Here is a 120,798-nt window from a genome sequence, read left to right as displayed (position 1 = left end):
GAAGCCAGGTGGGCAATTATTGGTGATCAACCTCAGAGAGCTTCTGGCACCAGCAAGTGGTGGAAGTGCTGCCACTTGCGAAGGTGTTGGGAAAGTTGGTCTGCAAGGATTTACAGTTTAAACATTAAGCACATGGCTTGGGTGCCTTGTTTGTCTTGTTAGGGGCGTTGATCTGAAGATGGGTGATGCAATGCCCAATTATCTGCTGATGTCAATAGATCTGTTATACTGCAAGTCAAAAGCCCATACAACTTGAATGCTAGACAAAGGACAAACAGGGATTAGGAAACAAACCTGGCACTGTGTCCCATTTCTTGTCACTGTCTTTACATGCCTTTGTACTGGATCTTTGTCCTTCCTGTTTCCAGCTTCATTTTCAGAGCAGTCTAACTACAGCCCTGCCATAGCCATGGCCTCTGCCTGCATCTGTCTGTGCTCAGCTTCCAGTTCTCCTTAACTCAATGCCTGTCTGGTTCAGAATTGTCCACATGGAGGAGCCTGTTCTTGAACAGCCCTCATTCTCTCTGAAACTGAAATGCTCATCTGTTTGCAGCATGTTTTCATTGGTGCAGTACTGTGTTCAGTGGGTGTTGGACGTGATGTTCCATATCTGTGCATCTTCATGAGAGGAGTGGTTTTCAGGTGTGTATCACCTGCATCTTCTGCTGCCTCTGGCAGCACTCCTACCAGCCTGTGGTACTATCCTGCTTTTATGGCAGATCACTACATCACAGAGTAGGACTGAGGCAGATGTTACAGTAAGGGGCTTTTAAAACTATTTAAGCCACCTAGTTTTGTGTTCACATCAGTTTGAGTTCTTAATATTTTGGATAAAAGAAGATCCTCAATCCACCTTTTAACCAGGTTGCACACAATCAAAATAGACTTGAGCTCCTTTGGCAGGTGCTGGGCAGGCTAAATGTTGTGACTCCCGAAATATTTAAAGGAGCTGCAGAGAGGAGTTGATTGCTAAGAGGAAAAAAAGCAAAAGTAATGCACTGCTTCTCTCCCCTTGCTTTCAGAATCAGTCTGTTTTGGGCCTTCTTAGCAAATACACTCAGTTTGCATTATAAGGCAGGTAGCAGAGAAATGTTCATTTTTTGAAAGTGCAACACACGGGGATTATTTATTATTTTTCGTCATAGTTTCATGATAGAAAGCCTTTCAGAGGAACTAAGCTTATAACTAAGCTTTTCAGGAATGCTGCCTCCCTGTGCAGCTATGTATGCATTTGAAAGCATTTCCCACAGATGAGCAAGATGCCTTCTGTGCGTCGATTAATCTGTGAGGTCACACAGAAGAGTTTATGTCCTTACCCAAGGGCTCTTGTGGTGTTAGGACCTGGTGAATCCCCTTACCCACACTTTGTGGTCAGCTTTCTGACTCTAGCACTGGCAGTGCTCGTCTGCAGAGATGTAATGACCGTCCCAGTTTGCTTTATTAAGTTTGACAGTGGTGTTGTAACCGGCAGTAATTGGCAAAGGCTGACAGCAAAATTGCCAAGAGACAAAGAACAGAATGGGCGGTGGAGCCTGACCCTGGGGGCCTGGTGGCACAGGACAGGCGTGCTGGCAAGGCACTGTGAGGAGAGATGTTGCTGCTATTGCTTGCTCCGTAGCCAAACAGAGGATTTCTGTTTCTGAGGCTGAGAAGCCCCAGCCTTTTTCTAAGCTGTGACTGTTTGAATCCAAGCCCAGGCCTAGCTGGGTGAGAGATCTGTGCAGTCACCAGTGCGGTTTGCCCACATTGCTAGATGAAGCTTACCAGGCACATGGGCAAGGCGCACGTGGCAAGGTCCATCCGTGACCTTCAGCAGTGTAATTTCAGCATGGGCTCAGCAAGGCAGTGACAGGCTTGACTTCTGTTCTAGAATAACAGGAGGGGCACAGCAATTAGCTGACTTTGCACCCATTTCACCCTATTGAGGGGGGGACCCTTTCTGTTTGCTGAAGTCTACTAAAGTGAATTACCTGAAAGCTGGTGGAAGGGATGCAGGGAGTCACAGGGGCAGGAGGACTTGAGTTGTTCCAGCTACAGGCTCACCGTGAGTGCAGGTAGGGGCAGCTCTCCATTACTTATACAATAGGATTTTTTAAATGGAACCCATGTGGTGGTAAGGCCACATCCTGCCCTGCTGCCATGCTCTTCTAACATGTAATTAACCTCCTGGCTAAGAATCTAGAGCATCTTCCAGCGCTCAGTTCAACTAACCAACTCCCTGTTGCTGTGTCTCATGATGCCTTCGTCAGCAAGGCTGGTAAACCTTCCCCAGCCCCCCCTTCTCTTTCTCCTCCCTGACCTCAAGACATGTCCCCTGTGCAAGTCAGCCCTGACTGCTGCACTTTTCATTGGACTTGGAATAGTTCCACAGCCTTATTCCAAAAGCACTGGAGAAAATGTACGCAGATGAAAAATTTAACAACATGGATTTGTTTTTTCATTAAGTTCTTTGGATTTCTATATATATATTTTTTATCATCAACAGGGTAGCTGAAGAGAACAGTAATGTGCTTTCCAACATGGGGCCTGAATTCCTTGGTTTCCCAAGGAACACTTGCTCTTCTAGGAAACATTTTCAGCGCCATCAGTTTAAGAATAGCAATCTTCTTCATTACATCTCAAATTTCAGAGGTATGGCTAATCTTTTAGTGTATGTGCAGCATGGAGGTGTTTTTAAAGATGAAAAACCGCTCTTCTGCTGGAGAATGAGGCACTGGCAGTTACTCCTTTGTGATTTATTTTTCTAGCAGAGATGAACTTATGAATAAAGAAATTTGATTTGAACATGGCCTCGTGCCTCTCAGTGGATCAGTTTTGTGATGATCTTGAAGGGAACTACGGTGCTAAAATAGTTCAAGTGGCAAATCACTCCCTGTCCTGGAAATGGTGGAGCCAGCACAGCTCACTCCCACAGAGCAGCAGGGGCAGTGCCAGTTTTACAGGAGCCAAGCAGCACGGCTGCTCAGGATTGTGCAGAGTAAAGGTTGCAGAGCAAATAACTTAATGCTGCACCCTTTGCTCAGAACATAAGCTTTGCAGCAGGACCTTGCCCCTAGAGGAGTTTTCCATCTGGAAAAAGCTGTGAGGATGTTTCATGTACCTTGGAGCATCCTCTAAGAGATATCTGAACCAAAGCCATTACCTCTTCCTGGGGACAGGCATGGGAAGCTGGAATCCACATGAAAAGCTGCCAGATTGCCACATCCAAGTAAATCCCACTGAGGAGAGAAGGCAGGCAGAGGCTGGCCCTCCTGCACACCCCATGCCAGCCTTCTCATTGCCCTGAAGCAAGGGCACTTCACCCTGCAGCAGGCACAGAGGGCTTGCTGGTCCTGGCTCCTGTGGGGGCAAGGAACAACTCTGGCCAGCTTTGCTCCGCTCCTGCCCTCAGCATGGCTCTCCCCAAGGAACAGAAAGAACACTGCAAGGAAGCCAACCGCTATTTGTGCCTGTTTTATGAGACAATTGCCTCAGCTGCATATCCCTGCCAGCTTTGTTTAAGGAGGTTTTAATAGTGTGTCTTCTCTCTGGTTTTGTGTATGAGATTAGGAAGTTTTCATCTGTGCCTTAAAAAAAAAAAAAAGCCTGTATCCCTGCCAAGATGTATTAGGAGAGCTGCTAAAAAGGAGTCATCCTGTTCCAGGACTGCTCAGCTTATGTAACAGGGAAATCCTAACTAGCAGATAGTCCCCCCGTGTGTTCTCAGCAGGCACGTGCCATTTTGGAGCTTTCAGCTGTTTGACTGATACTTTGGATCGTACCTGCTGCTAGTTTATTTAGACATATTTACAAATATATTCTTCCCCCATATCCATTTGTACAGGGCGTATAACGCTTTCATAAAACGTGGTAGAGACCTCACCTCACCACGAGGATCTTTAAATAAAATATACTGTAAAGTGCCAGATACAATTGCTTTAAAAAAGACAGTTCCAATTAAAACAGGTACTTGGCTGCCGCGGGGGGCAGCTTCGCACGCCAGGACATTTCCAGCAGAAGTCTTTCTGCCAGGTGGGCAGGAGGCCCCTCTAGCTCTCCAGCTTCAAGTCCAAAGGCTTTAGGAAGTGCGGCAGAGGCAGATCGTCCAGAGCCTCTGGGAAGTGCTCGGGTGCAATGGTCCTGATCAAGACACGCATGGCTCCAACAAACAGCGACGGGGGAGCCAGGCCCACCAGGCACTGGAACCGGCTCTCCCCCAGCAAGTCCTGCCACTGCTGTGGGTTGTCCAGCAGCTGTTGCTTCATGGCAAACCGCAAGTCCTGAGGCACGAAGAGGAAGAGGCAGTCGAGGCAGAGCAGCTTGGCGCGCATGTCGGCCGCCGGCGCTTGGTTAACCTGCTGCAGCAGTGTGTCCAGCGGGGTGTTGCCCACGCCATCACGCAGGCAGGGCGACGCGCCATGTCCCAGCAGCAGCAGCAGGCACTCGGGCCGCACCAGCTCGCAGGCCAGGTGCAGGGCTGTCTTGCCCCCCTCCACGCGGCTGCAGCCCCGGCGGTCCAGGTGGGCGGCCCGCTCGGCCGGCGGGAAGGCCTGCACGGCCTTGAGGATGCGGAAGAGGACGCGGACGCGGTTGTAGCGGACGGCCATGGCCAGGTGCGGGGCCGAGGCCTGGCAGCAGCAGAAGCTCTGGCTGGGCACGGCCAGCGCGCTCTGCGGGAACTTAGCCAGCAGGTGCCGGGCGTAGGGCTGGTGGTCGTGCACCAGGGCGTACAGCAGCGCCTCGGAGGGCGAGTAGAGGCTCACCTTGCCCCCGTCCTCCCAGTGGAAGACCTCCATGGTCCGCATGTCCTCCAGGAACCAGACGGGCAGCAGGTCGCGTACCGCTTGGTAGAAGGCGAAGGACGACTTCTTGCACTGCTTCTGCGACTGGGCGCCCGAGCCGCCGACCCACCGCACGCTCCAGGGCATGGCGGGGGGGCTTCCTCCCGGCCCGGCGAGCGGAGACCGCATCGGCGCCGACCTGCGGGAGCGGAGCGCCGTGAGGACCGCCCCCTTCCCTCCGACCCCACGCCGCGCGGGACCCCTCCCAAGCCCCGTTTTCCCGGCCCCGCGCCGCGCTCACCTCGCCGCCGATCTCCGTGCCGGCGCGTCGCGGAGGGGCCGGAACGCGGCGCGGCGCCGCCGGGGCCTTTTATCCCCACCCCCCCCCCCCCCCCCGCCCGCTCCGGGCGGTGAAGGTCGGTCAGGACCCGGGAACTGTCCGTCCGCCGCCTATTGGCGGCCGCCCCGGCCCCCCCGAGCGCCCATTGGCTGCGGGGAGAGGACGGGGCGCTGCACCACCGCGTGCGTCACGGGAGGCAAAGTTCCAAGAAACTTGGGCGGCCGCGCCGAGTGCCGGGAGCGGGGCGGGGCGGGCGCCGGGTGCCCGGTGCCGGGTGCGCGGTGCCGGGGGGCCGGGCTGTGCGCTCCGCGCGCTCCGCGGGTGTCTGCCCGCACCCACGTGCGATCGCAGGGCGCGACCCCGGCCGTGGCAACCGCAGCCGCTTCGGGGGTAAAGCGCGACGCTTGCCCTGATGCGGCCCGCAGTGACCGAACCTGATATCCCGGGACGGTTTTAGTTTTATGACGATGTGTGTTTTACGCGCGGAGCCGCAGACGAGGCTTGTTTGTTTGCAGTCCCGCCTGGGTTTAATCGCTTTGGATTAAGTAACTGATCGTATTACTTATCTGGCTATGAGAGGGCTTATCGCAGGTTCCTTGGCACATGGCAGATCGCTCCGTCGGCACAACCGCGGTGCTGTGTGGCCCTCTGACAGCCCCTCTTGCAGCTCCCGCTCCTCGCTCCGTTTCTGCATCCAGGGGGCACCGTGGGGACACTCACTGCCCCAAGACCCAAAGGGGAAAGCTGTGTGGTTTTCGCAAGGAACACGCAGTGTACAGTGGCTTAATGGGCACAGCTGTGAGGATCATTAAGGGCAATATCAGAATAGCCAATGTGAACCACGGTGTAGAACATAGTTAATGTTTAGCATTGCTCTTGGGCAGGAGATTAAAAAAAGGGCGATTATTGCATCCCTGCGCTCTGAACAGGCTGAACGATGCAGATGTCAGGCTTACTGAGATAGTTTGGTGCTTCACCTATTGCAGGTGGGCTGAGGACCAAAGTTCAGTGGCGTTTGGACACAGCTCCCAGGCCGCAGCTCCGGGGCAGCAGAGCTGCAGGTTTGCTTTAAGCCTCTGGAGGCTCTGTCAGCAACTCAGGTGGAAACCTGGCGCCCCACCTGGTGGAACTTCAACATCTTGGGGGAGAAGCAGCAGGCAAGGGGTCAGCAGGGACAGTGCACATGCAGTGTGGCCCCTTCCCAGTGTGGGTGCATCAGTGACCTCCCAGCAGCATCCCCTCTGCAGAACACCCCCTCTGCTGGTCCTCCTCCTGGCAGCCTGTGTATGTGCCATGGCTGTGGCTGCCACAGCCCCGCTTCTGGCCCTGGGCTCTCTGCCAAGAGCATCAACCATGGCTCCTTCCCTTCAGCCTAAAATCACCTTCTCACTCCTGTGTGCTGCTCTGCTTCCCAGCTTGGCTTGGTGTGAGTCATTGCTACAGGGTCTGAAGCCCCGTAACCCTGGCCCGGTTACTACACCAATAGCATGGGGTCAGCTTCTTTTTGACCCACAGTATGAAAGAAAATCTGCATCAGGAACAGCATGGTGAGCAAGCTGCCTTTTATTACCTTTACTTCCTGGCTGCCACCGAGCTGATGCAACACCCTTCCAAAAACTTGCATCCTGGGAGCACTTGGGAACCTGAGCACAGCACAAAGCCTCCTTTTCTGGCCAGGGCACATCTCTCTCAGCCCTGAGGTGAAGGTCATGACACAAAAGCAGGCTGCTCCCAGACATCAGCCTGGCTGGATGGGGATTCTTTGGTAGAATACGTGTCAGGCCTTGAAACCCATTATTTTTAAGCCATCTTGAGGAGGAGGTGGTCCTCCATGTCTATCTGCAGTATCAGGTGCTCAGGGGTGATCACAGGCCATGGGTGTCCTTTTAGGCTGGGTTAGAGACTTCTCCTTGATTTTGTCACCTGTGATAAGTGAGCCATGTTCATTCTTTCTGAAACCAGCACAGAACCACAGCAGATTTAATTTAATCCAATCTGTCGTGAGGGGGAGAACTTATAAGAGTGCCTATCCCTTTGAAGTCCAAAGGGGTCGGGTGCCTTTTGGGGAGCTCTGTTGTGTAAGGGAGCGGGGTCTGCAGGCTCCTGGCGTCCACCAATGGCTGTGGCCTTCAGCTTGATGCTGCTTGTTAAAAATATTATCCCAGCTGTATTAATATGACCAGACTGGATTGCATCTGAGCTGAACATTGTGAGCCTAAGGCAGGACATAAATATAGAATCAAAACAGCCTGACATAAGAGTCATCTGTCCTCTTCTGTGCGAGGAGTGAAGGCGAAGGAGGGCGAATGTGTTCTGGGGCGGTTCTGGGGCACTTCCAGGCATTGCCCTGAGCTTCTGTCAGCCCTGCACAGGGTCTTGGGGCACAAGGGCCCCCAGCGTGCCCCTGGTCAGTGTCTGTGCCACAGGACTGTGTGCTCAGCACATTTTTATCCTGGGGTTACATTTGCCTAGACAAAGTCTGCAATCATGAATGACTATTTGTTTGATGTGTTTGCCTAAAAGGATTACCCTTATCGTAATGATAGAGCAGCCCGGCCTTGGCACAGCTAAAGCCAAAGGCCGGGGGAGGTCGAGCTCCTGCCTCCTTTGTCCCAAATACAGCCTGTCTCTGCTACCTTGGCAGCACCCAGCTGGTGCTTTGCTGGCATTTAGTGCTCCGCTTTTGGAAAGAGCACCTGTGGTGTGTGGTGCTGCCTACTGACATCGTGCCAGGCATTTCTCTCTGCACCTGAAAAAAAAAAAAAGAATAAATCAATCATATTCAAAGGTTAGAAAAAGGATGTATCATTTTGCAATGAAGATGCCTTTCCAGTGGGGAATTGCTCTGAGTGGGTGGTTGTTTTAACTCAGGGTGAATCTGTAGCCCTGTGGTTCCCTGGGAATAGAGCTGCAGGGAACGAACCGACAAGTCGCTCGCTTTCTGCATTGTATACCATGAACCTGCCTGAAGCCACTGCAGGAGCATCTGTTTGTGTATGTGATTGTTCACATGTGCTGATTTGCAAGGCTCCAGGCAGGCCTAGGCCGCCCCTGCAGTGCTTCCAGCAGCAGTGAGCAGGACTCTGCTGATGCCCGTGCCTGCTCCTGCCTGGGGACCTTCTCGCCTTCACTGCTGTTGTCCCTGCCTCAAGCCAGCCTGCCCGCACCAGATCCAGGCGCTATTTGCAGCAGAACCCACCGCCTGCTTCTTGCCGGTTCCCAAACAAGCAGGATCCTCTATTTATAACGTGCTATAACAGGCTCAGATGAAACTTGCGGTTATCAGGGGGCCCCAAGGGACGCTGATGCCGCAGGAGCCATGTGCTCAGAGCCCTGCTTTCCAGAGCACCCTCTATTTCTCGGGGATGCGTGGGTCCACTTTTCTAGATGAGCTTTGGTGGCACTGTAGCACTGCAGAGCCAGGAAGAGAGAAATCTTCCCACCACACCCTGCAGATGCTTTTCACCAAACCCATCATTTTTAACCCCAAGGCTTTTATGGTACGGATGTGAGCAGGGCTCTGCAGCTCCAAAATGACCAGCTCCATCACCGGGCCTGAACCACTTGGATTTGCTACAGTTGATGTAGCATCTGTTTGGTCTTTATGGGGCGTGTGGCCATCTGCATCCCATGAGGGATCCGTCTGTTCAGACTGAAATTGCCCTGACCTCGTAGCTGGCCACAGGATGAGGTGCTGGGGCCTAGGAAAAGGCAAAGCACCATGGCACTCCCACTTAGAAGCAGGCCTGTGCATCAGTGTGCTCACTACAGGGCTGCCCTTGGGCTGCTGTTGCTGTCTAAATCCTTCTGTCCTTAGAATTGTAAAATGTGATGGATATATGGCCAAGCAGGAGGATTTAAAGAAAAAATAGCGGATGCATTGCATCTCTTTGAGGGCTTATTTTTATTCCCATTTGTTCATTCTCTCAGCTCTTGGCTGCCGTTGGGTTTGCAGAAATAACAAAGTAGGGGTGAAGGAAGGACCAGCGCTTTGGGGGGCTCCTCCTGTTGGTGGAGGAGGCTGCAGGCAGCTCCAGCAGCACCTGCAGGCTCCATCATACACACTGGAACAGGAAATCTGCTTGCTTCGCGTTTGAAAAGGAAGATTGATTTATCAGTCAAAAGCCCTTTTGCTATGAAGTGCGGCTTAAAAGAAATCTTTCTTCCCCTTTCGTTTCATAAAAATGCACTCAGAAGTCTTCTAGCAGTGCCTGGGGCTGCTCTGCTGCCAAGAAATCCCCCGGGTCTGTTGATTAAGCCTCCGTGATATTTCCGGTTTCTCTGTAATTGTTTTCTAATGAAATTTTCAAATCCGAGTATAATCAGGAGGTTGGACCACAGAGAGCTCACAGCAGGGCTCCTCATTCAGATGTTTCTTTTCCTAAATCAGTAGCTGTCTTCTGTGCAGAGATGAGAAGGTAATTTTCTGTATGTAAAGACGTCCACAATCCAGGTGGCAATGTCTTTTACCTGCAGGGTTCTGCACTAACATCGTTTTATGCAGCTCTCCATTGCTTTTGCCACTGAAATTATCGTTGCTGTCTGATCAGATTTGCCTGTTCGTTTGTCTTTTTGTGGGTTAGTGAATGGCTGAGGGATTACAGCGTGGTTTTCCCCGCCAGAATTCTCCAGTGCTTCTGCATATGCATTTTAGTGAGAAGCTGTCGTGGAATCATGTGTTGTGCCCTGAATTTAGCCACAGGCTCACACTCCCAGGTATTGCCTGCACTCTGTGGCACTCTTTGCTTCCTGCTGTGCCTCCAGCCCAGAAAACAGAAACACAGGAGAGCTGAAAAGGTTACGTAAAGAGGAGAGAAAATGGGTGACAAAACCAAAATAGCTATAAGGAAGAGTCCAGTATAAATAGCGAGCTGAGTAACACCCAAGCCTGGCTGCTGCGGGGCAGGAAGGTCAGCTCTGCTCCCTGATGCGTCCTGTGACCCTGAGCAGTGGTGCTGGGGCACATGTGGGGGTTATGGCACTTGGGCAAGGTCTTGGGCTCCTTTCTTATAAACGACACAGCCACTGGATGGGGCAGGAAAGGTTGTGATGGTGAGTTCCTTACAACTCCAGGGGCGGGATTTTAAGCAAGCAGTGGAACTTCCCAGAGTTTCATGTAGCTCATGCAAAGACAAGCTGTTCTTGCATCCTGTGTGCTTTATGGAACAGAAAAAAACTATGGTTTGGCCAGTGTTCAGGCACCTTTCTCTGCTGTCCTTGTGATGTGTCAGATAAGGGTTCAAGGTCTTGGGTTGCTTTCAAAGAATAAAAGCAGCCTTTCTTGAGTTGCTGCTGGCATCTGTGGGCTCTTTGTACTGCTCTGTTGTTCTGATCTTGGTAAGATGAGAGAAATGGGAGAGGAGCACTGTGTGCAGTGTGGTAAGGCCCCCAGCAGATCCCAGCATGTGCCTGGGATTGTGCCCATGCTGCCGTGCTCTGTGGGGTCGTGGCCAAGCCTGGGGAGCATGACAGAGTGGAGAGATGGGTACAGCAGGCTGTTCCTATGGTCATGCCCAGCATGATGTCATGGGATCCTCAATATATATTTGCTCTACTTTGTGTTCTACTGCAAAATAATCATTTTAGTTACCCTGTCCCAAATGCCTGATTTTTTCTGCCTTTTTAATATGTGTAAGGATCATTTCCCTTAAGCTACCTGAAGCCAGGATAACCAGCAGCTCGCTTCCGTTAAATGAGGAGCACACTATAACCAGTGCTCCTCTAGTAGAGCTTCCTCCTGGCGCCTGCTCCAACACGCCTTGCTGCAGGAGCAGTGCATCAGCAGCCGAAGGTTACCCCCTGCAGTAAATCTAAGGCTACTGCAGGTGAAGCACGAGCCGGATTGCTTTTATTGGTGGAGATTTTCATGCTTAAAAATAATAATAAGTCAGGGAAAAAGCAACTTGCTCCACTAGAATCTAATGGCTCTCATGCTTCCTCGTCTTATCACTATCAGACTGAGGAAAAATTTGGTTCTCCTCCTGCTTGTATGATCCCTTTCTGGAAAACTGAGCTTCTGGAGAAAGTGATGGCCTTGAAGATCACCCACACCAGGGTCTGCTCATCCCTCAGGAGCATCTATCCCAGCAGACCCAACCCAACCTTCCCCATTCTGGGGCTGCAGCAAGGCTTGCCCATACCACTGACTGTGGGGCTGAGAGCTCTGTGCCCTCCGATACATGCAGTCCCCTGAACACTCAGAGGGGTTCTGGCACAGCCCTTGGCACTGCCCAGTCTGTGCATTGTCATGCAAAATTCAATGAATTCAGCATTTTCAGGAACTTGGCTTAAGCAGGGTTTTCAATCTTCTCCTTCATTGCCTTCTAATATGCCCTCCCAACAATTAACTCTGGATGTTGGGAGAATGCCAAATGCAGGGTAAAAGACTTTGTTTTTCTCTCCCATAATTAAATGTCATGTTCACTGCTGTCTCTCCCACTTTATGAAGTGTCCGGGCATGGTCTAACGCACCCGTTGGTGGATTTCCATGGGGTCATTTTGGAGCCCACCTCCTGCTCAGTTCACATGGAGCAGACACGGGGCCCTAACAGGGAGGAAGAAGCTTTCTAATGCTTTCCTGGGAAAAAATAAAAAAATAAAAAAGCCTGCAAAACCTCTCCCCTGTCTCCAGATGTGCTGTGAAAAATATATGTCACAGCCACCAGGTGCTGTGACAAGGCATGGTGCGAGGGGACAGCTGGTGGGGCAAGCTGAGCTGGGGCTGTTGCTCCCCAGCCCTCTGAACCTAGTGGCACCTCATCTCCCATGGATGCCAGGGGGATGTCCTGCCCCTGCCTTCCCCATTTCCTCCCATATCCCTCTTAGCTTTGGATAAACAGCCCGGAAAAGAGAGCCTTTGTTTCCAGCGGCATCGGGGGAATGGCTCCTCGTGGTACCGATAACGCTGCTTGCAGACGAGTGGAGGGGCCCGACTACAAACAGGAGGCTCACAATGAATTGTTTTCTCTTGTTTTCGGCACTTTGCCGTGTGAGATGCGTGACTGACTGCACGCAAGGAGCCTGAGTGTTGGCCTCCATGGGAGCTCAGCTCTTGATGACAATGGAGTCCTCCCAGTTTGTGCATGTCTGTGTCTGGGCCACAAGAGACCCCTGCCATGTTTGTCCCCAGGTGGCCAGTAGATGTTTTCTTTGTTCTTGGGGTGCCTGCTGAAGACCTGAAAATCACAGAACTGAGGGATCATGAAGTTTGGAAAAGATCTCCAAGATCATCCAGTCCAACCCACTCCCACCATGGCCACTGACCATGCGGCTCAGTGCCACATCTCCGCAGTCCTTGGGCACCTCCAGGGACAGTGACTCCCCACCTCCCTGGGCAGCCTGTGCCACTGCATCACTGTTCTCTCCAAGAGGAGATTTTTCCCCATATCCAACCTGAATCTGGTGTCAGGATGGCTGACACACAGAGGGGTCAGCTAACGTGGGCTTCAGGCCTGGGTAACATCTGGGAGAGGACAGTAAGTCCCATGCAAGGAAAAGCAACGCTCAGCAAGCTCAGCTTGGGGTGTGTGTGTTTTTATTTCTAACTTAGGCTGAAATCTGTTGGCTAAAATGTGAATAAAAAGCACTGCTGTAATTTTTTCAGCCTGTTCAAACTGCCATGAAAAATACAACCATTCTGTTCTTTTATAACCTCTTATAAGCCCTCATTTTTAGCTTGCACTCCCTAGAACCCATAAAATAAATGGGCAGAAACACCATAAAAATGAACAAAATCCTCAAACATGGCCAGCTCATATTCCAAGCGTCTTATTAAATGCTTATTAAAAAAAAATCCCTCTCCTTACATAAATATGTGATTGTTTATAAATCTGTAGCTAATTTTAAACTATTGGATACAGCTTCATAGTGGAATGACCCTATAGAAACAGAGCTTTGCACTGGGATGCCAGCTGACTGTACTGAAGGATGAGAGCACAGCAGAAGTGAAGTATCTGCATTTGAAAACGATCAGAAAAGTTTTGCCTAGAAAACTCGTAGGTTTCTAGGAAAAAAACCCACTCAAGTTAGAGTTCACTTATTTCACGTGTTTGGCTTTAACTAATACACAAATATATATCCCCACGTGCTCTCAGTTGTCACAGGCAGTAAACTGGAGAGCTGGTGCAGCCGTCTCCTTGCTCCTATCCCCAAATCCCACATGCTCATTGAAGTGACAGGCTGAGAACAGCACTCAGGAGAAGATCTGCAGGAGCAGGGCCAGCTCTGAACATGCTGGCATGGCTTCAGCTGCTCTGAATGTGAATTGCATCCATCTAAGCCAGGTCTGGAATGTGCCTTTGGCATGAGCAGGCGCTCTGCAGCTTCTCCAAACCAGGTCATGTGTGACCTGAGATGCTGTGTGTGGGAAAATAGCTGGGCAGAAATGGTTTGTGGTGCCAGTCTGGAGCCAGCATCCCTGTCTGGACCTGCATGTCTGGGCACAGAAGGGAAGAAAAGAGCAGTTTGAGTCCCAGATCTGCAGAAATAGGAGGCTGACCTTACACCTTCCTGCTGTAAAGTGGCCGCCTGACCTCCATGGGGTCACCCCAAGGCCTGACACAGCCAAGAAAATTGGGGCTGAAGGCCCCCAGTCACTCGTTGAGCTGGGAAAGGGCCTGAAGCCGATGAGTTTGATACCAGCACATTCGTGTAGAGTAATCCCATGTTAGTCCTTAAAGTGCTAAATTGGAAGTGAAATCAAAATTTGTCTCACCTCTGGATTTGATTCAGCCTTTCCAAATGGCTGAGTGCCACATGCACTGAAGCTGTTTTGATAGCTTCATTCATCCTGAAGAGCTGAGGATTTTCTAAAAAACACTTCTGTACCCCGCAGGCTGCTCAGGTAGCATCGATGCACCTCAAAGATGTTTCAGTGAACATCTCAGAACCCTCCAACCCAGGCTGTAAGTACCTGTGCTATCTCACATCACCCTTCTTATTCTAGCACAGATTTTCCCCAGCAGGATGATAGTGTATGAAACAGCTCCCAGTGAGGTGAGCACAGAGCTCTACTTTTGGGAGCCAGGCAACTCCACTAGAGAAGCAATTCAATTTGCTTGGCAGCGCTCAGCTGGGTATCACAGCTCTGGGGGATACGAGTACACCAGGAAACAGTGGTCAGTGGTGTTTCCCAAAGTTCAGTCCCCAGAGGGACTGCGCAGAGGCTGTCACAGGATGTGTGACTCATACTTAATGGGATTGAGATGTTTTTGTCATTATTGCTGCCCCAAATGGCCTGGGAAAGGCTCCCTGGGAGAGGTACTACTGTTGCCAGCCCTGCTGCCGCTGTAGGGCTCAGGAGGTTCCTTCTGGGCAGGGCATCAGGGCCAGGGCTGTGTGCGTCCTTCCTGCTGGCTCCAGTGGGTATTCTCTCCTGAGCAGGGAGAAGGCTCACATGCACTGGGAGGACCATTTTGGGGACCTTCTGCAACTGGGGCTGTCAAGTAAGACCCAAGAGCACACAGGGCTGCCCTGGTTTACTCAGCAGGGATAGCCATGGTGGCAAGAAACCAAGGAGAGCTTCTCTGCCTGCTTGCTAGGGAAGGAGGCATCCTGGGCAGTGATGTGAAATTGGATCTGTGTTGTCCTATGGCATGGGTCTCACCTTACTTACCCGTTTCCAACACGCTGAGCAGGCAGCTGCATCTCATAGTTTCTGAAGCCTTTTTTTTGCAGCTTTCATGCTGTTCTGAGCTCATGGATGGGTAACAGCCTCTGAGGCCCTCCTGGCATTTACCCTTTATCTCTTCTGTCCCTCGTGAAACAGAGAGAGAGGAAATGTGAAGGATCCAGGCACCCCCTGCCATAAAGCAGCCCTTTGCCTGTGGAAATGAAGTGTCATTCCTCTCCAGAAAAAACAGCAGAGAGCTCTCTGCAGAGCTGCAGAGCTTAAAGGTATGAGGAGAGAAGGAAATCAAGTAAGTGACAATGATGACAGCATCCGTCACAAGCTGAGACAATCAGCAGATGCCCTGCTTGCATTTCCTTACACTCAATAAGGGCTGGATTTTTCTCGTTCCATTCCTGTTGGGTGCTCACATCACATACAGTGCTTCACAAATGCAGATTTCTACCTCGTGTGTAAAAAGTGAGGTGAATGGTTTCTGCACAGCTGGTTCTTGTAAAGATGTTCTGGCTTCAGGTATTCAAGGATCCTTTCTGAGCCCCAGGACCTCCATTCCCAGTATTTAAAAGCTTGGCTTTTATTTGAAATTCTACTCCAGCTCTCAACTTTTAGCTTATAATTTTGCCCCAGAAAGGCAAAACATAGACATTAACAGATATTCCCCCAAAACATTATTTTTTAAATCACTTGTGCTTTTTTTTGTTTTTTAATTTTAACATTAGAAAATTCGATGCTACCTTGAAGCAACAGAATCACAGCTGATAGTATCAAAAAGAATATTCATGGTAACCTCTGCATTCAACAAATGGCACATAAAAGGCTGATCAACATTAAAACTTCTTGGAGAATAAGTAACAACCCATGACACAAGGAGGAATAGGTGGGAGGAGAGTAACAGCAGGATTTCTGCCTGGTCCTGGAGGATTATTGTCCTTCCGTTGCACTAGAGGAGATTCAGGTGGGATTTTAAGAAAAATTTCTTCTCTGCAAGAACAGCGGCACAGGCTGCCCAGAGTTGTAGTGGAGTTACTGTCCCTGGAGGTGTTCAGGAACCACAGAGATGTGATACTGAGGGATGTGGTTGGTGGGCATGGTGGGGGTAGGTTGGGGTTGGACTGGATGATCTCAGTGGTCTTTTCCAGTCTTGTTACTACTTTGATTCTAAATCCCTCACCAGACCCTTGAGAATCAGGTGGTCAAAGCATTCATTTAGGCAGCTGGGCCCCCAGGTGATTGCTCTTAGCTATTATTGCTGGGTATAGAGGACACCCTAAAGGAGTGGGGACTGGTTTGTGAGTCCTGGTGGAGAGGTGCTGGGATGTTCAGGGGGCTGTGTGACCATCCTAGGTTTTAGTGGGAACTGTAAAGCTGGTGTACTGGTGGATGTTTTAGTTGGAGAAGGTACATTTGCAGCAGCTGAACTCAGGGAACACCTCCCATAGTGACAAGTAGGTGCTCCTGTGGTATTGGCACTGCTTACTGTAGGTACCAGTGCTGGCTGGGCTGAGTCAGTAGCAGCTATCGCTCTGGTGGATTGTCTTGCTGCTTTGGGTGCATTGCTCTTAGGCTGATGTGTGGCTGATCTGGCCCTTCCAACAATGGCTGAGTGCTAACAGCTGAAAGCTTAACAGTAATATGCTTAGTGTAATAAGATTTATTATTTTAAATGCCTGATTAAGAGCCCAGGGGACTGGAATCCTCCCTCTTGTCGGGGCACTGACAAGCACACAGGTGAGTTCATCCCTCCTCTAGTAGATGCTGGTGTTCTATCCTGTGTGTGTTTTTATCTATGTGAAAAAGTGCTTTGCTCTGTGGCTGTCACCCTCTGCCCTTGGTGCTGTTGTTGATTGCAGCGGGGGCTCCTCTGATGTGGGCTTCTGCCCTTTGAGTTGCACAGCCATAGCTGGTTGCTTCGTCTAGCCTTGGAATTGGGCTTTACCTGAGGGCACCTGTAATTTGTGGCTGTGAGGACACAGCCCTTGGCATCCCAACAGAACCACTTGTATGGGGAGTGGTTCTGACAAGAACCTGTGCATTATGCAACTGTCCTTATGCACGCTGTGTGTGTATTGTGCCCTCAAGGTAAGGGAGCAGGCTGCTGCTCTGTGAGATGGGAAGGACAACACACTTCCAGCAGTTCAGTCTCTGAGTTCCTGGACAAAATCTAAATTTCATCTTGATAATAAATATGCTGTACTTCATGTCTGCAACTGTGTGCTCAAACTGTACTAGGGAGTTAGAACAGAGATCTAGAAGAAAATTTAATATTCAGATTCAACCAGTGATTCCCTTGAGGGAAATTTTCTCAACTTGTCTGATTCCCCAAGGAGGCTGTATGCCCACAGAACTAATTTTGCAAGTAATGATCAGATGAAAACAGGTTCTATCCATGGCTTAGGAGACCTGACTAGTCACTAGTTGAATTCATATAAAAGTTTTCATGAGTAATAATGGGCAAAAAAAGTGTTTGGAGACTTTTCGTTGAATAAAATGTACTGAAATAGAAAAGCATTTTTCTTCTCAGCTTGTGGAGTTGATAAATGATAGAATCATAGAATCATTAAAGATTGGAAAGGACCTCAGAGATCACCCAGCCCCACCATGCCCACCAACCACGTCCCTCAGTGCCACATCTCCATGGTTCTTGAACACCTCCAGGGACTGTGACTCCACCACAACTCTGGACAGCCTGTGCCACTGCATTGCCACTCTTGGTTGTGCCCTCTGAGGCTTCTGTTGTTGGGAGTGCTCCTTCTTTCCATGGCCTTTGCCCCTCCTGTCAGATCTCCCACAGAAGCTGATTTAAGTTCTCGCATTGTGAGAGATGTAGAAAAGTTGCCAGTTGTCTTGGAAACGCAGGCAACTACTTCTGGGAAAGTGGATTGCAAAAGCCAAGCAGGAAGGCAACTGATTTGTTCCAAATTCAGATTCAGTGTCCCAAATAGCATGTCTTTTGAACTCCTGCTCTGTCTGGGACCTCTTGAAAATTTTGCTCTCAGGATATTTGCAGGTAAATGCTGTCTCTGCTTAGCACTAGTAAAATGGCTGATAAGATTAGGGATGACTTATTCCTTATTATGAGTATGTTATAGAAAATGCACTAATTTTCCACTGTGCTCTGTCCTGGGCAGCAGAGGTGCATGCAGAGCAATGGAGTGCGTGAAGGAGTAAAGGAGTTCCTCCTCAGTAAACACTCATGCTGAGTTACTCTATGTTGCAGTCATCATCTGGTAACAGCCATCCAGTGTCCCAAACCACCCAGGAAAAGATACTTCGAACAGAATTGCCAAATGGTACCCAGAGGCCTTCAGGAGGCCTGAAGTCTTCTGTCTGGGATAGTCTCTCCAAATCTAAATGGGATCACACCTCAGCCCACCATGAGCGTGTGGACTCAAGCTCCTATTGTGGCCAGTAATCTCCAGGGGAGGGTGAGGCCTCACTTGAATTACAGGGTGATATTGGTCTGCCCTGAACTGTAGGGTGGAAATAGCCTTCCCCCCCCCAGTTTAACTCTTTTGAGTGGTGGAGTTGCATGATGGCTCAGTTCTCCTCTCTTTTGTGCTGATTTTTCACCAAGCCCTGTGACCAGACATCAGAAGGGCTGTCTTGTTAGCCCAACTCTCTCTGCTGAAGCCCTCAGAGTTACTGCAGTAGGTGTGCTGAGTTTCATGCTGATCCACCCTTTCTTGACTTGGGGTTGGTTTTCCAAAGGAATTTAACCTGTTGGGACCATGGACATCTATCACAGTGGTTGGTGAAGGTGCTTCTTTTTGTGGCTCACCTTGTCATGGCGTTTGTTCTGATAACAAAGCAGGGAAAGAGGCTGCTCCAGCCTGCCTTGAGCTTCTGGGGGGTTTGTCAGGGCTGAGCCATGACTTGAGGGCTTGGCCTTGGGACCTGGAGCACAGAGTTCCCAGTGGGTGAAGCTGGCAGCTCTCAGCCATGCTGCCCTTCCTTCAGGAGGCTGCTGTCCCAGTGTTTTGTGGCTCATGCAAGACCCTTTGAAATCTTTTCATGAGTTCTGTGGACATACCAGCTCACTTTTCTCATCAGGTGCCAGTGTGGGAACAGTGCAATTAGCCTCCTGGCAGACTGGAGCAGTGAGCAGCAATAGCTTTGTTTCTAACCCACTGCATTGGTTGCATAGCTGTAGCGTTTCCTTTCCCCAAAGCATTTGCATTTTGGAGGACGGTAACTGTTCACTTAAATTCCTCCTTGCTGAGAGGAGAGGCATCCCTTTTTGCTTGCTCTCAGAAAGTACAGCAGCCTGTGGATGACATGGATTTCAGCCCTAGATGCAAAGGGGATCCAGATGGTGTGTCAAAGTCCTCTGTTTTGTGTAATTGGATGGCTGTAAATTGTGTTCTTCCTACTTGTAAAGTCTGCTTTGCTTTTCGTGGGACTGAGCAGCACAGACAGGCACTTAGTTGGGGTTTTGTGCGTGGTTTTTTGTTTTTTTTTTTAATAATTTCAAATCCACTAGAGGGCAACATGATCTGGTGTGGGAGAGGGAGCAGTGAGGAAATGGCACGATGCATGATGATGGCCATGGGGGAGAGCAAAGGGCTGTGGGTGGGATAGAGATGGCAGTGGCAGGGCAGGAGCAGCTCCCTGGTGGTCTCTGGTTTGAGATCCACTCGTGTCTTCACATTTTCAGGGTGTAGGGATTAGCAGATAGTCTGTGCTCGGCTGCATCAGCTCAGGCAGAGAAGGGCGGGAACGGCCCTGTTGGAGGTAGGGAGAGGTGAGGGTGGAGGTGGGCACTTATCAATGAAATGCTCAGGGTTCTGCCAGCTGTGAAGTCAGAGCTAGTGAGTTATGGTGGCAGCTGGCCAGCAACTGCATGGTGTGGCCATAAAATGTGTAAGCTGTAAGACGTGTTTCCTTGGCTGCAAGCTGAATCCTCCTGCTCTGCTGCGAGCACTTCCCCTTCCTCAGAGTCCTCTTCCTGCAGCAGTACTGTCCCACGCCTCATCCCAAACGCTGCCGTGGCTGAGCAGTGTGACCTTTGTTCATAGGAGAAGTGAGCAGGAAGACAGCTGGAGGCTTTATTTGCTTCAGATGCAGTTTCACCCCCTCACAGCCACCTCTCCATCCAGGTTTCAGTGGGATGCACTGTGTTCCCACCACAGCTCTCCTCCCGGCCACCACCTTGGGAATGATCCGAGGGGCAGGGAGACTCCTTCCAGAAGGCTGCCAGGAGAGCCACATTAATTCCAGCTCAGTGTATTATGTCACCTTATTTTCCTTCTGTGGTTTGTTTTTCTTTACTTTCATCTCCTCCATATTTGGCTGTGCAGAAATTTCCACTTCAACCTATTGCTTTTGACAGGCTGATTTATGATAGACAGCTGGGAGGAGTAGTTGAGGTTCAGCTGCAAGCTCTGGAGATAAGGTGAGCGTGCTGTATTTCAACCTGGTCCTATTTTATGATCTCGGGTATGGAGAGCTGTGGGCAGTTAAGGGAGGGTGCAATGAGTGCTCACAGCCCTGCAGTGTGCTGAGTGATGTTCCCAAACCCATCTCCCCATCTGCTTTGTGCACCAGACATGGTCTTCTGGTTCAAGGGGTTCAGCAGAGGATGCTGTGCCCCTGTGCATCCCCCTGGGAGTGAGTTCCATGTTGGAGAAGGGAATCTTAGGCCTGGCTTCTCCCCAGGCCTAAACTAATGCTGTAAACTACTGCTGTAGCTTCTTAGAAACAGGCCCAGATGGAAATAAGCCCTAATATCTTAAAAATCAATGAAGAAAGAAGGTATGAAATCTTTAGAAAATAATAAAAGCACTTGTTTCCATTGCAGAGCAGCACAGTGACTTTGTTAGCTTGCAGGTACCTCTGCGCAGCCTTCTTTCATCATTCTCTCACCCCTCTGCCTCTCTAAAGGTTTTAGAGGGAAAATTGGCGAAGGAAGCTGCAAACGCTCAATGAAAAATTTAGAAACAGCTCTTTTTGAATGAAGACTACACATAAATATAAATATATTTAATTGCATGGATGATCCTTGCTGTGTTCTCCAGAAAAACTCTGTTAACTTTTGTGAATGAATCATTGCCATTACGAAGGAAGGACTGCTGCTCTTGTCCCTCCTGCTTCCTCTTAGGCCTCTGCTTCATCCCCAGAATATGCACTGATCCCTTGCAGCAGCTGGCTGCTGGAAATTCCCTCTTTTTGCCTGGCTGGGGTGGTTGCTGCTGCTCATGAAGGAGCACAGCTGAAATGTGCTGCGATGAGCAGGGGGAGCCCTGCTGTGTGTGAGGGCAGCAGAGCAGCCCAAGGGGCAAGTCTGCTGGGAGGGCTCTGCTCTCAGGAAAGCTGTGCTTTTTCCTAACACCAGCAAGAGAAAAGCAACCTGCTGCAGGAGGTGGCTGAGAACATATGTGAGAGGTGCAAAAAATTAGGGCAAAAAAAGCTTAGAATCACAGAATGCTTTGGGTTGGAAGGGACCTTAAAATCCAACTTGGCTCCACCCCGCTGCTGGTTACCCACCAGATCAGGCTTCCCAGGGCCCCGTCCTACCTGGCCTTGCACCAGCGTTCATCTTCGGGATGATCAGGTTCTGGGCCTGCAGCAGGGCTCCAGGGGCTTAAGTGGTGTGGATAAGCAGTGACAATCAGGAGGAAAAATGGTGGTGGTGGGTTGATAGTTGGACTAGATGATCTTAGAGGACTTTTCCAACCTCAATGATTCTCTGCTTGGGATACTGGGCCCGTAGGTACAGCTGGGAAAGAAACTGGGTGCAGAAGAACCCAAAGCATGGAGACCTTGCAGGGTGGGACTCACTGGTAACACCAGTGAGCACTTATGTCTCTCCAGTTCTGTCATCCTGGTTGTGCCTGCTGCTGTACCCCAGCAGTGCTGTGTGCTGCTGCAGGCTGTGAGCAGGGGAACTCACAGCTCATCGAAGAAAAAGCCCTAATTTCCCAGGCAGTACCAGCACTGCCTGTGCCTGATGTCTGGCTGCATACAAAGCTGCTTTGTAGATTGCTCTGCGTGCATTTATTTTATTGCTTTCTTTTTTTTTTTCTTCTTGCAGTTTCATTTTATGTACATGTGTTTTCACCAGACCTGGTGAAAATGTTTAGCAGCCCCCACATCACTTAAATATCCCGCTTTCTCCTTACCATAACTGGATCTTAGGTAAAATAGAATGAGAGGTATCCATATAGCTCAGCAAAGTGCAGATGGGAAGGGACCTTCTGTTGCTTTCCTCTTTTTTTTCTTTTTTTTCTTTTTTTTAGAACATTTTAACCTGGTTTTGCTTCTGGTTAGCTTTTGTTCCATGTCAGAAGAGAGGAAAAAACCGTCTTTTAGGAAAGATGGGATCCAGCTGCAGGCTTCTGGCGGCAGATTTGGGAGTGGAAGTGCAGTGCAGTCCCATGCACACAGCTGGAGACATGCAGCAACTCTTGCCTGGGGACTGATGTGAGGAAAACCCTCCTACACCTCTGCCCTGCAGTGAGTACCTGGGGCAGGGCGTGCAGTCTGATCTGGTGGCAGATGAAGGCTGAACAAAACCTCCCATGTTTGATCGTCTCAGCCTTACAGCTTATAGTGGGAGTGCTGGGGTTCTTCCACAATGCGTGCAAAAAACTCAGTGATGCCAAAATGGCTGAAACCTAAGGGAAATTAAAACTGAATAACTCCTATGGTGATTTTTTTTCCTAAAAATTTTGGAGAATGCTTTGCTTCAAACTCTTCCCCCAGTTCTACTTAATTTTGCTTAACTTTAATTGAGAACTTTAACATCGTGGTTCAGTACCAAACCAAGTGCTTAATTTCACATACAACTGAAGTAATAGCAGTGATGATAACTCTATTTATTAATGGCCATTCCTGAAGCACTGAGGAAGAATCATAATCACAAAACAGTTTGAGTTAGAAGGGACCTTAAATCCTGTCCACCTCCAGACTTCTGCCATGGGCTGGCTGTCCTCCACCAGCTCAGGGCCTCATGCAGCCTGGCCTTGGTCACCTCCAGGGATGAGGCACCACAGCTCTCTGGGCAGCAGTGCCAGGTTCTCACCGCCCTTTGAGCAAAAAGAATAATAAAAGTTTATCCTAATATCTAATCTAAATCTCCCCTCTTTTACCTTGAAGCCATTCCCCTTTGTGCTGTTGCTATCAAACTACCCTGGGGTGAGGGGGTTGTGGCCCTTCCTTTCTGACCTTCAGCATTTCAGGGCTCCGGATCATTCTCATCATTTCCCTCCTGCCCCCAAAGAGTTAATAAAGGGATTAATTGTAGGCTGAAGTAATTCTGCTGCCTGGGCTTGATTTAGCTTGAGGGGAGAAAAAAGAAGAAATAGAAAGCCAAACAGAAAAATACCAAACGTCATCCCCCAGTTGAATTACATTTTTTCTTTTGGTTGAGTAAAGAGAGATGTTTTGAGGAAAGCAAACTTCTGCTGGGAGAGAGAGAGTGCAGGCGCAAGGAGGGCTGTGTGAAACATGATAAACTGCAGCCAAACCGAGCTGGGCGGTTTAACTGTTCTAGCAGCCTGATGCAGAGGGGTCAGAGGATGTGGAGCCATGCATTGTATACACACACGCACACAGAGCCCTGCTGCTTGCAGGGACCCAGCTGCAGTGGCACTGGGCCCCTCAGCCCCCAGCTTGGCTGCTTCCTGCCCACGGGGCTCTGTTGTGGTGCTGTCCTGGTGATTGGCTCAGTGATACGACCTTATTATCACCTTGCCTGTTCTGGGTGGGGACAGGTTTTTCTCTTAGGTCCATCTTTTAGTGATTTTTGTGCTGTCACAGCACTAAGGTGCAGGCTGTTGCTGAGCAGCAGCTATGGATAGCTGTGTGATGCCCATCTCTGCAGCCGGTGTGTGGCATGGGGCTGAAAGGGCTCTTTGTGTCCATGCCACTGCAACAGCAACACATTGCTGTCATTCTTCCCTCTCTTCAGAAGGAGAATACTTTGTGAAAGTCACAAACACCTAGGGACGTGGTTAGTGGGCATAGCAGTGATGGGCTGATGGTTGGACTAGATTATCTTAGTGGCTTTTTCCAGTCTTGTACTGTGATAGGCTTCTAAGGCTCTCCTGTGCACCACTGTTCTGAGCTGTGAGTTTGTGTGCTGGTTGTTTTCCAGCTTTTTCTGGGATCACCCTGTTTATGGAAAAGACAGTAATCTCACAGATATCTGGGAGGTGAAAGCTGAAGGAGAAAGCAGTCTGGAGCTGCGTGGCGTGGGGATAACTGCTGGGATGGGCGCAGCCGTGGCGCCAGCAAAGGGTCGGAGTCCGCTGCCTGTCACAGTGCCAGGACAGCACTGCTGTGCTGCAATTAACTACTGAGCAATGGCATCTGGGACTGCTTAGCTTCCTTCTTCCACCCCTTTGGATGCATCTTCCTGACTGTTCCAGCCAGGCCAAACCCATGGGGTGTCTGCTACACTCCTGGCAGGGTTTGGGTAGCCCGGCAGAGTGTTGCAATTGCTGAGCCAAATCTCACGTGCTCAGGCATTGTTTATCTGTTATTTTCCTGGATTTCTCAGCAAGGGTAAGATCTGAAACCCTCTTTTTTGGTGATTTTTTTGTTTTGTTTGTTTTTAAGAGTAATATTTCCCAGTGTTCTTATAACTCCAGGAGCTGGGGGTCTAGGACACCAAAGACCCCCAAGTATGTGCAAAAGATGCCATGAGCCATCTCATCCTCAACCCTCATCTCTTTGAGATGGAGATGGGGACAGAGTGAAGCCCATTCCTGCAGCTGGGGAGGGCTTATACATTTTGATCATCACCACTTCTATTAACAACGCTTGATGTCACCGAGGAAAAATTCTTTATTTATCTTTTGCTCATTTTAACCCAACTTGAAGAAAAGGCTTTGCTTATGTTGCTTGGTGAGGAAGTTGTCCAGCAAGGGCAGGGATGGAGGCTGTTGGACGATGTTTACTCAGAGCTAGTGCAGGAGGGTAGTTTCCTAAAGAAGGAGCTGGGTGCAGGGGACATCTCCAGCTGTCATTTTAATTTCTTCTGTGTAAATGATGGGTCTCTGCCTCTCAGGGACAACGCAAGGATGCTGGACATGTCTTTCGTAGTTGTGACACAGTGCTGTGCACAAATTCATGCCTCCAGATCTGCTCCTTGGACACCCTCTGGGATCTCATCCCACAGATTGGGTGGTCTGGTGACTCCCCACCTGCTGTTGAGCCCCTCCATTTAATGAAAGACAGGGAAGTGACAGCAATGAGAGGGGCTCTTTCCACCTTCAGTGTTGCGTGCTGTGGTGTGCACCCCACAAAAGATGTAGTGCAGACATTGTGGTTACCCTACAGCTTCTGGACCCAGACTTGTACATAGAGTCTCCCCTGTACCCAGACTTCTATGGGTCTCCACAGGGGCAGAGGGGTGGCATGACTACCTGCTAGCTGGGAACTCGGATGTGTTAAATGATGCCTTGGGGATTGAATAATTCTGCTTGTTCTCTGGATACCCAGCCAGATATATAGAAACATAGAATGGTTTGGGTTGGAAGGGACACGGTCCAGTTCCAACCTCCTGCCATAGGCAGGGACACTACCCATCAGCTCAGGCTGCCCAGGGCCCCATCCAACCTGGCCTTGAGCATCTCCAGAGTTGGGGCACCCACAGCTTCTCTGGGCAGCCTGTGCCAGGGCCTCTACCATCGTAAGGAAGAATTTCTTCCTGGTGTCTAATCTACATACATTGTCTTTTATTTTAAAGCCATTGCTCCTTGTCCTGTCACCACCCTCTTCAATACAGTTCCTACTCATCCTTGCTGTTGTCCCCTTTAGGTACTGGAAGGCCTCTATAAGGTATACTTAGAGCCTTCTGACTGTATCAGTTTCCTTCCCTCATCCTGAAACCCCTGGAGGAACTGCTACATGGCTCTTCTGCATAAGGCACTGTGGAGAAATGGGGACCTGTGCAGTTTTGAGGCACAGTTCTCTGCCTGAAGATGTGAGGACTAGTTTAGAAGATACGTGTGAGGTGGTAGACTGGAAGGGTTGTTCATCTGCCAATGGTACAAGACTGAAATTGGAAATACTGACAGACTGATGTTTGTTTGTACTAGAGGGGGGGAGAGGGAAATGATGGTGAGTAGAACCTAACAAAAAGTTAGGCACTGAGCATGAGATAAACTATTTTTCATCTGCATACACCAGGCCTGCAGCAGTGAGAACAGTGCTTTGTTCCTGTCTTCTATGGCCAGCTCAAGCCTGTGCTTGTGCTGTTGCCTCCTGCTTCCCCTCACTGACAGGCACCTGGATTTCCACCCATAGATGTTGTTTTAACGTGTGCAGGGGCAATGTTAGGCTTGCCTTTATGCTGTTTGATTTTTTTTTCCATTCCAATCATTTGACCTCTCTCCACACTCTGGAAAAAGGAGATGGTTGTGAGAGGCTTCATTATATTTTGTGGATTGCCCATACAACATATGTTTACAGTGAATTTATAGACCCCTATAAAGGGGCTTACACGCATTATGTTTAATTAATGCAGCAGAAATTATACCATTATAATAACTGCCTGGCCTTTAGATGTAAAAACCAGCGCCAAAGATTCCCAGATGAATCATCCCTGATAAGAACCAGAAATGACACAGGCCATATATTGTATGGTGAATTTGTTTGGATTGGTACCTTTAGGGTATTCAGCCTTGCCAACTCTCTGTGGTGCTGACACAGTTTATTACACATTTTCATTTATTAAGAGATTATTTGACTGCAGTTTGTTGTTTTATTGTACAGCAGGTGATAATTTTACAGTAAATTAACTGAAACATCTCTTTTAGGAGCAGGCCGAAGAGGCTTCTTGCTACAAAGCTAAATACTAAGTAAAGGCTTTTATTTGGTGAGGGAGTAATTTGCCCTTGTGCGTAGGGTTTGGCAAAGACTCTCCACACTGCACGTTATTGGTCCATATGTGTTCATAGTTTGGCTTGGGGCTACTGGGTCCTCAGACTGCATCTATGTGCTTGTACTGAGTGGATGCCTGCTTCGGGGCTTTGCAAAAGTGGATTGAGGCCACCAAATCCACACACTGATGGCCACCCAGGTCCAGCAGTGGCTGGCACCCAGCAGGTAAGAGTGGGGCAGGAGAAAATGCAAGTACTCCTGGCATGATTTGATGCTTCAGGGAAAGAAAAAAGGTGCTGCTTCTGCTCCAGGCTTAAATGTTTGTTATTTCAAGCAGTATTATATATTACATAGACTGTTATATATATATATATATATATATATATATATATATATATATAAAACGGTATTATGTTTGCTATTTCAAAATAATCTTGAAACCTATTTATAAAAACAAAGAAAAAAAAAAGCTGACGAGCCATTCCCTTTTTTCCACAGTGATGGATAAGTTTGGAAGGAAAAATATTTATTGAAAAGCCCTTTTTGCCATTTAAAATAGATTACAGATGAAAGTAATTTGGCTGTCCCTTAACGAAGTCCATTACAGCAGACTTGTTTCAAAAGACTGTCTCACACAGATACTGTTAAGCTTTGTGGTGGGAGATGGGAATTCCACACCAAATTGAATTGGAGACCAAAGCAGGAATAATTATTGCTGCAAATTATTAAAGCTTTGCTACATTGGAAATTCACAGCATGCTTATAATGTTAACTTACTGTTAAGAAGAAACATACTACAAAGCTAAAAATAGAAGAAAAATCGGAACCATATTGCTTTGATCGCAATTCCGTATTTAATGGAAGTTATCACTGGCAAAATAATCCCCTTCCCAACTGTGCCGTGAATTACCTTTGGTTAATACCAACATTTCCTCTATGCGGAGCACACCAAGAGGAACATTATCAATTAAAATCCAGGGCTGGGTCAATTGATGGTAAAAAATTTAAATGAGGGAACCCCCAAACATACACGCACACTCACTTGCTTATTTAAGTCTTTGCTGCAAGCAAACCCTCACCTTCCCAAGTGCTGGTGTTCCTTTGGCTCAGTAGATGCCAGCACTAGCACTGGTGAGCAATGTCGCAGTGGGCAGCTAGCTGTGAGCTGCACATGCTTGCTTAGAGCAAACAAGCTGATTCAGTGTGATGTTTCTGGCTGCTGATGGCAGAACCAGAGCTCCTAAGTCGAGTGTCCAGCATAGCTGTGAATGAATATTTGGGGGAAAAGTGCATGTCTGATGGGCACAACAGGTCTTGTTGTGCAGTGTGTGTGCTTGAGAATGAATCCCTTTCTGGAGAGCTAAGGAAAGCTGCTGCTGGTCCAAGAGCCACCAGCAATAAAAGAGATGAGCAATATTAAAGGATGAGTTTCAAATGAATCTCTTGTGCATAGCCAAGGATTTCAATGCACTGGATCCTCTGGATGGAGGTTTCCTTTGGTGCACATGTAGGGGTATGCTCTCATGCACCTGGACTGCACCCCACAGCTCCCACCAGCCCCTGGCTCTGCAGCAGTGCAGTGTCATACTTTGTCCTTATTTTCAGCTATTTCGTACCCAGAGCTGACACATGACGGTGCAGTGTGAGCTCACAAAGCCCTGGGAGTCCCTGGTGGGGGCTATGGGGAGGGCTGTTGGTGCTGCAGTCTGGGGGTTGCAGGCAGTGGGGTGGATGCAGACACAAGCCAGGTTATCTGAGATGTGGGTGCATTCCGATCTACCCTGAGCAGCACACCAGATAATTTCACTGTTCACAATAGCAAAATGCAGTCCTATTTCTAACATCCAGCAAAACGAATAGAGCCACTGCTGTTATCATCAACAAAGATGGAAAACCCTAAAAGGACACCCCATCCAACATGATGCTTGCAGGTTGTACTGCAGTATGTACTATTATGTTACATTTCTCCCTATGTAGTATCCCTGCAGCCTGTTCAAGGAACTGTAAGTAAAACCTGAACTGCTGATAACCATTTTACATATGAAAACCTTGATTTTATTTGACAGCATAAGACTTGAGGAGAAGGCAGGGGGAAGAACGCAGAGCAAAGTATGTTTTATTAGCAGAGTAAATGCAGCAGAGTCACTACAATTTCTGGGAGCGTGTCGGAAGCAACATAAAAAGGCTGGAGAGAAACAGCAGCTTAAATTTTGATTGTCTGTTTGGGGTGATAGTAAAGTCATGTGTGCCATTTCCAGCCCCAAATCCCTATATCCAACACTAAAGAGCATTAGAGCCTAAATGAGGATTTGAATACAAATATCTTCAACTCCAGCTCATCACAAAATTAAAGGATCTGTTCCAGGACACACAGTATCGGTGTGAAGAGACCTCCCCCTGGATCCATGCCTTTGAAGCTTGGGTATTAATTCAGGATTAAGGAAAAAAAAAAAAAGGAAGAAGTTGCAGGAGGTCCTGCTGAGGTCCAGCATGGTGCCCTGGACCAGATCCTGGGCTGATAGCTGCTAGCGCAGGGTCTGGCATTTGGTGAGGGGCTGCTGCCTGGCAGGCTCAGGTGGTGGTGCTTTACCTTTCTCTTCCTGCAGAAGATGTGTGTACAGCCCCTGTATCATTCCTGCCTGCTCTGAAGAAATACTTTGAAAAAATTCTCCCTTCTTCAAAGAAAACACTCATTAAGTGTTGTGTTCCTCTGAGTCCCAGTGCTTCCCCATTCCCAGAGGCACAGCACTGAGCCTAATCACCAACCAGAACAACTGTGGCCTTTATTTTGGTGTAAAGCTGCATGGAAAAAAAAAAAAAAAAAAAAAAAAGAAAGTCTCCTGTGTGTACAGCTCTAACACTTGCACAATTGTAAGGAAAATGGAGGAGCCCACAGTTGATTTCCAAATCTTCCTTTTTCCTGTAATGAGTGTGATACATAATTTACACATGGGGAAAAAAAAAGAAAAAAAGAAAAAAAAAGAAAGGCTTATGAAGCTGAGCATTTTTTTTTCTGTTTATTTTCATTTGATTGCAGAAGGGCTGGGGCTGCAGCAAGCTGAGATAAGAGCCCTACCCATGCCCTGCTGCAGCACGCACTGTATGGAGGAAGGATGGAGGGGCTGACAGAGCTCGAGGTGCAGCCGCAAAGAGGTGGCCAGGCCTAAGGGCGCCCAGAGAGGCAGAGAGGCCTCTCACCTCTTCCCTGTTCTGACAAGGAAGAGCATGGCAGGGAGCTCTCTGCACTGGAGGGCAAGGGCAGTGCTGTCACCACGATCCCTGCACGCACCCCGGGCTGCAGCCATAAAGCACCGGCTGAAGCTGATACTGTAAAAATTCCTCCCTGGGTGCTGTGGCAACATCACTTGGGCAATCTGTGGGCTTTGCCACCACGGTGTTTGTTAAGTAGCTCGTTAGCAGCAAGGATGGCGGAGGTAAAACTTGTATGCATGACATAAAGCGAACAATCCTCTCTTTTAATCCAACCTTTAAGGCCTGAGTTAAACAACTGTGTTTCGGGGAATGCTAAGATGGAAAAGTCCGTCCTTAGCAGAAGACAAATGTTTAGCTGTCTAAAAGTCCCCATTTTTTATGGGGAGATAACAACTCCTTTAATTAGATGATCAAATATGACTTTATTAGTGAATTATTGAATTGGTCCGGCATGGCTCATGCTTGTTTATGAGATGGGTGAGCATCTTCTTTTGAGCATTTATAATGAAATTCTTCCAGCAAGTTATTCACCCTAATTGCTGTAGTTCTCTAATCCGGGTATTTGCATCAGGGTTGATTATGACCTGGTCCGCTGCATTTATCCGTGCTGATTTTCAGCAACAAGAAACCAAAAGGTCTCTGCACAGCTCGGCACGGGCCACGTTTCAGGCCTCATCTCCACCACTTTGCAGGGACTAAAGTGAAGCTACAATCACTATATCTGCACACCAGACTTCTAGCACGCAGTACTCGTGTTTATCTCAAGGTGGGACAGACATCAATTAGCACTGCTCGCTAATGAGGGCACAGCCAGCGAAACTCACAGTGCGCAGCGCTGTGTGAGAGGCTGAGTGCTGCTGGCAGCTCAGGGCACCCTGTGAACAGAGCTGCACTGCAGGGGCATTTCTGGGCTCTCTGAATGGGGTGACGCCCCTCTACCCCTCTGCCACCGGTTCCACTCACAGCAGTGCAGGGCCTGGATGAATTAGAAAGCTGAATGTGGAGCGGGCTGAGTTAGAATCATTAAGGAATGATGTTTGGGGTGTGCTGGAGATGCTGGGCATGCTGTGTCCCCATGCAACACAGCACGGGTCGCTCCTGGCGGTTCTTTCTGTGGGATTGATTTGCTTGCTGTAAGGAGCCATCTAGTGAGGGTTTACTGCACATAAAATCAAAAGGAACTTTTTTTTTTTTTTTTTCTGTTTCCAGGCAATATCAAAAGGACATATGTGCAAGTAGTGGTATTTTCCTTTTTACCCCCCTTCCCCCATAGATCTGCCCTCTGAACAGGTGAGTGTGAAAGCAAAGACACGCATGGCCTCGACATGGGGCCCTTGATTGGGGTTGTGGGGCTGGGCCGTCCTGCTGCTGGTCTCGCAACGGATATAACGGGGCCGTGCTCGTGGTTTTGTGCTCAGTTTTGGTTTGGCAGGAGATGTACTGTAGAGAATGATGAAGTTAAGCAGACAAAAATGCTGGCTTAGGGCTGAGAGTGTCAGTGTGCTGCAGAAACATCTAGTTATTGCTCCTGAGCATCAAAAGTATGGCTACGTTGCAAATCTATACTGCGATGGATGTTGCAGCCTGTAGGGTACTGCAGAAGACACTGTGCACATGATTTAAAGATTGAACACTCACGGCGCTGACAGCAGATCTGCACTGCTGGCAGCAAGCTTCGGGAATACCCAAGTTGTCTCAGGATGGGTCCCAGCAGTAGAAGGCAGTGATGATTTCTCCCTGAGATCTGGAGTCTCAATCCTGATGCTCACACCTCCTCTTCCTCTTTTTCCTCCTCTTCCTCTTCTGGCCCCATGTAGCTTTTCAAGGTGGGAGTTGAAGCACACAGGCAACTCCACATCACTCCCAGCGCTGTGCTGTGCTGCCAGTGGGTCACCCCTGGCTCCTGCCTTGCTGTGCCCTGCATTCCCCCAGCTCCACTGCACTTCCCCAGGCCCGAGCAGGAGGGCAGCCATGGGGCTGAGGAGAAATCTGGCACGAGAGGGCACCCCCAGGGCTGGGAGCAGCACCGGGTGCTGGTTGCACATCAGGGCAGGGAAAATAACCCAGCTGTTACAAACAAGCCTCGATTCTGCAAAACCCATGCACAAGAAAATATTGTGAATGATGAATGTGACATTTTACAATAACTATTCCTTGCCTTTTGTTCTGAAAATGCATACAATGAAAAAAAAAATTTTTTACAGTAAGAAAATCCCCATTTTTGGTAGATTGAATGCATTCAACTATATTCATGATTAACAGGTTTTGTGTAATAGCTGAAAGTAAAAGGTAAAAAAACAACCAACAAACAAAAGCCAAACAGATTTGTAATAATGGCTTCATTATGGATTTTAAAAAGTTTGTTTTTTCTTGCAGTTTGTTGTCAGAAGGAATTGACTGAATTCAGTCAAAACGGTTTGTTCTTTGTCTGTGGTCACCATAGCTACCATTTCAATCTGTTAACATAAGTGGTATTATTTTGTTCCTTTCTCTTAAACTCTATTCACAGATGCTGTCGAGATTTTCCTTTGTAAGTATCCGAAGGGTCTGGGCCAGGTCTGGCTCTCTGCCGCGCCAGCAGCGGGCTCTCACCGGGCAGCAGGCGCTCAGCGTGGACCTGCAGGAGGGAGGAGATGCTGCTGCAGCACGGGGATGCTGCGGGGTGTGGGGCAGCTGCTGTGAGCCATGGAGCTGTGCCTGGAGAGGTGGGTGTTCGCCCTAAGAGCTGCAATAGATCTCCAGCTGCTGCACATCAGTACAAAGGCAGTGATGTCCGTGGAGGAGGTGTGCCTGCGGATGGTGTCGTCCTGTGAAGTTGCTCGTTGCATGGGTTTTCCATAAGGAGACATGAGATGAAGGAAGGCTACGCTGTTTAAATAAATAAGTAATAAGGTTTTATAGCCTCTACTCTCTTGCTTTTACCAGTGTTAGAATAGGCTCAGGTTGCCACTGAGCGTGGGTGTGGATACACTCTGTGCAACACAAGTGATAGGGATATTTACTGAATAGCAGATCATCCACATTTTAATTGGCACTGAATAGGAGGAAAAGGTCTTTTTTTTTTTTTGCTGGATGTGAAGATGACTGAGGCAGCTTCATTGTCTTTTCCAGAAGCAAAGTAAGCAGGTAAATGTATTGATGTGGGTATGCGTGTCGTTCAGCTTATAGTGGGGAGGCCAGAGGAATCAGACAGTAAAACATATAGTTTTCTTTCAAAGACAAAGCTCACACAAGTAAAGTCTCTCGGTAAAGAATAAAGTTAAGATGAGTCAGGGTTGTTTGTTCTTTTTTTAATCAATTATTTACTTTTATTACAAAAGCCTTTGTTTAAAGCTCTGTGGGTCTGATTTGCAGAGCTGCCAAGCACCCTTCTCTCTGATTGCTTTTAACTGGAGCTGCAGGTACTTGGCATTTCTGGCAGCCAGGGCCCTCTGCTAACGCCTGCAGAGAGTAGCTGGGGAAAGTGTGAGGAGCATTATTGTAATGAGGGGATAATTCTGCCTCTCCTTCCTGTCTTTCAGTGCAGATGAAAGAGCGCCTGGAAGTCACGTTCTGTGTGCTGAAAAAGGGAATTCTGATTTCCTGGCTCTGGCTCCCCAGGGGCAGGGATGCTCTCCTATCACAACCCACAGTAAGGCACATCTGCATTTCCAGTGTAAGGCCTGTTTTTAAGGACTCCTAGCTCAGCTATAAAAATTCACTTAGCATGCATGACTAGGAACCAAATTGACAAGACAGACCATAACTGCTCTGAGAGAGCCATTAGTTCCCGTTGTATGAAAAATCCACATTTAAAAAAAAAAAGAGAATATTGTTCACATTTACGCAACAGGCCGTGGCTGCTCCTTCTAAGTCATGAGAGCCGGTGTGGAAACAGACATTTCCAACATCGCTCCTGATGCTGCAGACATGGACAGTGGGGGCAGCTCCCTGTGCCTGGAACTGAGCTCGGGATTAACCCACTGCCATCCGGTACCTCAAGCAGGTTTGGATCTGTATGCTGTAGGTTTACGCCCATGGAACTGGAGTCGTGGCATTTTCTAAAATTGTTTTAGTTGCTGATTAATCCCTCGCTTGCTGCCAAATTGAGGTTGCATTGATTTTCTTTTTTTCTTTTCCAGGTTTTCATGAGTTGAAGTGTTTCATTATATAAATAGCAGCGAAGAATCAGCTTTGACTTCGTGCTCCTCCCCTCGGTGATCAGCAGCATTTGAGATATCCAGATTACATGTGGAATAAATGGAGGAGAATGTATTACATCAAAGGTTGGAGCTGGCGTCCCAGTGCGTTGTGCTGTGCCATAGGGGTGTGTTCCTGCACACACAGGCCTGACTCTCCTCATACTGGTTTTACAGCGAAGGGAATTTCCAGGGATTTCACCAGAGTGATCCCCATGAACGTCAAAAGGATGTGAATAAGATGGTTTTCTCCACTCTCCGATGTGCGTGTGTGGACATACTGACCTCTGAGTTTTCATTCTCTCTTATAGACAGGTTCGCTTGAAGCTATGACTACATGTTAGGAGCGTTTGCAGGTGAATTTCTATTTCCCTTCCCATGGGAATGCTAGACTGCTCCTAAGGAAAGCTATCTCCACCACCCCCCAAAAATGTTGATTTAGACACTGAAGTGCAAGAAATTTTATTGTGAACCTTTTTTTTTTTTAATTTAATTAACATGTACTGTTAACCCCCTGGCTCTATTACAACACACCATCCAATTCTTCTCCCACCAGCTTTTCTGACTCAGAGCTCCCTGAAAGGGGATCGTGTGGATTTCTGATTCTAAAATCCAGGTACCCTGAAAATGATGGCTGCTGTCCCCTACAACTCCATTTCCTGGCTTCTAACCACGCTGCCTGCCCCACCACTAAGATGATGGCAGAGAGAAATTAAAGAAGTTCATAGAAAGCAAGTGGTGTTTTCTGGACCAGTTCTGTGCTCACTGCAGTCACTCCTATGATGAAGCAGCTCCCAGACAGAAATCTTTATCCCCTCATTTTTCTGAGTGATGATTCTCTTTGCAACTTGTGCTCCTGTTCTGATACAGATCTTCTCTACTTAGGCACAGAATGGAGTGGAGCAAAGCCATCAGCTATCCAAGGCTTTCTGCACTGATTTTGCTAAGTGCCTCCTCTTCAGAAGAGAAAAGGATGCCTGTCTGCCCTTCCTTGTATTAAAGGGCTCAGTTTCTATGAGGAGGCACCAACTATGAGGGGGCTAGTGCTCCCATGTCACCCTGTCACCACTGTCCCTTTCTACTTTCTCTTCTTCAGGCAGCTCAGGAGTGTGGGTGGGGAGCAGACAGGAGGTGCATTTCCAAAGCCTTAAAGAAATCAGCTTGCATTTGGGCATCAAGGGCAAACAGGGCTCTGCAGCAGCCTCATGTTTAATTAGCAGAGAGATGTTCCCAGGAGGAAGGAGAGCAACATGGGGTGCTGGAGAAGGCCATGCACCCCAGGAACCTGATCCCTGCTTGAGAAAGCTCTCAGTGCACAGATGTGTGACTACTATCCCCCATGGTTTTGTGAGCTATGACAAAGCTTTTAGTGACCACACCAAAATGAACTCATGGGGGTTTTGTTCACAACTTACTGGGGTGGGAGGGATGGGATGGGATGGGATGGGACAGGACGGGATTGGAAGCCCTTCACAGCTCTGCCCACCACAAGATACGTCTGCCCCATCCTCCTGGCACTGCCATCCAACCCACAAAGGATTTCTCCTTTCCTCCCCAGTGCCAGCCCTCTGTGCCTTCCCTCCGGGGTCAGCCAGGAGCTGTGCTGGCCCCATACACTATTCCACTGCTGCAGACCCCTGGCCACATGGCCCTCCTCCTGCATCCTCTCACTCCCACCATCACCCTCCTTGTGTTATTGGTTTCTCCCAGCCTCCCCCTTGCTGCAGGATATGAGCCTTTCTCTCAGGGAAATAAAAATTTGGATTAAAATTTGCCTTTATAGCTCCCTCTTCAAAATTAGGCTGAAAGAAAGAATTTTCAAGGGAGTACAGGAGATTTAAGGACAGATTTTTAAGGTCTTTTAGTTACATTAAAATGAAATTAGATGGCCCTTGGGATTTTTCAGCAGAAGTGTTGTTTGGTTTTTTTTTTTGTTTTGTTTTTTGTTTTGTTTTTAATTTCCACATGGTAACTGTTCATATCTTCAGGAATCTAAATGCCTCCAGACTTTCAGCTTTTGAACACCAAAGTCCCATTGAAACTGAAGAGAGTTGGACACCCTGCACATTCCTTCCAAATTCCAGCTGAAGTTGGAGCAAGAAGTTCTAATGTAAGAGACCATAAACCCGATTTCTGCTCTGCTTTAGCAGCAGCTTAGCACCAGGAAAAAAATCCCATATTGTTGGCTGCATGAACATCTTGTTCTAAGGGTCATGTTTTCCTGATTAACAGCCTTTCAGTATTAAAAACAATCAGTCCAGAGGGTGATTAATTGTCCCTTCTGCTGCTAGTAACCAAATACGTCTGTGTATACATACACATATGTACATACATATATCTATACAGTCATGTAAACACACACACGCATGTTCTTACTGGGTAAGCATTTTCACTGTGCCTTTTCTCAAGGAAAACAGAATTTGCAGGAGGTGAGAGCTGCTTTTTACCACTCAGGCAAAAGGGAACAGTTTTACTTTTTGTAACCCTTTGTTGAAAGAACCCACAGAGACGTGGCTGTGCCAAGAGCACTGCTGTCCTGGTGCAGACAGCGCTCATCTGGTCAGGTTGGAAAGCAAGAAGTAAGCAGAACACACTTTGCTTTTTGTCTGGGGAGTGCAGTCTGTTCATTGCCAGGCATCCCTGCTGTTTTACTCCAGCTGCATTCTACTTGTGGGACTGACAGGGTTAACGGCCATAAAATTTTTTCATTTAAAAGTTGGCAAGGAGAGCAGCTTTTCCCTTGACAAAGATAACCAAATTTCAGTAAATTATTTAAAAAGACAGTCCTGCCTGGTCCAACCTGTTTGGCTGCAGCAAACATACAGCAACAACACTGCAATCTTTGCCCCATTTGATCTGATATCTGGGCAGATTAACCACTAAGTTACAGTTATGTCCAGGAGCCCCAGTCAAGCTCAGGGGCATCAGCTGACTCAGTGCTGATGTGGAGCTCCTCGCAGCCATCCCATGTCCCTATGGGAGCCTGGCAGACCTTGTGGTCTATGCAGGCCCTTGTAGAGCTGTGGCTAAAGTACAAGATCCATGCAGGGAAGCAAGATCCTGTGCCTACCAGAGCCCCTCAGTCCTTATGGGGTCTCCTCACCAGCTCCAAAATAATGAAGATTTAACATCAGGTATCTCCAGAGCAAATGGGGTGAGCTGGGGGACTGAGTTTGTTGCTTCCAACCTTGCTTTCCTAGCCTTTGCAGCATTCAGAGGCTGCATAAAGTACCTTTACTGTTGGGACTGAAAAATAAAACACAACTTTGTGTGTTGTGTGCAGGCTCTGTGTACACGGTCACCTACACTTGGTGCAGAGTTTTCTTTATGGCTAGAAAAGATTTTTTCAGTTTGCTTCCAGAATCTGCCATGCTGTGTTGGGACACTCATGCAGAGCATCAAGGGTTTGGGATGAGAAAGAAACGCGGCACTGTTTTGAGGGAAGCACAAACAAACATGAAAGCTTGCTCAATGGATAGAAACAAAAAGCTTCATCAACATCAAAGTTCACAGCTTCTGCAGAGAGGTTTGAGATTTCCCTGCCATGCTGCAGGCAGTGCTGTTAGCTTGCACGACGGCTGTGACAGGTGCAAAGTGGCTGTACAGTGACAGCCCAGGGACTTCCTGCCCTGTGACACACACGTATCCCTGTGCCCAAGTGAGTCAGGACGGGGTCTGCCCTGTCCCGGGGCATCTCCCAGATCATTGCCCAGGGAGTGGTGAGGCTGGGGAGCAGCAGTGTGCCCCTGTCCCAGTGATGGCCTCGCTGTGGGTGGCTCATATCACCACGCTGTGTCCACAGCCTTCTCCTATGGGAAATGTGTGTGGCACGAGCCTTCAGGGAGGCAAAGCGTGAGGGGTCTGTGGCATGTGCTGCTTTCATCAATTCAAACATTGCAGTTATGTTATGCTTTGTACAACCGATGCAGACTTTCATTCTGAAGCCTCATTGAGTGACAGCTACGAACAAAGGAGGAGGAAGTGAAGGAAGCCCAAAATTAGGCCTTGATTTGCAAAGCTGTGTGAATGTGTCTGTGTGAGCACGATTGCGCTCCAGGTTCAAGCCTGAACTGAAGGCTGAGATAGGTGTTGGCCTGGGTACAGGTGCGACCTGCAGGGACGACTGAATCCCTGTCCCTCAGACTCATTTCAAAATGAAAAATCCCTTCTTGAGCACACAGTCCTGGAGCAGAAGTATCAGGGCATAGGGACTGAGAACAAATACTGTGCCACGCTTACGGTTCTGCCTACCATAAAAACATACTCCGCACTGAAGAAGTAATACACTTTGCACCAGGAAATGCTTGCAGCTGCCGGGGTTTAAGGGCATCACTATGCCTCTGATTCAGAATTGATATTTTTAAAGGTAGTGGCTTCAAGAACCGCAGTTGTAAAGTTTGGATTTGTGAGCTAGAAAAAACTTCTATTTATGGAGTTTAAATAAACTTTCTGTGCATGTGCAGTAGATAAATACAGTGTAGATTTAATATTTTTGCATCCACGTGCTGCGCACAAAAGGAACCGATGACACATTGGTCAGCGAGCGCGGAAGAGAAAGTAAATATCGAGGTCACCGCTCCGAAATAAACCAACACGCGTTTCAGAAAGGCACACGCAAGTCTGCGTTTCCCCGATATTAACGGGGAACACAGAGCACGGCAGTCACCGCGGCCGTCCGGCGCTGCCAAGACGCCGGCATCGCGCTGGGAGCTGCGCAGGATCAGCTCCGTGCGGAGCCGCAGCGACCGCGGCCGCTTCCCCCTCCCCCTGTGCAAATTCTCGTGGATTAAAATGGCAGAGGGAGGAGGGGAGCGGCCGGGGCAGTTTGTCTGATAGGAGATAACCGCTGCAGTCAGACTGCAGGTTTAATTGCGTGGGCCAATAAGAAAAAAATAAATAAATAAAAGTAGATATATAATAATAATAAGGCGACCCAACAACTTGCCACAGAAGTTAATTTGAATCAAAATGAAAGACACGCCCCGCAAGCTGCTTTCCACGATCACGCATTGTCTCCGCTCGCTGCCAGCAGTAGTTGCGCTGCGCCCCGGGCCCCCAGCAACGCCGCTGGGAGCGCACGCAATGGGCGACTCGGGGGGTGTGGGGAGGACAAAGGGGTACCGAGGCTGCTCGTTCCGCTGCCTCGCGTGGGCTCGCTCCCCGTTTTCGGGAACGTGGGGAAGCACGGAGCGGGCAGCCTGGGACGAGCCCTAAGGGGGAGGGGAGGCCGGGCCACCCGCCGTCGCTGCGAGCCTCAGCCGGACCCGCGGCAGGGCCGCTACCCGCCCTGCCGCCAGGGGGCGCCCGCGGTGCCGCCCCGCTCCGTCACGTGACCCCGGGGCCACGCCCTGCCGGCGCTCCCCAAAAGTTGCTCCCTGCCCCCGGCCACCCCCGGTTCCTTCGGGTCTCGCTGTGCCCGCCGCTGGGCCGCTCCCTTCGGCGAAGGGACGGCGACGGCCGTTGCCTCGGAGCTCCCATAGGCGCACCCCTGCCCTGAGCGGTCCCCGGCACCCCTCAGCCCCCGGCACGGGGGCTTTGTATAGAACCCATTCAAACCACGCGTAACCTTCCGCCGCGGGGGGGGGGAGGGGGAAAGTAGTCCCTCTGCACCCTCTTCCCGAGCCGAGGCGGCGGTGTCCCCCGCGGCCCGTGGCGTTCCCCGCGGCACGCGCCGCGAGCCGAGCAGCCCGCTCGTGGCCCCGCCGCGCTCCATGAGCAGCCCTCAGCCGGGAGGCGGCCGCGGGCGGAGAGATCCCGCACGGCGCCCGGCCCGGCGCTACGCCTCCACCTAACCTCACAAACGGAAGCGCCGGGACTCGGCGATGGACGGCAGGCGGAAGCCAATGAGAGCGCGGAAAGGCCTCCCAAAATGTAGGCTGGACCAATGGGACCGCTGGTGGGCGGAGCCTAAAGACGGGCTAGCAGCGCAGGTTGAACGGAGTCCCAGCGCAGGGCTGGGATGAGCCTCAAAGTTCGGGGCGATCGCGGCGGGGGATGTAGCGCTCCCGCCCCGGCTCCCGCCCGCCCGCTGCCGCCCGCCCCGCCCGCCCGCACGCGCCGCCTCCCCTCGGCCCGGCCCGCCGCCCCCCCCAGTTTTTAAACTCCTCTCTCTCTTTCTTTCTCTCTTTCCCCCCTCCCCCCGCGTTGTTCTCCTTCCCCCCACCCCAAATGCCAGCCATGATCGAGAAGGGCCCGGAGGTGTCGGGGAAGCGGCGGGGCAGGAATAACAATACCTCCGCTGGAGCGAATCATAACAATAACGGGAATAACAAAAGTTTGGCCGCTGCCCCCAACGGGAACAGCAGCAGCAACTCCTGGGAGGAGGGCAGCTCGGGCTCCTCCAGCGATGAAGAGCACGGTGAGCGCGGTGGGGCCGGCGGTTGGCGGTTGGCGGGCGCGGCGCACGCGGTAACGTTCTCTCTGCTCCGCAGCCGGCGGCGGCATGAGGGTCGGCCCGCAGTACCAGGCGGTGGTCCCCGACTTCGACCCCGGTGAGTCGCTGGGGGCGGAACTTGGGCGAGGGCGGGCGGGAGGCAGTCCCCCCCATCCCGGTGTCCCTGCGCGGTGTCGTGTCCCCCCTCCCCCCTCCTCCTCCTCCCCGTCGTGTTCCCCCCCCCCCCCGTCTTCCGCGATCACACCCCGCGTGGGTGACCCTCGGCCTTTCTCCCGGCGTGGGGCACGGACCCGCGGGACGGAGCCCGATGCTTTCCGGAGGGCATTGGGGAGCAGCCGGCCGGGAGGCAGAGATGGCAGTTGGCTTTTTTTTTTTTTTTCCCTCCCCCTTTATTTATTTATTTATTTATTTCTTCGTCCACTTATTTATTTATTTCCCTTTCCCCTCCCTGGACTCGTGCGTTCGACCAACTTACAAATGCCTTTGTACCTATCTCGGTCTATCTGTCTGTATGTATTTATTTAAGAAAAAAAAAAAAAAACACAACCCATATTTATTTATTTATTTATTCATCTTTCTTTCCGAGGAAGCCCTCCGACTTCGCCCCCTTCTCCCCCCCCCCCAGAAATATTTCACATTCCAGCTATTCTGCTGCAGCGCTTTGTAAGCTAATTTAAAGTGGTAGGAGAGCAAATTTTGAGCAAACAAAGGAATTGTGGCAGTACGGGAAGGCAGGTGCTGGCTGCACGGCGCTGGCGATGCATCTCGGGTGTATCTGGGTACATAAAGGCAGCCTGGTGACCTCCTTAGTTTGAAATGTAAGCGAATTTTGTTGCATTGTTCCTTTGTCACCTGGGCTGAGGCTACCGAAGCCCTCCTCCCATCTGGAGTCCTCGCGTTCGGAGTTGTCCCTCGCCTTGCCCAAACTTAATGGAATCCTTCGTCCCTCTCTCTTAAAACAAAAAAGGATTTGGAAAGCTGTGGTGGCTCCTGATCGAGTAACCCTGACAGCAACTATTGTGTGCGTTGGGGAGGAGCGCTCCTCCTGGACGCCCTCGTGCTGCCTTCTAATACGTTGGATGCCCTTTTATTATTATTTGGCACATAGATGTCTATTTTAACTGTTAATGCTCTCTGGAGGTGAACGTTTTTTTTTTTTCCTTTTCAACTTCAGCGTTACTTCTGTCGATTTACAGTATGCTTCTTCCCCATTCCTTCCCCCCCGTTTCACACAAAACCCAATGTGAGCTCTTGGCACATGGGAGCTCCATGGCTGCTGGACCAGGAGGAGGCGAAGCTGTGTGCATGTTGGTAGTTAGCGGCAGCTGACACGGTTTTTCAATCTGTAGGTCAGATGCAGCATCGCTGTAAGGCTCCGCACGCATCGTGCTGGCTGGCTATCAGCCAGGTAGCCCAACAATACTCAAGCTTTTTGGTCACCCCTGTAAACGGCGTTCTTTTGTCCAGTTTGTTTCTCTGACATAATAGGTGGGGGTTGGGGATGGGGGGTACAGTGTGCTTCTTCCTCTGTATTATGCGTTCAGTTTTGCATTGTTCTGATTTTAACTTACGGTTGTGCTGTGACCTATACATAGGTTACTTTCCTCACTGTGTGTAGTGAAGGGGTGGGGGAGTGTGTGATGTGGAGGAACCGCCTTTTTTTTCTGGGTAGTATATCTCAGCACAGCTTTAGCAGGCATGCTGGTTTGATGCACAACAGACAGCGAGCCTTAAGTACGTCCACCCCAAGTACACGGTTTTCTGATGACCTGGATGGGCACTGCATCCTTTATTTACCCCTTCCCCCCTTGTGTTTTTCTTCTTTTCAAAGAAGTATACTTTTCAGTTAGCAAGTTCCGGGTGAACTTTTGTCTGCTCGTGTATTGAAGCCAGTGTTGCTTTCCTGGCCTGTCAAATCACTCAGGATTAATTTTTCCTTGAATTACTCCCCAAATTCGGTGACTTTGCAGTCCTTAAAGCTAAATGCCTGTAGTATTCTTATTGATGTGCCCTTTTCTCACTGTTTTTAGGAAAGCAGATCCTAAATAAGCCTGAAAGAAGCCCCTAAGTAAGTCTAAACACACTGCTCTAAGACCCTTTCAATGAAATTGTAAAATTGTCCCATTTTGCTGATAATTTCCAGGTGAAATGAACAGAGCGGTGCTATCAGAGCATGAAAACGCTATCTGTTCCTTGGTAGAAATGTTAGGGGCTGGTTGACCAAAGGATCCTAAAATTTGAAGATTGTTTGATGTGGAAGCTTTCACCTTCAGATTGGCTGTCTGCTAGAAATGCAAAGGGCTTGTGCTGCTCCAGCTGTGTGTGAGGTGAAATATGGCATACATTAGGGGGTGTGTGCTTTTATATATGTGTGTATATATATATATATATATATAGGTACACACATGCACTAAATTTAACGTTCAATTATACCTCAGCCTAACCAGAGTTATATTTGTGGTGCTGACTCTTACATCAGCGTTCTTACGTGGGTGTTCCTCTGTCCCTATGCATAAGGGCAGAGAAAGCATTTTGTTCTGTTTAATTTCTGAGTTGCAAGGTAGCTGTGGCAAAGAGCAGGAAAATGAGGAAAGTTTTCCTGAAATCTTTTTGTGTGAGGTTGGGAAGGTGCAGAGAGGTGGACTGGGCTGAGGTTGGGGTACAGAGAGGTGGGGTGCCAGTTTGGGCCTCGTGAATTTAATAGCTGAAGTGCAAAAGTACTGAGCTGAATTCAGGGGCTGAAAGTGGAGTATTTCCACAGTTCTTGTCTGGGTTCACACAGGAAAGGGAGCTCAGGACCTCTTGATATGGAGGACAGTGGCTGTCTCTTGCTGGAGCAGAGTGCAGGGAAAATGATGAAGGGTTGTGTTTCTTTTTTTGGCATAATCCTTAAACCCTGCAAGTTTTTAATGCCCTGTATGGCCAGTAAAGGGCTGTGGGACATGCGAGGCTGGCAGTCCTGCTTGCAGCCCCCAGCTGCCCCCTTTGAGGTTGTGAGGCCTGCTCTGGTGCTGGCAGGGCTGAGGGCTTCCTCACTGCCTTCTCCTTTCCTGTCCCAGGCTGCTTTTAACTCTGGAAAGAGTTCTTGCTGCACTGATCCCTGCTTCTCCAGTTCTCTCAAAGTCAGGATTCAGCAAAGTCATGAATCCTGTAGTACAGGATTTACAACGCTGTTACTATTGGTAATAGAATAGTTGTACACTAGCAGTGAGGCTTGTACAGAAGTAACATTCTTATTTGACGAGCTGATGTAACTGTGGAGAACAGGCAAACTTCTGGGCTGAAAATCCTATGCCAGAGCTTGCTAGAATCAGTGAAATTTGTACTTCAGCTGTGTTTCACTGTCTGGACTCTATTTCACAAACATAACATGAAAATTTGCTATCACCTCTCTCTCCTGTGCCTTCTCTTATTAGAGTTCATAGTCAAATATTTGACTTCCACCTGAAAATCGTGTATGTTGAACAAAGGCAGTTATCACTAAGTCAGCGTTTCTTGCAAGTTCTCCATCTGAGACACTGAGGATTTTGAGGACAGAAAACTATTATGGTTCTTTTAATCTATACAAATGAAACCCACATGTCCTATTAATGGAAAAACTTGGTGGTGGGAAACATTGCATATCCTAAAGCTAAATAAAAAATCTTTCATGTGTCATATGGGGAAACACTAATACTGTACTTGACCATTTTACTTGTTGCTCGTTAATTTACACTTCCTTACTGCTGGAGTATTGAAAATAGGAGAAAGAAAACATTAGTGAGCTCTTTAACTCTTCCAGTGAATACCAAAGAAGATGAAAGCATCCATAATTTTGGGGAATGTGAAGTCCTTCAGTGTAGGAAGTGATCTGTCCCATATTGTGGTGTGTATTGGAGGGCAGACCAGTATTTCTTTACAGCACTACTGTTTTATATTCCTTTTTTCCTCACAACTTCATTTTTTACTGCCGTCACATTGAGCATCTTTGAATATCATTATGTCAGTCATCTTTGGAAAGCAGAAATAGACGAGGAAAAGCTGGTTCAACTGATCAGCATCCTGCTGTACAGATCCAAAGTTGAGCTGTGTCTTCAGCCACTTTTTTCCAATACTGATCTCTTCCCACTCTTTGTCTCCCTTTAACAGTTTAAACAGTGGGAGGAAATACTTTGTAGCACTTCCAGATCTAGGTGCCTACTGGAAGGTGCTGACTGCCAAACATCACTGGAATCCTTGAGGATCTTGTTCTCTGCCCCATGCCATTAGCTGTACTGCATGCTCCTGTACAACCAGTTGGTACTTTGCTTTCTTTCATCACCAAGGCTGCGCTGTTTCAGTGTTGCAAAAAAAGGAGAAGAGGGGGAAAAAAGCACACAAAAAAACCTCCAAACAAAGCCCCACCTCTTTAGCAGTCAGAAAGTGTTAATGCAGTTGTCTGAGATGGGGAGAAATGCTCTCTGCTGCCTCTGATCAAAGTGCTGGTAGGGAAGTGGTGGTGAAGCCGTAGGAGGAGGTGCCTGGGGGAGCTGGGATGCATTCATCCAGCTTTGGCTGAAAGCGTGCCCACCCTCCCTCTGTTTAAGATCAGAGATGGAAGATTATTGTGGACCAGCCCCTAGACGGTTGACACCTTTAGAATAGCTGTATTTCTTTGTTTGTTGTAGGGGCCAGATTTCATTAGGCTATGTGTTCAGGTACTTAATGGGTTTCTCCAGAAAGGTGCGGCTGAGTCATGGCTGCAGAAGCACCTATTGGGCTACGCAGCAGGGACTGTCACTCTTTTAACAACGGATTGTTAAAAGGCCCCTTATGATTTACACTTGGCAAGCCCAGCTCCCAGCCAGCTTGTTCTGTTTCTTTGTTTGCAAATAAAACTGTTAGTCTTGTACCTAACAGTCTTAATAGTTTGCAAATAGTCTGAGCACCCAGTGACTGTAAGAGAAAATGGTTTTTAGATAAGTGGACTCATCAGAACGAGAAGCAGAAAAAAGGTGTGCTCTTTAAGTGAGGTGTTGGGATCTGCATCTAAGCAAGTGGAAAAGGCCCAGCCACGCTCCTGCAACTGGAACTACTGGTATCCTGGAAGGCTATCTCATTTCCTCAAATGGCTTTGCCTTAAACACAACAGGCAGGAACTCCCTTAGTGCAGCAATGTGTTTGGAGAAGACAAGTAATGAGGACGTTCAATCTAATCAGAAATACCAAACCAAAATATACTATAATGACCAGCGTGTTTGGACTGACAGAGGCCACATAGTTTCTTGATCGAATCTGTTGTGTCTTGGTCCTTTCACTGTTATCTGAGAAGACTTGCGTTATCCCCAACAACAGTGTTTTCCCACTTTGGTGTTGGATATATGCTTGGAATTGAGGTTGTTGGCCTTTTGGAAGAGATGGGAGTAGGGAAAGGAAAGCCTTATGAGTTCTAGAGGATGTGATTAGATTGTGGGTCTGTTTGGAGAAGAATGGGCATGTAAAGCCCTTGAGCTTTGCTACAACATAACTTCCTACTTCATAACTTGAGATTTCAGACAGTATTAAGTGTTTAAAATTCCAGCTGACCTTGTTCTCCTCTGCCTCACCGTGAAAGATTTAGCTACTGTGGGGTGTCTTTGCAACTTCTTGCTGGGAGATGTTTCCTCTAGCTGTAGTTTGCTTAGCTCCTTTTTCCCTCGTGGGCTGTATTGGTCTTACCCTGCTCCTGCTACAAGGACAGTCTCTTTGTACTCCCTGTACTGCAGAGCAGGCAAGAAGCTGCTGTTGAATGCCGTTGCCCAGAACTTGATTTTTCAGCTGTCTCAACTCCATCTAGGTGTAGGTGGTTTTTAAGGCTAGGCTGGTCCCTGATGTCCCAGGGGAGGGGAGATGGCTCCTGCTTTTCCTTGGTGCACTTGGTAGCCCTGCCTGTGGCTGGGGGAATGCCTGTGCCAGTCTTTTTCCTCACCAGTACATGTGGCTCACCCAGTTACATGGCAGGAAGGGTGGCCTGCCTCACCACTTCCATGTGTGCAAAGGAGAGCTGGCTTGTAGATGCTGACGCTTTAAGTTAACCTCATTTTATTTTTGTTTATTTATTTACTTAAATCCAGGCTGGAGACAATGGGAAAGAGAGCAGAGTGTAAGATGATTTTTTTTTTTTTGGTCTGTATCTGACACCCTAGCAGGATCACAACTGTAGATTTGCTGCTGTACCTCTTACCTCTGAGCTTCTTGCCCCAGGGGGACCATGTCTTAGCCTGTGTGGCTCCACAGTTAGCTTTTACCCTGCCCACCTGTCCTGCGAAGTCTGCAGAGATCTCATCCCAAGGCAGGGTTTCAGAGCTTTCTTGTTCCTCAAATAGTACAAGAAGTCCCTTCTCAAACCTGTGTGCTGTAGTAAACAAACAAGGCTCTGGTGCAGCCAAAGCCTGTGGCTTCCTTCCCTGCCTGGCGCATGCAGTGTTTGTATGGGGAGGTAATAGCTGTCTCATGCACTGACAAATGTATTAATGGCTGGACTGGAATTGATACTAGGTAGAGGGAGTGCTTTGTTCTTCATAGCTGGTTCCTGCTGCTTAATGAGTTGCTCTTAAACTCTTGTTTTCAACCCTGGTTAGTTCTGTGACTTGGCCAAGTGAGGGCTTAGAGCTCCCTGTGATTAGTCATTATAATTAGCTCGGAAATCTTTGCCTCTGTGAGCAAGGTGCACTGTATAATGCGGCTTACAGTGGGCTCTAGTTCTGTCACATACATTCAACGTGCTATAAATGACAATGCATTGTTAGACATACGTATGTATTTGTATTGATGATGTGTATTGCAACTTTAATAAACTTTGCTGTGAACTGGGCAGGTAAATCTGAGTAATGGCTCCTCAGAAGCATGGCACTTTGTGTTAGTCTGCACTTCCCTCAGATACAATGACTTCTGGTTATGGCAAAGGCTCACCTTGACCATTGCAAGTCAAAGGCAGTAGTAAAGCATTGACTGATCCCGTTGGTGAGACTGGAGACTGAAACGGAGAGAAAACTTTGTGGTGGAAGAAAGGGCATGCTTACTTCCTAGGAAGTGTATATCTCTGTGCACTGGGGACCTTCCCTTTCGAGGGTCTGAATTGGCTGTGTGATGTGATGGGCAATGCCATGTTCTTAAGTTTTTAAGCTCAAAAGAAGAGTTCAAAATACAAAATTGATTTTTGAACAGAGGATGATCTTAATGCTTTTGTAAGGATTCTTAAATTAGGTTTCCCTGCATAAGCTTTAATTTATAGTTCCACATGAAGATTTTGACTGCTTTGTGCTTTTCGAAAGTGCAAGAGGATGTGCTATGCTATGCCTTACTGAAGGCAGCAAAGTTTCTTCAGCATACACTGGAACCAGGTTGCTTTTGTGCTCCTGCTGCAGTTTGTTTTGAAGTGCAACAGACTGATGTGACTGCTTTTAAGTATTGTAGTCAAACTTGCTAAAATTGCTTCTCTTCTCGATAAAGGGTTTTAGACTAAACAAGTGTGTTTACCTTTCCAAGTATCTTCAGAAATTCAGCTTTGTGCAGCAGCTAGCTCTTTGAACTTCATAAAGGAAGTACTGGTAAATGCTGCCTCTCTGGGGGGAGGAGGCTGCAGCAGTGTGATAAAATGGCAAAAATCCCCTCTTAGAAGGAAATTGTTCTCTATGCTTCTCCCTTCAGCCCCATCCTTCGGTTGTACAGGTCCCTCTGGGGGCTATCAGCAGGGCTCCCCACATACACTGTGTGTGTATTTAACCAGGCATCTCTAGAAGAGCGCTTTCCCCATCTGTCAGAGGCAGCAGGAAAAGTGTTTTTGGCCTCAAAGTTAATTCAGCTTCCTTGCTGCCTCCTTTATTTCTATACTCTTCACCTGAATGGATTTTGCAAATAAATCTCTCACTCATCTGAAGAGAGCCTAAGGCTTGTGATGTAGCTTTCTAATGGGAGGGATGGAACCACGCAGCTGTCCGTTGCAGACCTGCTGTCTGTAGGTATCTGTGGGAGCCTATCGTGTGCGCTTTTAGACAAGTAGATGTCTCATTGGATTGGGCTTTATCTTATATAACTACTTCCTTTTGAAAGTTGGATTTTGAATATAATTACTGGTGTCTGTCACTTGGAATCTGTGTCCTTCCAAGCTGCATGACTCTCATGTGAAAGCACAGCTTAACAAATGTGGAATCATAGCTTTGGCTTCTGGGTTCAGAATCCCCAGCTAACACGTACAAACAAAACTGATACTTGCTTAATGTCCAGCCTCCCCTGTTAGCTGTTTCATCCTGAGAGCCCCAGCAGAGGGGCTGGGAATGGCCAAAGACTCAAAAGAACCACTGCTATGTTGGAAATAGTCTTTCCTCTTCTACTGGGAAGCCAGGACTGGAAAAGTCTTCTTTACTAACAGCATTGTTTCAGAAGCAGCTCTTTACTCAGAGCTTGCTTTGAAATGGGGAGCATTTCTGTTTCTTCTCCAACCTTTTTGTTGAGGGTTCAAACTTGCCCCTCTGCTCTTGTTAATAGGATTGCTTTGAGTTTTGGGCAAGTGCTGGGGGGAATTTTTTTTCTTTTTTACTGACAAACCTCCCCCCTCCCTGTGTTAATTAAGAGCTATCTTTCCCACATACCATACAGCCGCTTGCTAGAGATGCATGGTTTTTGTTTTAGTTCTTACCAGCTGTGTAAGAAGCAGGAAGTGCTAGATCTGTAATCCCAGCTTGTGGTGCCACTCAACACACACGATCTGGAGGTGCTGGCAGGTGCCTGTTCCCCTGCTGACAGCTCTCCATCCTTGGCAGGCCATACGAGGCGCAGCGTTAGCACTGCCTTGGTGCTCTTCTCTGTGAATCCCGTCGGTGCCCCTGTGAGACCCACTGCAGCCACCAGGAGCTGTGCACAGCAGTAGCCATGGGAACACAGGGAGGATGACACAAGTTTAAAACTTCGACTTGTTGCTAGGCAGACCTGGCTCAATATAAGGATTAAATAGTCTTAATGGCAACGATAAACCACCTCTGGTATTCTACCTCCTGTGGAGGGAAGGCAGCTTGGTGCTCCCCACATTCTGTCTTAATCTCTGGATGGGAAGGAACAAACCTGCAATGGAAGGGTCCTCAGGCTTCAGCCAGCCCTAGAGGGAGCCCATCCTGGACACCTGTAAACAGAGAGACAGTGGCTCGCTGAGCAGAGGGAAGGGATGGGGCAGAGTTCTAGCACGTTGATTTTTATCCAGCGTTTCCTTAAAAAATGAAGTGCTGCAAGGTAAAGCAATGTGTTGTCTCATGCAAAGCTGTTGCATGGCTCATATAGTCTAAAAGTTGTAGCCTGCATTAAAATAGATACTGCTAAAAGTGACGTACACTAAACAAAGGTCACAGGCTTAAAATATCGCAACTTCGCTTCTAAACTCTGGCTGTAAAACCTTAAAATTATGGCTAAGGCGAGGTAAACACCTTATAAACTCAAAATGCTGTTGCAAATTGTGTTAGTCCAGGTGCCAGCATGTGTTGTGTGAGCTGACTTAGATCTTTTAGCCTGGACACTTCTGCTGATAACTCACCTCATCCCAGGCTTGTGTTTTGGCTCATCCCATTTAATAAACACAAACAATGTTCCCTCATGTTATTTTTGTAGTTGATGGCTGACAAAGGATGTATGGTAAATTATAGGGGCCTGAAAGGGACTGCAGATCCTACCTTTAAAGAGAGCTGGGCCTCGTGCTCCTTGAAGACTGAACTGCAGCATGCCTTTGTCTCTGCAGCTGTTGGCTCCCTGTACCCAAGCAGTAATTGGTTCTGCTCTGGCCACTGGTTTAAATGGATCTTTTTATTTTATAAACATTTGCTGTGCAGTAACTGTAGAGGTGCTCCCAATTACCACCTGCTCTTTTTCTTAGCAAAATACACTCTTACCTAATTTAACCTCTCCCAGCAACTGCTTTGAAGTTGTTTTCCGTGTTCACACGTGGCTCACTAGTACCCATTTTCCCTCTGACCACTTTGGAACAAACTGCAATTCTCCTTGCTTGTCCTTCCAGAAATTACTTGCTTTTGAGGCTGAAAAATGGTTGCGTGGTTTGTGCCCAAATATTTTTGTAGTCAACTCATTTAGAACGTTTCTTTCCTTTAATATGCCCCAGCCTTTTCTCATCCCCAAGTTGCTGTTTGTGGTTCTCCCACTTTCATTACAACTTGCAGATCCTATCTGTCCACCTTGTTGTCAGCCGAGCCCTACTGATTCCCGCCCTCTGTGCCTCCCAAGACCTCTTTCCCTGTGCTCTGTCACTCATGGAGAGGCACTTTCTCTGTACCTGAGTTGTTGTCTGAAGTTTCTTCTCATCACTTGGACAAATAAGCAGGCCTTGGGGTGTGGGGGAGTGCCATCCGAGAGCTGGTGGTTGTGGCAGGATGGGCAAGTGCTCTGCAGTACCTTTTTTTTTCCTGCTATAGGCTTGATTTCAGGCTCAGCTTTGGATGTGCTGAGTTTGGTTGTGCTGGGGGAGGAGAACAGCTGGATCTCATCTGGCGTTCCCATTGCCTCCCTTCTCCTGGTGAGCTTTGTGCAAATATTGAATGACTCGGGGGAGAGGCTTGCTGGTGGGAGCTTGGTGGCAGAGGGGAGGTTTTTCAGAGCTGTCCTCTGGCTTGCAGCCTGAGATCTGAGTTGCTTGGCAAATTGCTTCCTTCTGTGTGTGCTGGCTCTGAGAGATGGGGCTGCTCACAGGGAAGCTGCTTCATTCTGCTCTAGCTCCTTCCATGCTTTGGGTGGGTTTCTTTATCTCTAGATTTAGTTCTTAAGGTGCCCTTCTCTAAAATTTGATTTGGAGGCGTGCATGGGATTGCTTTCTTTCCTCAGGCACCTTCAAGCACAGCAGGAAGCTGTCCTGCACACACAGTATAGATACTGCCCTTACAGCGCAACCAGGACAGGCACAAATCAGGCCATCCTGCCAACAATCCTGCAGGTTGGCAAGGGTGTCTGGTTGTGTGTTGGGTGAAAGATGACTTTTCTCCTTTGGTGCTGAAGCTGAGGCGGCTGGAGCTAGTGCTGTGAGCGTGTATAACTGGTGCTGTGGTGCAGGTAGTGTCTGAGCAGCACTGTGATGGTCTGGGAGCAGAGCTTTGGTAGCCTGAGATGGGCTGTCATTGTTGGAGAAAGCAGGTGTGTGCTGGAGGAGCTGCGTATGCTTGCGCTGCGTAAAGCACACGTGCAAGTAGTTACATTAGGCAAATTTATGTCTTTTATTGCACCAATCTTGCTGAGGTTATTTTGGAATATGATGGAGAAATGAAGGCAAAACTTAATAAACCATTAATAAAAATATTTTTAGAGTTAAAGAAAATCAATAAGGTGTTGGGGGAATTAAGCTTGGCAGCAGTCCTCGTGGCTCTGAAACAAGCAGGGAAGGGAACTGTTTCGCATCTTCTTACCTCAGTCCTCCCAAAGAGGCTGTGGGACCAGACTCCTGCTTCCTCTTCAAACCAAAGTCTCCAGCTCAGCTGGGAGGAATGCTGTCCTGTCTGGTTATCGGTGCTGGCGGCTGCCTTGTTGCCCCAAGCAGTGCCTCCTGAACAGCACTGTGTCCCTTTGCAGCAGCTCGAGACAAGGAAACTACTGGGTGCAGCAGCACTGCTTGCAAAATGATTTCGGTGTCTCTGGGGCAGGAGTGGGAGTAGGTGTAATGGAGCTCCTGTGGAAGGGCTAGGCAGGAGAGACCTTTCCAGTGCCTATTTAGTGCCTATACAAAAAAAGGTGGCATGTTTAATTCGTGTTGCTGGAGCTTGGATCAAGCTTGGGGCAGCTGCATACCCAGACCTTGCTTTAGCTGGATAGATGCCTGCTGAATTGTCAAACATGAGAACAAAAGGAAAAGGGCTGCGTTTTAACCTTTTTTGATGATGCCTTTTAAGAATAGCTTACATTTCTGAAGTGAGCAGCAGTTGTAACCAGGGTTTGAAAAATTGGCTTGGTGCTTAGAAGCCATAGTGGGAAACACCTGTGCTGTAATACACCCTGCAGCAACAAGGGATAAAATGGTTGGGTGCTGCTCGCTTACCGTGCTGTTTGTTGGCTGCTGACTGGGGTTCTTCCTGTGTGCTAGGTTTGCCTTAGTGCTTCTATTGCTGCTCAGTTCTTGCTTTTTCCATCAGTAGAAAAAAATCATAGAATGGTTTGGTTTGAGTTGAAAGGGACCTTTAAGATCATCTAGTTCCAATTCCCCTCCTATAGGCTACCTCTAGACCAGGTTGCTCAAGGCTCCATCCAGCCTGACCTTGAGCCTCTCCAGGGAGGTGGCATCCTCGACCTTGCTGGGGCAGCCTGTTCCAGTGTCTCACCACACTCACAGTAAAGAATTTCTTCCTAACATCTAGTATAAATTGGCTCAGTATCTGTATTTCACTGCCATTCAAGTGATGCTGAGCCTCTGGAGTAGGAAAGAATGAATGTAGTTTGTCTTAGCTCTGTTTTACCCACGTAGAGCTGTGGCATGCAGTTGAGATACCGATGCTGTCTTCAGACTAAGGAAGACACTACTGCACTAATGTGCTAATTTTATACTCTTGCTTGGCAGGTTGCCTTTGTAATCAAAAGGCTGGAAATTTTTCAGTTTGAACAAAATGTTCTAAGTAGCTGTTCTCCTGGTGGAAATGGATTTGGTATGGGATGCTACCTTCAGAATAAATCCATCTTTCCGTATCTTCTTGGCCACGATATTTTTAAGTATAGTTCCCTTTCCTGACTAAGTGAAACTGCGGCTGAGACTTACCTGAGAGGTTCCTTGAGCAGAGCTGTGTCTCCTTGATCTCTGTCCCTCTGATGGGAATGGAGAGGGGGCTGTTTTTAGGAATGGTGGTTCTAGTGAATTTCGGTGGAAATGCCTTATTATGTCTTTTCCACCCCTGTTTGGTTAATAACTGTGTACAGCCTTGGTATGGGCAAAATACAAAAGCTTGTTTTGAGTGTTTGCTGTATTCTGATGAGTTGTACAGTACCTGGCACGCAGGGAATTATGCAGCTGAGATGATGTCTGCTTCTCATCAACAGTGTAAAAGTAATTAAAAACATCTCTTGATTCCTTTGGGATTTTTGTCCTTGGTTTTAGGAAGCAGTGAACACTGACTAGAGAACATATATATACAGATACTTCTTTTTCCAACCGAAATATCCATGAGTGCAGAACAGACATAGTGTGATCACATTTTTAAAGTGGTTTGAAATGAAATGTTAACTCAAAGGCCATGTTCTATTACTAGAAAGCTTTAAACAAACGGCAGAATTGCTTCCAGGTTGTATGAAACTCTTTTTTGTCCTTCTGTTGCCTTTTTTTTTTTTTAAAAAAAAAAAAAAAGTATCTTCCAGTTTTCTTCAATCTATGTCGATGCTGTAATGAGAGCTGGCTGCTAAACTTTGTTGCTTTGAGTTTGAGATGAAACAAAGCTCTGTGTGCCATATGTTAAAAGGACAAGCAGATTTGACAACAAGAATGTGTTCCATCTCCTCGCATTTTGGCAAGGCTGTTTAGTCTTGGAGGGTGGCTGTAAGGAGGGGGAATCGGGGAAGATGCAAGAGACACAGCTTCCAGCTCTGTGTCACTCGGCAAGTGTCTTAGGAGGGGCCAAGAAGAGGAGAACCAACACAGAAGGGTGGACAGGTGGCAGCAGAAAAATCTTATTTTTAAATAAAATCTCATGCTCTTAATGTTTTCTTCGAAAGGTATTTTGTGTTCCTGTTCTTTCATTGTTTGATAGATTAAATAGGTAGTTGCCAGCACAGGCAGGTATAAATCTAACCTTCTTGCCCTTTGGAGAATATGATCTTGAAATGTATTTCTGAGATCAGCAGATGTGAGCCAGGGAGGTGGGCGTGTCGGAAGGGAAGCTACATTTGTGACAGCATCTCACTAGCCAAAGGCTGCTGTAGCTGAAGACCTTGCTGAAGTGTGGTGGCCGGAGAGTGTACTGTTACTTGGTTCTGCAAAGCTGGGCTTGGCAGAGCATGGTCACCATGGATGTGATGACAGGCTTGCCAAGCCCTGTGGTAAAGGTGTGTGCGGGATTGCACGCGAGCAGTTCAGCCGTCCCGGCAGTGTGCGTTCCTCTGCTGTTCTGAAGCTGGGTGGTGTTCTTTTGTCCCTCTGCTGGGGTGCATGGACCTTGTATGTGGTTCCTTGTGCTGCAGCAGGACGTGAGGGAGCCAAATTGCTGCTGGCTCTGCAGGGCACATGGCAGCCAGCTGCAGGCAGAGCTGAGTGGTGAGCACAGTGCAGGCTGGCCCTTGGCACAGTGCTCAGCTGAGCAGAGATACGGGGCCTGTGCTCTGCAGGGTTGGAAGTCTGAATTCACCTCTGAATGAATCTCCTCTATTCTCGTCACTTCAGATGAGTCGTACGGGTTTTGTTCTTCTCTCTGTACTTTAGTCCATACAGCTCCTTTGCTAAATATTTGTTTGGCTAAAGGATCCCTATGGATTTCTCTGTTTCCACCTCCAGCCTCTTCTTTCTCCAGACTCCTTGCCTGTCTGTATGTTGCAGCTGCTCCCTCATCCCTGAGCTGCCCAGACCACTGTATCTCTTTCAGGAGTGGAAATACTGTCTGTACCTGTACGCCTTGAGCTCTCTGAGGCTGGGATGGGGCTGAACTGTGATCACCCAGGTCATGCCAATTCCTGTGCCTCATTCCACACAATGACTCAACCTCCTGCTCTGAAAAGCAAGCAACACGGCACTCACTTGTGCCATGCTAGTGTGGTGCATTCAGCAGGTGGTTATGCTGATGCTTAATTAGGCTAGTGTACCCAGGGCACTGTTCTTTAAGAGTAGGCACTTTATGCTGGCACTGTTAGACACTAGGTCCCTGTTCTACTTGGATCACAGTACTGTTACACTGTTATTTCACAGATGTGTCTGCATCACACAACTAGGGTGACAAAGATCTTGTCAAAGCAGGTGTTAAAGTGGCTATTTAGCTTGCACTTCAGTGAACCATCTCCATGTAACCACAACTGAGTGGAGCAGAAGTGCTGGTGAACTTTGGAGGTGGTAGGAATACAACCTCTGAATAGCAGTAAAGTGGCTGTAGCCAAGCTGAGATAGAAAGTTAGTGAACTGAATGAGGGGATGAAATAATTATCACGGACAGACCCTGAAAAGAAGTGGATGGAAGAAGCGGTCAGCTCACCAGAGATGGCTGTTCTGCATAGTCATCTGACTAATTGGCAGTGATGCACTTGGACATTGTGATTTCATGCCAGTGTCTGAAGGGCTCGGGGGCTTGTTTGACCACTGGAAGTGGTTTGTGAAGCTGGTTGATCATTTCCTTCCAGTGCTTAGAAATGTAATAAAGAGACAAGGTGGGACATGGAGGGGAGAAAAATAATTTGCTTTCCCTTTCTCAGTTGTTTGAGGCTTTGGGCTGTAGAATTGTAAATTTATTTTGGGATTAGGGAAAATGGACTCTCTTGCCTTCAGAGTCCATGTCCCTTGGTACTTCTTTCCTCATGGGGAGCCAAGGGATGCTCATGTGCAATGGGATAAGTAGCCACTGGTCATAGTTAGGGCAGGTCTTTCAGTGCACAGTTAATCCAGGTACTAATGTGAATAATTAATACCTCTGCTCTGCATATGTGTTCTACATAGCCTGACTTGGAGCCTTACTTGGATTCTTGTGGATCTTTTTCTGTTAGCCCCCATCTGGGTCACCCATCTTAATGTCTGTGTAGAGTAGGTTAGGCTTAGATGAATGAGAAACTAGTTGAGACAGTCTCAGCTTGATATTGTAGATACTGTGATATTCCTCTCCGTTCTTGTTCTGAAAAAATGTTCTCCCCTTGATTTATTTATTTTATTTAAAATGGAGAAATATCAAGGCTTCTTTTAGTTAAGGGCAGGTAAGCTTGGATTAGGTTACTTTGCCCCACAGTGATGAACACTGATGTCTGAAGGTGAGGGGGAAGGGAGGAGAAAACTCAAAAAGGGCTTGGTTTCATTAAGCAAAGTCACCTAAAATGTTGACATCTGAGAATCATTTCCACTTGCATAGACTGTGACAGGTGTTTCACCATAGGAAACTCATTACTTGACTTCCAGTGTGACCTTGGGCAGAAAGTTGAACCTTTCAGTTTTCAATTTTCTGTTAAAGCTAACTGTTGTTTAGTATGTGGGTGGAGGCAAAGTGGAGAAACAGGCATGTATCTTTATTTTGGAATAAAACAGAATGTTTTACAAAGCTGGGCTGGAATCCCCCATCTGATTTAGTGGCAAGTAAGATGAGGGGAGAGGAGGTGCCTGTGTTTATGGTCTGTATTGTTAACAGAATTGATGTATCTGAAGTCTGATCTGACTACAGTAGATTAATTCACGTTCTGAAGGTAAAAACAGGAAGAAATTTTCCATTGTAATCTGTCCTGCAAAAGTCAAAATCATTTCTTATGGCAGGGTAACTAAGGTGCATTAGCTATTCCACTGTGCATTCATGGTAGAGACAGCGTGCTGTAGCTTTACTGTAAAGCAGGTGCTTGGCTTGTCTAGCCACTGAAGGGAGCTGCCTGTAGGCATGTGCCAGGAGTGGGGAATGGAAAGAGAGGTCTCCTTAGCAGGTAAGGCAGGAGCTAGATTTGCACCTTCCCTTTCAGGCTACTTGGAAGAAAAAGGGATACGTAGCAAATAAATGTGTGTTGGGATTAAACTGTGTGCCAGACCAGTGCTATGCCTTATGAACAGCACTGAGTTGTCTCAAGGTTTAGCCCTATCCCTCTGCTCTTAATAGAGCAATGAGGGGCTGTAAGGCTTCCTAGGCTGCCCAGCCCTGCCTGTATTAAGAGCACGTTTCTTCAGGTTACCTCAGTTTGTGGTTGATGGTGCTGCCTCTCGTGCTTACTTGTGTTAAGAGAAGCTGCTCCTGGGGACCACTGAGATGAAAAAACCTTCCACCCTGCTTTTGCTTCATCCCATGTTTTTAGGATATTGCTTCTGCAGGGGAAGCCTGGCATGGTGGAACAGCTATAGTGCTAGAGCAGAGGAGTTTGATTGGCTTGTTGGAAGAGAAACCTTCTTCCACCTTAAGCAGAGGGTTTGGAGGATGTGACTTGGCAGTTTCTCTTCCACACTTCTGTGACTGCTTCAGCAGAGGGTTTCTGAGAATCTGAAGGCTTGTCCTCTGAAAATATCAAAGGGGAACACAGCATGTGTGAGAAAATAAGAAAACTCTTGAGGCAGTGTGTTCTAGCATACTGGATTTAAGTGTGTGCCTGGAGCTCAGAATTTCATGCACTGAGGCCTCATCTACTGCTAAGGCTGCAGAAGTGATGTTAACAGGAGTGTGTTCTTTTCTTCTGGACTCTATCTGCCTGCCTAAAGAACTCCCTCTGCATCAGTCACACCTCTGTCTCGTGCCTCTGAGCTAAGCTAATTTTCCCCTGTGATGGTGTAAAACAGGGAACGAATTCCAAATCTGTATTAAATGACAACTCTGGCACTATCCCCTGCTAAGAGATGAGAGGACAGCTGGTCTGCGGAGACACCGCGGCATTTGTTGCTGCCGCATGTAAGGTAGCCAGAGGGTGCTGAGTGCCTGCAGCATCCTGTGGAAGCCCTTGGTAACGGCAGTGTGTGGCACTGATTCCTTCAGCTGCTCCTCATAAGGTATGTACTCGTTATTTGGGAATCTTAACAGAGCTTATGTTCAGTCAGCCCTTGGAAAGGAGTGGGTAAAATAGGTCTTAAAGAGTGTCTGCTGTCATCCCCGAAAACTGCTGTTATTGGATGGTGGAATTATCTGGCGCTCAGTTATAATGGTGCCTCAAGGTACCCTGAGGGTATAGAATCCTTGGTTACTCTGATACAGAGGCATAATGCAAAAGGAGGCCATCTTGGGGTTCATGGCCTACTGACAACCTGCTTTACCACGAGGAGATGCTATCACAAAACGGACAAGCAGGACCTGGTCCAAGGCTATTGACCACGTGTGCCTTGCTGCTGTAGCTTGGCACATGTGTTAGATGAGCATGCTGGTGAGCAGAGAGGAGGGCAGTAGATCAGAACAGCAGTAAGGTTTCTGCTGGATCTAGCAGTTGAGCAACCATTGTCCTAAGCAGCATGCTGTGGGAAAGGTGTGCTGAGAGAAGAATAAAGCCAAGCACCGGCTCGGCAACCTGCTTGTTAGTGTGCACACAAGTGTCTTAGAAATGGTTCATTAAAGCATATTGCTAGCTATGCAGAACATCTTGCCTCTCAGAGGAATTGGTCTGTAGCAGTACCTTGGTTATCGTAAGACTTTTTGTAGGGTATATCTGTCATGCTAATAGAAATCATCCAGTTGCCATATCGAGCAACAAAAATCCACACTACTTTTTCCTGTAAACTTGCTGCTGAATGGTCACTATGTGAACATCTTGGTGGACTGAGCTTGAAATGCATGCTACTGGCTTAGCCCTTAGCTTGGTGTGGTATGGGAAAGGGTGCCCAGGCTCAGACTGGGAGACTGGCTGCCTGCAGCTTGTGTCTTTTCGGCACTGAATCATAGAATATCTTAGGTTGGATGGGACCTTAACCATTACCCAGTTGCAGCCCCGCTGCTGTGGGCAAGGAGACCGCCTACCAAGTCAGGCTGTCCAGGGCCCCATCCATTCTGGCCTCAGGTTCCTCCAAGGATGGGGCACCCAAAGGCTGGGAGAAATCATTGAGAGCTGTCCTGATGAAAAGGACTTGGGAATATCTGGGATTGCCGTGATCCAGGTGTGGCACTTGACCTTGTTGAACCTCATTAGGTTCTCATGGGCCCACTTCTCAAGCTTATCAGCATGGTGTTGCTGCTCGTATGCAGAGCTGTTTCCACTCCATTTGCCTTTATCAATCAGTTAAAAAATGATTTTGGAATTTCTGCATTGGCTTTGTGCTCAGCTTTGAGGTGGAGGTGTAGGTCAGCTGTTGGCAGGCAGAAATCCCTTATATGGATAGCAAAATCCATCTTTCTACTGACAAAACTTGCTGGGAGATGGTTTGCTATCATAGTACAAAATACAGCTCTGACAGCATAGCAGGATGGATATATAGTGGGAATACTCTGGGGATGATGTTGTATTTAACTGCCATGAAATGAATTTATGAACTTCAGAGCATAAATGCCATAAACCAAATCCCATCAAGGTCAGTGGAACAGGTCCCCTAGGGTCAGAGGACAGTAGGCTGGGCCTTGTATCACCGTTTCTCCATACTCTCCCAGTTTCTGGTGTGATAGTTTTTTCCTGTCTCCTTTTTATTTTTTATGTAACTGTGAGATTTAACCCACAGTATTTTCTAGTAATATCACCTGTGATCCTCCAAAGTTATACATTTGCAGGAGACTTGATTAAAACATAGCATTGTATTAAAAAATGCTTTCTAAGTAGTTTAGGAGCTTTTATGAGAATAGAGAAGAATAAGATATGAAATGTCTTGTTGTCATTTATGTAGTTTTTTGTTAGCTATCTATATTGATCTTTTCCAGGTGGCTCACCTGGTGAGACTTAATGCTCTGAACCTCTCAGGCTCACTTCTTCCAGTCTGCTTCCTAAAGGCTCTACCTTTGCTGTCCCCTTTGCGCTGCCTGGTTGTAATAAATACACCACTATGGTGCACAGAAGGACAGGAGATGAACGGGAGAGAATCTTCTCTGAAACTGTCGAGGCATAATAGACCCCTGTTCTGATGGCTAGTTGCTTGCTTCTGTGTTTTTAGTTCACTGATTTCTTCCTTCATTTTCCCATGTATTAGTCTTTGGTGTACTTACTACTGGAAAAGGATAGGTATAGGTACAGTCTTCTCTGTTTGTAGTTTAGCAGTGATAGATCATTAGCTTCTCTAACTAACTTACCCTCCTTAACTGATTTTTCTTTCTGGGTTTTCCAGAAGATCTCGCTGACTTGCATCAAAACAGGAAGTCTGCAGTGCTGTAAATAACTGGGTGGTTCAATCTGATTTTTTTTTCATCCAGCATTTTACCAGCCACAGTTAAATTTCCTTTTAATAGCTTCTGTTGTCCTGAGCTAGGTGTGTAGACTGCCTCGTGACACACAAAAACCTATCAAGTTTTCTTATAGAGATATTTGAGGAAGAGTGGGGTTAGTCCTGCCTTGCTTTTCCATAGTGTTTTTGCTATATTCCATAGAAAGGTGCCATATTTGAAGAAATAGCACAGTGTCAGAGCATTGTTGGACTCAGCCTGAAGATTGCTGCCTGTCTTACCTGACTGAAGGAAGAGGAGGCTTAGTCCAGCAGCCTTTGACGAGGAGTACACCGGATGGACATGGGATTATGGTTTCTTTATGAAAGTTCTGTGGCTGTATTGACTCAGTGGTACCAGTATGACCACAGAGCAACCTCCTTCCACCACAAGACTGGATGTAAAATGTGGGCTGACTACTTTTTCCACTGAGTAAAACCACTCGGTTTAACTTGTTCTCATTTTCCATACCTGTACAGAGATTTGGATTTTGTCATGACTGTTCCTGCTTGGAACAGCCACTATAGGTAGACATACTGTACTCTACAGTGAAACCTCTGGATGTAAGAATGTGAGGAACTCTTTTCTGTAGCTCAGATATGAATATATCATCCTCTTGCAATGTTGTTTCAAGTAGAGTTTAAGATGTATAGCACAACTCTGGCAGCATCTGCAGAGGCACAGGGTTTTGACTTGTTCTTTGTCTTTGCTAAAAAGCTTTTCCTGTGTGGGCTGAGCTAAGGTGTAAATTTAATCTGCTCTAAGCTAACACTGTAACTTGTGGAGAAGCTCCAGTCAGTTGTGAATGGCTTGCTTTTCCCCCCGTCCTTTCTTCTCCTTTCTTTGGAGTCTTGTTTAGGGAAGGGATTTTCTGAAATCTGAATGTTATTTGTGAAGTTGTAACCTTTCCCAGGTAGGCAAGGCATTTCATATACCAATCTGAGGCTTGAAGCTAAGGTCAGCTTTCTTCATGGTGCTGCTGGAGTAAAAAGTTTCTGTCCCCTTGGGCCAGGAACCATTTTAGGGAGACCTATGATATCTAGGTAGGTCACTGGAATGGCTGATGTGAAGCAGCAGTCCTGTACGACCTGCCCAGGTAACTGGCCTGACACCGGTGTCTGCTCCCACCTGCACTCTAACTGGATGGACAAGTTGCATTTGCTGTTGGTGTCTGTACTGGAAAAGTTATGAAATAATAAAGGGTGTGACCGTAAAGCAGCTCTGCTGCGGAATCTTTTTTTTTTTTTTTAACCTCCTCCACAGGCAGGTGTGGTGATCTTGTCTTGGCAAGCTGTTAGTACCGGGAGAGAGATGCGATAAATGGAAGCCTATGGCCACCGTTACCTCTAGGAGGTCATCCCTTTCCTTTGACTTTCTTCTCAACTTGCGGAGTGCACTGTGGTGAATACCCTCCCAAAGACTGTCAGTGCCTGTCCTGTATGCACGTGGCAGTATTTTCTACCATGGGTCTGAAATGCTGTGCTGATGATCTTGTTCAGACTTCCTGGCAGTCTGCATGTGTGTCTGCTAAGTGCTGAGTATTATTGCAAGTTTGAGGGCTGGAGGAAAATCAAAGCACAAAGGAAGATGGTTCTGCCCAGGGAGCAAAGCCTGGTTTCCTACAGCGCATCCTTGTGCCATGTATAGCACTTCTGTGAATAGTTCTGCAGAGTATCTCAAGTCCTTTTATTTCTCGTCTTCGATCACTTTCTGTGGTAGTTGGAAAGAAATCCATTTTCATACAGCTTATTCTTCAGAACTGCAGTGCATATGCTTTATAGCAGATGATCTAAGCTTTTGTGTAAGTGTGCTCAGGAAAAGACATGGGTCTCCTTTACAGCTCCTGGCTGTATGAAAGTAAGATCTTCATAATTCACTAATGAAATGCAGGGATTCCCATTCTAAGGAACAGATCTTTAAGATCTACAGGGGGAAAATGGTTCCTATTTTAATAAATAGAGGTAATTCTCCTGCTATATTTAGTGTTGGTGCAACATCACCTTGAACGTGGAGTACAATTCTGGGTTCCATGCTATAAAAAGATGCTTAAGATCATTGAAAGCCTGCCGAGGAAGGCACCTAAGTTGGTGGTAGGGCTGGGAGGCATGTCCTGTGAGGAGAGGACAAGGGCTCTGGGCTGTCCAGGCTGAGAAGGAGCACGCTGGGGAGTGATCTTGCTGCTCAGGACGGTTGTGGAGTCACCATCTCTGGAGGTGGTAAAGAAATGTGGAGATGTGGCACTGAGGGACATGGTTAGTAGGCACAGTAGGGATGGGTTGGGATTGGACTAGGTGGTCTTAGGGGTCTCTTCCAACCTTAATGATTTATTGATTCTATGCTTCCCTGTGTCTCCCTGAGGAGTGGAAGCATAAAGAGATTCAGGGCTCTTTGTCTGGAACTGATGGCAGGATGGGAACAGCACAAAGCTGTATCAAGGGAAGATCAAACTGGATATTAGGAAAAGTATCTTTACTGTGAGGGTGATGAGATGCTGGCACAGGCTTCCTGGTGAGGTGGCTGATGCCCCATGGCTGTCAGCATTCAAGAAGCATTTGGACATTGCCCTCACTAATATGCTTCAACTATTGGTTAGTCCTTAAATGATGAGGCAGTTGGGCTTGATAATCTTTGTAGGTGCTTTCCAACTTAATTACTCTTAAGTGTTTTTATGGATATCTTGTGAATTCTGGGCTTTAAGTCGGAACCAACACAGACAATGAAAACTGAGTGAATGGTACCTGTGACTTGTTTAGCAGTGATAGCATTGTTATTCAAGAAGGCTGGATAGTTCTGTAGGGAAAGATGTGGTACATGAAACAACACTTAGTCTCTGAGGAAAGGTCGTGGATGTAATGTACTAAATGTAAAGACTTGATTATGGGGGGAAAAAAAGAGTTAAGTAATTAGTGCTCAGAATCTCCTTTCTTCTCACCAAGTCCAGCATGGAAAAATGAGGAAGGGTTAGAGGTGAAAAGCTTTAAAAGGGGATCACTGCTGTACCTGAGCTGTTCAGAAGATTTTCTGTAATTAATTTAAAATGTTTGCTTTGTTGAAAGCAAGGTGGAGAAAAGCAGTATGTGAAATGTTACTGATGATGTGTGAATGGACTTGCCTTTAGTCCTTGCAGTTACCATGTTACAGTGAAAGACGTTTTTATTTAGACTGGGATATTGTAACTTGTTTCTTTACCCTTGCCTTAGGTCTTCATGTAGGAGTACAGAGCCCCAAGTATATTTATCTTTCTCTTTGAGTTAACAATATGGATACTTGCTATTTCTGACGCTTTTCCTCCTTGCTTTGTCTCGTTTTAGAGAGATACCAACTGGCAACATATCCACTTGTTACCTTACTGCGCTGTCTCACTTCAGAATAGCAACAAATGTACCTTGCATTGAAGAGTTTTCATTTGAGGGCTTACCTGATGAAAATTGATGCGCAAACTCAGTTATGCATGACGTATTTCATTTTCCTACAGCTGATTTCCTAAAAAAAATTCTGGGAAAGAGCAGGTAGAAAGAAAAACAAACAAAAATCCAACTGATTTTCATTGCATATCTCAAAATTTCAAAGAATTCTGCATCTCTGAATGATCCAGAGCGATCAAGAGCGATGTTTATGCTATAGTGCACCAGGACAGATGGCATCCAACCTGTGAGAACACAAGGCATGGCATACACCTTGTCCTCTGTGTGTGTACCCCCACCTGACAAGGGTTTGGATGTCTGGGGCAGTTCCCTTTCTGATTCACAAGTTGTTTTTAGAGGCAAGGTATTGTTGAGAATGGTGATTTCAAGGCCATGTACAATAACACCATGACAAAGAAAAGGGAAGTATGGAGGAAACTCCCCGTGTTTTTTGGGCAATGGTAGAAGTGATAGAGTTATGTGGTTACAAGGGAGCTCTCTACAAAAGTGCCAAGCTTACGTAGGAAGAGATTGCTGATATAGCTAAATTGTGAACTTGGGGATAATTGCTGCTTCTGTTTAAAATAAATCTCTTGTGTTGTGGTTTTTAGTGGCCAAAACTGATGGTTCTGTAGGAATAGCAGGAGAGCATTTCTGTCAAAAATCTGCTTTCTTAGCACTGTTGGTAGTGCATCCTTGACCTTCACATCTGGTTTGCAACCTCAGTTTAGGAAGCTTCACAGTATGGAGGTAGATGTGAACTATTCTAAACCTGATGAGAGCACAGGTGACCACCTAGAGGGGCTCTGTCATGGCATTGTGGTGGTCTGGGTGACTGTGATGCATGTGCATACGTGTGTGTGTGTGGGGGGGGGGAATAGCTCTACGGCCTTCTTCCTTCAGGAGAAGGCTGTAGGAGACAAAGGCTTACATTTTGTCTCTATGTACTATAGCCCAGTACAACGTTCCCTGTCCTGTTTGTCTCTTCTGCTCCTACAGGGGAAATTCCTCCTTGCAGGTGGTGCAATACAGCAAAGACACAGTGCCCTTGCCTTATGTGGAGTGTTACTGCAGGGCACGGGCTCAGCCTGCTGGCACGTGACCTGTTTCAGGAATGGAGGGGCAACCTAGATGCTGTGTGTGAAAGCTTTATCTTTCCAACAGCATCACCCTCAGTTAAGTGAGGATTGGAAGAAAAAGGGTGGTTACTCTGTTCCCACATAGACTGCTTGGGTGGGATCTTCAAAAGGGCTTTGATCTTGGCTGGGAAGTGGGGGAGGGAGGGTTGCATCGCTGGTATCGAATGGGAACGAGTCTTCCAGCCTTTCTGACTGCAGGCAAAGAACTATCCAAGGGCAGTGAGCAGAAGGTGTGGAAACTGCGGTGCTCTGGTGTCACCTTTCCTAGAAATTGCTGCAGTTCTCTACTGGAGACAGCACTGATATTTAAACATGCTGTGAAGAGGGAGTGCTGTGTTCTTGGTGCACTGCTATAGTCAAGGGTGCAAGGATTCTCAAATAGAGTGCACATCTTACACAGTGTTGCTTAATTATTGTGCCTTCTTGTGCAGGAATAATTTAAAACCTGCTCTCCCAGCATCTGTGCTAGTCTCATGTGACTCTTCTACATACTGACTGGCTTTTGCATAAGGAGGAGATCCTCAGGGGGATCTGATCAATGTCTATAAATACCTGAAGGGAGGGACCAAAGTGAATAGATCCAGGCTTCTTGTGCTCAGTGCTAGGACCAGAAGCAGTGGGCCCAAATTGAACCACAGAAAGTGCTGTCTGACTGTGAGGCAGCACAGTGCGGGTGATGGAGCATTGCCACATGTTGTCCAGGGAGGCTGGAGAGAATAGACTTCTCCTTGGAGATCTTCAAGAGCTGTCTGGATGTGGTACTGGGCATCCTGTTCTGGGTGTCCCTGCTTGAGCCTGAATTGAAGAAGATGGACCCAGAGTTGGCAGTCTCTGCCATCTTCAGACACTCAGTGAAGCTGTGAGGTTGAGGGTGCATGTTTTGGGACTCTGGGCCTCACCCTGGAACTGCCGTTGGACTGATATCTTTGGATGAACCTGTTCGTACTGGAATCAGAAATGTTGCCTCTTGTGAGTAAGGGAAAATGAGGGCTTTTGGAGGGGACTTTGTGAGTTAAGACCAAAAGCAACAGGCAGCTGGCATCTAAACTTTCTTGCATGTAAATTGATGCCACTGATTTGGGACAGCATCAGGTGTCCCAAATCAGTGGCATCAATTTACATGCAAGCTTCTTCTTGTCTTCTTCTGCTGCTTCTTGTCCTCCCTGCTGCCCACAGTGGACAGTAATGCTTTGAGTTTGATCTTGTTGAGCAAGCCTGGGACAGCTGGTAATGGGTGTGGAACTCTGCAATGAGAAAGCAGATTTATAATCTTTTTGTAAGAAAAGCTTCCATCTTCCTTTCTCTTTGATCATTTGCAGAAAAATGTAAAGCCCCAAGAAGTTGGGAGCCTGGCAGTCTGATACACTGTGTGCAAAAGCTGGCTGCAGCTCAGGTCTCAGTTGCAAGTTGGCTCAGCTGCACTAAGATTGGTGGTGGCTGGCCTCTGTTTCACAGTCCCTCTCTTGTTGCCTTAAAGGATAGACTACATGATTTTCTTGAAGCAAGAGATTTTGAAGTCTACGTGTCAAGGAAAGCCATCTTTCCGCAAATGCAAAACTTTGTGCTGGGAGTGCTGTGAAAAAGGTGTAGGCCAGGGTAGAAATGAAGAGGGCACTGTGTTTCTGGGGAGTGTCCTCTTGGTAAAGCCCCTCTGTGCAGGTGAATGCTGCATGCTCCCTGGCCTGCTGTGCCCTGTGTTCTTCGACAGCCAGCTTTCCTCTCTGGTGCCAGGGTGTCACAGCTTTTCTCTGCTCCAGCCCACATCTTTACCCATGAGGCTGTTCTGTTCTCTAGGGAGCTCTGTACAGATCTTTTATTCTCCCCCCCCCGGAAGGCCCCAGCAACCTTAGCAGGGTTTAGCTTCTCAGTCTCTAATAACTCAGCTTTTCTAAATACTGTCCATCCCCTGAGGCTCTCTGTCCTCTTTCTGTCCCTGTGTGTTTTGTTTCCCTCACTGCCCTGTTCTTGTTGCTGCTCTTTTTTTTTTCCCCTTCCTCCCCCCCCAACCCCACCCCCTGCATGAATGTGTACAACACTCCGTTACAGACTTTTCCACAAGCTGGGAGAGATGAAGTTCAGTACTGAAGGAGCAGAACAAGAGAGTTTGCCTGGTCACTGATGCTGAGGAGGTGATAGTGTGGAGAAAGTGCTGCAGCGGTCAGGGTGGTGACACAGGGTGTGGGGTGGAGAGAATTGCAGAATGCTTCCCAAAGCTGCTGGGACTCTGTGTGGTGCCCTAAGGAGAGCTGCTTGTTGCTTTTAAGGAGTTCTCCATTGGTCATGGGGTAAAGATAAGCTTAGCAGTCACGTTTTGAATTTGTCCTGTACAGTGTGGGGCAGATTAATTGATGTATGAAAACACACAGCTGTATTCCTATCAAACAGCTGCTGGGGGCTGGCCACTGCATTTTTCCATTATGTAATTTGTGGGAAAGAAAAACAGGACCTCTCGGCTCTTGCATAGGTGGAGACGTTCTGCTGCCTTGGCGAATATGATGGGTTTTGGGAGGAAGGAGAGGGATTTTTTTGCTCTGAGCATGAATCTACCACTTCCTTAAAGGGGGGTTGTGGTGAGGAGGGGATTGGTATCTTCTCCCAGGTAAATAATGACAGGACGAGAGGGAATGGCCACAAGTTGCGCTGGGAAAGATTTAGATTAGATTTGAGGAAAAATTTTTTCTCTGAAAGAGTGGTCAGGCACTGGAATGGCCTGCCTAGGGAGGTGGTTGAGGCACCATCCCTAGTGCTGTTCAAGAAGCGTTTAGATGAGGTGCTAAGGGATTTGATTTAGTAGTTGGGTAGGGATGGTGATAGGAGGATGGTTGGACTAGATGATCTTGTAGGTCCTTTCCAACCTAATGTATCTATGAATCTATGAATTAAATCTAAACGGGAGATTTTTTGGAAACTCAAAACTGTGGAATTTTCAGCCTCAATAAAGATGCATTTAAATCCCGAATGGGATTTCAGTCCTCAGATTGGAGAGAGTAATGGCCCTGAACATAGTAAAATTAAGTTAATTTTGTGGCTGTGTATCAGTGTGTGCGGGAGGGCTGTGCTGCAGCACGTGGTGCCAGAGACGTGCTGCGGGGCAGGTAGGCGTGCTGCAGGCTCCTTCCTCTGCTCTGCTGGGCAACTGCTCCTCCTCTGCTGCCGGGGCACCAGACCAGGTTCCACCCTCGGCTTCCCACCAAACCACACTCTCCTCCTTCCAGCAGGGCTTGGCTGTGTTTATCTGCATTGCCAGGCTGGCACTTGGCTGCTTTCTCCTTATCTGCCTCACCCCCTCTGTGCTCCCTGCCATACTGTGATGGCCACAGAATAGAGCTTGGTCTTTCTGTCCCCCGTCCCCTGGCATATGGCTTTTTTCCCTCTGCTCCCTTGCTGCTCTTTGTGTGAGTGCTGCTCCAACGCTCGCCACGTGGTTGCTGCATGTCAGAGGCAGTGTGTGCACAAACTTCTGTTCATTCTGTGAAATGGGATGGGGAGGGGAAGGGGACTGGGACCGTGCTGCAAGTGTGAATGTGCGGGTACATCTTCACTGCTTTGCTTTTCCCTGAAGCAGAGCAGAGTGCTCTGAGAGCTATAGGACTCTTTGTGCTCACTTTCTTGCACATCCTAATTGATTTCTTTGTAAATATGCTGTGGTATGCAAACGTTGGCACTGCAGAAGGAGCACTTATAATCCCAAAGCAAAGGCAGCTCAGGGAACATCCAACATCCTTTCAGGGCTATGCCCCCGTTTGCTCCTCTGTCTGCCAGTGCTCCTGCTTCTGCCTATTGCTGACATGTTGTCTCCCCCCAGCCGTGGCTCCCTGACACTTTTTAGGATTGCTTATGCTTCAACATGAAGTGGGAGTATGGGCAGAACACAGTGCAGAGTGAGTGCAAGGAGCAGTAAAGAATGAGATGCTGGGGCTCTTGTAGTTAACGTGCTCTGGAGTTATTAATGTGGGTGCAAGATAGACTCGTTCTTGGAGTCCTTCAGAGGCCAGGGGAGGAGGAGAGAGAATCCAGTGCACTTTGAGCTGGAAAGTCATCTAGTGAATATTGAATGTTAGAGACAAAATTATGAGATCTGTCGTGTTTGCTAGCTGCATTTAAATATAGTTCTTACTACTTCTCCAAGTTTGGTAAAAATGAGGGGAAAAAAACTGCCTGACTTGTGAAATCAGTAGGAAAAATGTGATCCAGTAGCTTTCAGGATCTGCCTGTATTTCAAGGACACATTAAATCCAACTTTGTGTTTTTGGATATTTATCCTTCCAGCACCCAGTGTGGTATGCAGGCAGCAGGAGAGGTACTGCCTGTGCCCTGGGGAGCCTGTGGGCTAATGAATACAGCAGTCATCTCCAAGGAGAACCGGGAGCAGATCGGGGCTTTACAATCTGATTTGAAATACTGAATGTGCTATTTATGGGCTCCTATTTGATTTCAGCATTTCTGAGAGTGGGATGATGAGGAAGGATGACCCATAGAGAGGGCTCTAATGCAAGACCAAGGAAACCTGGCTCAGCTCCTGCATGCCAGGCTCAGCTGTTTGTGTGCTGATAAAGGCTCCAGTATGGCGTCAGGGGTGCTGTGAGGATAAGGACCTGGGAGACTGTCGTGGAAGGGGGTTGAGAGGAGGATATGTAGCTGTCACAGATGTTTAGAAGTCGGATTTGTGTGGGTTAAACTGGGCATGCTCGCAGCCTGGTGACTGCAGTTGCACGCCGTGTTGGTGCGTGACTCAGATTGTGGGGTGGGATTTGATATATAAGCTGCTCTCACGCTCGCCTTGGCCTGAGGACAGGTGTCTTCCTGGAGGTGGCTGCATCAGTATAGCAAGTTGAGGCCATCTTTCAGAGACTGCGATCTCTGCTGCTGCCAGCTGAAGTGCTCATGTAACCCACAGAAGAACCAAATGGAGGTAGAATTGGCTGGATTAGCTGTGGTGGAGCCGAGTTGGCCAGCCTGGCCAGAGTCCCTTGGGATGGCTGTGCTGCTTCTTGTCCTCCCTGCTGCCCACAGTGGACAGTAATGCTTTGAGTTGGGCAAGAATCTGCATTTTATAACACTGCTTTCTAGGCGCTGGTTACTTTCACTAATCAGTGTGAGCCATCTCAAGAGGATGCTTTAGTGTGAACTTTGGATGGGTGGGAAGGGAAGGGGTGTTGCTAAAAATATCAAAAAGTAATCTCTTTGCTAACATGACTCTGACTTGCTTGCATTGGGCAATAGAAACCATCCAGCTGGTCCTTAGCATGTGGGAAAGCTGAGTAAAATGGTGCTTGATTGGGGTTGCAAATGTTTGTGGTTGCTGTGAAGTTTGAACAGAGGAAACTGGGCCTGTGTTTGGAATAAGGAATTTTAGGGCTTCCTAAAGCTGAGATAGTGAGTCTTTTCTAAGCACAGACAGAAGTCCCGTTCCCCTCTGCCCTGATTTATCCCCAAAAGTGCTGGGGAATGGGGAGTGGTGGCTGAAGCTGGGAGGTGGGGAGTGCTTGCATCAGTGGTCAGAATCCCTGCCCTCTTGGGAAGGGAATGGGGAAACCACAGGTTCAGGTAACCCCTGGGCTCTTTGCTCCTCCTGTTAGATCATCTGTGAGGTGGTTGGGAAGCCCAAGGAAGACAGAGTTATCCCACAGCCTGCAGTTGTAGAGCAGTCACTGTGCACTTCTCACTCCAAATAAAGCAGCACTTCTGTATTCTCCATTTTCCTTCATTTCAAAAGACACTTTTTTTCCCTTCCCTCTCTTATTTTCACTATTAACAGTTGCATTGTCCTTTATCAGTATGTAAAGACAGTATGTGAAGAAGGAGTGGCTGGGGGACTGTGGATATTTACTTGTGGAGGGGGGGGGGAAGAATGGGCAACCTGTTCAGTCTTGTGACAGCATGGCAGTAAAAATGACAGGTGAAACTTGTTGTTTAGTGATAAATAATATTTAGATGGTGGTGGGGAGGAAAGGGGATGAGAGAGTGGAGAAGCCCTTAGCTGAATGTATACAATAGTGGTCTCTAAATTAGCTGCTGCATTTCCAGATAGAGATCTTGGGAGTCATAGTGGTTTTTTCATCAACTCGATGGTAATAGTGAAAAGGCAAGTGTATTGTTAAAAGCTGTTATGAAAGCTTCTGAGAACAAAACAGAACCTAATTATGGCATGTTTTATAAATCTGTGGTGTACCTTCTTCTTGAACAGTGTGTGCAGTTCTGGTTGTGTCCCATTTTCATCCCTCCCTCATGCATACATGTTTCTCAGAGCTGTGATATAATGAGATAAAGCTCAGAAACGGTTCTCCTTCTGAGTGCAAGGGAGAGGGAGTGCCTGAGCTGTCCTGCCTGGAAAACAGATGTCCTAGAGGAGTGTGGTAGAGGGTCTGTGAAACAGTATGAGACAAGGAGGAGGTGAACAGGGCAGTTACTTCTGCTTCTCGTGAGCCAGGAAATGGGGCCACCAAATGAAATGACTGGGTGGCAGCTTCAGAGCTGAGAAGAGTGTGTGTGCATGGGTTTTCTTTGTTCTTCTTCAGACAGTAAACATATAATTAAATTGTAGCACTCTACCACAGGATGTTGTAGATGCCAAAATTATAAATGGGTTCAAAAAGAATTAGACAATTTGATGGACTTTTTTTCCTCCTTCCATGAAAAGCCATTAAATCCAGTGATGCAGATGCAGTGCCAGGCTCAGGAAGTCTCTGCTTTTGCCCTGCTCTCATACGTTATCCCTAAGTGCTGTCAGTGAATAATCTGAGCAGATCTTCTTGCTGGGGTGAGGGAGCATGGTGGAGGAGCTGGTTAGTGGGTGGGAAGAGCTGGGGGCTGGCTGTGCAGAGAAATGGGAGGCTGGGTGGGTGTAGAGCTGTGTGTAGGAGTCTCTGATTGCCAAGGAACAGAGGAGGCAGCAGAATTAAGATCTATGGTGGAAAAGTGAAGATGTTTGCCTTAGCTTTGCTTTCTTGTCAATTTGGGTCTAGATAGGTTTACCAGCACCTAAATATTTGTTGGTGATGTAAACCTTGTGCTTGGGGAAATTGTGCTCTTATTGTTCCTTTTTATAATATTTCTTTCAGTGTAGGTTTCTGTATTCGGATCTTTCTTGAATGCACGTAGGTTTGGTCACTGAAATGAAAGTGGAAGGGAAATAGCGTGGAGGAGGAAAGGAAGGAATCCTCTTGTCAGGTCAGCGTTCAGGGAGACTGAACAGAAACGAGCAGCAGTTGTCTCACTCTGGCTGTGGCTCTGCTGTCAGAACTACCAGTGTGCGTGCATTTAACTGCTCTTGGCAGGCTTGTTGCTCTGGGTGAATAGCATGGGGCAGCACAATGCAGCAGAGCAGGGGACCTGCAGGAGCCTGCAGCCTGGTGTGCACGACCATTGCTCTGGTTCTGTGCTCAGGATTGCTTTATATACAGCTGCCAGCCCTCCTCCTTTATATAAAGTTGACGTTGCAAATCTTTACATTTTAAAAAGGCTTACGAGATCTCCGGTAAAATCTCATCCAAACATGCATTTTCTCCTATTAATTTTATACTTTAACTCTTTCTTTAAAGAAACTCAGCCCCTTTCTCTCCCGTACCAAACCCAGCCATGTCTAGACAAAAGCCTGCTGTGATTAGCAGAGGTGTGATTCTCAGTGCTGCGTGTGGGGGTGTATCCATACTTCTGATGTTATGCTAATGGGTTTCCTGCTCCTCCAAGGGTTGCAGAGCTTGTGTACGCAGAACTCATGGCAACGCCTGGATTGGAATTGCATGCATATAGAAAAATAATTTTACACTCTTAAAGTATATATTGAAAGGCTGTTTGCTTGTATAGTTATTCAGACTTCATCTCTGGCTGCACGCTGGTGCCACCTGCTTGCAGGAAAGAATGAGCAGGCTCATGTTATTCAGAAAAAATATGAAGGCGAGGCCTCGACATCTGCTCGGCTTTGTTCAGCCTGGTCTGGGCTGCGGGCACAATGTGGGCTGCAGCTTCTGTTTTATTGCTGGCTCTTAAACTAGCAAGGCAGCTTGGGCCAGATATGTTCTTAAAGTTGTTTTTCTTTTAATACTAAGATATGAAGCACAGACTTTTAGTACGAGATGAACTTGGTTACTTGAAAAAAGGGAAACTATACTGCTATCCACGTTTTTCTTGTTTTCTCTTCCAGCCTTTCTAATGGTGATAATTTTTTTCACTGAAGAGTGACCTTTGTAATCATTGCTGGGTGATTAATCTTTAACAGGGTGATTTTTTTCAAAGCTATATATATATATAGCTATATATATATATATATATATACATTTTTTACACTGTTGTGAGGTGTGAGATGCTGTGGGTTTTGCAGCATGACACCCACAGTTACACTGAAGCAATAGGCCCTTTGGTCTGCGTGTGCAATGCCATGGCTCTGTACTGAAGCCCAAATAGTGGGCTTTGTTTCCCCAGGCAGATACAAAAATGCCCTCAGAACTTTATTTGCATATAGATTACAGTGCCAGCCGGGTGTAGTGAAGTATAGGAAGAGCTAACTGCTGCTTAATTTATAACTTCTTAATTAAAAACCTTCCTTAAGTTGCAGGATTCCCGTTTAAAAGATTCTGTTACATTTAATGCTGTGCTATAGTGTGTACAAATATAGCATTGCTAGGAGGCACAGGCTGCTAAAGCCGGGCAGTTCTCAGAAGGCAGAGGGAAGGGGATTGCAGCATTGTGTGCTGAGCTGGAAAGTCACGTGCAGGAGGAAGGAGCTGGGCAGCAGAGTTCTCCACGTGGCGTTGAGCTGTTGCTTCAGACACCAGTGCCAGCAGCAGGGAAGGAAGGTGGGGACAGTTTTTCTCCCAGCTTTTAATTTGCTTGAATTCTCTTGTGTCATGTAAGTATTTCATTGCTGTAAATGCTATGCACTGAAGAGTGTGATGCTATGAGCCCAGGCAGTATTAGTGACTCAGTAAGAAGTGGCTTTTCAAACTAAGGGGGCTGTGTGTCCTTTGTCTTATTTTGCTTCATGAATACTGTAAACAGGGGTTTTACCCTTTGCAGTAAATACAAGGTTGGCATTGATAAAGAAAATACAGGATTTGGGAATGGAAGTACTTGTATTTACTTCTAGTGAAGGGAGGATAAACATCTAGACCCAGTCCAAAACTGCTTTGAGCAGCATTCAGCAACTAAGTTATTCCATGTCAGCTCCAGCTCTTCCACTCAAACAATAAAAATGTATGCTCACCTCTGTGTACTATACAGTGCTTTATAGATGATGTCAAGGGTTACATGTTAAAAGTAGGAGGGTGCTGCTTAGGGTTTCTTAAAACTTGCAGTATGTGATTTAATGATGAATTAGTGTCATTTGTTGGGAGGGAGGAGAAATCAGAAAGTGCCATTGGTAATACAGGAGCCTTTGCAGGTGGGTGTTGTGCCACTCTGGGGATTTCAGTCTTGGTGTAAACTTCAATAACTCCTAATGAAATATGTTGTATAGATCTGGATACCTTTTCTTAGCTTGTGCCTTACAAAAGATCAGTTAGTACCTGGAGAGTTCCCTGTTCTTCTATGAGAAGCATTTTCTTTCTTTTTTTTTTTTTAAAGCTGTGTTGATTTACTCTTGCCCTTCTGACAAAAAGCTGGAACAGTGTGTATCTGTATCAGGCACCTGGCTGTGCTTTCTCTCAGTTACCTTTTGCTGTCTTAGTTAACAGAGGAATGGAGTAGCAGCAGATACCCCTCTTCATGGTTTATGTTGCAATACTCTAATGGTGATATGCTGCAGTGTTTTGTCTCCTTTGGTACTCAGGGCTCTTGTAGCTCTGAAGTACCTCATGCAGACAGCAAAAAAATAGAGGCTACTGGAAAGGTTACAGAGGAGGGATGTGGGCTGGAAGTACTCCCTTGCAGAGCTTCACCCTGATGTGGGCAGGGTGGAGGTGGGAGCACTGTGCCCTGCCATATGCAGGAGACCACGTTGTACCTCTGGAAGGTCAGGAGAGGTGCCAGAACCGGCAGAGCATGCTCTGGAGTGATGCAGCCCTGGCGAGAGCATGCCGCATCCTTGGGCAGAGATGCAAGACGGAGCAGCTCCCTTGAGTGCTGAAACCCAAGTGTGAGCTGGCATTGCTTCCCTGTGCAGCAGAAGATAGGTGATGGTGGTGGGTGGCTTCCTGAGGAGCCTTGGCTCCCTCTGAGTTTATTCTGGCACATTATGGGAGAATTAAAATGAAGTGGGATGTATCAAGCCAGCACTGTGCAGCTCTGTGCACAGAGAGGTTGGCTGTGGCTCCAGGTGTCCTGCCTGCCCTCTGTTCCTGTGGGGGATTGTACATGCAGTCCTTCAGGCAGCACAAAGGTGTGCTGTGCTGGAGGGGGTACTCCTTCCTGTTCCCTGGTTTCTGCCCAGAGAGGCTCCTGCTATGGCTTGTGGCAGTGGGATGAAGTTCTATGTGAAGGCAGAGCCCCCCATGTGAGCCCACTGCTTCCTATGCACCCACTGTGCTGTTTGTTTGATCTCACAGCCAACTGATTTCATTTAAGAACTTGTGGAGAATGCTGTTTGCTTTTTATTTGGCCAGGTTAGTTTTAGTGAAGGTGCTTGGCTCAGATGGATAAATGGCAGAGCTGAAAGGAGGAAGGGAACATATGTGAGGAGAACAGGGTGATGCATGCTGGCTGGGCAGCCCCCTTCCCCCCCCCCCTTCCTTTGGTAGCCCTGAAGCATTGGATGGGGTTCCTGCTGTGAGATGCATCCTTTCTTTTCTGAAAGAGTGGTCAGGCACTGGAATGGCCTGCCTAGGGAGGTGGTTGAGGCACCATCCCTAGCGCTGTTCAAGAAGTGTTTAGATGAGGTGCTAAAGGACTTAATTTAGTAGTTGGGTAGAGATAGTGATAGGAGGATGGTTGGACTAGATGATCTTATAGGTCCTTTCCAACCTTATGAACTTATGAACTTTGCCCTTAGGTCTTCTGACTCGGGTACTCTTGGTCTAGTTGGGATGAGGAGTGGTGTTCTACAGCTTTCTTTTCAGGCTGATGACTGCAGCTGCTCCATGGCTCACTTGGACTGGGGGAGGGGTCAGGATCATGGATTCATAGAACCACAGAATTGGTTAGGTTGGAAAGAACCTCAGAGGTCATCATCTAGTTCCAACTCCCTGAGGAAGGTGGTGTGACCTGCAGGGGAGACTTTGCACCTTTGACACTGCTTAGCACTTTAACAGTGGCCTTTGATAGTTTTGGTTTGAGAACACCTCCATTTCCCTCCTCTAACAGGCGTCTTGACCATAGCACCCCAGCAGAGGCTGGGAGAGAAGCACACTTCTTGCTTCTGGTCCTGCTGTGTTGGCAGTTAGTGCATATGGAGCAGCGTTGTGGCTGAGGAGCCTGCAGGGCGTACAAGTGTCTGTGCTCTTACTTGGCTCTGGAGAGAGCCCCAACCCAGATCTGTGGTTTCATGTCAACACGGGTGTATTCATGATGACCAACTGAGCAGCATGTTCTGCACTCAGCTTATTCATACAGTCCTAATTTTAGCATTAATGTAGCTTATGTTTGCTTGGAGAAAATAAGAATGTATAACATGTGCAGGAAGTCCTTTACGGTACATGGATACATGTATGTCAGGCTGCTGGTGAGGTTGTGGGTGTTGCTCAGGGACTGTGGGGCTGGAGGCTGTGCTCCTTGGTCTGAGGAGCAGTTGCAGATCCCAGGGACAAGATGATAGATGTATCAAGGAATTTGCAAGTATGCTTAGGATCCAGTGACTACAAGTTCCTTACAAGGAACTTGCAAGCTCTGTGTTTCTCCTGTTTCTTCAGAGGTCCTGGCAGGGTAGAAGCTCTGCTCCCTCCTCGAAGTGAATGCAACAGTGTGTGGCTTGAGGAGGAAGGGAGAGTTTTAAGAGTCCTTTCTGTATTGACACTCACTCACTTTCCTTTTGTTTTCTACCTGGTTTCTGAGCTGGGATCTCTGCTGTGGGGTCTGAGCTTAGATTTACCTTGGAGGCTTTAAACTGTGTGGGTGGTGGTGGGAGAGTGGGACTGACATTTCTGCATGTGAGTGCAAATTGAGCAGACAGATGCTTGTGAGCAAGGCCATCCCTTGCAGCAACCTTCACAGCAGGGTAAAGATGCTTTAAAGACTCAGAGGCAAGACACATTTTGTTTTTAAAGTCAACCTAACACCTCTTGGAGTCTGACTGATGCTGTTGAATGAAACCAACCTGTTGTGGTTTCTGTTTTTTTGTTGGTTTTTTTTTTTTTGTTTGTTTTTAATCTCCCTTCTTTGTGGCAATCATTGCAACACGTTTCCAAAAGCTTGTGAAGAACTGTAGCTGCTCCTGGGGTTGGGGAACGTAAGCCTTCAAGCAGAAGAATGGTAACTTTGATAGCAGCATTAGCTCTCTGCTTTGCAAATGCACTGTGGTCGGCTGTGTGTTGCTGAGATGTGTCCTCTTAGCTCAAAAAAGAAACACTGCTTCTTTTAGGATAATGTTGGCTTATGGGTAGCATGTCGTACCTCATCTTTTCCCTCATCTTTTCAGTTTTGCCACTAAAGTGCAGAGTGTTTGAATTCACCCTGTTATCTTTGTGCAGAAGAAAGGATGGGGAAAGTAATTCCCTCATGTTTGTGCGCCTCGTGTTAGGCCCCTCTCAGGAGGGATCCTGAGAGCTGCACATTGCCCCCCTGTTAGAATCAATCCCATAGATCCTTTTCAATTCAGGATATTCTGTGATTTTCAGGAAGTTCCTGCAACTCCAAGGATGTGTTGATGGTGTGGGGAGCTGCTTTGGAATTGAGGCTGGTAGGGTATAACTTAGGGAGACCTGACTGGTTTCTGCAAGTATTTTTATGGAATGTGAAAGTGCTTTTCAGTGTGATACAAAGTGAGGAGAAAGCCTGCTTTCTCTCACCATGTTTCAAACCCTTCACTGAACTAAATAGTGGGACAGATTGTGGTGTAGGGAGAGTGAGGAGCAGGATTTAATGGAGCAAAGGCTGAAGGTTGCTTTTTGATTTGCATTCCTGGCGTAGACTTGATATAGAGGAGAAAAATCTAATCCTAAAAGTTGCAAGTCTCTTTTTGTAAAGTTCAAGTAATGTAGTTTCTAATTCAGGCACCTTTTATGTTCTGTATGTGGATGCAGTCTCCACCTCCACTTCTCTCCACTGGAGGCTGTTTTTGTATTTCTCGCTCCTGGTTTTCTGCCTAGTATAGGAAGTAAAGAACACACACTGTGTATAAAATACCCTGTGTGTGCAGTTGCTATCCTTGGATTAAAAAAAAATAAAAATAAAAAAAATCATGTTTTGTTATGAAAACTGAGAAAATGGTAGTGAAAATAAACTTTGTTTTCTGGCAGAGCTTAAGAAATAAGGTAGGCTGATGTCGGGGTAAAGTTAAAGTAAAATTTTAGTTTCTTGTTAATATGTTACCAGTCTTCCCTTCTTCAATACATGCTGTATTTGCTTTAAACTTGATGTTTAAGTATTCTTGTCATCTAACCCTGCGTGTTCTTAGCTGAGCAGATTTGGTGTTGAGAACAGATTGCCCAGAGAAGTGGTGGATGTCCTGTCCCTAGAAACACCCAAGGTCAGGCTGGATGAGGCTGTGGGCAACTGGTGGAGCTGTAGGTGACCCTGCTCATTGCAGGGAGTTGGAGTGGATGACCTTTGAGTCCCTTCCAACTCAAACAGTTCTCTGATTCTAGCAGTAATCATACCATGAGCATTCATGGTACTGTAACTGCTCAACTTTCTGACCTGTTGAGGTGGCCTGGAGCTGGTGCTGGCAGGCTGCTGCTGCACTGGAGATGGAAGAGCAGATAGTGCTGTGATTTCATAGTGCAACAAGACAGCATGGCCCTGGCACTGCGTCTTCCACCTTACAAGTTTTATGGCCTGTTGTTTTTCCACGTATCACAAAATGGTGGTGCAAATAAAATAGCGTTGTGTTGAAATGTTACGTGAAGCTGCAGCATTACGTGGAGCTCTGCAGTGGCAGGAGCGCTGTGGGCACCTAACAGGAGCTGCGGGTTGCTCTGGGCTGGGGTGGGTGGCTGAGCTGGCTGTGCTAACTGACTCACAGGGCAAGTTTCCTTTTCTCCTCCTCCTCTTCTGATTGCTCAGCACCCAAGAACAGTAGCTTCATGAGAATGTGCTGTTGAAACTTAACCTTTACCTTGAGGTTGCTCTCTTCCTAAGAACCTGCAGCTGTGGTTCTTCACTTAAGACCTTTTGGTGCTCTCACGCTCAGTCGATGCCAAGTTGGCTAGCACCAGGTTGGTTCTCACAAAGTGTGATGCAGCAGAATTTCTCTGAACTGGCTGAGCAGAAGGGCCGATTTGGGAGACCCAGCATTCCTTGGTGGGCATGCAGATGTGGGGGATGGAGGCATAGGAGAGCTTTTGGGACAGAGAGGAGGTTCTCAAAAGTGAAATATGTGAGGTTCTTGTGCACAGACCCTGTAGTGTTCATCTAAAGTAACGTGAGGGCTTGGGGGCTGTAGCCTGAGCCCTGCTCCTCCCTTTTCATTTAGCAATGGCTGGAAGAAAAATAATCAAGTATGCTGGAAGATAAACATTAATTAACTTTTAATTTAGATCTGATGTATCCTGCTTAGAGAAGTGCATGAAAGAGCAAGTGTGTGCTTTCTGTCATGTTATATAGGGAGTGATGCATTGGAAAGAAAAACACAAGGAAAAGCCTCAGGTCTGAATGGGAAGATAGGGTTTTGACTTCACAGATGGGTTTCGTAGCTTGATTAAAAGCTGCAGATGTTTGGTAAGTTACTTTAGTATCCATTTTGCATCTGAAATAACTTCCTCTATAACATGGTTTGTATCTGTTTTTTCTGAAGCCAAACTTGCAAGACGAAGTCAGGAGAGAGAGAACCTCGGCATGCTGGTCTGGTCACCTAATCAGAATCTCTCTGAAGCAAAATGTAAGTCCCTTCAGATTCTCTTTTCTCCTCTTTCTCTTTAAGCTATATGTTTAAGAATATGAAGGTGCCACTTTCAGCACAGAGGTTATGTCTGTGACCTTTTCATTATGCTTTGAAATTAATTTGAGCATTGGAAAAAAGAAAGGCCCACAAAGCAATCCTCAGAAGAACTTTGTTCCCCACTGGGCAGCTGCTCAGCATGTCGAATCCTTGGAAGTGGGGAAAGCAGGAGAAATGTGACACTTTCTTTGTTGGTATGAATTCAAGATGCTTATCTGCAGGCCTACACGATATTCTTGTTTGCTGCTGGTGCTGTAGAAGATGACGAATAACTGCTGAGAACCAAATGAAAAGTATTTTGGAGGTAGGGGGTGGCAGAAATATCTGGTGATTTGTGGTACCTTTTTCTGATAAAGACACAAAATTCACATCTGGAGCTCATGGAGGTTTAAATGCCAGGACAATTGCAGTGCCTTGCAATTCCACGTGAGGGCAATTATCAGCTCTGTGTGTGTGTGTCTGGAAACAGGTCTCAGTGCTGTTGCCAGATGGCAGAGCTAGTGCTTGAAAGGTTTGCTGAGCTACAGCTCTCCTCATGAACAAGCAGGGCTCCCTTGATTAAAGGGCTTAAAGTTACTGTTCAAATACAGTAACTAAACCTGAGGAAGCAGATGAAAGGAGCTATTTTTTTATTTTGTGCTTATACCTTTTTAGCTTTCTGACTCTAGGACCAAGAATAAGAATCTTTACATGCTTATCTTCTGCAGCTGTTTGTGGTGACAGTATTAAATTGATCACTGGTTTTTCCCTAGACCCAAGGACTCTAAGGTCCATCACAGCACAGTTATGGGGCTTCTGCTAATAAAAACAGCAGAGACTGTACATAAACTGTGCCAGGAAGTGACTGAGGTCTGCCCTGGGGCACTTGGTCTGCTGAGGAAGTTGCCCCTCAAATTATAAAAGGATTGTACTGTGATCTGAAGATGAAAAGGGCTTTGCAAGGATGATGTCTGCCATCTCCTTTTCCAGTGGGTGTCTCGTCTGCTCCCTGCTGGCTATTGGATATGGAACTAAATGAAACTGATGAGAAGTGGGGATATACTTGACAGTTATCTACAGTTGTTATATAGCTTTTCAGAGGTTTCCTAGCAAAACGCTTTTGCCTTCACCAGAAGGAAAAACTGCATAGGTCGCTTGTGACAGAGAATTTCTGTAGCTGCCTCTCAAGTCTGAGAGTCTTGTGAATCTCAGCCTTGGGAACATTCAATTTCTGTCTGATAGGAAATGAGTTTTCTAGAGACAGAGTGGAGGAGGTGGAAAAGGAATTGATTAAAATGATCTATGGCACAAAACTATGGAAGTATCAGCTAAGATATCACAAACATAAGAAATAATTAAAATAATAATGACTAATTTAAAAGCTAGGTACCAGTTGACTGTTGCTGGTACAGCAAACTGAGAAACTTTGTGAGTGTGAGGGCAAGATAACATTATAGGCACATTAGTGATTTCACTATTTAAAGATGCAGAAAAAAATTGCGTGAGTATTTCATACGGCGTTTTCAGTGAAAGAAGTGTTCTGTGCCACATACAACATGCAAAATATCTCCCAGGTACCTAACTGTGTGGGGACATAGCTGTTAAACAGCTTCCAGAAGCAATAAAGAACAAAGGGACACTGGGAGAGGTAGCTGAGGGGACCTGGGGTTGTGGGAAAACTCCAGCAGATGGGGAGAGGGTAGCTCTGCAGGGAAGTAGAGAACTAAAAAGTAAGTTGGTTGGTCACTGCTTTGTCTACATCAATACCAAAATAGGTGACAGTTACTCCTGTTTCTACTTGGCCTTATTTAAAAATGACCCATGAAAAACAAATTCTCTTGAAGATGACTGCTTTTGTTCAATGAGTCTAGAAATGGATTAATCTACAGAAATAACCTTATCTGCAATGTATTCAGCCAGTTGTTAGACGTTGATTTGTTACTGCTTGAGAATCTGATTCAGCCTCACTTCCTGGAATCTTTGAGTAGTCCTCAAAAACCCAGCATTCTGCAATGTTAATAGAGCACCTGATTATAAATAACATGCAGAGTTTCCTAACCAGTTCTATGGCATATGAAGATGAAGCATCAGGGGAAAGGAAGCCTCTTCAGCTGCTCTAGTGTTCATTTACAAGTTCTAGCATTCGTTGATGGTGAATCCTAGTTAAATGAGGTCTCTGAAGATGCCTAATAGAATCAATGATCCACAGTTCTGTCAGTGATATGGAAGCTGATGTGGGATTGCAGTGGAGAGAAATTGAGGATGAGCCATAGATTGATGATGGGGAAGTGAAGGTTACTGTCAGTCTCGTGGAGTGCTTTGGGTTTTTTTCCTAGCTTGGACTGCTGCCTACATGGTGAGTTCTTAATGACCCAACTGCAGAGTTATGAGTCTCAGTTTGGACAGTTCTGCTCTTACTTTCTGCGTCAAAGCTGATGTTTGGGAAGAAGCAGCTAGGAGAGCAATTCTAGGGACACAGTGAGCAGGTAGTGTGATGGCTCTTCAACTGTTGTGTTTGGTCAGAAAGATCATGTGGGTTTAAAGAGTGAGGTGGTCACTGGAATGGTTTGCTGCTTCTGAATGCTGCAGTATTCACAGAACAGAGGTTCTAGTGCTGAACACTTCTTACTGAAAAGAGACTGGAAGGGGGCTTAAATTTTCTCAGAAGGGAATTTGGATGTAATAAAAGATGCGTATAATGCAAGTTAAAGGCTGCAAGAGAAGTTTATGCGCATTGACATGAAATGCATGAGTACATGCGCTTAATTTTTGTGTTTTACTATTGGAAGCTATTTACACTGGATGATAGTGATAGGAGAAAGGGGGGTGGTTTTAAACTAAGACGGGAGATTTAGGTTAGATATTAGAAGGATGTTTTTTACTCAGAGGATGGTGACACTCTGGAACAGGTTGCCCAGAGAGGCTGTCGATGCCCCATCCCTGGAGGCATTCAAGGCAAGGCTGGATGTGGCTCTGGGCAGCCTGCTCTACTGGTTGGTGACCCTGCCGGTGGCAGGGGGGTTGAAACTAGATGATCTTTGAGGTCCTTTTCAACCCAGGACATTCTATGAAGCGATGGAGTCCCTGTTTTTGATGCCTTTTTTAAGCTATGGATTTTTGTGATATGTTATCCTTAGAAGGTAGAAATCACTGGCTGCAAGAAGCAGCAAGTGGAAGGAGTCGTGGTCTCCAAAAGATTGGCACAGCTTCCTTGAGCTGTAACTGCTGTGCATCTCAGCTAGCACATCTGTTCTTAGGATGCGTTCAGGCTGAAGTGTGGATGAATGAACCCTTCCAATATTTTGATACCTGTGTCTTCTTGATCCATATGTCCTCCAAAACCTTTAATCCATCCTGTGCTTGTTTTTGTGGTAAATTCTGTAGGAGTCACAGGACTTTTCTCTGTTCGTGTGACTGGGGCTCCCTGTGAAGATGGAAGTTTGTGTGTCAGCCATCATGACCTGGTGGGTGTCTGCTCCAGGCTCGTGCAGTTCTATAAAACTTGCTGTGGTACCACGTGCCTTACATACTTGAGCAGTTTTGTAATCCCATTGGAGAAACCTGTTGTCTGGGTGCCATGTATGGTTATGGTGGAGAAGTTTTTAAATAAGCAAACAACTCCCACAGTCCACCTTCCCCCCAAAAAACAGGAAGCAAAACAAGAAAAAAATCACACAAAGATTCCCCTCTGCTCCCTTCCAGCAAATAATCTATTGGCACATTGATCACTTCTTTATCTTGCGCCTTGTTAACCACTCACTTATCCTGGTACAAACCACTTTATTTCTTTGCCTCATATTAGTACCAAAGTACTAATATCTAGTATGTACTGCCAGGATTTTGCATTTGAGGGGTCACTTGCATAGTAGTTGCCAACATACTGAGTTTATAGTTAGCCTGAAGCTAGAAAAGTTGTTGTGCAGTGTCTGAACATTGGACTTAAAATAGCCACTCCCCTTCCAGCTGTGCTCCAATGTCCTGTGGCTGGTGTCCCACCTCCAACAAAGGTTGCTCTCAGTGACACATCCTGAAGACTTGGGGCAGATGAGGATAACTGCTAGGAAGGGGAGGGAGGGGGATGAAGAGATGTGCAAGGTGACACTGAGAAGCAGGAACAGTGAGGTGGAAGGTGGGCATCTGCTCTCTGAGTAGCACGTGAGAAATGGGGAAGGAGAAGGGAGATGGTGAGAAATGCATCGTAATGATGCTGTGGAAACTCTGCAGGATAGAGCTGGGCCACTGTGAAGCTATTTATAAAGCAGCAGTGTCTGTCTCTGTGCCAAGTACTCCAATGGGTGGAACATAAAAATGACATTGGGTTGGTTTAGAAATAAGTGCTGGCACACTGCAGCTGCCCCGGAGGAAGAGATGGAAACCAGGCAGGACAATGGGATGCAATGATGGCTTTCATGCATTTGTAGTTCAAAGGTGAATTGCAGGAGGAGAAAGATGTATTGTTTAGCTTGAGATAAGCTCTGTTTTGAAAGTGTTTTTTCTGCTCTGACAGAGTGTGTGCGCTTGTAGCTGTAAGTTTTGGTTTGTTGCTGTTAGCGAGATGTGGGGATGTTTTGGTGGGTGTAACCAGTGGACTTGCTGATGCTGGGTTGTTGGTGAAGAGACAGGCACTGTCCCTAGTACCCACAGGAGGGCAGGTCATGGTTGGCATCTGGTCCCTCTGTCTGATCTGGTGGCTCTTCAGTCCTGTTACCCTGTGACATCTCCACCTGCCAGATTGCTGCTGGCAGTATGCTGTGCCCGCTCTGGGGGTCTGAGTAGGCTGTAGGCAGCCCCCTTTTCCCTGGGGAGGGAAGGTGGGTGAGCCTGGGTATGTGGGGTCAGAGGAATGCTGGAGTTGCAGGAATCAGCAAATGCTCCAGCATCCTCGTGGGGTGTGGGGGGAAGTTCTTAAATGTGCTGCAAAAATGGATCCTGGGAAGGCAGCAGTGTGCCAGCTGAGGCTCTGATAGAGTGCTGGTTGCTATGGTTACTGAGGATGTTAACCCTGTAGGGTACGTCTGGGCAAGGTTTGGAGTTAAGTGCCACATGCTTGTGATGTTTGGAGTGGGGGATGCAGAGAGTGGTGCTCCAGGCTGAAGCTGTGAGCTCATTCCTGTGTCCCATCCAAGTCTGGAGCATGTGCGGGGTGTTTAGTGTGCCTGCTGCCTTCCTTGGGATGAGAGAGTTCTGGTTGCTGTCCTTGGGTGTAATGAGGAGGTCAATCCCAAAATGTTCTGAGCTGGTTGCATTTAAGTGACGAGAGACGTGAACTCTGTAGTTCATGGATTAATCTTCGTATAGAACAGGCTAGAGTTATTCCTCCATTTCTGTTTTAAGGAGATGTTACATGAGCTTGAAATTTTTGTCTGCTTTTTTTCTAACCTAAAATGTCTGACGGAATGTTTGTCTTCTGATGTTGCTGAGTATGACTTGACACAGTGTGTGTAAAGTGTGCAGGGTTCCCGTTTTCATCGTGTAGCTGAGCAGGTTGTTTTATGAAGGGTTTCTGCTTGGATGGACCCTCTCACCCTAGGCTCACTTGTTTTGGCTTCTGAGTTCTGTGTGGGCATATGATGCCACAAGCCATTATCATCAGTTCTCATTTTCCTTATTTTATTGGGGCGTAGGGGGCCAAGGAATAAAGAAATGTGAGTGGAAAACCACAAATGGGAGAGACTAGACTGAGGAAAGCAATCATAAAATCACTTCTTAAAAATGAAGCCTCTATTTAGCAGGATATCTTTGAAATGGGAGTATTGCTTCAGAGATACCCAAGAACCGTTCCACCCCCTGCCCCTTGCAACAGCAAGACAGGGAGGATGCAGTCAGATGTATGTCAGCTGCTCAAAGTCCCTTCTCTCCAATGTGCTGCACACAGCATCCCTTAAATGGCTGGAATGGTGGGTTTGATTTTTTTTATTCTTTTTTTTTCCTCTTTCCCTCTGTTTACTCTTATTGAAGGGTTACAAGGCAGTGATTCTGGTTGGCACTTGGTGGGAATGCAGCCCCCTTGGCTCTGAGATGGGAAACTGGGAGCACCTGAGGCTTTGCTGCCAGAGTAGTAGTGTGATCTTAGCAGAGCTTATACTTCGGTATTTGTGCTGTGGAAGGCTCTGAAAGATGGAGTCTGTGTATTGTGCTCTTCTGATTTGGGAGTTTTCTGCTTGTTTGTGTCTGAGGTGTAGTGTTGAGAGTGTTTGTTTTTGATAGCAACAAAAGTGTTAGCCTTAAATATAGCTGTCAGGTATGTCTAAGGGGGTGGATTTGAGGAGCTGTAATACTTGCCTGCAGCTAGATGCTCACCTTTTGTTGCTCTGGACAGAAAGGAAACAAAAAATAAAACAAAGATGAGCCCTACCCTCAAACCAACCAAACAAAAAGCAGTTAATTAAATATATATATATATATATATATATATATATATATATATATATTAAACAAAACAACCAGCCAAAGCGAAGAAAAAGAGAGAAAAAAAATCCCAACCAATGCAGCACTTCTGATCTTTCTATCTGTATGTGTTCCTTCTCTAGAAATAACCGTTTGGCTCCTTGTGTCAGCAAAAAGGATTAATGGAAGAGCAGAATTGGGTTTGTGTTTATCTCTAATCCAAATTTCATATTCTGCAGTGAACCTGGCAGCTGTGAAGCTTGGATGCAAATTCAGTAACTGAAGAATACAACTCCATGAATCCAGAAATGAGATAACTGGTGTTTAATTTAAGATTCTACTTGAGTGTAGCTGTAGAAATAATAAAGTCATGGCCACTTCTACCAGCAGCTGCAGTTGCAGAGCTTATGCAAACGTTCAAAAGATGAAGGTGAAGGGATACAGTATTTCATGTTAGCTGAAGCAACTTGTAATGCTTGAAGTGGTGATATTACAAAGAGCAAAAAAGATACCAGGCTTCAAAGGCAGTGGGTGTCTCAGAAATGGCTGGGCTGCCTCAAACTTCTCTGCAGTTCCCCTTTGTTTGCTGACTGCTGTGCTCTAGTTGCTGTTGCAATGCTGTGTGGAAATCTCAGAGCCCAGCTCTTTCATCATTCTTACTGCAGGTTGGTGTTTCTGGATCCTGAATGCATATTTAAATGAAAATGAGGCTTTAACCCTTTCACAGTGGTTTGTATTAGAGCTGAGGGAGTAATTTACTTTGTGCGTGTCACTGAAGGTACAGTGGCCTTGTTTGGAAATGTATGTAATAATAATAAAAACAAAAATCAACCCTCCCCCCCCCAAAAAAAAAAAAAAAAAAGAGAATTCCCATAAGAAGAGATTGTGCTTATGAGTATCTTGGAGAAGGCTGCCTTGTCTAAAGTAGCTGTGTAATCCTGGAGGAATTTTGTGCTGCTGTGCTGGGAGGGCGGCCAGTCCCCAGTTTCCTCATGTGCCTTGTTCTCTCCTGCCACCTGTTTGTTCCTTGTTCTCACTGCAGTGCAAAACAGGCCTCTGAATGTGTGTGGAGATGACCCAGTTTGGAAGTGCCAGCTGCCACTACTGTTGCTACTGCAGGGATTGAACCAGTGCTGGCACTAGGAAGAGGTGTTTTTATAGGGGAAGTTTAGAGGCAAGGTGATGTGGATGTAATGGAGTGGCGATGGCTGTGTTAAGAGTTGCCCTGGCAGCAAGCCTTGATCTGAAAGGCATTTGGGAGCCATCCTAGCCAGCCTGATAGGTGCTGTGCAAGTTGTAGGACCAGTACAGCGAGAACTGGCAGGGCTGCAGCTACATCCTACTGCCCGGGCACAGCCCTGGAACAGGCTGAGCGTGCCCCGGCCTTGCTGACTTCAGCAGGAATGGCAAGCTCTGAGTGGTTCAGAGGGCTAGGTCTTTTTTTCTGACCTCTTCTCTCCTACTGTAGCTTCCAGGGAAGAATAAGAATCAGCATCTGAAGGGTAGATTTTATTCTAGTCCTAGAGCAGATTAGCCACCGAAAGCACCAATGGGTGCACATGGGGATACGATGGGAGCTGTGTGCAGGCAGGGAGGAGCTCTTGTATGCATGTCCTTCATTAACAAATGCTTGACGAAGTTATGGCCGTAAGTTGGCTGTGATGAATCCATACTGCTGAGTATGGCTTTTACAAGAGGTGCTAGCTTGGGAGGCAGAGGGCGTGTCAGAGCTTCCCTCACAATAATGTGTTTGCTGTAGCATTATTTGCTCTAAGTAGGATCCACTCCTGCTAATTATTTTCCTATACTTTTTTTTTTTTGCTCTCTACATTCAAGTTATTTTCTGACCGTGTGCTTCTCATGCACATACGTGTGATGCTAGAGGTAGCCATGAATTTTCTAGCACTACAAGCATCGGAAAGAATATGTATAACTCCTAAGTAAGGATTGGGCTTCTAAATCAGGTTAAAGGAGTTGACCACTGATACTCCAGGCTCTAGTTAGTAACATTGGTTTATTGCACATTTTTAGGATCAGCCTTTTAGAGAGGGCATGTATGTAACCCATCTGTCAGTATGTGCTATATGGATCTGTAGGCTGGCTTTTTCTGAACTGACTTAATTTTGTGTATATATATATATATTAGTAACTTAATACCTGTCAACATAATTTACTTCAGTTTCCAGGCTACTTTGAAGTATATGTTGTCCAAGGTCAGGCCTACTACCTTTTGGTAAGGACTTCTTGGAGGGGATGAAAACACTTTTGCATCTCACTGGTTTCACACCTGCTGGAAGTGGGGTTTAAAAAAACAAAAACAAAAAAGCCATATGTAGATTTGGATGTATTGAGTGTTTATGGTTCTTGAATGCCAGCCTGTTTATGGTAGGGCAGTCTGAATATTTGTCCAAATGTGACTTCTGATCTCCAGTGGAGATGGTGGGTTGTTTTTTTTTTAAATTTTAATTTTATTTTTTTCATCTAAACATTCTTTATTTCTCATGTTTTCCTTGTTGTCTGGGAATAAGGTACCAGGAATTCTGTGAACCACTACGGTTGCTTGTAGCCTTAATTCATGGCCTGCCATGTTCTGTGGTGAAGAAGCTAACCTATTGCAGCAAGCAGAAGCAGAAATATTCAGTAGATGGATGGGGCAGACAGCTGGAGGTCAGAGCCACAGCCACCTTCGGGATAAGTCACTCCCTGTAGATTATGCAGTATGCTGTGCACTGAGTTTGTCTTGTCTCTTTTCTGCTCCCCTCTAACTTTCTTGTGCTCTGTGGATGATGGAGTCTACCAAGCAAGTCTGAGGAGTAATTTCTGATTCTCAACATCCAGATGCATTAGTGCAAAGAGTGCTGTTGTGTGTTGCCTTCTCAGGAGGGATCTACCCTAAACATCTGAAAATGCATTTTTAGCTGGAAATCTAGGAGTACTTCTCAGCAGTACTTCAGAAACTGCAACTGAAGGATTAGGCTTCATCCATCATCAAGCTGCTTTCACTTTTTGTTAACTAAACTGCAGAGGTCTTCTGGGTCACTGAGAGCTATCATCTGCTCCGGACCCTTCTTGCTCTTCTAGCTGGGTTTTGCAGTGAGGGATCCAGCAGCAAAGAATAACTACAATAATAAGAGTTGCCTTTGTGCTTAAACCCCTTGCCACCCTGGAGCAGAGGCTTCTTCTGTTCCAGCTGCTGTGGAGTTGGGGACGGGTGACCACATCTTCTCACTTCCAGCAGCTGTGGGCAGCTCCTCAGGATGGCTCTGACTTTTCATCTTGCTGTCTAGCATCTTACCTGATGTGTCCTGTCCACCTAAGTGACATTCTTTAAGGAAGTGGCTAAGGGACTAATTGTTCTTATTTTGTATGCATTATAAAGGGGGGTCAGCATGGCTTCTACTCTCTTTTGATAGTTTTTATTATCAGTAGCAATAATAATGAGCTGTAATTTAACCTGATGGCTATTTTGATCCTACACACCCCTTCTGTGTGTGTGCCCTCGTGCTGCACAAAAACCCTGGGCTGTGGCATAGTGGAATTACCCATGCTGTTAAGGAAGCTTGGCTCTGATACAGTGCTTTTTTATTAGTTCATATTCCTCCTACAGTGGAGGATGTAACAGTTTTGGTTTTAGGCAAAAACTCAAAATCTTGTTGAGAGTGGGAAATGGACCTTGTGGAAGGTTTCATCCTCTTTAGAAGGCTTTGAATCTGGGCATTTGTTGGGGGGGCTCCTGAGACTGGATGGCAGCAGGCTGCTTGATGAGTCCTTTTTGTAGTCTCTGCTGACCCAGAGTGGGTGGTGTTCTGTGTGTATGTTTTTGTTTTTATTTTTGTGTATGAGGCTGTTTCTGTTATGAATTACTTTATTCACTCATTGAGAAAATGTTTTTCTTGGTGTTCTGTTGTTTGGTGTAATACAAAACAGTAATACCCAGGCATTTTGCAGACCAATTTCAGTGTATACAGCATGACACGTGGAGGTGAAGAACTGGAGAATATTTCTAGGTATGAGACCAAGGATGAACCTTGCACAAGACTGCTACTAGTCTGAATCTATGGCTTCCCATTCTGACTCTGTCATTACTGTGTCACACTTCATTTTTTCCCGAAGTAATGAATCTGTGGCTTTTGGAAATTATGCACTGGTATGGGTGTTGTTTAGGAGTGCGCAATCTAGTAATCTGCATAATAAAATTTTGATGAATGAACCATCTAATCCAAGTTAATGTCTCTTGCATTGAACGGTCTGATTAAGTATATATATATATATATATATAATTTAGTCTTACTACCTGTTGTCACAAGTGTATTGATAGTGTTATTTGGATTGTGTGCAGTGTGCTCCTGCCTTGAAGTGTATAATCTGAGGCTGAATAGCCTTTCTGTAGAGTTACCTAAAGCCATAGTTTGACAGCAGAATAAATCTGGCTTTACAGTTCCTCATACTGAATTGAGAGCACTGTGTTGAATAATGCAGACAACTGTTCTGTAAACTTGCTTTGTTGTTCAGGCACGTGACCCATTCGATTATCCTGTCTGTTAACTTGTTGTCCACATCTTGGAAGGTGATACACGGGATAGAGTATTCCCTTCCTGCCAACAGGTGCTGCATAGTGGTTTATGTTCTTACATGGCTCCAAACCCAATACCAAGCACTCTAGTTAATTACACTTAATAAAATCAAGTGCCTCTGTCTGATTTAGGATCAAATTTGCACTGCTGAACGAATAAGCCTTGCTCAGATCCCATATGTTCATCGTGGATTAGGTTCCCAGAGTGATTTGATGTGGTTCTGCCTATTCTTTGCTGAGTCCCAAGGGTACTGTTTCCTCTTGGCTATCTGATCTTCCTCATCCTTCCCTCGGTCGTATGTATGGACCCGGGCATCTCTGCAGATATGGGAAGTGTGCTGCTCCTCCAGCACAGCAGCATTTGCTGCCAGGGCAGAGACAATTCCTAGCTGAAATCTATTGCATGTGTCCTCCATGTGCATCCTTACAGTTACCTTTGAGGCAGAGCAGTAGCAGCATTGGAGAGCAAGAAGGGTTAAGTGTGTATATCTGGCTGGCTTTCCTTCCTTCTGGTAGTTCTCACTAACAGTCTTCTCCCCCCATCAGACACAGTGCATCTGTACCAAAAAGAGCAGCTGAGCCTTTCTTGCCCTGATGTGGTAGCATCAACTGAGGGGAAGCTTTAAAAGAAACATGCTAGCAAAAGACCTTTTCTAGTAAATAGCTTAAAATAGTTCTCACAATCTGCAAACAGTGTGCTATATTTCAATACGCCTGTGTCTGCAGTACAGTCTTCTTGCTGATGCAGCAGGGCTGAAAGGCAGGTGGGTCAGGTCCTTAGACATCACTGGAACTTCAGTTTGGGTTTCCCCTTAGACACACAAAAAGAGGAATTAAGAACGGGGAAAAAAGATGAGAAATAGGTGTGTTTCTTTGCTAGCCTACGTGGCTTGCTAAGTCAAATAAGGAGGAAAGCCTGCTCAGCTGGGGAGCTGTTAGATTGCTTCTTCTGATAGCAGCTACTCATGAGGGCAGCTGGGTATCTTTAACCACTACCACTCAGGGCTTGTATGATTTCACTGCTGCTTGGGTTAAGGTGCTAGCACAGCAGGAGTTGGCTATTTTCCAGGTGAACTAGCCTCACCTCATGTGCTGTAGGCAGAACTGACTTAAGGCCTAATTACTCTCACACTTTCAGTCATGTGAAGTGTGTAAGCAGCCTTCGTGTCGCTGTCACTGGTGCTCCATGTTCCTAGAGCCGGTCTGCAAGGAGGCAAGGGGCAGCAACATGGCACTGTGCTGGCTGTGCTCTCCTGCTTGTGACATGCTTTGTCTTGCCAAGAGGATGAAGCCCTTTTGATGAGGCATAAGAACTTATATAATAAGTAGATGGCTTTTGTTTGGTTTTGTAAGCGATTCTGCCCAGGTAAGTGGTCAATCCCATCTCGCCTTTGGTCTCTGCCTGCTCCCTGCTGCCTCCTGTTGCAGCTCACTTCACTGAAGATCTGATTTCCACGCTTTTAGTGCCTTCCTCTCTGTGCTGCGACCACGAGGTGGCAGGAGCGTTCCACCGAAGCCGTGGGACAGCAATGCAGCTGCTGCTGTTACAGCCGAGGAAGAAACTGTGGTTAGTTGGTTGTGTGCTGTCATAACTGTGTTTTGAAATTTGGAAAATTTTTGCATGTATATGTCTAATCCATGCTCCTTATTTCCCTTATATAACACTGGTTTATTCTGGGGCATGACTTTTTTCTGCTCTGAATGGAGAGGGAGAAGAGGGGGAGATGTACAGCCGTATCCGAAATTCCTCGCAGGTTCCAGCATTGATCAAACCCCGTGAAGCACATTACCGAGGCTGTGAAGGCTGCTTTTGTCCTTATTTCACCCGGTTCTGTCAGGGTATTGCATCACGTAATATGCAAAATGTTCAGAGCTCCTGCAGTACCCCAGTAATAGGGGTGAACTGAGGTTGCAGCAACAGCTCTACCTCTGCATTCCTGTTGCGTTCTATGGGCTTTAGCGCTCCTGCTTCTGCTGCAAACCCTGCTCGGGGTCACTGAGTCTACTGAACATGATGTGATACTTGTGGGGTATTTTAAAACCAAATCGGGTGTGGGGCATGAGGAGGGAGACCCCTCCCAGAAGACCCACTTGGAGGGATTGCTTCATCTGATGAAATGGTGATGAGGGGAGTCATCGCTTTCAGGCACATTTCTCTTCTCTGAGTTCTCCCACCCTGAAATTAATGCTTTTGTTTTATTTTTCTGAATTCAGTGCTCTAGGATGCGGGACTGAAAATCAGCAATGCAGTTGTTTGCTCTTGTCAGCCAGGAGCGTCCCCTTTCTTTTGCCTCTAGTGAGGAATTCTTGTAGAAAGGTGGTTAGCAGGGGAAAAAAAAGGTTGTATGAGACTGTCAGCTGGAAACAATCGCAGCATTCAGGGGCTGAGGGCACCATTTTGGTCTCACACTCTTCTCTTTCTACTTGGCACGGGGGAGGCATCTTTCTTTGCTTCCTTTCTCATTCCCTTCCATCTCCCTTCCTGATGTTAATGCTATACTCAGGATCTTTAGTTGTCTTATTTTTGGTCATCTTCCTTCTTGTGCTGGGAAGGAGGGTTTTTTGTTTTTTTTCTTTTTAAGCATCCAAGTACTCTCTGCTCCTCTCAGCTGTGATGGTTTATGCAAAGCTCTGTGTTCCCTTTGTGTCCCACCTTTTGTGCTACTCCTACCCTCCTGAGCACAGCTAGCTGTAGGAAGGAGCTCACTGTGTTAGTGCTCAGTATGGGTAGGGCAGAGGTGGGGGGGTCCTGCTCATCTCTGCACTGCTAAAATGTTACAAGAGAAGAAACATAGCCAAACTGGTAAAGAAATATCAGTTTATTACTCTCTTCTCATTACTCTCTTCTCTGTTCTTCCCCCCTCATCTGGTTTCTAGTAGCAACAAGAGCCTTCACAGGAGCGATGCTTTTCCCATGTCACACAACTGTCTCTATCCACATGTTGTTTCTATGGCCTGGTCTGAGCATAAACATCTTTTCAGAATTGAGAAATTGATTGGATTGAGGGGAGGATGTTCTCATCTATCTGGCAGAAGAGCTTGTGGTGGCTTAGCTGATTCTGGGGAGAATGGGACAAGATTGCACTTCCGCTCTCGCTTTTCTGGAAAGCAGCTAAGAGCCATGCTGGCATGCTGTCTCTTCTGATGCAAGCAGGGATCTGCTCCAGGCTCCTTTGACTCTGAGCTCTGATGTCTAAACAGATTGGTGGGTTACACACTGAGCATGACTGAATGCCACTGAAATGCAGTGGAGCAGAATTTCACGTGCCTGCTGCCCTGGGCTTGCTGGAAGTGCTGTTGGGAAGGCAGAGATGGAAGAGAGCACTTATTTATCTAGCGTGGCATGTGAAGCATTAAGCTTGTGGCAATTCCAGGCTCTACTGGTATGAGAGACTAAAGGGATCCTGTGACTCAGTCGATGCCATGCTCTTTCTTGCTCACTTCATGCGAAGGAGGATGGTAAAGAGGAGTAATCAGAGGGATTGCTCAAGAGACTGTCAGATGTCTCGGATGGTGCAAACGTCAAAGTGAGTGAGCCCACAATTAGCTGAGAAATGACAAGAAAAATGGGCTAAATCAGCTTGTTGCCTGCCTGTGTACCAGAGTGAGGTACAATGGTATACTCCTTTTCCATGTTTTTTCTTTGCCTGCAAACGATTCTAGAAGGAGCTTTCCTGTGTGCTTGTGGTTGGTTAACGACCTTGTAGTCTTTCTCTCTTCCTCCCCAGTAACAGTGAAGTGTAACCCAGTCTGCACCATGACTAGAGAAGCATCCTGTCTCCTTTCAACATGTCAGATTGCTGATAGGCTATTTGGCCCTGAGGCATTCTGACTCCATTCGAGAAAAGTCCGATTGGTATGGGGAATCCTTGCTAACGTCCTTGTAGGGTTAGGAGAGAAAAGACTGTTACGATTTTTGGGAGTGGGGAGCATGAGGAGGGAAGAAGTTTTCATTGTTTATAATAATCTGGCATAAGCAAGGTAATATGCTGAAGAGGAGAATGACCTTATCTCTTTTCCGTATATGTTAAAGGATAAGACGCTAAAGTCAAATTGGGAACTGTGGATCCTTTCTACGGTGAAAATGAGCTGGTTAATGCAGCAGTACTTAGCATTCAGGGGCTTAATTCAGCCTTGGACTTTAGAGAATTCAGCTCTTCCCTCCCCCTTCTTTCACCTCCCCCTCAGACAAAATATATAGCACTGCATGTGGAATACCTGTCCTAAGGAAGCCAAGAGTACTTAGCTGAAGTACTGGGAAATGCTGCACTTAGGTTTTCCTGGCAGCTTTTGCTTTTGGTATGGTTATAAAGTCTGGGAGCAAGCACTTAGGATTTCCTGGCAGCTTTTGCTTTTGGTATGGTTATGAAGTCTGGGAGCATCAGAAGTTGCGCATCTGCCCACATCCTGCTGATGTTCCCTTTGTTGCTGTGAGTGAGGAGGAGGCAGTTCCCTTTGCTGTCCCCTGGAGTGTGGGTCTGCAAGCTTTTTCTTTCCCTGTAGAAAAGCTGGCTTCAGAGGTTCCTACCCTTCTGTAATTCACAGGATGTTCAGTGAGGCAATGCAGCATTTTCAGCCTAAGAAGCTTCGTCACCTCCACAGTGTGCAATTTTTGTTTGCATAATGCACAGAAAGATTGTTTGCAAGAACGTATAGTTACTGTCCCTTAGAAACAATTTGCTGACTTGGAGAGATAGGTGTGTTTGTGCTGCAGGGGTGTAAATGATTGGCTGTGGCTACAGATTTCCTCAAAGGGCTAATAAAACTTAGACTGAACCCCTCCAGAATATGATCTAGCAACAGTTCTGTCAGCCTTTGGGAGTGCCCATTGTGCTCAGGTGAGTGGAGAAAACATGTGGGAGTCTGGGAGAGCTGGAGCTCGCTAGTGTCTTTGCTGACATGCTGCTGCACCCATGCTGACTGTGCCTGTATGTCATGCATACTCTTCTCCTGCCAGAACGCGTGGCTCCAACAGTGTTCTCAACGGACTTTACTAGGATGCTTTTTTTTTTTTGCAACACCTTTGTGTGAAAATTAGTTAATGAATCTTGTTGCCAAATGAAGTACTGGTATTGATATCGTGTTCTGTTGTCTAATAAGGCAGGGTGTCTACTTTACCTAAGTTTTATTTGTTTCTAATGATGACAGGCTGAGAAGAGGCTGTCTTTTCTGCTTTATCCTCTCTGTTTAGCCCCATAATTGCTGAGCTTGCTGTTTAGTTCTCTCATTTGAAGAAAGAATTGAGGAGTGCCCCAGTGTGAAGAAATGACTTTAAGAAATGCCACAGACTTACTGTGAATTCTCATAAAGGCAAACAAACAAAAAAAAGTGGGAGAAGCACATGTGAGAGCTTTAGTTAATCATGAGGCACAGACTGTGGGAATTGTGGCTTCCTCAGCTGCAGTGCTCACAGCCCCATTTCCTTCCTCGAGTGCTGTGCATGCTCTCCGTGTCACTATGGGAGTAGGGTGCTTGGTGCAGGAATTTCATTTCATCCCTCCCTGATTACCTGCAGAGAAAGAAGGGGGATTTTTGAGCTCATTATTAAGCGACTTGCCTTGAAGTTCAAAATCACTACAAGTGAATTCTTTCTCTGTGTACCTGTTTGAAGCCTTCTGGGGGACTTGCACATCAGGGATCCTATGGTCAAACGCTGCTTCCAGAATGCTCCACTCCATCAGGGGAAGTAGGAGTCTCATGTTTTAGCTTGTTTTTCAAGGGTGCTATCTTTCTGGTGTGTCAAATAATGACCAATCACAAGGCCATGGATTTCAGAAAAACAGCACCGAGTGCTGACTTTGATCTAGCCTTCAAATGGGTGCAGTTGGATGTAAAGTAAGCTCAGTTACTCATACTAAAATAGACGTTTGGGTTTTAGTCCTGTCCACACAAAATATAGCTCCTCTGGGCATCCTCGCATTATAAAGGTTAAAAGCTCTCAGGGGCATGATAATTCGTAGAGGTGGGGTTTGATCCAAGATGAGAATTGCTGAGGCATAGGACCTGACTAATTTGCCAAGATATCTGCAGTGATTGTGTAGCACTAGGATTCTGGCAGTATTGGAAGGTATGGATTGTGTTTGAGTGTTCTGTTCCTAAGAAAACAGCTGCTTTGGGGTGGGGGATTTAAGAAAGAAATTGGGACATTCATGTCTCTTTGAGGGACTCATGCTTATATAGTTTTGGTGAACAAGAACTGTGTTAGAAACTCTCCAGAGGGTAAATAAGCAGACCATAGGAGAAAGGCTTGTGCTTTTTACACAAAAATGCCGGTAGTTTTGAAATATTATATGCAGTGTTTCATGCTATCGCCTTGGATATAGTGTATCATTAAGCTTGTTAAGGAAAAAATGGAGTTTGGTGTCTGATGTTTTCCTTTTGTTTCCTTCCTTTCTTGAATTGTTGGATTCAGTAGTTCTTCACCAGAGTTGTTTGTGGAGGATACAGTGACCATGACTGAAGTCAGAGCTGCAGAGCTGGGTTTTTGCCTGGGAAGAGGAGATGAGATCACTGTATGAAATGCCCTTATTTCTTCTCTTTGTTTTTCAGTGGACGAGTATATTGCCATTGCTAAAGAGAAGCATGGATACAATATGGAACAGGTAATAAACCTTTGAATACTCATCTTATTGAAAAAGTTGTTTTCAGCAGATGTTGAAACTTGTCTTAAAGTGGCTGCATATAAGTGCCTCTTTCTTCCCTTCTGACCTGTCCTCTGGGAATGTAAAGCTCACTCTGAATTTGACATAAGAAGTGAAGAAAAACAAAAACCAACATCACAATTTCTAGCAGAGTTAGGCTACGAGTACTACATTTCCTGTTAGGACCATTCCTTGAACACTTTTGGAACCCCCAAACAGTGTTAAAAAACCTGGCCAGTGGGGATGGCTTGTCTTTGGGCAGGTGCCTGCTTGTGTTGCATTTTCTAATTGCTCTACCTCTGCTTCATGGATGTCTTGGTGCTTATTAACTGTTGAACCATCACAAACCAATATCCGGGGCTTTTTACCTTAAAACTGTGTTGCAAACTGTATCACAGTTCACAGATAACATCTCTGGTGTCCCTGAGGCTAGCCAGTGCCTATAGCTTAGAGATCGAAATCCTGTTTTGGAGGGGCCAGACCTCTCCTTGACTTGATCTAGGATTGTGTACTAATGTTCTCTGTAACAAACATCATTTTCAACACTTATCAAGGAAGATGAGTTGTTTCTGGGAAGTTTTTCTGAGCTCTTTCTGGAGTTTCCCTATTCATTAATATGTTTTCCAGAAAGGTAAGGCAGGGAATTGCATGATCTACTGTATGAGCAAATTACATGCTGTTTCTGCAAATAGGTTCTCAGAAAACTTGTAAATTTATGAAATTGTTCAGGCATAGGCCATTAGCATAGAAGCCAGTGATTTGGTCAGGCAGGGGTTCTATTTAAGTGACTGTGCTGTCATCTTTGAGTCAGGCTTTCAGTGGTTGATACTCATCCTCAAAAAGATTTCTTGTGGGATGTGAGGATTGAGATTGAGTTAGCCAGAAAAACTTTCAGCAAAATCAGGGATGATCAGAGTGGATATTTATAGTTTCTAAGAGCAGAAAATTGCAATAAAAGGAAGAAAAAAGCACCAAAAGCTTGCAGACTTAAATCCAGAAAAATCCCTGGATGGATCATGTCAATTGAGCTGGGTATGTCCTAGTACTGGAAATAGTGGGTAATATTTGCTAAAAGAGATTGCCTTAGGGTTTTGTGATTTCAGTGGAGAAGTGTCCACTGAGTAGACTGATCCAGGAGATGGATGAAAATGAAGCTTGTGGTTTTTAAACAAGCTGAATTCTTCTGTTTTGGGAAACTTTATTTGGCTAATGTGGATTTGTGTTCATGTGAATGCTGCATATAGATATCTCCCACCCTTCCCTCAACACCTCATTCCCATTTGCCTTCCCCTTGGCCTCTGTCTTCTGAGTACAGCAGTAGAAGTCAGGGGACTTCAAATTGGGACACAGAGTAGCTGAGCTATGTGTAAAAATGCCCTCTCTCTTTTCTCATTCCCTAGCACTCACATAGTGCTCTGGAGATGTGTCCCAAGTCCTTTGGGATGTACATGTGTCCCGCATCCTTTAGGATTTCCTAGGCAGCCAAGTGAGGCACTTCTAGGAAATAGCTGGGAACGATCTGTCTTCTAGCTGCAAGGCACATTCTCGCTTTGTATCAGAGGGACTAGTGTCAGGGCTTTCAAATCAGGATGATTTGTCACCAAGGGACGCATCCTTTTCGGCAGGTATCAGAGTCACTGTTGGCTGGGTAGCTCTGGAAGAGCCCGTACGGGCTCCCTGGAAGCCAGTCAGAACAAGCTTTAGGATTTGGCTACTGTTTGGACTCTGCTGGCTGGTGTATTCCTTCCCACACACACATCCCCAGACAGCCATTCTCCTTGGGCCGCTGTGCAGGTGGCTTGGCTAACACCGTAACACAGATTCCTATTCCTCCGTCCGTGTCCCCTGCCTGAAGCCCACTAGTGCCGATGAAGGAGTGCCGGCTTGTTGAAGCAGGCGGTGAGCTGCCTGGCTGCTGTCCGGGGCACGTGCCCAGCTCTGCCCAGTGGCTCTCCCATCCAACTGGCTGCATCCATGCTGCAGGCAGCTCCTGTACTGTCCCTCCTCTGCCCATGGCCCAGTGCCACGCTGTAGGCTCCGCAGCCAGCAGGTGACTGGCAGGGGCTCGGGGCCACACTGCTAGGGCTCCCTTCAGCCTGGCCAGCTCTGTACAGGTGAAGGGCAGCCATCCCCTTGGCCTGCACTAGTAATTAGCAGTATTTAGCACCCAAATGGCTCATTCCATACTTTTCCCTTGCTTTGTCTCATGGAAGAAGTTTTGTATAGCGCTTATCTGAAGCTGGTAGGGATGACAAGAGAGAAAACTTGGTCCTTGATGCCTGCAAAGGAGTTTCTTTTCTCCACACTTGCCAGAGTGAATAGATGTAACTTGGTTTATGGCATCAGGGACGACTCGAGCAACTGTGCTGTGACCAAGACTTTATCTTGTTCTGACTCTTGGTTAAAGGGGGCTTCTGAGTTGGGGGGAAGGAAGGTTCTTTCAGGACGAGAAGGAATGGCCAGAAGTTGCGCCGGGGAAGATTTAGATTAGACCTGAGGAAACATTTTTTCTCTGAAAGAGTGGTCAGGCACTGGAATGGCCTGCCTAGGGAGGTGGTTGAGGCACCATCCCTAGCGCTGTTCAAGAAGCGTTTAGATGAGGTGCTAAGGGATTTGATTTAGTACTTGGGTAGGGATAGTGATAGGAGGATGGTTGGACTAGATGATCTTGTAGGTCCTTTCCAACCTTATGAACCTATGAAGGTGCTCTGGTAGCACTGAAAGATCAGCAGGGTCAGGGCAAAGTCTTGGATAAGGTTAATATTTGTAGTCCTGCTCCCTGCACAGTTTCAGTGAAGCAAGAACCCCAAAAGGAACTGCATTTTGCATCGCAAAGCGTAATGGGGAAGCCCCAGATTCAGAGTGATTTTGTAGCTCTGAGTAGGATGGATGAAACTACTAGGTGGGGATTACTGAGGCTGTGAAACCCAAACTGAGTTTGCATATGACAAGCAGGTTACTCTGATGTTTTACTCAGCATGTTAGGGGTTGTTTTCTCTTTGCAGCCCTCGTGCAAGGCTGGTTTCCAGCTCTGCAGAGTCAGGCCTTCCCAGAATGACTCGCAGTGGTCACTGCTGTGCCAGATGATGTGTCATAATGTGTGTGAGCTGTGTGCCCTTGGGAGAGGGGTGGCTTTGGATGTATGTCTGGGGTACTTGGGAGGGGACTGTTTGCAGGTGGTGAAGTGAAGGGCACACACTTGCCTGGTTTTCAGTTCCACAGACTGTTGCAGCAAAGTGAGGTGTAGCTGATGGAAACAAATGAGCAGCCCTTAAAATGAATGAGATTATTTTCTCCTTTGGATGGGAATACCTTAGCAGCAAGTCACGGTTACTGTTTGCCCTGTGCTTTTCCCGTTTTTTTTCCCCTACCCTCTCACCATTTCTTGCCCTTCCCTTCAAAGAAAAAAGCTCCTAAACAACCAAGAAGAACCCCGACCACTGTATAGCCCTCCTGACTGCGTGGGAAATGGCGAGAGTTCAGCAATGGCAAGAAGCTTCCTTAAGTTCAGTCTGATTTTTAGGTGGCCTTCTCAAGGCTTTGCTTAGCTTTTTCGTGCATATTATGATCAGTAAAGTTGGAATCCCTTCAGTTTTCTTCTCCTACCTCTCAGCTCTCACTCTTTTCTGACAATGTACCTCCATAATTTGACTGAATTTCAATTTGCTCTTCAAAATGGGTAAGGACGTGGGTCACATTCCATGTTTCTTTCACATACACGCGTCTGACGTATCCAAGAATTAAAAGTTATGGTTAGCCTGGTGCCTCAGAAAAATGCTGTAGCTGTCCCTTTGTATGCACGTGATAATGCTACTTGTGATTACAGTTGTCCCTATGGTGTCCTTGTTATTTCTAGGCTCTTGGGATGCTGTTTTGGCACAAGCACAATATTGAGAAATCTTTGGCTGATCTGCCTAACTTCACTCCATTCCCAGATGAGTGGACAGTGGAAGACAAGGTCTTGTTTGAACAGGCCTTCAGTTTCCATGGGAAAACCTTCCACAGGATCCAGCAGATGGTAAGTAGATGGGCAGTCTTCAGTGCTGAGCTGCTGTGTAACGCATCTGAGAGCAGGCCAAAGGGGATACTGGAGGAAAAGTAATACTGACTAGATAAAAACAGTGCTGCTTCTGGAGTCCCTGCAGAAGTGTTTTCCTGACGTGCTTTGCCAGCTCAGGATAAATTCTGACTGTGCAGTTTTTATTGGTTGGAAATTACGGTTTTCAGTCCCCCGTGTGCTATGGTAGTGTTTGTCTCAGTTGGAGTTCAAGCATGGTCTGTACGCACATGCCCACCCACACATGGAGTAAAGATTATCTCTGTGCAAAGTTGACTCCTCTCTTGCCGCCTGCTTTTTAGGAATTCATTTTGAGTGTGAAGTCTGTGCTTAATGTGATTTGGGACTGTCAGTGGATGTGTGGTGAAGGTTTGTATATCATTTCAGATATTCAGTCCTTTGCTTTCAATTTCTAACAGTATTTCTAAAACTGTTATTGAAAACTTTGAGGGTAGGCTTTTGCCTGAAAGGGGACTGCTGGGGTGTGCGTGGGTAAAGAAAACACCAAATTTAAGCAGAAGGTGATGAGGCTGCGTTTTGAAATATGGAGATGATTGAGTGTAGATTTTTATTTTTTGAGTCTTTCTTTGACTAGTTTGCCTCCAGGGTGGGAACCAAACTCTTCTCCACCATGGTTGTGAGCTGTGAGGTTGTGGTTTGCTCATCTTCTTTAAAGTGGAGGTGAAGGTCTGTGTTGCTGATCCTATTGAAGGTGAATGGTAACCTAACTCCAAATCGTGAAGGAAAAGTCTCTGGAGTGTCAGGTTCCTTTTGTCAAAAACGTGGCAGGAAGAGGCTTGCTTTCCTCATGTCCTCCTTTAATGTCCCTTAGCTATTCGTTTGTTCTTGGAGTCCTGTAGCATCCAACTACACTGGTTTGAGGCCTGCACGTACTATGAGCAGCTGATGCAGGCAGTCTGGAGAGTTGTGGTCTCCTGAAGGTTTGAAGGAGTTTTCTCCTTTGTTCCTCTGTTTTTTTATTTATTGCTGGGGGGGGAATGTCCTGTGGGGGAGGAAGGAGTATGACCTGTTGCTTAGTTGAACGCTGGAGCAAAAAATTACAACTCAGCTTATGTGCAGAAACACGACGCTGTCCCTGAGTGAAGTTCATTCCAATACAGGGATGCCAAGCTCATACACTGTTCCCTAGGTAATGATATACTTTTCTTTTACTGTTGCTCCCAGTAAAACCATCCTGCATAAAAGGAATTAAATGGCACGGAGTTTTGTGTTTAGCAGGGGACAGGAATCAATGGCTCTGGAGCGTGTTAGTTGTTGGTTTATATCTGTTGGCCCATTAGCACCGGTGCGGCTTGGAACCGAGGAGAGAGTTGCTGAAGCCAGAGAATGGAAGATGAGTTACGTTATTTACCGGAGCTGATTCTGATGTCTTGGCACTCTTAGCGTGAGCTTATAGCCAAGCTGATGTTTGTGACAAACAGCCTTGTCCCTGAGTTTGTTCTGTGGAACTCTTTAATTCCAACATACCAGCCTGCTGCATGGCTATTGGCAGCCCAGCCTCCAGACAGAACACTGCAGGCACAGTGTGTGTTTTGGCCCGAGCAGATGGATTTATGCCTGTGTGTAATTGTGAGCACGGGTGGTAGTTTGGTGTGATCCATTAGGACTTAAAGTCAATATGCAGTCTGAGAACCAGCTTATCTCAAGAGAAGATTTAAGCTCTAGTATCTCAGTAATTTGGCTGTTGCTCAGTTTTGTTTTCTTCCCACACATCCAGCCCTCTGAGCTGAATCACAGACTCACCTAATACATGTTTTATTCAGCAAAAGGGTGGGCTTTTACCTTGTAGAAATCTTGCGTAAGAACATGCATGCTGAATACCTTATGAGCAGGGAATTATTCTTAATGTAGCTTTAGTTTTTTCCAAGGCAGACTTCTTATTCATAACCACAGGGCAATGACGTTAGTGTAAGAGGACAAAAAAAAAATCTGACTTGTGGTTTTCCTATATCCTCAATTAACCGTACAATAGTGTTTCACCATTTGAAAACATCTTTTGTTGAGATCTTTGAGTAGGCTTCATCACGTGAATGATGTGAATGGGGCTTTTTAACCCAACATCAGAGATATGTTTGGGATATAGCTTGCAATTCATCAGTACCTACATTTGCTTACATATGCCTGTGTTAGCTTTTAAAACTGTTTCCTCACTCTCAGTATCCTGTTTTGGGTTTGCTTTCACTATGCTCCCTTGTTCTGAAGGGAACCAGCTACCTGGCCTGGTTGGTTGAAGACTTGCTGAGATGTTCTTTAGAGATTTTAATGTGGCAAATAGTGGGCATTAGCCTGAAACTGTTACTTGTTTGTTTGTTTGTTTTGCAAGGCTGCAGAACTGCCTTTCTTGAAATTCTGACAGAATTTGAAGTAGAGATCAGATCTTCCTTGATTAAAAACAGACTAATTGTGTGTGTGTACTCCTGGGGATACTTTACATATAAACGTATAAAAGGATACATGTTTAATTTACAGCTTCCTGACAAATCAATAGCCAGCCTGGTGAAATTTTACTACTCCTGGAAGAAGACAAGGACTAAAACTAGCGTGATGGACCGTCATGCTCGTAAACAAAAAAGGGAACGTGAGGAAAGGTAGGTTTGCAAGCAGAAAGGCTGTGTATTGACACACACTAATTTCTTAAGGTTATCTCAGAGATTACTGTTAGCTTGTAAGAAACTAGCTGTAGGATTTTCCCTCAGATGTTTCCTGGTACCATGCCTTTTTCCCCCACCCCTCCTCCCTGCTATGTGTGTTTTGCTTTGCTTAAAGCCAGAAAGAATGTGTCAGCAATTAGATGTGCTTCCTTCTCCAACACTGTGCAATTCCTAGTTGCCCTCTAGTGCAATGGTCACCATCTCATCACGCTAGGTGTTTTTTCTGATACTGCTTGGGGGTGGCAAAAATGAAATTAAAACTGTTGTTTACAAGCTGTTCAGCACTGGTGTCAGCAGGGCCAGAAAATGAGTAGCATAATAAAAAAAACTAGAAAACTACCTTTATTTCCTCTATGTGATGCAGAGAATGTGCACTCGGTGGGGCATGGGTTGCAGTTAGCACCGCTTGAGCCTGTGTGTTTGCACCCATGCCCCCTTGCCTCTGCCTTTCACATGGGAACCCGTGTGTGAGGTTTTCAGATAAAGTGTATTCTCTGAGATAAACAGTCAGGCCTTTTTTTGTTTGAATGACTGAGAAAAGGTCACACAAAGAAGCTTAGGATAAGCCCTCTGTCAGAGTTGCCCCAAGGAGTGCTGGTTGTGTTGGGATCTGAGGGTGATGGTAAGTCAGAAGCTCACTAGCTAGTGGACTTCTAATTCCTGCAGGTACAGCTTTCTCTGCAAGTTCACTCTCCTCGATACCCCAGTGTGCCACTGATAGAAGTGGCTCAGCCAGTGGTCTCGTGTATTGCTGGAGATAACTGCAAAGTTACTGCCACTTGGTGACTTTGTCTCATTCTGGAGCTCCAGGGGCTCAGAAACACGGTGGTCTCAGTGTCTAGGAGGGAAAACAATCCCTTTGAACAGCAGCAAGTCTGTCTGCTTAATGTAGGTGCCCTCTCAACCTGTGCTAAAATGATGCTCACGTCTTTGCAGCCAGACTAGCCCAATCTTAAACTGTGTCTGGCTTCGGAAGGCTCCTAAGTTGGGCAAAGTTCTGTAAAAGCTTTTACCTCCAAAGAGTTGCTGCTCCAGCAGTGTGCTGGCTCCAGGGCTGGATGACAGAGCCCTGTTTGGGAAGGAGGAAGAGGCATTTCCAGGGTTGAGATGTACTATGCTGAGTCACTCAACCTCTCCCATCATTCCACTAGGTCAACAGTGCTTGTTTAACAGGCAAGACTGGGGAGAAAACTATCAGCCAGCTCATTTGGTATTTGACGTGGCTTTCTTTTCCTCATTGTGTTCTTATCTGCAAAGGCTGCCCTGATTTTCTTCTTCCCATCCTGCTTTCATTTCCTACTAATTTGTAAGGAGGAAAAATATCAGTTATAAGGAATGTCTGTTTGTCTAGCACTGTGTAGTTTAAGATTTTTTTCTATGCTGCCTCTCTAATTTTTTTTTCTGTGCTCATAAATGGAATCACTGCAATTAGGAAAGGCAACTCTCTGGCTGCAAGGAGGCTGGGGAAGAACTGTCTGGGCAGCCTTGTGCTGTAATGTTGGAGCCTTTGAGGAAGGCAGCTGAGTTGGAAATGCACAAATTTGGTCTGCATCTGCAGCTTGATGTGAGGCTTCCCTTCCTCCCTTCCATTGTGTCATATAGTCAGGCCTCTATGTACATACCCAAGGGTTTGTCAGTATACCCACGTGGAGTGTGGGAGCAAAGCTGGGTAAGTTCACAGTATCCAAGTTTTGATGTAGTACTGAGCCTCTGGGTCTTGGTAAAATCTCAAAAATGGCCTTCAGTTAATAATGATCAATGTCTAACATTGCAAAAATGAGTGAGTGGGTTTTGGTCTAGCTCACGTTTGGAGAACTTGCTAAAATTTGAGAGTAAACTGCCAGCGCAGTGAAGCCTGTGGGGTTTGGCTTCTGCAGAAAGGCTGACAGCTGAGCCCAGGCGAGAGCACAAGGCAAATCTGCTGGGGACAAGGTTAAGGGAAGAGAGCCTGAGGTGACTTGTTTAGGTATTTTGCTTTCTCTTCTGTGGCTGTGCAGGGAAATTCCCCTGTTCTGCAGGTTGCCATGAAAACAGCTCCCAGTGCATTTGGGACCAGGCTCTTGCTGATTGTGTGCAAAGAGTCTTGTATACGCAAATCTGAGAGAGGTGCTTGAGATTTTATTCCTTGGAATCCCAACTGTTCAAATGAAGTATCTTGTGGATCAGCTGGGGGTTTGCAGGAGTGGCTTGTAAAGTAGCTGTCTTTTAGATGGGCCTCAAGTCATCTAGCAGCAAATTCCTTAAGTGACATCTGCACAGCTGCCAAGGAGGCAGCTGTGAGTCCACTGTTGTGAATAGTCCTTAGCGCCTTCCTTCCCTGTGTCACCCACCAGCTTGTTGTGCCCTGCTCCTCCAGGAACACTCACAGTGAGCACGGTTCCCCTGCCCAGCACAGTGCTGCTTTGACATACCTCTTCCAGCTGAAGTTCCTTCTCTGAAGGATTTGACACAACAAAATAGACTTTTTAATATACTAATTTAAAAAACCCGCTTTGATTAGATCAGCTTATTTCTTCAGTTTCTGGGCATCATCCCAAATGGTGCAATTAACTTTAGTTGTGTACAGTACAGAAACTCTAAACGGTGAAAATACATTTGATTTAATGTCTGATTAAAATTCCAATGAAGCCAAACTGTCCAGGTGTGCCAAGGTCACTTTCAATATGGCCCCAGTTTCATGCATTTTATTATTCTGTAACTGATACCTTTTTTTTCCCCAAGGGAGAAGGAAATGGGATATTGTGACTGGAAAAAATAAGTAAATAAATAAATAATGCTTATTTTTGAGGGAGTTCATCTTTTGCATATCTTTCTTGCTAAACGTTAGAGTTGTTTGAAATCTGTGTTAGTACTACTTGCTGGCATTCTATATCTTTGTTTCTGTCTGGGTTTGCCTAACTTTAGAATTCTCAATATCCGATGTTCTTTAAAAGGTAACTTCTTAGCTTTGAATGTATTCCAATCTCCATCCAAGCAGACTTATTTTGCCTAAGTACACCACTTGAGTCTTTCTCAAAAATAAATATCTCCAGTGCTTTTACAACTAAGAATTATTTGACTTGAAAAAACAAATAAATGGGGAAAACAACAATGTTGCAGACCCCTGGAGAGCCCATCCTGGTGGAAAAAAAAAACATAAGGAAAGCTGCTGAATTTGCTGTTGTATCCATGCTTTTTTTTTTAGTATGTTATTTACAGAGAAGCAGAGCCTCACAAAGTGATGCAGAACTGTTTGCTTTTGTCTTTCAGTGAGGATGAAATGGAGGAAGCAAATGGAAATAACCCTATTGATATTGAAGTTGAACAAAACAAGGAGAGCAAAAAGGAGGTATAACTCTTTTCTTACTACTGTATGCATGAAAGTGTTTACTTACTAACTGCTTGATGTAGAAGCTGACAGTATCTAATTTTCTTTATTTGTGCTTTGTATGGTTGTCATACAAGAAAAGAATTGTCTTCAGAATTGTTCTTAGACCAAGACAAGTATAGATAAATAAAGATGAAAGTGGAAAATCTGAAGGCTTTACCAGCACATGCTAGTGTACTATATGGATGTTTGGAGTCTTTGTTCAGAGTTGGCTGTGTTAGCTTGAACCACTCTCAGTGGTGGCTGAAGACAACCTAAATGTTTTCTGAGGTGGAGTAGGAGCACTTCTGTCCCTCCATGAATGATTTGGTGGGAGAGAAATAAATCCTTGTAACTGTTCTAGATAGGCTAACAGGAGCATTTTGATTTACAGCATAGGCTCTAAAGCAAATTCCTGATTGACTGAAATCATCAGAATAGTCCTGAGGATTTCAGTGATGCCAGGATTGCAACTACAGTTGTGAGTGAAAAAGGAGAGAGCTTTTGTATGGACAGTTTTGTCTGGCAGAGAGGCCTTGTCTTTATGCGCAGAATATCATATTTACTTGAAACATACTACTTGAGCCTCACTTGAGATACTTTAATTTTAAGTTGGCATACAGTTCTGGATGAATCCACACAGATAGACCTACACTTCTGAAAACTTAACTCCGTGGTGGTCATCTGTAGAGCATGTACTTTGTTTTCAGATATGTAACTTGCAGGTTATTTGGCACCAAACAAAAGAACCTTGCAATTCATCAGCAGTACAGGTTATATGTATGAGTGTGTGGTACAGGAAGGCATTTACCCTAAGGCCTTCTCCTTGAAGTAACTCCATCTCCTGGCTTCATGCAGCTTGCTTTCTCTCAACAATGACAGTCATTGTCATCTGATTTATTTATTTTTAATAATCTTTTAAAGAGGCTATATATAGGAAAAGATTACTAAAATGATTTAAAACTGTGATTGCACAACAGGCAAGAGCAAGGGGCTAGAGCAGTGGCTATTGTCAGTTGCTGTCAGTGAGATTAATTCTTCTAACAAATTATTCTGAAGGGAAGTAACTGAAAAAATCACAGCATTCTGGTCTGCTCTCCACCAATGTGGAGTGCTTTCTAGACTTCGCAGAAACAGCCTTCCACCATCAGTGTCTCTGATGATTTCCTAGGAGCAGGGTTGGTGTGAAGCCACTCATTCATTCCTACAAGAAGCTGAGTTGTTGAAAGCCTTGACAGTACTCAGCTTGAAGGATCCTTCCTCGGCTAAGTATCAGTGGCATACTTTGACTGTCCAGTATGTCTTGTGAATAATTAATATCATCTAATTCCCATTTTTTTTTAAACGATAACTTCTCTAGTTAGTATTTTACACTTAGATTTTCTGAGAGACTGCATCTGTAACAGACCTTTCAATCCCTTTTATCACTGCTTCCTTCTCCTAACATACTGGCTTGCTGTGAACCTGCTGCAGAAGTGGGAACAGTAGCTCTTTGCCAGTTTAGCTGCCTCTGCTTCAAGGCCAAAGCAGTGCAGATGGCAAATAACTACCATCAAGACATTTGCAGAAAGTCTTGTATAGGAGTTGAATGCCCCCCCCCCTCTTTGGTACTTCTACAGGCCATGGTGTGCTCTAACCCAACTCAGAGCAGGTGAACTCACCAACTGTGTGCAGTCACACTGGCTGCAGGGGCAGGCAGCCTTCTGGGGGCTCTTCTGGACAGTGGCTGGTTGTGCTGCTGGCCGGAACAAAGCCGACAACCAGCTCTGACTGATTGGAATTAATTGAATTTTGCAGTCCTTTAGCCTGGGGCTGATTAAAAATACCTCGAGAGAGCAGGTATCTGGGAAGAGGGGCTGTTCCTGGTAGGTCTATTTAATGACTTGGTCAGCCACACACCAGCAGCCCCGGACTGTTACCGTAAAGAACCTCCCTGTCCCAGCCCCGTGGAGACAGTTTTTCAGCTCTAAAATGTGTCACTTACTGTATGAGTTGTCAAGAAATACTGGGACTTCTCAGAGTATCTGAAATCTCTCATCTGTGTTCCTCTTTTGGGGATCATTGGAGGGGGAATCTTCCCTTTTCTTAGTACTTTCAGTATTGCTACAGCTGCTCAGGTTCCCTCGGATGGTGCCTCTATAATGCAGATGTCAGGGCTGCTTTCTTAACATCTCTGTTCTTGAGGCAGTTATTTCTAGAAATGCCTCCCATTTCATCCTATGCTTTTACATGAACTGAGCTTGGTCTTTCCTTTTTAAACCATCAAATATGAGGAAACCTTCTTTGTATTACAGGGGTTTGTATGAAGTGTTGTAAATTGCAGTGGCAATTTCCGAATAGAGGAGTGCTGCTAAATCCTGGATTTTAATTGTTTTTCATGAGTTAATTCTGCAGCAATGTGTATGTGGCCAGGAAAGCAAGAGTTTCCAAGATAGGGTAGGTTTTCAAATTTTTGGAGCCTGTGCAGTATCACTGGAGCTTGATTTTTTAACAGCTTCTAATGCCTCCATTCTGCAATGGATCTGGAGCTCAAGTCTTAATGAGGAGTGGTTGAGGGAACTGGGATTGTTTAGACTGGAGAAGAGGGGGCTCAAGGAAGACCTTATTGCCCTCTACAACTACCTGAAAGGAGGTTATGGTGAGATGGGGGCCAGCCTCTTCTCCTGTGTAGCTAGCAATAGGACTAGAGGGAATGGCCTCAGGCTTCACCAGAGAAGCTTCAGGTTGCATGTTAGGAAGAATTTCTTCTCCAAAAGAATGGTCAGGTGCTGGAACAGGTTGCCTGGGGAGGTGGTGGTGTTACCGTCCCTGGAGGTGTTGAGCAAACATTTAGATGTTGTTCTAAGGGATGTGGTTTGGTGGAGAAGTGGTGGTGTAAGTGGATGGATGGACTGGTTGATCTTGGAGGTCTTTTCTAGCTCTGATTCTGTGATTCTGCTTGAACTCCGGCTTCTTGTCCACAGCATGGAAGAACTTCACTTTTTTTTTGTGCTATGTAGAACAATCATCTGAAACTTGCTTTCGTTTTTACTTAAAGTTGAAGCTTCTGAGATACTTGCAGTGCCAGCATTGTCTGTTGGTCACCTTACAGCTTGAGCTCGTTGGAGACATTACTGCACGATCCTGAGAAATTCTGTATGCAGATGAAATATGAATAAATCTGAAACATCTAACCATGTTGAATAATTTACCTGGCTCAGTTATCAAAGTCCTCGCTTCTGAAGCAGAATGCAGAGTTTACCTCATTTGTTTGTAGCTAAGCCAGCCTGGTTTCTCCTGATCCCATCTCTCCACTGCAAGAAAGAAATCAAGTCTTTCTCCCAAAACAACAGTAGTTATTTCTTGCTCCTGGGTTTGCCTTAGGCATAATCTCTCATGGAGTTCTTCATGCTAGAAGAGGCAAGAAAAGAGTTGAGAACAGATAGTTGTCCACATTACTGCTCCAATGTGTCTCCTGAGCTCATGCAGAGTGTGCAGGATATGTTTGCTGCAGCTGCTCTGAGCTTCTCCAGGCTCTGAGAGGCAGAGCCAAGTGCTTACAGGAGGCTTTGTGCAACCTCATGTGGGTTTTAGTGCTTGCTAATGAGCAAATGCCACAGATTGGGTAGAAACTGCATGTAGCTGCAAATTAGGAGGGGAACAATAGTGGTAAGTGAGGCCAGTGTTTTAAAACTGGAGGATTTCAGATGTGTGGCCTCTCCTCCCTGCTTTATCTCCTTCTGCCTGTCTTCTTCTGTTCTGTGTTCTGGGCAACATTCCAGCCACTGGATAATAAATCTTGGGTGTGTGTTGCTTATTGAGAGTAACTTCTGGAAGAGATCTTAGGGAATCAAATGCGCTCTTTAAAGGATCTTTAGTATTGCATCTTACCTATCGTAACTGTTAGCAATGCGCGGCCAATGCTTTGCTTTAACCAGAATGCATGCAAATTAGTGGGTGTAAATTATTCCCTTTTCCAAAAGAGATTCAAATTTTGTTTGTGGGCAAACGCCGTCACATTAATTGAACGTATCAGTGCTAGGCAGGAAATCTTAGCTTCCAAGAACCTGCATAATGATCTAAGAACTGCTTTGTAGTCACCTCACTCCTTCATCCTTAGCTTTTTAAATTAGTTTGCTATACTTTTCCTGTCTGACGTACGAAAAAAATAAATCTTTATAAACTTTGTTAGCTGTATTCTTCTGCCATCTCCAAATTCTACGTTTTCTTCCGCTGTTCTGTTAAACTGATGTGATGAGACCTGATGTCAAAAGCAGAAAGAGAGGTGTTGGAGTCTTTGCAACTATCCAGAATAAAATGACTAAAAATTCCCAAAGTGGGGAATGAGCTGAGAAAGCAATCAGTTTGTGTGAATGTTGAAAGCTGCCTAGAAGAAAGATTTGTGTAACGTGGTGGATGTATGATGTGCTACTTAAAAACACCAGAACAAAAAAAAACCCAACAGATCAAAACAAAATCTTCCCAATTTCAAGCTACTTCTTTCATTCTGCAAACTGAGGATGACTGAAAATGAACACCTGAAGCATCTTGCTAATTTGAGAGCATAAATCCTTGTTTGCAAAATAGTTTGGGTTTTCTTTTTGTGATCACTCTAGAATTCTTGTAAAGAGCATCCACAGCTTGCATGAGGATTTCTTTGGTTGATTAAAACATTGCATGTGTTTCATCCAATCTTTCCTAGGTGCCTCCTGCTGAAACTGTTCCTCAGGTGAAGAAGGAGAAGCACAGTACACAGGCCAAGAACAGAGCAAAGAGGAAACCTCCCAAAGGGATGTTCCTTTCTCAAGAAGACGTGGAGGCAGTTTCCGCCAATGCTACAGCTGCTACCACTGTACTCAGACAACTGGACATGGAATTAGTCTCAATTAAGCGACAGGTATGGATGAGGTAGCTCAGGAATAACTGCTAGTTTTGATGGTAGTGTCTGTCACATCTGCAGGATTCCCAGAAATTTGTAGCTAGATGATGATGATGCTCATCATTATGTGGCTTAATTGACAAGCTGTGGGCCTTATGCTATAAATTAATGCAGCCATGTGGTTTATTCTTTTATGCTTTTGTTCTGTGAGATGCCTACTTTGTATCAACAGCGAAACAAAAGTAAATCAATAGCACTGACCTGAAGGAACTTCTTTTGGCTTTTGGTGTTTCTTAACAGTTCAAAGTTCCTTCCTTTTAACTATGAATTTCCTTCAGATATCATTGATTTCGTGAGTTTGATTTCAATCTGCAGCAGTCAGTTTCCTTTATCTTTTCCTATGGTACTTTTGGAACAGACCAATGGGGTTTTTTTGTTTCTTCTTTCTTAGACAGGCATCATACATACTTTCCTACATACCTTTTGTTAATCTGGTGGATCTGTCTTTTAAATGATTATAGACAAATGTTACGAACAAATGTTTTTTCAAATATCTAGTAGTATAGACAGGTTTACTACATGAGTCTGTTTCCTGGATGAGAACATTTTCAGTGTTTTTAAAGTAGAGATCTGGCTCAAGCTCTTTATTAAACTTAATAGAATTGGTATTTTGGCCTGAAGCCTTCTTGGCGCTCTGGGAGAAGCAGAACTCTCCAGCAGTTTTTGATTCATTACGTGCTGTGAACAGGGCTTCCATCTTATACTGGGCTCTATACAGACCTGGAAGTTGGAGCAGTTATTGCTCCAAACGAGTTGCAGGTAGGATACAATAAAATAAACAGGATCTTCTCATACTGTAGTTGCACCTATGTTCCTTTATTCCAAATAATTTTTTTTATTAGAGAAGGTAGGTGATGATAAGTAGGGTGCTGAGGTGGTGTGGCTCCCCCTGGGGCTGCTGGAAGCTGACCTGCCAAAGGTTTTTATCCTTGTTAAAGGGATGAAACTTTCTTTACAGATTCAAAATATCAAACAGACGAACAGCGCTCTAAAAGAAAAACTTGAAGGTGGGATAGAACAGTACAGACTTCCAGAGGTAGGATCATTTTCTGACCCTTGTTTCTTGTGGAGATAAAAGCTAATCAGTGTCACCATATCAGGGCTGTTCATCTTGTCAGTAAACTAGGACCGGTGCCTTGTTATCAGAGTGAATCAAGACCTTTACCGTGTTCACTGTTGTGTAATGGAAGTGGGAGTGAGAGGGAAGAAGAGAGAGCAATGCTTTACATGTGCAAAGTTTCTAGTGGGAATACTGGTATTCCAGATCTTTTATTTCCAGTGTTATATCCACATGCACCTGTGAGATGTGGTTGCTTTGCTCTACATGCTGAGAAACGAGGAGGTACATTAACAGCCTGTCCTTTCTCTTGGCACTCAGTGCTTTTGCTGTTTTTCCTCCAACTCTGGCACCTCATGATGGAAATAATTTGACCAAGATTACAGAGGGTGCCTGTGATAAAGACAAGTAGGTGCTTCTGAAGAGTTTGTGGCTCTTGGTTATCTGCTCAGACCGTTCCCTATCTTTTTATATCATCCAGTGACTTACAGGCGCTGTGTGTGTCACAGTTAACTGAATAGATGCCACACGCAGTTCTTTGTTGAAAACAGTGTTGCTACTAAAATGAGTGATAGTTTGACTAACAGTGAATTACTTGCTGTGTTTTTGTGAGGTTTTAATGGGCTCAGGTTCAAGTGGAAGTCGCTGGTTATGTTAATGTAAGCTATCTAATTTTTTATGCCATCTAGGTTGTTCAGAAATTTAATGCACGTTGGACCACAGATGAGCAGCTTCTTGCTGTGCAAGGTATGAAGCTACAAGTGTATTTGTACTTCTGGAGGTTATAATCAAATCTCTTGCATTTGTTTAGAGCTGTTTCAGTGCAGCAGCTAATGAAGGATTTTGATGTTGTTGTTTATTAATGCCTAAAAACCAGAACTGAACACGGAAACTATTGTCAGCCCCTCCCCCAACAGTTTGCATTTTACCATATGAGCACTTGCACATAATCTGTGCTTGTCCAAGCTTTCTGAAAGGGAAACCTTGCTGGGGTCACTGCTCTATGCCTGTGTGACTTCTCAAGCAGTACCAGCAGATTTACACAGGTCTTCTAGATTTTGTTCACCCTGTCTTTGCTACAGCTCCTTTTCTTCTCCGGGGCTAATCTTAATTGTGCCTCATGCACAATTGAGACTGTTTCATGCTGGTTTAATCAGAGAAGGGCTTGAGAACTAGGCGGAAGTTCAGCTTTGTATCCTCTTGCTGTGACTCAAGCCTGATTTATAGTCTTCGTGGAAATAACACTACTTTTGTTTTTCTTCTTGTTGCTTTTAGCAATCAGGAAATATGGACGAGACTTTCAGGCCATCTCTGATGTGATTGGTAACAAATCTGTGGTGCAAGTGAAAAACTTTTTTGTAAATTACCGACGTCGTTTCAACATAGATGAAGTTCTACAGGAATGGGAGGCAGAGCATGGCAAAGAGGAGACAAATGGAACCAACAGCCAGAAGCCTGTAAAATCCCCTGATAATTCCACTAAGATGTCTGAAGAGGAAGATGAGGTAAATTCAATTTAAAAGTGACAGAGTTCCCAATCTGATCTTAGCTCATATACATAGAGAGGAGATGTGCGTGTATCTTCAGTGAATCAGTTTTTATTTCTAAAATAAATAAAGTATAGTTGAGCACATTTCGCTTTGGATGTACAGATCCCAACATTGATTTGGGGAATACTAGATGTATATGAAAGTGGAAAGTGAGCCCTTAGTCTGCAGCGCTCTGATGCTATCTTGTCAGTACACAGACATTTTAATGATTCCTGCTGCTGAAACCCGATAGAGTATTTATATGACTTGGATGGTTTCCCTGCACACAGTTCTCCAAGCAGTTGTTCTAGATTTGGCTTTGTGAGACCTCACAGACTTCTGAGGCGAAGCTGTCTTTCATTTTGATCATGGAGTGGTTTCACTTGAGGGAAGAGAAGAAAGCTAGAGACAGTGGAGCGTGTGATACTGTTTGTTCTGGAATTACCTAGCGGCAAAGTTTCCTTGAATTTGCAGAGGTTTCTGTGAAGGCATTCTGGAAATAGCCTTTCTTCTCTCCTTGATGGAGGCTCACTGAGGTACTATTTTTTTGAAAGACTGTATGCTTAAAGTTAACTAAGAGATTGAGTATTTAAATACCAAAGTTGGTTATAAAAATATAATGTTTACACATTATCACAAAAGAAAACCCCGCAAGGGGTTTGAATGTAAAAAAATAAAAATAAAAAAAATTCTGATCGAGGGTTCCTTTTGGGCTAGTTTTACAAGACAGCTTGGTGTAAAAGCCACATCTTCTCAAATGCAGCCAGCAGTAAAAGACAAATTCTGGTCTGGCATGGGCTAAATAGAAATAATTGTAAGGTTTCTCCATCTAATGGATGTTTTTTTTCCCTCAGTTTCCCTGATTGTGGTAGGTTCACTTGTAGGTTGCTTGTTGTTCATGCACTCAGAGAGCAAAACTTCATTTCCTCACAAATCTTCGAAGTTTGTTCTCTAAAGATGCTCATATCTGGGGGCTGGGTCCAATGGTACAAACAGAACATAACTCAGACAAACTTGCATTCCTAGAAGGATGGGAATGGAGTTATATCATTCCTCTAGAATTGAAGGAGGAGCAAAGGGGGCAACCGTGCTAGTCCATAGCCATCTTTGAAACAGCCAGTGCCACTACCTTTTCCTGTGACTAGCAGGTCTGTATCTCTTGTCAGTGCTGAACTTCTGAGCCCCTAGATTTTGTCTTCAAAGATACCTTTGCTCCTCAAAATCCAGTCTCATTTGAGGTAGAAAGCAGATGTCTTTTAGCAGCAGGAACTAGAATTTGCTTATGCAGCCAAGTGTTTGGGTCCTGGGGTGAGGTGAATCCTAAACAAGTTGGCTTAGGAGGAGGAAGAAGACTGGAGACATGACAGCAAGGTCTGGTGATATGACTGTGGGACAGGAGTTTTGGTGCTCACAGTGATGATGGAAAGCACCCAGGCTGGAATTGAGCACGCGCTGAGTGGCAGAAAGAGTTGCAAAACAACAGGCTGGTGGGAATAATTGCAAAGCCCAGATAAAAGGAAGATTTTGTGAGAGTAAAATGGTTCGCTGTGCCTGCAGTACAGGAAGGGATGGGGACAGCTTGTCTGCGCCAGGCTGACGCAGGGTGGCAGGAGCTGCCAGCCGTGACATACTGTGTGTGCTATAAACTAGTACCATGTGATGTGGCTTGTGGTTCTCAATGAATCCTCTTCTGGACGGTAGGAACTGCTGTGCCGTTGCTGGGAGTTGGGAAGTGCTGGCAGCGTGGAGGGGATTTTAATTACTAAGCCCTCAGTTTTATCTTAACAACGCCAGAATAAGGGGCACAAGGGTGTCCCACAATGGAGTTCTAATGCCCACTGAGCTCTCTGAGCAAATCAGACATAAATGTTGCCTGTCAATGTAGAGCTCCTGCCTTCAGAGGTAATGTAAGCACAGTGCTGCAAGGAACTGGCTCACTGTTGCCTGCCAGAGTGGCTCTGGGCATGAGGAGTGTGACTTGGATTATCATGTAAGCGATCTCTTTGGGCTTGGAGGGGCATTCCTGGCCTGCTCTCAAGAGCATTTCTTTCACAAGCTGCTTGGGTGGGCAGGAGATGATGTTGCTAGCCTAACACTGCAGTGCCTCAGGTACTGTCTCCTCTGGCATGTGTTGTCTGCCTGGCCCCAGCTTAACAAAAGCTTCGTCAGCCCTCTGACTTCTCTGGGCTTTCCCCTTTGGTGTGTTTTCGTAGCAAGTTCCTCTTTTCTTTTTTTCTTTCTCCTCTCCCCTCCCCCGCTTTGAAGTGAGACACTCTCAGGTCTGGTCTTAGTCCTGGTGTGGCTCAGTACAGGGGAAGCTGCTGTGATTTTTTCCCCATGTGCCAGGTTGGCTGTCTTGTTGCTTTCAGTACCTGGGGTAAAGTCTGAAGATAAATGAATATACATAGGCTTTTTCTTTTATGAACTAAACATCTTTTTTTCCTCTTCCTCCTTCCTTCCAGGCTACTTCTGTTCTTGATGTCAGATATGCATCTGCTTCGTGAGAAGGTGCTGTAGCCTAGAACAATTTGTGTTGACTACTGTGTTATCCAGGATATCAGGTATTAGCAAACCTCAGACAGCCATCTGCATCATATCTGTGGACAAGCAGCTATTACCAAAAAAAGGCAAACGCTTCCAGTCCTGTGCTACATCTGCCTTAATCTCCCCTCATTCCTTCATACTGCCTCCACTTTCTTTCAAATGCACCCAGATAGCTCAGCTCTCCATCGCATCGACGTCCTGCTTAAGCATGGGGATTTCTAGAACCCGTAACACCTGTCTGTAATTTCGACCAACCTGCAAAACAAAAGGAGCTCCTTAGCAGCCCCACAGTAACTCTACGTGTTAGGAGTTGTTACAATACTTGGTCCATAGGGTATAAGTATGTATTGCTGCATGGCCTTGTGGTCTCCGCTTCCTGTGTATTCTTACGATGACACTATTGTTAGTGAGCTTTCTATAAAGGAGAGGCCTGTGCACATGCCAGTGGTGTCAAGTTTGTTCTGAAATGATGGGGCATGTTAAAGAGCAATCTTGAATAATGCAAAGTGATAGGAAGCGTTATCTTGAAGATTTGTTCAGTCCGAGGTTGTAAAAGTCATTCATTACACTGCTGGTTTGTGCAATTCTTTCCACTGTATTTGTGTGTTCTTGCTTCATAGAAAGCTCTCTAACCGAGCATTTTATTCCTGTATATTTTAATGGCTTTTATTTAGTGCAAAAGGGAATACATAACCTGAAACTGTTGGATATGCTTTTTAACCCCTGGCATTCAGCATTTGCATTGTAACTTGTTAAATGAGCGCTACACAACTTTCTTTTTCCTGATCCTCCATGGGATTAAGTCAAAACAACTTTCTCTGGTGCCTCTCCTTTTTGGAATACGTGCCTTTTTACATTTGGCTACCATAGGTCACTTCCAGTCCCAGTGTCTCATCCCTCTTCAGGGCACTGTTTGCCAAAGACGTCAAACTACTTCTCCCACTGGAAGTCTGGGCAAGGGTTGAAGAACAAAATTCAGCCTTGGAGTAGTTTTTGGTCTCTTGGAAGTTTATAGGAGAAGAACCGGGTTAATCTCATTGGCCATTCTAACCCCTCTGAAGCATAGATCGCTTTCATGTTCTGAACCAAAATATGCAATTTAAAATCTAAGAGGTGCTTTTCCAAATACTTGGTGCACACAGCTTTCGGACCCCCCAGCCCCTCTGTGCAGCAGATCTGTGCTGTGGCCTGTCTAGCTGGCTTGAGCTGGAGCTGTTCCTGGGGAGTGCTGTGGAAGGACTTTGCACCTTGAGTGAGGCAGTTGCTGGCTGATGAGCAGACAGTATTTAGAGGAGCTCGGAGCAGCAGTATTACTTCTTGCCTGGTAGAAAGTTGCAAAATAACACTAGTCACAAAGCATTTAAAACAATGGTTTATTTAACAATGTTGGAAGAAACCAACAGGTGTTTTTGCAGGTGGAGAAATGGACCTTTGCCTCTCTTCCTCTACAGAGGAGATTAGGGTCAGGACAGTGCAATGTACAGCACCAGCTTCCTAATGCAACTTGGAGTGAGCTACCCTTGTCCTGTCCTACAGCTGAAGTGCGGTGCTTGGGGTCTAGCCCCTAAATTGGTGCTGATGCTTGAACCACTGAGCTGTGCTGTGACAGCTCAGATCTCTACATAAAGCAGCAAGGTGAGTGCCAGCTGGCTGCTGGAGTGCTGCAGTTACACCTCTCTGTGGTCACAGCCCAAGGAAAGGCAGGGAGGTGGCCTTGGTTACCTCTGAAGTTGTTTCTTCCTCATGTGGGGAAAGTGATTCATCATCAGATACTGAGCAGTGACACACACACAGGTGAAGGAGCACGTGGGCATTTCTGAGGATATGCTGCAGTGTTTAGCCCCAAAGGGGCCCATTTCAGCCACTTTGCAGCTGTCTCTGAGCATATTCATTCTGGTAGCTCCAGAGAGATCCTTAGAGTTGTTGAGGTTTTGGAAGGGAGCCCCTCCCTGCCCTCTCTGTTGGCAACCTCTAGTCTTTTGTATAACCCACGTTTGTGGCATCTGTGCAGCTGTCTCTGTGAAGTGGCAGCTCTGAAGGTGGACCTGAGCCCGTCTCTTTGGTTCTATTGCTGCTGGGAAGGATGTTTGTTAGCCAGTGAGAGGTAGGATCGAGGTGGGCAAACAGCACCGTGAATTGAGCTGACAGTTGTGGTACAAAGCAGTGCTGCTCGTTAGAAATACCTTAGTGCTAAACTTCCCTCTGGTATCAGTGTGCAGACACAAGTCTGTGCCAGTGTGAGGGCACTGTGCAGCCCTGCGTCCCAGCTGGCTGAGCTCTGAGCTCCAGCTGGCTGCTGAGCTACCTGTGAGGACTTCTTGGTTTTTGCCCTCAAACCTGTCCATCTTGTGATCAGAAAAGTTGTGTTTTGGCTTCATCCCCAAGGGGTAGGGGGAAACATGTATAATTTGTGATATTAGGAAGAAAAAAGTTGTTCAATTCCTTTTCAGTTGACAGCTATCTTATTGTAGTTGAGACGTACAATATAACAGCACTGTATTTTAAACGCTTAGGTTTATTTTTACCTTCTCTTTAACTATGCTTTTAAATATGATAAAATCATTTTAGCTGTTTAAAGTTCAAATGGTTTGGTCTTGTTTAGGTGAAGACCCTCTTTTCCTTTTTTTAAACGGAACAAGCATTAGCTACATCAACTGGTTGCATTCTGATTAGAAGGGTCCACAAAGATAACTGCGTAAGATAGAATATTCACTTACATTTTGTTCCTTAAACTATCAATGTGAATGTCATAATTATATATATTTTGTGGAAAATGGGAAATAATTTCTCCTAAGTATAAGTTATTGTGCAAAATATGGTATCGTTAAAGAAAATGATAGTTTAAGTTTTAGTTTTAGAAATCTTAAAGATATAAAAGTGTATTGCATATGCATAAACAAATTTCATTTGTTCTATTTAATTTCTACGTAGTATTGTAAAGTGCTAGGTAACTACTTTTTTTCTGCTTCTCCATTAAAACAACCTTGTTACTTGAATATTCGTGTTTAACTGGTTTGAGACGGTGATGAATTTTTTGTAATATAATCTTACAACCAAGGGAAAAAAAACCCAACAAACACCACGCCTCAGTTGTGCTTCACAGTATAGCGACAGTGTACAATCAGATGCTTAAGGCCGTAGCAGCCATAACTGGTAGTGCAACCACAGTGGTTGTCGTGATATACGTAATACCGATGGGGATAATGGAATCCTGATATATTTTTATGAATTTGCAACCAGGATGTCCCCATAAATATTCACTAGAACACTTTTTTAATAGTTATGATAAGAGTGAAACTCTTGTTCTCTCG

The 120,798-nt window shown here is 46.2% G+C and overlaps 2 protein-coding genes and 1 long non-coding RNA gene across 3 annotated transcripts; 2 read left to right on the top strand and 1 right to left on the bottom strand.

Moving 5' to 3' along the window:
* Nucleotides 1-3,755: 3,755 nt before the first annotated feature.
* On the bottom strand, nt 3,756-5,143 carry ANKRD9 (ankyrin repeat domain 9). Its single transcript, XM_065749698.1, has 2 exons — nt 5,062-5,143; nt 3,756-4,959 (listed from the first exon to the last, which is right to left on the bottom strand). Exon 2 carries the CDS (start codon nt 4,947-4,949, stop codon nt 4,029-4,031), a length of 921 nt encoding a protein of 306 aa, XP_065605770.1. The 5' UTR covers nt 4,950-4,959; nt 5,062-5,143; the 3' UTR covers nt 3,756-4,028.
* Nucleotides 5,144-32,302: 27,159 nt separating this feature from the next.
* On the top strand, nt 32,303-34,034 carry LOC136057672 (uncharacterized). Its single transcript, XR_010623060.1, has 2 exons — nt 32,303-32,472; nt 33,889-34,034. It is a non-coding gene; the product is annotated as an uncharacterized LOC136057672 (long non-coding RNA).
* Nucleotides 34,035-40,079: 6,045 nt separating this feature from the next.
* On the top strand, nt 40,080-118,957 carry RCOR1 (REST corepressor 1). The gene is made up of 12 exons (XM_065750254.1): nt 40,080-40,303; nt 40,377-40,436; nt 79,641-79,724; nt 97,273-97,325; nt 101,221-101,382; nt 103,912-104,030; nt 107,343-107,421; nt 112,121-112,315; nt 113,316-113,393; nt 114,104-114,161; nt 114,690-114,919; nt 117,406-118,957. Exons 1-12 carry the CDS (start codon nt 40,114-40,116, stop codon nt 117,445-117,447), a joined length of 1,350 nt encoding a protein of 449 aa, XP_065606326.1. The 5' UTR covers nt 40,080-40,113; the 3' UTR covers nt 117,448-118,957.
* The last annotated feature ends 1,841 nt before the right edge of the window (nt 118,958-120,798 follow it).

This window comes from Cyrtonyx montezumae, unplaced genomic scaffold (assembly GCF_038088225.1).
Source record: "Cyrtonyx montezumae isolate F1298 unplaced genomic scaffold, pur_monq_1.0 scaffold_10, whole genome shotgun sequence".
Taxonomy (NCBI): Eukaryota; Metazoa; Chordata; class Aves; order Galliformes; family Odontophoridae; genus Cyrtonyx; species Cyrtonyx montezumae.
This window is presented reverse-complemented; position numbering and strand designations above follow the sequence as displayed.

Excerpts from the sequence above, each read along its gene's own strand:
- ANKRD9 (XM_065749698.1), bottom strand. The coding sequence starts at position 4,949 with ATGCGGTCTCCGCTCGCCGGGCCGGGAGGAAGCCCCCCCGCCATGCCC.
- RCOR1 (XM_065750254.1), top strand. The coding sequence starts at position 40,114 with ATGCCAGCCATGATCGAGAAGGGCCCGGAGGTGTCGGGGAAGCGGCGG. Across the intron at positions 107,422-112,120 it reads ACAAGGAGAGCAAAAAGGAG|GTGCCTCCTGCTGAAACTGT; the intron begins GTATAACTCTTT and ends AATCTTTCCTAG. Across the intron at positions 114,162-114,689 it reads GCAGCTTCTTGCTGTGCAAG|CAATCAGGAAATATGGACGA; the intron begins GTATGAAGCTAC and ends TGTTGCTTTTAG.